The 144,179-nt window shown below is 35.9% G+C and overlaps 2 protein-coding genes and 1 pseudogene across 2 annotated transcripts; 2 read left to right on the top strand and 1 right to left on the bottom strand.

Annotated features, from left to right (window-relative positions):
• The first annotated feature begins 7,650 nt into the window (after window positions 1–7,650).
• Window positions 7,651–8,420, top strand: LOC143432156 (histone-lysine N-methyltransferase SETMAR-like). Its single transcript, XM_076908928.1, has 5 exons — window positions 7,651–7,683; window positions 7,731–7,752; window positions 7,810–7,853; window positions 7,909–8,158; window positions 8,218–8,420. Exons 1-5 carry the CDS (start codon window positions 7,651–7,653, stop codon window positions 8,418–8,420), a joined length of 552 nt encoding a protein of 183 aa, XP_076765043.1.
• A 24,780-nt stretch (window positions 8,421–33,200) lies between these two features.
• On the top strand, window positions 33,201–132,110 carry LOC143432155 (uncharacterized). The gene is given in 3 exon segments (XM_076908927.1): window positions 33,201–33,258; window positions 33,893–34,153; window positions 131,587–132,110. Coding segments are annotated over 3 exon segments (843 nt in total).
• On the bottom strand, window positions 121,215–121,333 carry LOC143432158 (5S ribosomal RNA; annotated as a pseudogene).
• Window positions 132,111–144,179: the final 12,069 nt, after the last annotated feature.

Genomic DNA, 144,179 nt, shown 5'->3' with positions numbered 1-144,179 from the left:
ATCGACACTCTGTTTTAAAGAAAATAAAGTTTAAAGAAAATAAGGAATATTATAAACTAAAAATTGGCATTAGTTGTATTCTAAACCCATTTCCAACAATATCGGTGTCGTTTTTCCGCATTCGACAGTTACAGTCGTACAGAAGTACCTTGTGATTGATCCAGCCCAATTAATTCCCGGAATACCTTACTACGTGCGTTCATAGATTAATAGTATATAACGATACTATATATATAACGTATAACGATACTATATATTATTTATTAATTACATACATACAAAATGTGGGAAGGAAATACTCGTATAGTGTAACGCATAAAAGATGTGACCCTGTATTTTATATTGTCTATCGTGTCTTTCCTTCAAGTCCTTCAGTCTAAACTGTTTGTGGACCTCTTGAACCGATAAATCTCTTCTCCTGTTTATATACAGGATTCTATTTCTTAACGCAAAATTCATTTTTGGTTCTACATTCACACGTTGAAATAATCCAACAAGCATACGCTAATACACATACACGTGGTACGTATAAATGTCTGTATAATAACATAATCCCTCACTATGTAACAGTCAACATTATATAATAAATATAGCACTGAAATAAAGCTAGGCTGTTATCTTTCGTAACAAATTTTACGGTTCTGAAGTTTCGTTTCGCTTACGCCACGCCATATGTCGTCCATCTGAACCAGATACGTTCAATTTCGATTAGTCGATGAAAATAAAGTCGCTCCACCACGGTATATGGTTTCATTATTACCAATCTCTCACTATAACAATTTTCTTTAAGCAATCGTCGAACTGATCGCGCATTTATATTATTTCGATCGCATACTTATTTAGATTTGATAGATTTTTTTCCCAAACGATGAGAAGGGCGGCACCAATGCGAACAAATAAGGTGACTGGCTTACCCAAAAATGTAAGGTGACCAATCACCGAAACGAACGGGTGAAAGAGAACATTTATAAACGGATACATAAATTTGTCAAACAAAATTGTCGCAAAGATTTCTTAGTGGAAGTTAGAATCCGCTTTACCAATAAATATATCGAAAGAAACTTGTGATTCATTTATCATTCAACACAGATGACAGTCCCCCTCCAAAAAAGCTCAAACCGGACCACCATAATAATAGAGCGGCGTTCTTCTCCATACAAATAGTATCAAAATGCAGTATCAAAATCGCTAAGGTAAAAAGAAAATAGCAAAAAGTTCAGTTGGCAATAATTAAATTCTAGTTCTGTAAAGCAGGTTACGTTCTAGGTTCTAGATTAAATTGCTCCAGTTCAAGGTGGTGCTAATTAAACCAAAAGGATAAAGGAATTCCCTCTCATCTCCCGCGTTCGTCGACTTGTTAAAACGAAAATTAGTGGGAACTTTCTTTCCGTAGTACTTCTCCCCTCTGTATTGTTCCATATTGAGATATCTTTTACAGTGAATCCTATCCAGTACAAAATTTAAAATTAATATCATCATTAACGATCACAAATACCAGTACAGTAAATTCTTTTTAAGCCTGCTACGTTTATGATTATTACTTGGAAGCACGTGGAAACTATTGCAGTAGGTTCGAGAAGCCCATTACTGTAACTTGTTTGCTGTATTATATTATTGTTGGGGATGCATATGAGGACGTGCCAATTGTTTTAAGATTAGTGAAACAGTTTATGCAGAATATTAGTATTTTGCTCGAAAAGTGATGTACAAAATAGAGATATGAATTCGAACTTACGACTCTGTACATACATATGTACATACAATTACTCCTACTAATTTCGGACATTATATATTTCCTATATTTATTGCTGTATATAAATAAGAACAATCTAAATACTATGTTACTTGTTTTACAAAAAAATACATTATTTATTGTAGTTTGAAATTTACAACAAATTGGCATTAATAGGTTAATACACAAACATTTTATGAAAAGTAAATATTTTGTACATAAAGTTTATGAAAAATTGTGATCTTAATATTTTATCGTGAATCTATTTCGTGCATCCTTTAACCCAATGAGATTGTATTTAAATGTCTTCTAATTTCTTATGAAATCTGACATAAATTTTTTAGCAATAAGGATAGTAGCATAACAATATTGCAAAAATCATATAAAAATAACCAATAAATATTTTTATCTGAAATTTTGCATATGTAAGAATAGAAATATGAAGTCTTTATCACTGACGGTCCCTAATACAATTGTAATGCATGGCAAAACTAAACTTTGCTCATAGCTGCTCCGTTAGCTCCTTACAGTATGAAGGAATGAAATTATTTTTCCACGAAGAAAACTATGTAACAGACAAAGAAAAGATGATTTTGAGAAGACCTTACATTTCTACATTGCTATAGAATACATTAAAAGCTATTTATCAGCTAGGAAGGAAACTACATACATTTGTATACACGTATGCATTATTGCCTATTTGTATATTTATATATATTTAATGATCTTATATTGTTCAGGCGTATTAAGAATAGTTTGTTTTAGTGTTTTGAAGAAATATTGCTGAAGTCATAGTCTTCATTTGATTTGAAGTTGTGAAAATGAAGCAGTAGTATTCTTTTCGTTTTGTTTGTAATTCAATTTTGAAATTTATTTGAATTTATCTAATTTACCCTACAAGTTTTCTATGGGATTTGAAACCAAAGATTATGGAAATGGATGTAAAACTATCAAACCATCATAGAACAAATATTCCTATAGAACTCTTGTCTGTTACTTGGGATCGTTATATTGATCAAATTTGAATACATTTTGGATTTCGAAGTTATTTACTTATTATTTGCATTTATTCCTATATTATTTTTAGTAAATTATTGTTGGTTATTTTGAGTCTTTTAATAACAGCAGTTATTAAAATTCTAGGTTATTTTTATGTAAAACGATTTTCGTTATTTGCAAATAATTATTTTTCCGATCAAGCGTTCATTTTATAATCGTTAGATCAGAGTTTCTTAAACTATGGGTCGCGAGCCCAATTGGGGTAGCTAAAAATGATTGTTATTGCAAATTTTCACATTGTCTTACGGTCAAAAGTGGAAAAAATATTTGCCAGCAATGTCTATGGGGTCCTAGAACAAATTTTCCTAAATATTATGGTCTACTCATACTAAAAATTTTAAGAAACCCTGGTGTTAGACAATCGCGGTACTTAGGAACCACTATGTAAATGTAAAATACCAATTTCCGTTCCTGAAATTTTGTTAATTCGTTTGCATCGTAAGTTCATATTTGTGCGAAATTTTTTGAGGTATTTCTCTAGGTAAAGGCAAAAAGTTTCGATAAAAATGAAGAGTTTCGATTGTAATGGTAATAAAGATGTAATTAGGTCCACAAAAACGTAGACGTATTACTACAATATTAAATTCTAGCGATCTGAGTTAGTCTTTCACTTTTTTCAATAAAGCAAATCAGTTAAAAAATATAAGAATTTGTTTAAAAGAAGAAACATTAGATAAACCTAATTTTTTTTAATTCAAATATTGCTATCTTATATATAATAACAATAATTCAGCAATAGTCTCTATTTTCTACTTTTAGCAACAGCTTCTATTTCCTAATTTTGTATTTTCTAATTTCCTGTTATTAAAATATTACTATTTTAGCATTAGTTTTTATGACCCACATCTCCCAGTAATAGAAAATTAAAAAATGGAAGCTATTCCTAAAATATTGCTATTTTAGAATAAATAGAAGCTATTGTTAAAATATTGCTAATTTAAAAAATATTGCAATAGTTTCTGTCTTCGAATTCTAGTTTCAATTTTCTAATTTTAGGAATATCTTCTATTTTCTAATTTCCTATCAAAATATTACATATAGTTTCTATTGTGAATGTCCGAAAGGGAGCCGAGTGCAAAGCATTACTTCAATGATTGCATCCAAATGATACACATATCATGGCGCATACTGTATATCTTAAAATCAATTTCAGTTTTTAGAAGAACATCCAGTTCAAACAGAAAATGTACTACTACATCGAGAAACAAATTAAAAAATTACAGAAAACTTTCAAATATAATTTCCAAGATTTAATTCATATCGCTCATGTTTATGTTTATATAAATTAGGAGAACAAGAGTCGGTTGAACCTCAATATAGCTCAAAACTCAATTAATTAGGCTCTGGCAATATACCACCTAACAAAACACTTGAAAACCTGTTGGAATTTAACGATGGCGGACAAAAAACCACACTCAAAGATTGTCCATGGATTAGACCTGAGTTTCTTAAACTATGGGTCACGGGATCCACACCAGGGTGTGGCCAAAAATTATTATTATTACTGTATTCTATTTTTTAAGACTGTTATTTATTGAAAGCTTTCACATTCTCATATGTCTTGAAATCAAAAATTAAGTTAAAGTTGAAGAACTCCTGGATGAGACAAAAGTATTTTTTTCTTAAACCTTGCCCATGAAAAAGAGACACAGAGGTCAGTTATACGAGAAACACCAGGCACCAAAAAAAAACTTACCTCTTATTGTTATGTATCTTCTTTATTGTAAACAATAATATTCTGCTAAGATATTTGTAAAAAATATTGTGTAACACTGTAACATGAGCTGTTGCAAAGGGCCACGTATATTTCCTTGCAATCTCTCTGGGACCTTGCCTAAACGGATTCAGATGAGCTATGGTGTTGGGGGTGCTATCGAGGCCTAAGAAGACATTCTTTGGTTGTAAAGGAAGGAGATAATGTAGTAACGGTAGTGTTGGATGTAGTAGCCTTGATCTAAATTAAGGACGCACGCAACTATGGGACAGCCCAACTGAAGAAGATAAAACTGAACACTTCAACAAGATACACCTTGACCTAACTTTGATATCAGAGCTCTGCCTGACAATGCAGATCCAGGTCCTCATAGAGAAACACTAAGAGCTGGAAAAATACTCAGATCTAATGGCATCTTATCTACACCATTCCACATGACAGTATTTAACTTAGATTCAGACAACTGAACACTGGAGGGGATTCACCTCTTAATGCTAACATCTTTCCTAGCCCTAATTCTATATCAAAACGCGACAAGAAACAAGATCCAAAACAAAGTACAAATGAGAACGGCTTGAGAAGATACTCTTAAAGAGGTCTGCAACGACCTGGAGATGATCAAAGAAAAATCATTGAAAAGAGAGGAAGCAAGGAGGACGCACCATCCTTTCTACAGGAAGACCTCCAGGAGGTAAGCACTGCACAACGACAAGGAAACTTTGAAAGAGAAACACCAGAAGCTCGGATGATTGACGACCTACAGAGACCAATCAACACAATCCCAATGACTTTAGCAACGTCAAGACTAGGCCACAGAATGCAGAAGGACAGTCCTTGACGAAGACTGACATAACGAGGAGATTCTTTAGGTGGCCAGTGACAATGCGACAACCGCATGTTTCAGGAAGATTTAAGTGTCGTCAATCGCCTCATGAGAGAACTAGCTACTGACCAATATCGAAACGCACAGTTCAGCCCATTAAGAACACCCAGAAGATCTTGGAAGAAGAGGACCCGACATCCAAACACTTCCACAGCACGAGTGCGAGCAATAAGAATATTGAACCGAGCCAACGGTCCAAAAAGAACTAACGTGAATGCTTAATCCCTAAAGCGTCAACAATTTGTATTGTTCCATCTTTAGAGCTTCAATATTGTAAATTGTATGTTAAGATTTTGCGCAACGTGCGCAATTCTTGTTCAAAGAGATACAATTTTATTGCTGTTATAGTCGTCTGTCCCATGAAATCGTTGAGTAACTTCCATGTGGAGATCATAATTAATAACAAATTGTTTCGCGCTTTTGAATTAAAAATATAAACGTTGCCACTTACAGAGCATCACTACTTATTATGAGCACATGAAATGAGTTTCAAGGCTCTCTTATTCTATAATATATCACACGATGAAATAATTGGCTTCGAAAATTATAGAGGTTACCAGACATCCAAAACTGCAAAGAGTACTTTAATTATAATGACACGTAGTATTGCAGGTAATTGAAAAATACCAATTTACTTTTGTTTCGTGGAGTCTGCATACCCTAGTAACATATTAAAGAATCTTATATTTGATATAATAATTAAATTGAACGGTTACGGTGCTTATGATGCAGAATGACGCTTCTAAGTGTCTACGTGTCAAAGTAATTGTGTTCTAAAGTTGTATACAATACGTTGACGCTTCTCAGTTCAATGTTTCAAAGCAAATACATTGTAAATTTCTATACAGCGGAATACTGCTTAGCAGCTTCTATACTAAAAAATATGTAATTTCTAGAGGTCGATGCAACAGGATGGCGCTTCTAAGTGTCAACGTGTCGAAGTAATTGAGTTCTAGTACTTTATGCAACGCGATGGCGCTTCTCAGTTCATTATATGGTGCATGCACTAATTACAGTGCATGGCGTCTCTAATTTTGTACAGTTGTTCCGTAATTTAGGAATATCCATTAAAAATTCCACGTTTTCGGTTAATCAATAAAATGTGGCTTATATGTTTGACACGCTACACTTAATAAAAGCTACACGAAACAATTGATTCAAACATAATTTTTAAATTAATGATAAAAGCGCTTCGTGCTCGCATATTGTTGAATTTTATAACCAAGATAGTAAACAATGAATAACTTTCTCAAAATTGAAGTCAAATACGCTGTACAAGCATTTGGTAACCATGCAGCTGCGGGTATCTACACACTACTGCTTACCCGTTTACTTCCAAATGAGGTCGACGGAACGGTAGAATTCATTGATCATTTTGATAAATTATTTCATATTTTAAGTTCGCCAACCAGAACTAGTTCTAAAGAACATGGTGTAAAGTCTTTGTTGGAAGTAAAAACCAGACAGATTTTTTGCATAAATCATTGCTACGTTTAAACAGTATAAAAGTAATTAGTAGTAATAATAAACACGTTCGAGTGAAATGCTTTAACTGCTGGCAGATAAGAATAGAAGGATTGCAACATCTGCTCTCAAAGAAATAAACCTGGCAAAAGTCATTAAACAAGATAGTATTGTGATAATTATTCTAAAAAACCAGGCATGCATTTTGGCAATCGTAGTATAAAATATCATACATCACTAACTTGGAATATAGATACGTTAAATGCGACCAAAAACATAACCCAGGCGAATCCGAAAAAACAATCGCAACTCTAAGATACCTTCGCCAAAATCCAAGAATACCTCCTTACTTGGAGGCTCAAAATTAACCCTTTCAGTACTACCGCCGCCTAATAGTGGCATCCACGAAACATTTTCTGGGTCCTACCGCCGCTCAATGGCGGCATTCACGAACCGTTCTCTGGGTCCTACCGCTGCTCATTGACGTTATCCACAAAACGTTCTCTGGATCCTACCGCCGCTTATTGGCGGCATTCTTAAAAAGTTACGTGGGTACTACTGCTGACCCTTAACGGCACCCACGGAAAGTTATGTGGGTATGATTACTCTCAATAGTGCGCATTACTTTACTATATAAGCTACGAAAAACAAATTGGTATGTTTGCTCATATCGTATGTTTGCTTAATTTTTGAAATGTATAATGTACAATTTCAATTTAGTTCCCTTCAGGATGAGTGTAAAACGTTTGAAAGGAGAGCAATGGATAAAGGAAATCATTGGTTCAAAAAGTGATTCTGATGAAGAAACCGAATATTATTGTCAATGAAATGGTCTGATTGAAATGAATTTTATATGCTTTCCACTATCTATACCGCAGAATTTGCAAAAGTACCGAAAAAGTCGAGAAAAAATGAATTTAATCTAAAATTCAAATGTATAATAGTACATATTAATAGTACATATTCCAAAAGATGATAACCTCCGCCATACTTGGAAAAAGGTTTAGTTGCGATTCGTTAATTTTTATCAGTTTTATACGTCATAGATTATGGTAGCAAATAGAATGCATTATTGGCATAATGCTTTTCTTTTTCCGAAAGGGTAAAAATGCTACACAGGCGGCAAACAAGATATGCGCTGTTTATGGCGAAGATGCTGTAGCTGAAAGAACTATGCGGAAGTGGTTTCCTCGGTTTAAAGCTGGAAATTTCGACCTTGAAGATCAAGAACGCCCAGGTAGACCGTCCACCACAGACGAAGATATGATTAAAACAGAAATCGAGAATAACCCGTGCTCAACATTACGTCAATTAGCAAGAATGCTAAATAATCCAAAATCAACCATCTACGATCATACTGTGAAGCTTGGCTATGTAAACCGTCTCGATGTATGGGTTCCACACTAATTAACGGAGAAAAATCTGTCGGCCCGCATCTCCATTTGCGACTTGCTTTACAAGAGCAGACACCATTTCTGAAGCAATTAGTGACGGGGAATGAAAAATGGATAATTTATAAAAACGCTCAGCCTAAAAGGTCGTTGAAAAACGCGATGAACCACCTTTAGTCATCCCAAAAGCCAGTCTTCATTCGAAGAAGGTAATGCTCTGTATCTGGTGGGATTGGAAAGGAATCCTTTATTATGAGCTTTTACCAAATAATGAAACAATAGATTCTGCAAAGTATTGCTCTCAATTAGATAAACTGAAGACATCAATCGAACAAAAACGTCCAGAAATTGCGAATCGAAAAGGCGTCGTATTCCATCAGGACAATGCCCGACCTCGTGTGTCTTTGACAACTCGGCAAAAATTGTTGGAGTTTGATTGGGATGTTTTACCCCATTCACCGTATTTGCCAGACCTTGCGCCTTCGGATTTCCACCTTTTCCGATCATTACAAAATTCCCTTAATGGAAAAAATTTCAACTCTTTGGTTGAGATAAAAACTCATTTAGACAAATTTTTTGCCGAAAAACCTGAGAGATTCTGGAAGGACGGAATCCTCAAATTGCATGAAAGATGGAGAAAAGTTGTGGAACAGAATGGTGCCTGTATAATTTAATAAATGTATACCTATATTTAAATTAGCTGCGTTTTAATTTTCCTAAAAAATCGGCACGAACTTTCCAGGCAATCCAATATTATCAATACAACTCGCACAAGTTTGAAGTGGTATCACAAATACTTTTTCCACTTGATAGATGTTTGCGTCTGGAACGCATTCTACCTATATAAAGATACCACAAAAAAACAAATCACAATGGCGAAATTTCACCTTCAATTGATTAGGGAAATATTACAAGAATACCACAAAAATTAAGAATATCATCGGTGCAGCAGGTCAGGAAATAATTATGTCACTAGGCTCACAGGGAGACATTTTCCTTCGATATACCGGTCGGGGAAGAAAAATCGAAAGCGAAGGTGCGTTGTATGTACGGTTGGTGGTGAGACGCGAATCTAAGTATCACTGTGAACAGTACAATGTGTCATTTATTATATATTATTCCACTCTTAGTTTTGTTATTTATTACGTTCCACTCTTGGTATTGTTATCTATTTTAATTTATTGTTATTAATAATATTGAAACATATTATTTACTTAATGCATTGTAAAGAAATAGATATGATTATAAAACGTTAAGCGCCAAGCCTGTTTTGTCTGTCTTTCCGTCTGATCCGCGAGATAACATTCCGCTAAAATCGGATTTCGGCCGAGGATTTGTTTAGGTTACGATAAAGTAGTATAAACATTTTAAAAATATTTTTTAAATCAAGATTGCGCCAAGAATTTCTTTGGATCTATCCAACAATAAAACAATAATTGCGCTAATCCAATACCTATACAATTTATGCGCGTTTTAATCAATTTTTTAGTATGAAATTTATGGAACATTCGGAAGCGCAGAATTGTACAACTGATCTTGACGAGATATTAAATGTTGTCGACGCGTTAAATTCTACAGAGTTCACAGAATCCGTAGCATCGTCCAATTTTAAACATTTGGAAGCATGATTATCGTGCAATGGATCTGCCAGAATCAAATGCATTCGAATATGTACACGGTTATTTAAAAAAAAAAAATTTAGTATACAAATTGTGTATACAATTTATAAATAAAAACAAGATTACTTTAAATTGTAATTGTTCCTTCCTAACTGATGAAAATCAGGAAGGCAATAATATTTGGAATTTTAAATATGGCAAGCAGTTAGTTTTGTGATTACATTAAAAAATTAGAGGAAATATTCGTTAAAAATATTGAGAGCAAGTGTTCTCATAAAAATATTGCTTGGTTATTTATTTCATTTAGTGCAACAGATAAACTTTGAACAATTATGCCCAAACGTCGCAATGATTTTTTTAATAAAATTATATCTCCGCATGCGCATATATTAAGCATTAACGGGATATAACAAAGCGTAGAAAAATAGTAACAGAAACGATGGGAAATTATTAACTATTTTACATTTATAAATTTTCCTTTCAACCGTTATTCTCTTTTTTTTATAGTACGTTGCAACGCGTTAACGTCACAAGTTAAGAATTTAGAAAATGATTGTTCTCAGAAAAAATATTGCTGGTTATTTATTTCAGTTAACGTAAAAGATAAACTTCGAACTATTATGTTCAAATTTTGCAACTGTTTTCTTTTTTTCATACAATTATATTTTCATATGCTTTACGACATCATAAGCCCTTCTCCATTCTAAAAGTATGTATTTAATTTAATATATGTATAAACGCGTATTAGAGAAATTTGTTGTATCATTCTTGTTGGAATAGCAAATTACAAAAATTAATATTTCAAAAAGCAATCTTAAAAAGGTAGAAGAGTGTTGTTTTTTTTCATGCAGAAAAATTATGTAATTGAATTTCTAATGCTTCTAAATATTATTCTTAATTTAATAATATTAAAATAATGTTGGAAATAAAACTTTTGAATAACTAAAAATTGAACATTCATCGATCTGCTTGGGATATTAAATTGGTTAGCTGATAATACGGTTATATGTTTTAACAAAGTTCACCGTAACATCCTTTGTAATTCTATACGAATTTGATTTCAATTAAAATGTTTTATTTTAAACTAATATAGACATGATACAAAAAAATTATGTGTCAGGATGCAACTCGCTTAGTAGAGTAACGTTCAGCCAGGTATTTGTTCAAATAATTCCTAGAAAAATAAATTTATTGATTTGTTATGTTATGCATCTTAAACTATACACTCTTTCCTTGATAGTTATGATTTTTGCATTATTTTAATCCTTGTAAGGCATATGCCAGAAACAAAACAATACAACTGTAAAGCATGGAGTGCATACACCCCACGCTGCCTAAATGGAAAGTCCTTAAAAAAACGGTCTACATGGGAACATGTTAATAGAACAGCCCTCCGCAAGGTATTCTTTATTCTAAATAACCATATATAAACCGAGATTCAGTAATTGTAATTCCATTCACGCGGAATCCAACAGTATAAGATTCAAAGTATCGTCTATCCAACAATATAAATTTCAATTGTCGTCTATCCACCTCTGATTCAATGCTTTAACAATTGACAATATATCACAAGTGGTTTGCTCTTTAAAACATGACAAGTAAGGGAAGATAATCATAATAAATAAATCTTTAACAAAACGAATTTAAAAGCAATTAAAAAAATGTGACTATTAATTAATATACTTAAAGTAGGATTTGCTTAAAGTAGGATAAACTGATCTTTAGTTTGGCTACCGTTTTAGAAGTTATTTAACATGAACACAAAATTAATATAATAGAGTTTACAAAAATTAATAAAATAAGATTGTTATATTCATTGTTATATAGTTGACATACAACAGATCGGCAATCTTGCAGAAATTATTATTTCATTCAACAGATATTACATATATCAAATGCAATAGTACTCGTATGAAAGTCATCAGAAGACGCCTTGAAAGCAAAGCATGAAAATTAAATGCATAAGATATGCTATAGCTGAAAAATTTTAAGGCAATAATAACAATATTCCATTATAAATAAATGCACATATATTGAAAAAATAGGAAACATAATTTATGAAACATAAAACAATATTTAATAGTAGATGAGTCAGATTCTGAAATATCCCTTGCCAACATCAATTTATGCTATGATTTAAATTTAGGCATTGTACATGTAACATATAATTGATTTCCAAAATATATTTTTAAAAAATTTCAAACAAATGTAAATATTTTTATCCTTCACCTCTAAATGTCACATACTCAACAGTCGTTTCAATTTTTCATTTGCATGCATTTTCGATAAACTGATAAAAATGTTTTTACCAAACATAGAGTTAGTTAATAACCATATATTAACAAATTACATATAAAAGAATTACAATACAAACAGTCTCTATTTAATACAAAACTAAAATCATCTTAGTTCTTCTAACATAACTGCTTTTTCTCATGAATTGATACATCTTTATATTTTCTTTAAAAAGGTACAAACAGTATTAGGTTAAACTAATGAAATGCTTTAATCGAATTTTGTTAACACGAATTTAGAAAAACAGAGGATAGTGCAGTATCTACTATTGAGTATAATTTCTGCCTTTGTATAAATTGTGTTGATTTGAACCATGTAACCTCCATATATTACAAACATATGAAGCACGTTAAGTTACTAATTATTCTTCAGTCTTTCAAATTGTTTCAGTGAAATTAATATTTATAACATACATGCCTACTCATATAAGGTAAAAATCCTAGCTATTAGAGCCGACTTAATCATTGGACACTATCAATAATATTTGTCAATATTGAATTTTAAAAAACTATACATGAAGCTGAGAAAATAAAAAATTATCTCTACTAACTTTTTACGTTGCCAATCATTTAAAAACCTATGAAACATTGCAGAGAGAGAGGAACATAATAAAGATTAAAAAGTAATTGTAAAATTATGAAGAGATCAAATGATAAAATGATAAGAAATCAATTAATGGATTGTAAATCTATTCCAAATCTTTGCAAACAGATTAGAAAATGTATTTAATTAATATTAATATAGGAAAGAAAGAGCTAGAAAGATAAAATTATAGATTAGAGAAGAACAAGGAAGGCAAAGAAATAGACAAGCCGGAAATAATTTGGAAGAGAGATTAGAAACTATGTGAAAAAGTTTCCCGAATTGAATTGAATTGAAAGTTTCCAGAAGAAAGAAGAAAACCCTGCTTTATGACAATACAACATTATATTTTATATTATTTAGTAAGCCTTTACATTTTTTATATTAAATTCATATCCATTTTCAAATTTTTAAGATTGTAAAGTGTGAAAAACTGTTCATTTTTATCAACCATTTCCATTAGAATTCTTTAGAAATATAATTTTATTCTGTCTAATCACTCAACCAATTTATCATGGTGTCATACACTTTTAATACTTCTTTTTAAGAAAATGATAGGTAACAATATACATTATGACTGAAAAATACTCCATCTTACGTTAAATTATAAACAGTTTTAATCGTTGTAACCATCAGTTTAAGAGTGTAATTACTAGGACATTACCTTATTCATTTCAGCGCAGCTCATTCTTTAGCACAGTATTTTTTAACATATTCTTAGTTTTTAAATAACTTTTTATGCTTCAGTTATTTTTTAGTTTAAATAATAAAATAAGTATTAAATAATATACCAAGTATAAATATGATTATTTACTATATATATATTTAGGCACTACACATTCCCTGTATTTAATGTTATATATAAGTAGGAATAATTTAATTACTATATTGCTTATTTTATAAGAATATAAACCATTTTTTGTAGATTAACTAACTAAGTAGCTTAACTAATATTCTAACACTTTTGTACATTCTATTACTTATTAATTCTAAACGATTACTTTAAGAGCAAAATAGCTTTGCTCTATGTATAAACTACTGAAGTATAAATTTCCCTTAGTAGAAAGTTGTATTTCAGAGTCTTAACATCTAAAATTTAATACAAAAAAGAGAATTGTTTTGACAAAATACAATTTGCAATTTATCATACAGATAACAATTATAAATATTAATAAAATGTATAAAAAAAAAGGAGACCAAATTGAATTTAAAGAACCATCTCAAATTCTGAATGAAAAGGAAAAAAGAATAATAATGTAGAAAATTACAAAACATCTCCATGTAAATGCTTCACACAATTAGCTTCAGAAATTCATCATGAAAATTAGGAAAAAACAGGGCTTAAAATAGAGTCATAAGAAGAGCATAGAGTAATAAGAAAAATGAATTTAATGAATTTAATGATCCAAGATCAAATGGCAAAGAGAAAGTTACAGATAAATGAAATAAATAGAAGAAAAGGGTCGATTTTTACCAAAGAGTTCATAAAAAATTTCCAGCTTGATGGAAAGATATTATTTTGCTAACAAGAGTAGATTTTTGGTTCATAATGAAAAAGTATAATAGTATGGAGGCAAATAAATAAAAGTTTGTAGTTAACAAATGTAAAATCTACTTTAAGATACGAAGGAGGTTGTACAATTGTATGGGTATTCGTTTAGCCTATCAAAATTGAGGAATTTGTATTTATCAAAGACATTTGAGATCAAACTAGGTATCTGAGACTTCTAGAGAATAATTGTTGCAAATGTTTAATTTATTATGCCATAGGCTATAAGTAGTCATGTCCTCTACTCAGTTATAATTCCATCCAAGAACTGTATATACATTTCTGCCAAGTATGTGTCTATGTACTTCTCATAATAAATTTTGTTCTGTTTCTAAGCACAGGTGAAGCTGTTTCTTTATTTATCCCAATGTGTTACCACCAATTACAGTGAAAACACTCAAAATAACCAATAATAATTTTCTAAAAATTGTATGGGAATAAATGAGAATAACATAAGAATCCAAAATACATAAAAATTTTATCAACATAATGATCCTAAACAAAAAACAAGAATTATGCAGAAATATTTGTACTACGATTGTTTGAAAGTTTTACATCCATTTCCAAACTTAAACCCTATAGAAAACACATAGGACATATTAGAAAAATGGAAATAAATTCCAAAATTGAATTGCAAATAAAGCTGGAAGAAGACTGCAGCTCTATTTTTTCAAAATATTAAAAAAAAATTATTCTTAATGTGCTTAAATACTGTAAGATTATTAATCCGTTTGGATTATATGACTACCTGTAATCGTACATGTTCCTATATAAATTATATGATGAGTTCAGCTGGTAAGTCTGCACTGATGTATTCAAATGTATTCAACTTCTTTCCTAGCTCTTAAATAGCTCGGAAATGTATTCTATAGTGAAGCGGCTGCGCTGCTTCGGTTTTTGCTGTGCTGTATAGATGGAGGAAGAAAGAAGGAAGGAAAAGAGAGGGGAAGAACGTTTCGTCCTGGGCCTGCTAGTGGACTCATCAGTAAGGCTACCTAGCAGGCCCTGCCTTAGACGCCGGGATATTAGGGACAGTTCGGAACTTCTATATATTGGAAACGATGGATCATCGGGTACTTTCAGGAAAGTGTAAATGGTGCTGTCCCTCTAGTGGCGAGTGCCGCCACATCACCCCCTTGCCAGTGGTGAACGATATCCAGCTGTGCGTCTTCGTTCTTCAAGGTGTTCCCTCAGGTGCGACGATGTGCGTAGAACCTCGTATTGGTTGATTACTGGGTGTAGAATCCGCGATGTCATGTCTGCTGCTCCCTCGGAGCGCGGCGAATGCCGCGGTGCTCAAGCCTAGCCGGCGAGCGCGTTGTGAGAATACCAGCGCTGTGCAGTCGTATACTCTGCTGTCCTAGGATGGCCCGTGTGTAAACGACGAAGTTCGTCGCGCATTGTAGTAATTGCCGTGAGGTCCCAGTGATCCTTGCGTGGAGGTCCGGACTCCTTCGAGATCTTCATGGGCTCGGCGTAGAGGCGTGGCCACCCTAGGAGAGGGGTTACGATATCGGCGTGCTGCGGCGGTACCCAAGGCCCAACGATGAATACTTCATCCTCCCAGATGTTCTGGGCGAGGTTGACGTCGCAGGTGGTATTCTCGACGAGCTGCTTCCTTGTCTTCCTGTGTCGTAGTAGGCTGCGTGTCCATATCACGTCGGGATATTAGGGACAGTTCGGAACTTCTATATATTGGAAACGATGGATCATCGGGTACTTTCAGGAAAGTGTAAATGGTGCTGTCCCTCTAGTGGCGAGTGCCGCCACAATAGTAATGTACACAGACGTAAAGCCTCCTCAAAACTATCTTTTTTTTATATCTTACATGATTTGCTTTAAGGAAAAATGATTTCATTTTCTTCATACCTTAAAAAGCAGCCGCAAGAAAATCTTCCTTTTGTCATATAATACAATCATATTATGACATTTTTGGTAAAGAATTGCTTTTAGTACTACACATTCAAAGTTTCAGACAAAAATATTTACTAGTTGCTTTTATATGACATTTTACGTATTGCTATGCTACTATCCTTCTTGCTGAGACATTTCAATCAGATTTTACAGGATACTACAAGGTATTTAAATGCATTACCATTGGATTAAGTCAAGGAGATTTGCAATAAAATTTTAAAATCATAAATTTTTATAAAATTTACGTACAAAATATTTATTTAAAAAAAAAACTATATATTATCCTATTAGTGCCAGTCGTCCCAATATAAGGGTTTATATAAATTTTTTGCAAATCCTTCCTGTTATCGCTTGGTCTACATATACAAATGAAGTGGTGCGTTACTTTAGTTTATATTATATAGTTATTATTATATTAGTTTATATTATATTAGTTTATATTATATTAGTTTATATTATATAGTTAGTTATTTAGTTATATGGTTAGTTATATAGTTTATACATGTGTTACATATGTATTTTGTGTTTAGTTACACAATTTTCATTCGTCAGCTTCTCTGTCTGCATTAGTGGGTTATTGAGACAACTTTTTGTCTAAAATGTATTCTACCCCTAAATGTTATTGTCAGAAAAAATTGTTCTGAATTTCAAACTACTACTTTTTTATCAAATAAGTAACTCAGTATTTAAATTATTCTTACTTACATATAGCAATAAATACAGGCAATGTATAGTGTCTGTAATTAGTGTGAGTGACCGTAGATACATACCCAGACAACACAAGATAAGATGGTGGCGACACCATACCGGCACTGTAGCGACACTTCCGAGGAGTGTCAGCAGATCCGTAGTCATCTACGTCCGCATTGGTTAGCTAAAATGCCGGCACGCAGTGGCAGCACGTTCTAGTTACCAGCGTAACACGCGTGCGAATGACACTGCGCCAGCACCAGCGTGACACGCGTGTCATCGTTCCATTCAAAAATTTTTTCTGCATTGGCGTAGGCGTCACATTTGTTAATGGGGAATCACGTTATTCCGTACAAATTAAATACGTCAGAGACTGACAGACGTCAGTACTGACAGACGTTTTGGTAGTTCTTTGCCAACATTTATAGTTACTGAGAGAGCCATATATATTTTTTCAATTCGTCAGGAAAATTCATGCCAATAGAGAGTATTAAATACGATGGCAGCATATTGTTTAAGGAAATGTAATAAATGATACATTTACTTATAAAATGTTGAACTAATTAAGTTACGTTTACTTTACTAGCGTATCACAATTTTCAGGTGAAAATATTGAACGTAATTATTTCTTTTCCTTTGGTACATGGTTTTATCGTTTGTAAGGATTATTAAAAATAATATAACCCTTTGTTGCATGAATTTTTAACGATGAGTTGAAAAAAATATTTATAAAATAAGTGTATGTATTTTTACGATAAAGTAATTAACGACTTTACTGAAAAAATCGCTGTATTAAGTTATAGTTTATAGAAAATAATAAAAAGAAGTTTTTCTATCTTTCTTTCGTGTCAGTGTATCTATTTTCGAATCGAAATAAATAAATTGCTTAGTTTAGTCATTTTTAATATTCGTTTATAATTTTTATGCAAACAGCTTCTTCATTGGTATATATTAGCCTACGCCACTGCCACGCGTGTCACTATGGTGAGCTGATAGTGTCATTGGCACTGCCGTGTCGCCCCTGTGCTATTCGCGGTGCTTTGATAGTGCCGTGACACGCGTGTCGTCCCAGTGCTAGCGCTATGCCGTTACGAGAACTGAGTGGGAGCACCGTTCTAGCACAGTGCTTCATTCCACCCGGTGTCACTGGCGTGCCAATCGCTGGTTGTCTGGGCATACGTATTCACTACTTTTATTTTGCACATTCATTCATTACTTTCTGTTTACATTTTATTATAAAATCTTTCTATGAAAACTCTATAATACTCATTTTTTTAATGTTTATGTAATATGTGCTATATGTAGTCTGAGTGCCAGTACAAATATAAGTATTGGATGTAAGTGGTACGTGTATTTTGTTTAGTGGTACGCACAGCTGTTCTTTATGACGCAAACATGGCTGCATCCTCTTCGCCCGTGGAGTAAAGATAAATTTGAAGCAATTTACTTCGTAAGCACGTCATAGGCGATGTCAATAAAAATTTGAGTTTGAGTTTGAGTTTTTTATTTTCCATTAGTTGTACATTATTTGAACCTTTTTTTTAAGTGGTATAAGTCCATTTTATATTATATGGAAATATTTAAGGGTTTGTATTTGAATGGTTCGAAATATATTGATATGTTTTTTAAATATTAAAATGATTTATGTTTACAATGTAATCGTTTTTAAAGTATTAGTTAAAATAAATTTATACTTTTGATGATCTCGAATAGACTTACATCATTTTCAAAGTCAACAAAGTATGAAAATCATACATTCATGAAATATATTTTACGGGATTGCAGTTGAATCGAACCCATTGTTTATTTATGAAATTTTTACTAATATGACGTGGTGACGTCACAAGGCTCGACCCTCCCTTCTTTTTTGTTAGCCTTAGCTCGTTGATCACCACCCGTGCGAGGAGCGCAACGCGGATATCGCGATAACCGTATTTGCAAGAAGCGTAAAGTACGCGTTGGTAGGTCCTTCCCCCCCCTTCCCCCTCCTTTCTCCCTCTATCTTAAGGGTTCGTCTGGCAAATTAGAGGAAGGAACGACCATGAAGAAGATGTCCCTCTGGCTGAATAGCAGACCGCGGGTTCGCGGAAGAGCTGTGCGCCGAGGTCGCGTGAGGGGCTCGGCGGTGGAAGAGTCGAAAGCTTGGTCAATGGAGGAGACCCTTCAATTAGATGAACATCAGAGTAGGCCTTGCGAAGAGGTGACCCCTGCCCGCCGTCTACTACGACGAAGAGGATGTTCTTTGGGATGTGAGAAGAATCTCAACCCCTCTGAACCCCCTTAAAGAGAAGTCAAAAGTCTAGCGGTCCTGCAGGTGAGCCATGGGAGCGCGGCGAGCGAAGCGCACCGTAATTCAAATGGTCAAGAAGACCACCCTCAGAGACACCCGAGTGGGCGAGAAGAGATGATCGTCGAAATCCACCGATTGATGCCCCGAACAATACCGAAGCGTACAGCCCACCCCACTAAGGAGCCCCAAGGAGGATCTAGGAGACCCGAGGATCACCAGCGAATTCAATTAGCGAGCGAATTAGCAAGTGAATTAGATTTGTGGAAAGAGAAAGCGAGAGAAAGAGGGAGAGAGAGAGAGGATCGAAGTTCAGGACAATCTGGAGAAGAGAGCGTGAGTTCTTATACGCTAAAGCGTTCCATTCTCCCGCTGCATTTCTTTTATTGCATATTGTGTATTGTATCTGATATCGTGAAGCGGGTGGTGATCCCCGGTCATTCGCGGCGTGTTGCGTAATTCCCGTAGCCCTTGTTAAACCCGCGTCGAGGCAATATAAAAAGAAGCCGTGACTTCAGTATCCCGCGACCCGAATTTGCGTACTCGGCTAGACGTAGTTGAGAGAAGGAACATTTCGAAGTTTCGAGGGTTGTTCCGCCCCTGGTTCCTCGGGTTGTGTAGTCTATTTCTTCGCTGCTTTCTGAGTAGCTGGCGCCCAAGAATCTATAGTCTTGCCGCCCCCTTCAAAATATCCCCGTTTCGGTGATTATTTTTTTGCGTTTGTAAGCCCGTGAAAAGTGTACATGAGCGGATACCCTGTAACGATAGATCGCTTTAGATTAAAGTATATTTTACACCTTAAAGCGTTTGGACAAATAATAACCCTTTTGTCGAGCTTCTCTGACTTACTGTAGGCGGGTCTCCGTCACACTAAATATGTCAAAAAAATGAATAGAAATAGAAAGGTCTTATTTCAATATTTCTTTAGATAATGCCATCTAAATTGCTTTAATTACAACTTTATATTAATATGTGCCATTTTTAATTTTTATCATTACGAAAAAGTTTTTGAAAATAGTCATGATGTATTGGAAAATTGTTTTTAGGTAAAATGTTCATACCAGATTGCATTCATTGTTACATTAACTAACTTTTATCAAAACTGGACTTACACCTCATTCAAAGAACCCAGCACCTAAAATACTCATCCCTGATCTTTAAAATCTTAGGATCTAATAGATTTTTAAAATCTGACAGATCTTTAGAACAGGCAACGCACACACAAAAAAAAAAACTAGAGCATGTAACACATCTTACATCTATGTAGCACAGTAAACATGAAACATATCAGTTTTGCTTTAGTATATAGTAGACCCCTGTAAGCTGGAGAAACGTTCCGCGTAACAGAAAATCTCCTTATATGATACATACATTATAGGCGTACACTTTGTGTAGCTGGCGTCCAAGAGTCTGAGATCTTGTAGCTTCGAATTCCTTCATTTTAACCGGCAAAGTTTGCATTCACGAGCACGCGAAAAGTTGTACGTAAGCGTATAGCTTGTAGCGAGAGAACGATTTGTATTAAAGTTCGTTTTACCCGTTAACATGTTCGCTTAATTGATCTCTCCCTGAGCTCTCAGGGCGAGGAAACGTCGGAACCCCGTCACAGTTTTATATATGAAATGGATAATATACGATGCATACAATATACATGATACATACAAAAAGATTGTGTGTTATAGACTAATTTCAACTTGTGTAACTGTACACTTTTATGTGAGTAAAATTGCCAAAGCAAGTGGTGCTTTCTACTATACTGTAGATACTTTACTGTACATTCCTTATTTCTCGATTTACCTTGTACTTATTAAATATGACTCCTTTTAAGTAATATGTAATCTTTGGGTTTTCCCATTTCTCAGTTTATATAATTAGAAAATTAATTACCAGTGTAAAATTTTACAATTTTGTATACACTCATGTTCAAGATTAGCCTTGAACTTGACTCTCTTCAATGGTACGATTAATTGATAGTACACAGCACCAGTGCATAACTCCTCGATCTTGGTAAATGACGACTACAGACAATCGTGCCAGCTCAGATTTTCAGTGGTCACATTTGTTGCATAGACATTGACAGCCATTTTTGTAATCCTTCTCCTTAACTAATAATATCAAAAACATAACAACTCGCAGATTAAAAAATACAGTTGCAAATTTATCATGTGTTAGCAAAACACAAATATCTTATCTAAAATATATATTATATATAGAACACATTGTACTAGGTAAAAACGGTCCATTATATCCAATCCATCTTTGACCAAACAACGTGTTTAAATGCTCACTCTCACATTACGTATAATAAAATTAGGCTGACTCTGGATGAAATCTACTGTTGGCACTTAAATGGGGTACATTCAGAATACGGTTTATGAACACTGAAGTAAACATCGCATACGATGGAAGCAAGTAAGTTGATTATAACGCTAAAGAAAAGAACGTTTATATCTCAGAAAGTGTTAATCCTTTCAACTATGTTTACTATGTTCTTTTTTAGCGGGTACAGTCTATATACCACGTAAATGTTGAATGATTTTTTTCTAACACCCCGTACAGAAATGACGGGTTGAAAAGTTAATAGGTAACGGGATTCGATGATAATAAAAATTGATCGATTAATTGGCAAAGGATAATTAAAATCTATGAAATACTATTTTAGTATTTAGAGAGACTTTATAGGAATAACATTCCATTCACTTTTTTGGCTCGAAACACTGGCCGTCGACATATTCGGAGATTTTTTCCTGGCGTGCCACGATGTTAAATGCACGCATATTTTTGCAGAACTTCACACCAGAAGATATAGAAACGAATTTTATTAGACAATTGAAATGTTTTCTATAGTTAACCACGACAAGCCGCCGTGGATAACAAACCAAGAGAAAACGATCGCGATAATCCAGGCGACGCCAACACGCATCCGACCGATCACGCTCATCACGCGAGGCTGTGGTCACAGTATACAATTCTCGCAACTCTCCTGATTTTGTCTTGCCAAAAATTTAATGCGTGTGCGCGTTATTACGATTTCGATAGCAAAGCCATCTGAACTTTTGCCTCGCTTGCTCTTTATTTTCTTTTCTCTTTATTTATTATCAGTCTTGTTTGTGTAATATGTTATGTATTAACGTATGCTGTAACATAAATGCGCTTTGAATGCAAGGGTGTGCGTTTATACGAAATATTTAATTTTGAAGTAAGTCATTGACTTCCTTTTCTGTGATTTGTATCGAGGTGGATCGAGTAGCTGAAATATGAAACAAGAAAGGATTTGAAAGAAATGAAAAATAAGATGTAATATATAATTGTATATATACCTCTATTGTAATAAGCATATTTTCATTAAAAATATGTTATCATCGGTTTTTCATTATCGGAACCTTTACTTTTAAAATATTAATGTATATATATATATATATATATATATATATATATATATATATATATATATATATATATATATATATATATGCAGTGTCAGCGATATATATATATATATGTTGCAGATATATTTGTACAGGTATATATAAAATAATTGTTAAACAAATTTTAAAATAAGACATGCAGTGTATAATGGTAATAAAATATTATATGGTAAATAAATATGGGACAAAAATAGAGCTACAAGCCGCCATAAAGAAGACAAAGGCACGACCATGGGACGAGCTTCTGCAAATATTACGCGAGCAACAATAACAAATTACGTCCATGGTTGCCCCCACTGACAGAATCAATGGAGACGCCGTCCTTGAAGAGCCCGTGCCGATGATCAACTCGATAAATTCTCAAAGATCCGATTCCCACGGACCCGATTATTTGATCACAGGGAAAGACGTCTCCGAGAAGGAGATGGCTCATGAAATAATAACATGACGTCGAGGGCATTTAGTGTTCCGAAATCAAGACTGCGAAGATTATTCTCGACATGCTTGAAGATGAGCACATTGCCAAGAAGTTGGAAATCCAGCAGACTGGTCCTACTTCGCAAACCCGGAAAACTGAAAAATTCACTAGCCGATTGTTCTGTTCGACAAGATTGAGAAACTGTTTGAAAGAATAATCTATGATCGTGAGGCAACCAAAATTCCAGGGATAAACATGCTTATGCGACAAATAATGTGAAAACTAAACATGCTTACAACACCGGACAATGTCCAAGTGGTCCGGACGGTTTCGATCGCTGACACTGCTTAGTCATAAGGGGCATTAATCTGTTTAACCAGTTAACTGTGGTGCCCTCGGTTGAGAGCGCGCACAGTTTTGTGTCGCCAGAACGAGCCATGACAAGTATACTCGTCAATCACAGTTAACTGGACAAATAAGGGCTCCTCTAGCCGCCTAAATCAATCTATTTGCCACGCTTGATTTCTGATGTCTTTCCACCCAAAATTACGTGACAATCGGCTCGTCAAGTATCTATCGTGGACTGGCCTGATTTTAACAGAAAACCAACTCGGTTTCGGAGGAGGAAGATAAACGATGCGATAAGGAAATTCAAGAGCCTCGCAGAGAACGTGATCGCCAGCGGGACACTTGCAATTGCAATATCAATAGATATTAAGAACGCGTTCAACTCCTTCGGGTAAAGTACGATTCGTAAAGCGCTCGAAAGGCACGAATACCTACAGAGGGTCGTGAAAAATTACCTGCACAATTATTTGATGATACTCTACGAAAGTCGTGACGGAACGAAGAAGAAGTAAATAGATCGCGGCGTTCCTGAGGAATTTAGGGTACGACACGGTCTTAAAATCGCCAATGTCAACATAAGTGCGTCTAACTTGCTATGCAGATGATACTCTAATATTAGTAATGGACACGGACTATCAAAGAGCAATCTGCCAGGCGAAAATCACAATCGTGGCCATGGCAAACGCCATCGAGAAGATGGGCCTCCAAATGGCACCAAAGAAATCCGAAATCCTCTGTTTTGAGAGAAGAAGAAGAAATCCGAGAGGAGGAAACGAAGTAGTTAACATCGGACCAGCCAAAATTACAGTGCAGAGCGAGATGAATTACCTCGAACTGTTCCTCGACGACAAATGGAACGACGCTCAGTTGGATGCTACGACGAATTATTTAAGCCGAATAATCGCACTTTACGAAGCCCCGATATGGAGCGACGCACTCAACAGAGAAGGCAGGAAGATACAACTTCTGCGGAGTAGGTGGAGAAGTACAGCAATCCGTGTCCTAAGAGGATACCGTACGATATTTTACGACGCGGTACATTACTGGCGGACTTTTTTTACAGTTAGAATACCTGTATTATAGAAGAAATAGGCGGCCGTGCTCCATCCAACGTGAAAGGAAATCAGAAGGGAAGCGAGGAGGTTTACCTTTGCAAAATGGAAGGACAAGCTCGCACCTGTGGCGAACCATAGAATCGTTGGAGCAATTCTATCCATTTTAGATAAATGAGTAGAAAACAAAAACGAGCAACTCGACACGATTGCTTCTGTCAATACCTGTACAAGATCAGGAAAGAAGCTACAGCTGAATGTCATCATTGCAGTGATGGAGAAGACTCCAGCATATACTGAAATTCTGTCCAGCATAGGAAACGCAGTGTCGCACTCTCTCTCAACACCATTCTGACAAAGATACTGAAAGTTCTTTTCAGAGCGAGAGTCGCTTCAAAGTACCCACCAGGTAAGTATTCCCAAATCATCTGTCCATAGACATGTGGCAGCGTGCGTATCTTTGCTTGCACGCAATGATAAAGATCCGTTTTTAAAACATTTAGTGATTGGTGGTGAAAAGTAGATTTCGTACGACCATCTCCAAAGAAAACGAACGTGAATCAGAACAGGAGACCAATACAACGAGTTGCGAAACTAATTCTGCACACTCGCAAAGTTCTCCTCTCCGTGTGATGAAATTATCAAGGTATTTTGTACTTTGAACGTCTTTCAGTCAACCAGACGCTTAATTCAGATACTTACTGTGTTCAGTTAGATAAATTGAATGAAGCGATAAGAGTAAAACGACCATAACTGGCAAATCGAAATTGTATGTTTTTTTATCACGATAATGCAATGTCACATGTCGCACAGCACGTGCATAAAAAATACGTGAATTCGGTTGGCAAATTTTATTACACCCACCATATTCTTTGGATGTCGCTTCATCTGATTACCACCTATTTCGGACAATGCAACATTTTTTAGCAGAAAATAAATTTGATAATGTCGAGTCTGTAGAAACCAACGAAGAAAAGTATTTTAACGAAAAATCACGGAAGTTTTATAGTGACGGTACAATGTCTCTGTCAAAAGAAGGGACAAGGTTCTGAAACGAGGGGGTGATTTCATTTTTTCATAAACTTTGAAGGTATTTTTCGAATTAAGTAAGCATGATGTATTTAAATTACTACCAATCAATCCTGAGAGCGGAAAGTTGGGCCACGTCCCCGGTTCAGCACCGCATCTATCCGTTGACGATTTGGTGGATGATGCCGGGAACGAGGGGCAACACTTATGGAATAGCAGCAGAACTGATCTGCATTTTCGTTTTATTTTTGTTTCCTTTTAATTTTGAAGCGTACTGTAAAAGTTATTTATTGAAATCATAGAAAACAATTAAATCTATATCTAGATGACTGGATTTAGATTCAGACACAGTAAAGACTGGAAATAAAATTTGAATTTATATTTAATAGTTAATTTTGAAGCGTATTATACACTACAAGAGTTACTTATCGAAATCATAGGAAATAATTCAATCTCTAAACATTCTTATCCTTTTGAAATCTTTAGATAAGAAATTGAATTGCTAAATTTTTGTCTTTATCTTTTGGAACGCTCACAATTTTTATATAATGGGGATGAGTGACTAGGAAGGGAATGCTGACGTCATGGCAATTGCTTGTTCCAGCACTCTTGATGCGAGGATGGTGACGGGTAGAAAAAAAAGCATGATGTATTTGTCGATGAAGATGAGAATGTTTTAAATGATTTTTATCGGACTTTGAAAGTGATGATGAGCAGGATCCTGAAGGCATTGTAATGGCTCGTGATGAAACTGTGTGGGGAATAGAAGAATAAAAGAAAGAAAGAAAGGTCAACAATTGGAAGACCACCGTTTGCCTTTGGAGAAGTGTCAAGTCCAACGGCACATGTCAAATGAAATATTCTGCCTGGTGAGACTAAATCAGCATTTTCGGTGATAATAGATCATACTATTATTGACAGCATAAAAAATGTACAGAAGCAGAAGCCTTGCGAGTTTTGGGGATCGAATTGAATCTGCCTATTCTAAAATTATATGACTGCATTGCACTCCGTGGCATTCGAAATGGGGACATCCCTTCTTTTCGAATGTTATGAGCGGAAACGCTTTCTTAGAAATTTTTATATTTCCCGATTTAACAACAGAATGCAAGGAATCCAATGTTTGAATGTGGACAATTTCACTCCAATTTCAGACGTAGGGAAGAAGTTGGTTGAAAATAGCCAAAGCTGTTACAAGCCAGCCGCAGATCTGAGCATCGACGAGCAACTCTTTCCTACGAAGACAAGATGGAAATTTACGCAATACATGCCAAGTAAACCTGACATATTTGAAATCAAATTTTGGTTAGCGTTTGATGTAAAAACCAAATATGTTGTAAACGGGTTGTCATATTTAAGACGGGATAAAACAATTTGTTATCATTAAAATAGCTGAACCTTTCACCAACTGTGGGAGAAATATTACATCGGACAATATTTCACCGCTACATCTCTGGCTGCAAAATTGTTGACAAAAGCGATAACATTAGTCGGAACAATACGTGCTAGCAAACGGGAGTTCTCCACACTTGCGAAAACAGCAAAAGATAATTTGAAACTTTTTTCTACAATAACGTATAAATTAAATGACCGTAGGCTGACAATTTATAAATGAAAACAATTTAGAAATGAGAAAGAAGGTTACGTTACTGAATACTGAACGTAAATTCGTCAAAACCAAAAGCAATAGAAGGGAAACACCAGAAACGATCGGTTACTATAATAAAACTTAGTTTGCCATCGATATGGTTGACCAAATGGCGAGAAAATATATCGTCAAATCCAAATGTAGTAGATGGCTTGTACAAGAATTTTTTAATATCTTGGATTTCGCTCGAATTAATACATGGATATTCTATCAGGAAACAACTGGGTTGAAAATGTCAAGGCAACGTTTTCTGCTACAATTAGCAGACGAGCTCATTGCAGAATATCACGAATTTCGTGAAAAAAAAGAAAAAATGGAAAACCAAAGAGAAGGAACATCCAGCAACTCCATCAACAATACTTCTCTGGCATAAAACAACTCAAACTTGTATAATTTGTAAAAGATTTGTCTGCGGAAAATGTACGCAGAAGAAACCAATCGTCTGTAAAAAATGTAACTAATACGGATGTCGGTGTCACATCTTGAAAAGCAGAGGCTACGAAATGGAATCTCCGACTTAGTAGAGCGACCGACTAGAGCAGCACGGGGATCCAATGTGTTTTCTGCACGAGAATCTTTAAAACGCGAGCCAGCCTGTCAATGCATGAGAGATCGAAACATACCCCTGTAAGGAATCTAAAGAGAGCAACTGCTCGTTCCAGCTTAAGTAGGAAGCGACTAGGCAATAGAGCCTCGGTCTGCTCAAAGGAGGAAGTGGATCTCCCAAAAATATTAAACGAACATTTAAAAAATCTCACAGACCTAAAATTCATCAGATTTCACATATCTTATCTTGTCTGGCGTCATCTGGCTTCTGTGGTACTTGGTCGCTCCTTAAAAGCCATTAAAGTCGTACACCACGGCGGACGGTATCGAACCCTTATTTCAGCAACTATGGCCGACGCCATTGCCCTCTGAGAAACAAGCAGCAATACCTTGGAGCAAGCGAGCGACTGCATGTGCTTTCTCTCCAACCTCTATAACACTTTGACTGCCACGCCGAAATCACATGTTTTGTTCAGAACGCCACGGGAGTCCTTTTATCATTTAAAGCATATAATGGCAAAATGAAAATAAATTGATGATATAAGACAAATTTTTAATTGGTTATTAAGGCACATTTTATTTCAAAGTATCTTATATATATCGGCTATATTTTAAATGCACTAACTGTCAATTGCCATTCATTTTTTACAATTGTAAACAGTTGTAAACATACAAAGATACCACCGAATATATTAAACTAAAGTTAAACGGACTCACAGCTCATGTGGTACCAATAGTAATTAGTTGTAAGGGGGCAGTCCCTCTCGTCCCTCGCCATCAATACCCTTATTAATGTCCCTCGAAATGCCCCGACCACCACCGCAAATTCCATCCTTCATATCCCTTTGAATTCCCCCCCCCCCCCCCCCCCCCCCGTCAGTCCACAATGATCCTCCTCACGTAATCTTCCCAAAATCCCGCAGTTGGACGTGCAATGATACCTGGCATATAGCCCGGAAGTGCCCCAATAAGGTGGAGGACCGTCTTCACTCCCCGATAAACCCTCCCCTGTCCCCGCGTGGATATCCTGTTTGTCTTATTTGATGTAATAAACAGTCATACAAGGACTAAAAAACTTGGTTTCCTTATTGGTACCCGTAAGTGTCCGATTTACTATTCTCGTTCCTGATATCGCGCCACACAAAGAATAATTAGGGTAATTGAAAAAACAAAGATCAGTATCGAGACAGCTTTGAGTTGGAGCACGACACGCAATACGAGCTTGAAGCATCCCGCGTGCCGATGCTCCATGAAACGCAGTACATCTAACCGTTTCTATGTTCCCTTCCCTTGTTTTCCCTTCTTTTCGGTCCACTATCCCGACGCGATACTGAATGAGTGCAAGCGTGAGTGTTTGTTCAGGTTGACAAACAGACAACTTTCGGCACCTTCTTTTATGCTAAAGAAGCCGTGACGTCAGTATCCCGCGGGCCGTAATTGTGTACTCGGCTAGCCGTGGCCGAGATAAGGAGCCCTTCGAATCTAGGAGAGTCGTCCATTCTCGTAATTTTCAGATTCGCGTAGTCCCTTTTGAGTGCTACACTCCAGCATTCCTCTAGCGTTTTGAGTTACTTCGTCGCTTCGAAGTCCTCCCAATAAAACGGTTATTTTGTGCCAGTGAACAGACCCAAATTTGAACACAGGCGAGTATCTCGTAGGGAGAAATCGAGTTATATTGAAATCCGTTTTAACCGATACGGTGTTCACGTAGTTAACCCCTCCCCGAGCTCCCCAGGCAAGGATGCGCCGGATCCCCGTCACAAAAACCTCCTCACATTATTTTTAATAAATAATGTAATATGATTAGCAATACTTTATTCTTTCTTCATTTCATAATATACTGTTCTCTGAATTTTGTAAATACCATTTGTAATTTGGTTTTTATGAGCTTTTTCTCCAACCTTAGCAAATTCATCAAATTAACCCGGTATTCTTCGCGTAAGTACAAAATCTTTTTGCAATATTATACCAAATGTATTGTTAACTATAATTTATTATCGAATATTAATTGTAGGACTAACTTGGCGCTCGGCGGACGCGCGTGCCTGCCACTGAACGTCCCATCCTTTCCATGGGATCCCGCACTACTCAGCTTATAAAATTTCTTTCAAAATTGAATATTCATAGATAAGAAATTTCAAAAAGGATTCAAATATACTCTTATGCATTGACAACAATATTACAGGAAAAAGAAGAAATAATTTGTACTATTAAAGTTACTACCCAAACTTGTTGATTCATTGACTTTCGGTTTCCATTAACTTGACCATTCTAGATTTCCGCCAATATCATTGATGATTCGAAAGTAAATATACAAGTACTGTGAATAAAAACTAATATAAATTGTAGTAGAAAATATGTAATGCAATAATTGTAAAATACAATAAACTCACAAGTTTAATTAATATCTCCCGTGGAATAAGGTGTAATAGATCACGATACATATCTTTCAAATGATAGTATTTTTTAGACGCATATGTGTATGGTGTCTGTAAAACTTGATCAATACTGCTCGTAAATAAACAGAAGATTGACCGTAAAATCCATCGATGATAATAAATATGATTAGAATTAAACCAGTTGAAGCGGCATGCTTCAGGTAGCTATAGAATAAAGGAGGAAGGAAAGAAAGAAAGGACAAGAGAGGGGAAGAACGTTTCGTCCTGGGCCTGCTAGTGGACTCATCAGTAAGGCTTCCTAGCAGACCCTGCCTTAGACGCTGGGATATTAGGGACAGGTCAGAACTTCTATATATTGGAAAGGATAGGTTAGCGAGTACTTTCAGGAAATTGTAGGCTGTGCTGTCCCTCTAGTGGCGATAGTCGAAAGGCCGCCACACAGTATTTGTCAACTTAAAATCAATAACTCTGTTTATGCTTCACGATTTCGCGATTCGTAATTACAGAGTGCATTATTAACATATATGCACTATCCCGAAACAACACCAACTTATAGACAATCTTTAAAATAAATCATTACGATCTGGAATCACAAAATCGTTTTTTTCATCTGAACGAAACACACTTGTTAACGCAGAACGCTGTTACTGAAAGAAGATATACTACACAATTATTTAGAAACAGAACATGCTCTTCGCAAAAAGATACATTCGCTACCACACCGATAAGTTTTCGTTATCTAATAAAAGCGAAAGCAATAATAATAATAAAATTAATCGATCGTCTCTCAGTTATGTCGACAGCAGAGTTTACGAGTCCCAATGACTTCCTACAGCATTAAATAATCTAACTAGTTTCCCAGTTTGAACAATTTGCATTTAATATACACAGATTATTCCGACAGTAACCGAAATGACATGAATTGGTTGCCAGTGTGCATTGTTTTATTTCATCATTGATCATACTTAATTGGCCCATATTCAAATGTTACGACTAATATACTGCAGTCAGACAATTCCGGGATCGAAGAAAAATGGCTGCCTACGATAGTTTCTTCCTTAGACTTTGCTCTTCAAAAATTTTTCGCTACAGTCTCCATTTACTATGAACAACCTCTTCCGATCTTCTGATATCCAATCTTGCGTCTCAGATTTCCGAATGGGACAACGATAAATCTTCCAAGCGTGTTCTAAATGGTACAAAAATTGCTCTCTCGACTAACATAGTACGTGTAGATAGCATTGTACGTGACAATTCTTGGCTTGTGGCTAAAATGTAACTGCTAGTTAGCTTCAGAATACTTTTTTACGCATTAAGAGTCGCTCGTTTAATTTTCACAACAGAAAAAACTTTCTATTACTATTTGTCATTAGCACTGAAATAGTATAATACTTCTCAAACGTGTATTGTTTGTTTTGGTTGTTGGCGATGTTAAGCTTTTCAAAGGGATACCATGTGGTCACTATTTTCAGAACTCCACTGACAATTGGTTGCAGGTACCTTGATGAACTTCTTATTCAGGTTTGCAATGAGGAGAAAAGAACTTCGCCTTGGACACCATCAGATATCACTAGTTAGACGGAGCATTCAAGAAAGAGTGGTTAATGTGGCCCAATCTGGAATTTATTGCTGCTATCCTCTACTCTATGGCGGTATTAGCTTTTCACCAGAAAAGAGAGACTCAGTGGCCCAGTTTTTAGGTCCGTTAACCACTTTCTTATGTTATCTGATATCAGATAGATGAGCGCTCAGCAAAATGGCTTATAATTATTAAGAGGGCCTTTGTACTCTGTAATAAGACCCAACTGATGTCTCTTATTGTCGATTTTGCACTTATAATGACCGTTAACTCAATGAATGTTCCCTCGTCCTGTCGCATTTTCCTATATTCTTATCGCTGCCGATCATAGAGTAAGGAATAGCACTTTTCGTACAGCTACTTTAATCAAGTCTTTTAATTTCAGCCGACAATGGTGATGAGCATTCTTCCAAAATCTTCCAGAATATTAAATGGACCATTAGCCTTAACAAAGCGACTGACTCCTTGACAAAACAAATTACATATCATTCAATGTTTGACACCTTCATTTGGGGTGGTCCACATTCCTGAGAAAATTCAGTTTATCACGAGTCGAAAATAGGAGCTCGCTAATAGTAAACCGACTCATTCTTCAACTTCCCTTTCTTACGTCTTCATTTTTGCAATGGTACCAATTATCAAGAAGTCGAGCTTACTTAGCTTCCTACTACGTCTAACAGTAATGTATTCTGTAGGATATCGTTGAATCTCGCACGCTGTGCATCACTTTTCTTAGTTTCATTTTGAGATTAGCAACCGGCGGTAACGAGCACGTCTATTCGCATAAAGGTTTTAGAAATTTCAATAGCATATAATATATTCAATTTTAAGTATTCTATGTTTCTCTGAAATTAAATAATTTATAAAATGACGACTTGTAATCATCCTTATCATATAGTTACATTTATATACTGACCAATGATGCTTTGTCTTTTAACAAATTGCATGGGAGCATAATTTTCTGTATTTTTTGAACGTGTCATGATGTAAAGGAACTATACTAGTACTCCATTATTGTCTACCCCGTAACTGAGATTACAGTTCCTCGATTTTCAACGGTTGCTTACCTGCTCTGTAATCTCTGTCTACCGTCTGCAATATTACGCAATGAAATTACAGGTCCCTGCTTTCAACGTTTGTTTTTCCAAATTGCGATCATCACAGCCACCAACATGCGAATATCATATAACTAAGATTATAGTCCTCGTTGCCAAAGCTCATCTTTTACGGGCTGTGATTACAGTCTCCGACTGCAATGTGTTAATTTAATAAATAAACTAATTAACAAGAGAATCAACTAGCAGCAGCGTACTAACTATACACAATAAAGGCTTTATGTGATCTTTGCTGGTTATATTTCTCATCGATAGGTGGCACGACCTTTCGTTTTAGACTCGAGATTTATTTTGTAACGCAGTAAATAGAGTGTTACGCTTAAGCGAGTCGATACATCCTTCATTCGAAGGTGAAGTTAAGATCATGATATTGCGGTCACAAAGGTATCTGTCCAGGAGAAAGTCTCATTCTTATATTGACCTTTTGTTGATATTTCAATTTTTTTTTTGTTGATTTATATGCTTTCCAAAATCAACTATAGTCATAAGGATTATTTTGTCTCAAAGTTGACCAAAAGTTAGAAAGGTGCACGTTATCGACTGACATAGAAAAAATTAAACAATATGTTTGAACATTTCCAAAGTGTTTTATGAAACAAAACAATGAACTACTAAAAATGCTACAAGTATTAAGATATATAAACATATATATCTGGTAGTCGCGGTGAACATGTTTAAACAAAAGTATACCTGACTCCACTAGTTTCATCGTTAAATGAATAGACTAAAGGTTGTCAATGCACTATAAAAACAGATTATATTTGAAAACTGTAAAATTTACAAAAAATAGTTGAGATAGAAAGAGAAAAGATTAATATTGAACAAGGACGAAAAGAAAGTGTAAAAAGTGATAATATGTTTAGTATTGGAATAACTACTTCTGATTCTATTAATACCACAACAGGGCAATCATTTCGTGAGCGTTCAGCATCTTTTTTTGTGAATAACAATATAACGCATAAACAAGGAAATAATATATTCTCCCTGTTGCGTTCCCATTCATATTTTTTCTGATTCGCCAAAAGACGTTAGAACACTTCTCAATGTGCCAAGCGATTGGTGAGATGTATCGGTAGTTCCACCAAGAGAATATATTTACTTCGACTCAAAAGCAGAAATTATTAAGAGACTTCTTTGATCTCAATCCATAGGTAACATTAGACAATTAAAATCAGACATTCATAACAATGGATGTACGTTAGATAAATCTAACGGTATGCATCTTCGGTCTATTCAATGTAGTATTTTCAAAATTCCAAATACAAAGCTAATTATTATTGGCATTTATACAGGTAGTTAAGAGCCTCACAGTCTTGTTGGTTTCTCTGAAAAATTAATTTCCGATATTAAAGAAATCATATCCGATGGAGGAATCAATCATCGTGGCACTACACTTTCAATATCATTAAGATGTTTTGTAGCCGATACACTAGCTCCAGTCTTAATTTTAAGTCATCGGGGACATAAGTTTCCACGACCATGTTCAAAGTGCAAAGTAAGTGGTGTACATGAAAAAGGTCGATATGTTTTCAGTGGTATAAACCATACCCTAAGGAGTGACCAGGTTGTGGCGACCACCGTAGTCGCTTTTGCACCCTGTGGCACAGGGTGGAAGAAAATATTTGACCCTCGAAGCGAAGAGACTGGAGACATTAAATATATGTTTGACTCCAAACTTTCTATTCGTCTTCGAAGGTTAAGGACGTTTTCTGCGAACGTGCCCCCTTCTTTTCGACATCGAAATAAGGGGGCGAGAACAGATATAATGTGAGGAAAAGGAGCCCTCAGGAGTTAGTTAGTAGTTACTATCTGAACAGCATAGCATCGATACCTTGAGCAAGTATAAAATTTATTATTTGTTATTTGTTAAAGTAAATTATTTTATTCCGTTATTCCGAACGAGCATCATTCTGCCTCACCTACGTAGGTCTCCCAAAAGGTATATGTTAGATGACTAGGATCATCGCGAAAACGGTCAAAGTCCATTATCTTTGATACTGAAGCGGCGTTGCTTCGGTTTGCTGTAAAGATGGAGGAAGAAAGAAGGAAGGAAAAGAGAGGGGAAGAACGTTTCGTCCTGGGCCTGCTAGTGGACTCATCAGTAAGGCTACTTAGCAGGTCCTACCTTAGACGCTGGGATATTAGGGACAGGTCAGAACTTCTATATATTGGAAAGGATGGGTCATCGAGTACTTTCAGGAAAGTGTAAACGGTGCTGTCCCTCTAGTGGCGAGTGCCGCCACAATACCATTTGGGATGATGTCACTGGTATCTTTTGAATATATGCATATCGTATGTCCTGGCGTTACGAAAAAATTATCATCTGCCTGCGGAGTTCTTTTTCTATTTTTCCCTTTATCATGCTAATTGTAAACAGTAACTTGGTTTTTCAGAGAATCGCTATCTTGCGACCGTCACTTCATCGAATCACGAGTTCGTTATTATTCGTGGCCAAAATAATAAATTAAAACCAAACATCGTTTTTTTTTTTTACAATGACGCTAAAAACGGAATAGATCTATCCGACCAAATGTTTTCATAATATAATTGTTTACGGAAAACAGTGAAATGGTATAGAAAAATTGTTATAGAACTGTTTTACGGAAATTGTCTGGTAAATGCGTGGTACGTTCATAAAAAATGGGGAGCTAAGCATTTCCAAATTTTACAATTTAGAGTAAAAATTATTGATTATCTGCTGATGAATATTGATAATCATTCTAGTGAATTAATAATGAGTAAATGGAATCATTTTCTAACTTTGTACGAATGATCCGCGAAGAAGTCGAGAAAGCGATGCAAAGAATGCTACAAACGCTTAGCAAAGTTAAAAGGTATTAAGTACGCCACGAATAAAACAAAAAAATAACCACGTATTGTAATTATTGTAAGGACAAGCCGGCACTTTGTTTAGCCTGTTTTTTGAAGAATTCCATAGAAAAAATTGATAACTATATTTTATGATACTCAATGTATATGATTGTTTTGTATTGGATGTTTGATTACAATGTTGTAATGTTAATATATAATGTTAAAACAACAAAACAATATTTTGTACTATATTTTGTATTTTTTTTATATAAAAGCAATCGTGCATGACCAACCGGTAGTTAACTATTCACGATAGTTAATTAGGAAGAAATTTCTTATCAAGTATCTCACAGAGACGTCACACGTAGCTCCATCTACCGACCAGAAATTTAGTCGCCGAAAAGTTCCGTATCAGAAGGCGCGTAGGGAAATCTCTAAGAAAGAAAACAGTCGAATCTCTACGAAAAATCTTTGTTCTAATCTTTATTCTTCTTAAAGAGAAGTATTAAGTAAGTAAGAGTAAGTAAGAATAAAAGTAGCTAACAAGACACGCGAGCGACTAGTCGACCTGGTAGATAGTCTAATCGATAATATGTAACACCTGTAATAGTGCCTGGAATTAAATACATTTAAAATTGAAGACCGTGGTTGAATAACCGTATGATACATCCTTTTCATTTTTCTAACTGTGAGGGTAAAATCGCGAGGTGTCTTACCCACACACGTGCACGCACCCCACAAAAGCGAAGAAACTTGCGACAAAAGGTAAGTATCACTATAGGATGGCCGATTGCAGGGTATTAATGATATTATTGCAACTGGATACGTGTGTAAACAAAAGATGTAATTGCGAATATTCTAGAATATTGAATGTTCGAGATATTCCACAATTTATGCAAAAGAGTACATGTGTGCGTGTATGTGTGTGCCTGGAAGAACAAGGGAATGCATAGAAATCCGGGGAAAATAGTCGCGAATGTACGATAAGTGAATGCATAAAAAGATGTGTGTACGGAGAACGAGTCAGAGTCGATATTGTATTTGAGTTTGAGAGAAGTTGCTGGATTATTTCAACATGTCAATATAGAAACAAAAATGAATATTGTGTTAAGAAATAGAATCATGTATATAAACAGGAGAAGGAAATTTATCGATTCGAGAGGTCCCCAATCAGTTTAGACTGAATGGTTTGAAAGAAAAATACATATAGATTTTGCACGATTATTATTTCTTAGGAGGGAGGAACCTATATTTTCTGTTGAGTAGTCCCGCAATTCGTATAGGTTTCGAAGCGTAAAGGCGGTCTCTAAGGCCAAGTAATAAAGTATTCAGTTGAATAGAATATCGGATTTTAAATTTATTTCTATCACCCATATCCAATAAACGTAGCACTAACAACAATAAATAAGTAGTACTGTGTTCAATAAAATTTCCACTCAATTACAATTACGCTTGTTTTCGCGAAACTCTACAATCCTACATATACATATATTGACAATTACTTTTCATCATACGCTTTGCTTCTAAAACTGAAGGAAATAAATATTTATGCCGCTGGTACCATTAGAAGAAATAACAATTTAATATGTTTTACATCGAATTTTATAGGAACAGGAGTTGACGATGAAGTACACAGATTGAACAAAGGAATTTAAATATATTTCTATAAGACGATCGGAAATCGTAAAAATTTGCAATAATCATAATATGGAAGGTGTAGATTTATTAAATGAAATGATAAGTATATATAGTGTGACGTGGTTACGTCACAAACTCTCGACCCCCTCGGCTCGCCGACCGCCAACCCCATACACAAAGCATTAATGACAGTTGCAGCGGTGATAGCCCGCAGGTTTGCGATAAGTAGCCCCGCTTTCGAGTCTCCGTACCCGTCCCTTATCCAATAAGCGGTAGGAACGAGAAGAGTCGCTGTCGAAGAAAATGCCCTCAAGGGAGAAAAGGACAGCACATCCCAGGAGCGGCTGTGCGTTGAGGCAGTATGAAGGGCTGAAGTTACAGCGTCTTGAGATGGAACTGCAAATTTTCATGACGTACAAACTGGAGAATGACGATAGAGAAGTATGGAGTATAATCGGCAGAGAAGATATGCCCTCGGAAGGATGAAAATTCCAGCGACAATTGTGCGAGCGTGCCATAGGAACATCCAGAAAGAGATTGAGAGAAGATAGCGTGAGTCCTTATCCGCAAAAGCGTCTGCCTTTCTTTTGCCTTATTTTCGGCCTTTATTGCGGTCTTGGTGTATATTTTTGAATGACAATTGTGATTGTAACGGTGGCCGAGAGTGCCGACTACCGATTGCTTAATTTGATTGCTTAGTGCGCGGTAAGCGCATGGTGATCAGAATTCACTTGTTGCGTTCATTGCGTAATTCCCGTGGCTTTTCTAGCTAGTTCGTGTTCCGTTTATCTCGGGTTTCGAGTAATTCTGGTGTTCCTTTTGCCAGATCGTGTCGAGGCTATAGAGAAAGATGCCATGACGTCAGTATCCCGCGGCCCATATCTGCGTTATCCGACTAGGCGTTGGTCGACTTAAGGAGCCCTTCGAAGCTTCGAGAATTGTTCCATCCCGTAATTCCTGAACCGCGTTAACCTTTTTTTTCATGCTACATCCCGTGTAGCTGGCGCCCTAGTATTTTGAGACCTCACAGCTTCGAATTTCTTCCTTTTGAGACGGCAATTTTGCATTCGCGAACACGCGAAGATTTGTACGAAAGCGGGAGTAGTGGTAAAGTGCGTATCAGTCCATAACGTGTTAGCTTAATTGATCGCTCCCCAAGATCCCCGGGTGTGGAAACGTCGGTACCCCGTCACAGTAGAATATTTATCAGATCAAAGAAATGAACTCTGAGATAGAGCATGCACTTTGTCAATTTTGCATTAATGAATAGCTGATTTGAATATAAGAGAGGACTATGTACAGTTCAACATACCAAAGACATACTTTATATTTCTTAGAATATAAAATTAATATAGAGACATGATAAAATATAAAACTATTTCGAGCATCAGAGAAACGGCCTTTCAAAAAAATTGTAAACGATCGTACAATAAATATGATCGTACAAAAATATGCCCTAGATGGGTGACAATAAAGAAGCCTCTAGATGCAAGTTGCCGGAATATAAAGGAAATGTTATCACGTATTTTAAATGTCGTGTTCAATTATTTTTTGTAAAATGTAGAAAGTGTTTCTCAAAATTTCATAGGGATTGGGGTTGAAAATAGTTAATTTTTGTAACTGTTAGAAGAAACACAAAAAAGTTTGTGTACGCAAACCTTTTTAAGTAAATTATTTTCTTTTTATATGCAGTATTTCGGATAATGTGTACAATGCAATGTACATGTTGTGAAAGAAAACTAAAAAAATCTGGAATAAACAATGATTCTTTGTATATTGAAAAATTATGTTCCAAATCGTCTAATAATTCAAAAAGACATTCTTGCTTTTGAAAAAGAAATCAGACCTGTATGGATTAAATCCATTTATGGCCGTCAAAAACATATTATTCTTTACACAATTTTAATAATGTTGTTGGAATACGTGTAAATGGTATAATCTTGATCCATGCGCCATCTATTTATATAGAGGAGAGATGAAAGTGGTAAAATAAGATTGCAAGAAGGGGAAAAACATTTTGTTCCGAGAATATGCAGCGCGAGAAAAGGTATATTATAAGAAAGTTTTGGTTTCCTTTTCTACAAAATATATTAAATTCTTACTGAAGAGAAGAATTACTCATTAGCCACAGACCACAATATACCAACAAATGCTAATTGGGTGGATAAATTATATACCCTTAGAAACACAAAAATATTCTATTACCATGTTATTAGTTACCAATATTTTTAAATATCTCGCTTTTAACATTAATGAACTTGTACCACTTTCAAAATAAACAGATAAGTGTCGGGACTAAAAAGTGTCGACAAAAAACCTATAAGTAAGCTACCCTCCCGGTAAAAGCATTGGAGACAAAAAAAACGATTACTAATAGGTAAAATATACCTACAATTTATACCACAAATTTCTAAACAATGTCCAAAATAAATTCCTGATCGTAAACGAAATAAATTAAATTGAAAGTGTTGAGATACATTGTTAAAATTACTATAAAAATTGACTAAGCCGCACCATTGCATCAACCTTAACTATTCAGGCGCCATTATGTTGCAGCTTGAAGCGCGTGACACAAGTAATTCGAGGCCAACTCAAATTACAAACTTCTAAGCGCTGAATAAGTATAGTACTGCACTTTCATCATGTGTACCGTAAACAATTGAAGCATAATAGTGAATGTACTTACTCGGTATGTGCTTGAAACGGAAATTGAATGAATGGGCTCCCGAAATGTCGCACCTGGAAATTACTGACCTCGCTCGTGACGTGTCGATTCATGAGAAAGTTCCTGATCGTGTTCATTTAACGTATGAATAATTTCTCCAGTATGTACGTCATAAAAATTTGCTGTTCTATGCCAAGACGTTGTAACTACCTGTTCCGCATCAGGTAGCCTGTCTGGCTAGCAATTCTCGTACCAGAGTCCTGAAACATTTCAGATTATAATTAGCTATCAATTTTTTCTAATTTCTATATCTTTTATCTATGAAGAGGGAACTCGGAAATCTAAAACAATTATGTATTACAAATTACTGCACAATGTATATATAAATTTCTCTTAATAAGTTTTTTTTACAAAAGACCAAACTCAGCACGTACTATTGCCGTTTAACACATTGCAAGCGGTAAACAGTAATTACAATCTAAGGAAAACAATAGCTGAAAGCAACGAACTGAAATCTTAGTTACGTGACACTGTAGGTAGTAGACTTATGATAACAGTTCGAAGAAAAATAGACGTTGGAATCGGGAGACTCCAAGTTCAATTACGCGATAGACGACAATGCGTCATTTATTTACAAAGTTCAGTTTCTTCGCCTCAATAACATTCGTAAATTATCAAATTAGCTAGAGCACGCGAAAAAAACTGAATTTGCTCGCTGCAGTTTGAAAAATGTGAAAACCTAACCGGCACTCAACTTGACGCTAACGTCAATATTAGTAGAAATACCTAATCAAAATAAATGTCAATACTTACAATTTTTCGAAGCTATTATCGTTATTACAATGGCGCAAAGAAATGAATGCAGTGTAAAACAGAAATCGCATAATAAAAAATTCGTGTTAGCGATACAGGCAATCAGTATTAAATTAGCGTAACGTCCAACGTGTTAATAATACATACAGTTAATAAGAACTTTGAATCATATTTGCATTTCTCTAGTCTAGTCTAGCGGTTAACAGTACTATAAGTGATTCTGGAAGAATTTTCAACATATACTGCTAGAATCTCGACTAAAAGAATATCAAAAAAACTACGATTTACTTCTTTTACTATTTATATTAATTATATTATATTATTTATACTAATTAATTATTATATTACATATATTCCTGTATCTGCCCATTAAAAATTTAAAAAGTGGACATAAATGAAAAAACAAGAAAGTTCAACCAAGAGGACATCAGATTGATCTCTTCTTTATCGGTTCTTTTGATATCAACAAACATAAACATTTGAAACTGATAATGAGACACATAATCTACAAGTCAAGAAAGCAATGCTATAAGTCACTTTGTAGAACACCTTGTATGTTTAACATGTAAGTTGATCTTATAGTGAGATACTTAATGCCTTGTATGTCTTCTAATACCTGCTTCAGAAGACGATCTTTTACAAATTATGGAGTTCTATGGAGTTCTAGCAATTTGGAAAATAAAGTACTGTAAGATGTGGATGAGAATAAAGTAAAAACTCGATTGCTCAACTGTTTACTGGGCGTATTTATTCCTGGTTCACCCGAAGGTTCATACAAGAATGCCTTCTTAGGCCATTCGTACTAGCCTCGAGGACACCCTCAACGTCATGGTCCATTCGTATGTTTAGACAAGGCCCCGGAGAGGGGCGATGCAGCAGGAAAATGCACACGGCCCTCGTTGACCGCCCGTGCACCCTGTTATCCGATATTTCTTACAGTACATTTATAAAAAAAACTCTAATTACTAATTATGATACAATTATAATAAAATAAGTGGTATTTCTGGTTAAAAAATCAACGCAAAATTCATTCTTATTTTAAATAAAAAGTTGAATAATTCTTTTAAAATAAAATGTATGTATAGATCACATGTTTTTGTATTCACATGTATGTAAGAAAATAAGTAACTAAGACACATCTAATAATTGCATACTAAAAACGTTTGAAAAATGTCTTCCACACTCGCCCAACAGCCATTGAGGAACTGACTCGCTTATGAATTAACAGATACCTAATATTCAATTATATGCATTTTGAAAATTCTTTTATGTTTAAAATGAGAAATTAAATTTTCATTAAATGTTTCCATGTGTAATTTAATTATTTATTTTGGTTGTGTCCCTCTCCATCGCATGAAAAGAATTTTCTTCAATATGTTGTAAAAAATTATTTGTTACTGCTATTTATGAGGTTTCCGAATATTTTCTTTGTGCGGTTTCTTTTATTCGGTCCCTTTTTACCACACAAAAGCAAAATACCGTAAAACAAAAAATAACTTTCAGAAACAATACATTGTACTGCTTTGCTTTCTTTAATTTGTAAGAGTTTACGATTAGGACGAAGATAGGACGAGAACAATCAACAGATGTACGAGCACTTCACGTTCATTAGTAAAAAATTTGCTGCTCAACTGTTTTTTCAATTTATCGAAAACGTCCTGGTCTAACTGTATTATTTGAAATATAACGAAATTAAATTAATAAAACAGTGAGTAGTGCTGATTTAATCTCAATAGCTTTATCAGCAATGTAGAAAAATCATAACATTAAAAATAAAATTGAACAAAAATAAACTATAAGAAAGATGAATGATATTGTGCGATGAAATTATCGCTACTGAGTGAAAAATTATTAAAGAAACGATTCCAGAATGCATGAAAACGATTGTACGATCGATTTTTATTAAATATTAGCTAATGTGAATTTAAAATAAATAATTGTTTATTTCCTTATCAGATTAACTGAAGATTTATCAGGTGTAATACTTTTTCCAGAATTTCTGGCGGTTAAATACTTATTTCCAATCAGTCTTTCGTAAATTCACTAATTTTTAATACATAATAAAGAGATATTACTATTATTTCACTTGCTTTCACTTTATATTAAACCAATTTAACGATACCATGAATTTTATTATTTATACAACTTTATACCGCACGAAAAAATTTGTTAATTGTAATGTATAGCTGAATACTTTTTGCCAACGGTTGTGTACAATATATACATGCAGAAATATGTAATTCTACAAGTATAATAATAATAAAAGATGACGAGCAATATTCTAATATTATTATTGACAGCTGTTATTAATATAATTGTACCATCAATTGTGTCTTCATCGTAATAAAAGAGCCTCTATAGTTCCTAGCGTTTGTTACAGCATATTCGTCCATTTCGTTCATTACAGCATACTAATTGTAAAAAAATTATTCGTTGCAATATTCGTTTACGACGTCGTACTATAGTATAAAATATTGTTTGCGGGTATGAAAAAGTAATTAGCAGTATGTTAAAAATTGAATAATTAAGCTATATTACATGTAGATGATGTAATACTTACACGCGTATACGCTCCATATTAAATTTATTGCTTTGTTGTATCATAAACTCTATACTGATAATTATGATCTTTATAATATTGTAAAAATTGCAAAGTATATGCCAGAAGCAAAACTATCTAACTGTAAAGCGTGGAAAGTAGTGTATCTAAAAATCCATCCGGCATGAAACTCGTTAATGTAACGTTATATAAGTACAATATTGTAACGTTTAAATTACTTTTGCAACGTATTTATCCGACGGAGACGTACACCTGAGATGTTTACAGAAAACGGGCGAAGGATGAAAAACAAAGCGAGCAAAAATCACGTATCAACGTAGTACCGTTGCCATGAATATTACGAATGTTCTCGAATTCAACGAAATATATCAAGATATATTTCTTTACACGTTGATACGTACGTGAAACGATAAAATAAGAAGTAGATGCTAACTAAATTAGCTTAGTAACTTAATAATACGATACACCAGCCGGCATTTTCACGCGGCATAAGTGATTACGTAATAGACCGTTACACGTGGTCGTGATATCCATAAATTATGAATTATCCCTACTTGGACAAAAACTCAACGCTCTAGATTATAAACTAAAGATCGAAAGAACAAAAAGAAGAAGGAAAAGTAGAATCGAAAGGAGTACTCACTCAGAGTCCCGTATTTGCAAAGCACCTAATAACTTACAGCTTCGTAAACTGTACTTATCGGCAGCCCGCCACAAAATGAAGAACGACGCACAGTACCTTCTTCGATGGATAGATTTATCTGTTGCGAACAGGTGGTGGATAGTCCTCATTGATTGGACTATCCAATTGGAGTCCTCGAGATGGACTCAGCCGATAGATCATCGATTCTAATTGGGTGTTCATTTCTCTGTGGAAAGGAAATCGTCGAATCTTTACTGATCTTTCTAGTGATACAGAGGGGCCTCAATCTTCGCTAACGTTGTAAAATATCGCGCGCGCTGATTTTCTTATACATTATTCATACGTGGATTTGTCTCGACTGATCTTCTCCGCTTCAAGTAAAATTCTGATAGAGATCGTATAAATTCATTTGCATGAATGTTTCTGTACTATTTTTGGAAGCTAAAGTTATCTTCAATTATTTTTACGGTTACTTTACATTTTCAGTATTTCTCTATTTAGTGATCTAATTATCATTGCATTTTGTTTGAAAAGAGATATTGACTATTCTTATTGAGGGTAGTTCTAGTGTTAAATAATACATAATTCAGTGTAAATTTTCCAAGTCCTTTTCAGAATCCTGAAACTTTAAATTGAATTTGTAAGCAGTGTAATAAATTAAGATATAAGTTAACGCAAGATAATCATCGTTGCATCATTTAGAATTTTATTTTTCTCCTCTTTGGTTTAATTTTTACTCCTACAGGTATTTCAATTTGTTTGATCTTTGGTTTAATGTAATGTTGGAAGGATTTTAATTATTAATAATCACATCGATGGGTAATACAGTAATTAGTTTTGAATCTGTTAGAAAATGGGTTTTATGAATAATCAACAACGATTCACTTTTGTATAATAATTGTTCTTTTATTTCTACGCACTGGAAGTGACCTTTCCCTAACTTCTCTGTAGAGAACTGAACTGAAGTTAAAACATATAGAAACATATATCTGAAAAAATGCCATCTCTTCTCACTCGAGGATAAAAGATTAATTTTTGTATTTGGTTTCCAATGAAAACCAACACGCCCCCTCAAAAATTAATTGTCATAATATAAGCTTATAACATATTCATATTTAATTAAGAAAAACCACTTCCAATACGTCTTCTGGGATTACATGTGGTCCAACATTTGTTGCTAAGGGTTAAGGAAACCAGGAAAAACTTAACCAGACCACTTATACTCGTATAAACATATAATTGCAAAAGAAATTATTTCAAATACATTTTCATTCTGAAGTCCGTGAATTTTGGCGTAGACAATGGTTTTGTAAAGGCATCTGCTAATTGTTGACCTGTAGGAATATAAGTTAATTTTACCATATTTTTCTCAACTTGTTCTCGGCAGAAATGATATTTAATATCAATATGCTTTGTTTTCTTATGGTTGGTGGGATTGTTGGCAATGCTAATGCAACCGTTGTTGTCTTCAAAAATTTCTATTGGTTTTGAAATCTTGAAATTTATACTCATTGCCAATGATCTCAACCACAAAGCTTCCTTAACGGCTTCGAAAAGAGCCATATATTCTGCCTCAGTTGACGAGGCTGCCACAGATAGTTGCTTTTTCGTATTCCAACTAATAGTGCATTTACCAAATAATTGGAATTGAGGGCAATGTAACGGGAGTAAGGAACCACACTCGACCTTTTTGCCCACAATTTAATATAAAACAATCAACAACAGTTAACAATAGCGAAACAATAATAAAACAATAGTTCTTAATGTTGGGGGCGGTGCTACGGCTACGATTTCTTTTACGTCGCTACGCGACTCTAGTGAAACTCAACTTGACCTCACAATTCTTGACGAATATGGAGGCTGCTCTAACGAACAGGGTGTTCTCGCCGAACTGTTCTAACCGAACTATATGCTAGCGTTGTTCTAACAGAACTATGTGCTTGCGTCGTTCTAACCGAACTGTCCGAATCGAACTGTCGCGAGGACGAAAATGTCGTCCCTTAAAAATGCGTATAGAAAAGGATGGGAAATCCCAGTATGAAAAGGATGGATGCACAGACGAGGAGAGTGAACGTTTCCACGAAACGTAACGGACGGAAATTGGTCATAAATAAACCAAGTTTAAGGATCTACCGTACGCGACTGGCAATGCTCAGTCGCGACGAAATCTTAAGGGAAACAATTGCTTGGCCCAGATGATGGACACAAACCAGACGGGTATCGGGTTTAGGAAACGCGCGGGCCTGGTCGCCAAGTGCTAACCCGCGGTGGCCAGACCTGCGCTGTGTCGTAGGAACGCATTGTTATTTCTTTAGAGAATTTACGACTCGAAAATACCAGGAATCGTAGCCGCCACATCACCCCCCTGCCAGTGATTGATCCAATCACGATAATTGTAGACGATCGGGGAAACGAACGCGTCTCCCGGATCGTGTCGTCCTGAGTGGTGCCTCCGGGACGGTTGCCGCTGACGGGGTCCGTGGTTCTTCGGGCGGCGTGTGGTACGTTGGCCTATCATCCGCGTCCTGGATGACGTAGGCTGGCTTCAGGCGGTCAATACTGACCGTTGACCGCTTGCCCCTGATGTCCAGGGTGTAGAATTTCTCGGTCCTTGACAGGACCTTGAACGGTCCATCGTACGGCGGTTGCAGGATCCCTTTAACCGCGTCGTTGCGTACGAAGACGTAGTCCGCCTCCGGTAGATTTTTAAAGATGAAAGTACGGCGTGCGCCGTGTCGACTGCCAGCAGCCGGAGCGATGCTGCGGAAATGCTGGCGCAGTCGTTGGACGGAGTCCTCTGGACGGTGGTCCGCTCCTTCCGGATGTGGGGCGAGGAATTCGCCGGGCAGGCGTAGAGACTCGCCGTATAGAAGGTCCGCCGATGTCGCGTGGAGGTCCTCTCGCCATGCTGCCCTGATGCCCAGAAGGATGGTTGGTAGTACCTCCGTCCATGTGGTGTTGGCGTGGCAGCGGATCGCTGCTTTCAGTTGTCGGTGGAAACGTTCCACCATGCCGTTGGCTGCCGGGTGGTAGGCCGTGGTCCTCCAGTGGGTCGTACCTGTCAACTCCGTAAGGTGTTTAAAAAGGTGCGACTCAAATTGCCTACCTTGATCGGTGGTGATCCTCGCGGGCGTGCCGAACCGGCTGATCCAACCTTCGTAAAATGCCCGCGCCACGGTGGCTGCCTCCTGGTCCCTCAGGGGTATCGCCTCAGGCCAACGGCTGAAGCGGTCGATGCAGGTGAGGCAATACCTGAAACCTTCAGACATCGGTAAAATTACAATGTCCAAATGTACATGTTCGAACCTCCCTGAGGGCGTTGCGAAGTTGCCTGGCGGTGCTTGCACGTGCCGTGTCACCTTGCACCGTTGGCATTCCAGGCAACTTCGAGCCCACTCTCGGCAGTCCTTCTTGATGGACGGCCAAACGTAACGCTCCGTTACGAGTTTGACCGTCGCGTTGATTCCGGGATGCGCCAGGCGGTGGACGGCGTTGAAGGCCGCTCGTCTAAATGGTCCAGTGATGTAAGGCCTCATGGTCTCCGTTGATGCGTCACAATAGACGCTGGTACTGGTCCCTGGCAGGGTCACCTTCTTCAGGTGAAGCGTGGTCCCGGTGTTGGCACGCAGGTATGCCTGCAGCTCTTCGTCGCTGCTCTGCGATTGCGCTAGCGCGTCGTAGTCCAACGCTTCCTCTAGCGTTTCCACTCTGGATAGGGCGTCGGCGACGATGTTATCCTTGCCGGCGATATGACGTATATCCGTCGTGAACTGGCTTATAAAGTCCAGGTAGCGAAATTGCCTGGGCGTGCACTTCTCCGGCTTCTGCTTGAACGCGAACGTGATGGGTTTGTGATCGGTAAACACCGTGAACGTTCGCGCCTCCACCATGTGGCGGAAATGTTTGATAGCCAGGTAGATTGCCAGCAGCTCTCGGTCGTAGGCCCCGTAATTCTTCTCGGTGGGGCTGAGTTTCTTCGAGAAGAAGGCTAACGGCTCCCAATGATCGCCGTTGCGTTGTTGGAGGACCCCACCAACGGTGAAGTCTGATGCGTCGCATGTCAGCGACAGAGGCGCGTCCGCCTTAGGATGAGCTAGCAGCGCGGCTTGTGCAAGGCCTTGCTTGCACTCTTCAAAAGCCGCGGCTGCTTCGGGGGTCCAATTGACCGGCGCCCGACCCTTGACGCCATCGTGTAACAGGTCGTTCAGGGGCGCCTGCACCTGTGCGGCCCTAGGTATGAACCTTCTATAAAAGTTTAGCATACCTAGAAACTGCCGTAGCTGCTTCGCTGTGGTAGGCTGCGGGTATCTCGCGATGGCCTCCACCTTGTCTTCTAACGGCCGAGAACCTTCGCCGTTAACGAGGTAGCCCAAAAACTTAACCTCGGACTTTCCGAAGTGGCATTTCGACGGGTTAACCACCACGCCGTATTGCTTCAGCCGCTTAAACAGCTCCTCCAGGTGCTGTCGGTGCTCCTCTTCGGACGATGAGGCGACGAGGATGTCATCGATGTACGCATAACAAAAGTCCAACCCGCGTAACACTTCATCGATGAATCGTTGGAAAGTCTGTGCCGCGTTACGTAGTCCGAACGACATGAACGGGAACTCAAACAGCCCGAACGGTGTCGTTATCGCGGTCTTATGCACGTCTTCCGCGGCGACGGGAATCTGATTGTATGCGCGCACTAAGTCGATGGTAGAGAATATCGTCTTACCATGAAGTGCCTGCGCGAAGTCCTCGATATGCCGCACCGGGTATCTATCGGGCAGCGTCCGTGCGTTGAGACCCCTGTAATCGCCACAGGGTCTCCATTCGTCCTCTCCTTTCTTCGGCACCATGTGCAACGGAGAAGACCAGCTGCTCTCCGACGGTCGAACGATGCCTAGCTGCATCATAGTTTCGAACTCCTTTTTCGCCGCCTTCAGCCGATCAGGTGCGAGTCGGCGGGGTTTGCTTGTCACTGGCGGCCCCGGTGTCGTGCGGATGTAATGCACGGTCGAATGTGCAGTCTGCGACGGTGATCCCTCTGGCCGAGTGATCTCCGGGAATTTTTGCAGCACCTCGTGGAACATCGAACCGCCATGCACGGTTTTAATGCTCGGAATCGACGAGGCCTGCTTGGTCGTCCAACCGGACACTGATATTGACGTCGTCTGATCCAACAGACGACGATTTCGCACATCGACTAGCAACCCATAATGGTACAAAAAGTCCACACCAATTATGGGTTTTCTTACCTCGGCTACCACAAAACGCCAGGTGAACGCGCGGCGTAGCCCGAGGTCTAAGGTTATTGTCACTGTCCCGTACGTAGGGATCTCCGTCCCGTTCGCCGCGTAGAGAAGATACTGCGACTTTTCCCGATTGCCACGAGCCATCGCTCTCGGGATTACACAGAGGTCGGCGCCTGTGTCGACCAAAAACTGCGTCTTCGTCGCGTAATCGACTACAAATAGACGGCGATTCGTCGGGGCAGCGTCGTCCGCCGTCATTAACGACTGCCCTTGGCGTTTCCCGACGAGTGCCAGTTGCACGGCGGTGTGCAGATATGGGCCTGCGAGCCGAATTTCCAATGGTAGTAACACCTACCTCCTCGTAGCTCGAGGCGTCGTCGGGCAGCTGAACCGGATCGCGAACGTCGAGGTGATCTTCCCCGCTCTCCGTCACGTCGCGAAGGTCTTCCCCGGTTCACTTCTCTGCGGAGGGTCGCGATTTCTTCTCGCAGCTGACTAATACACTCGTGAACCGAGGCGTCAGCGCTACCGCTTCCATGTGTATTTCCGCCGGCCGCTCCGGCGGAGGCGGAAGCTACCGCGATCTTGGCGCTGCCGTGGTAGGTTTCGGACACGGCGTCCGCCACTTCCGCAATGCGGTCCAACTCCGCGTCCCGCATCGTGGCGAGAATCAGCTGCAGGCTCGCAGGTAGCCGACCCATCCACAGGGTCTTCAGCACGTTGTCCGATACGGTCGTACCGGCCAGGTTTCGGAGGTGGCGCAAAAATTGCGACGGTCTTCTGTCGCCCATTTCCTCGGATTCCAGGAGGCGCCGGGTCTTCTGCTCCTGCGACGAGCTCAACCGACGGATCAGCTCCGTCTTCAGCTTCTGGTACGGCGTGGCAGCAGGTGGATTCATGATAATATCTCTCACCTCCATGGAGTACTGCGTTGGCAACGCACCGAGGATATAGCCGTACCTGGTGTGCTCCGTGGTTACTCCTGCGGCCTCGAAACTGCGTTCCGCGATAGTAAACCACATCTCCGGATCCGCTGCGTAAAAATCCGGTAGACGGACGGCCACGCGATCCACGGAGGCACCGGAGTGAGATGGTGTAGCCATAATGATGTTACGCACCAACCAAAAAAACGTTCCGCACTACTGTTATATGTTACGACGGATCACTACCGCACTACACGTTCGGTGATCACGTCGGGGTCACCAATAATTGAGGGCAATGTAACGGGAGTAAGGAACCACACTCGACCTTTTTGCCCACAATTTAATATAAAACAATCAACAACAGTTAACAATAGCGAAACAATAATAAAACAATAGTTCTTAATGTTGGGGGCGGTGCTACGGCTACGATTTCTTTTACGTCGCTACGCGACTCTAGTGAAACTCAACTTGACCTCACAATTCTTGACGAATATGGAGGCTGCTCTAACGAACAGGGTGTTCTCGCCGAACTGTTCTAACCGAACTATATGCTAGCGTTGTTCTAACAGAACTATGTGCTTGCGTCGTTCTAACCGAACTGTCCGAATCGAACTGTCGCGAGGACGAAAATGTCGTCCCTTAAAAATGCGTATAGAAAAGGATGGGAAATCCCAGTATGAAAAGGATGGATGCACAGACGAGGAGAGTGAACGTTTCCACGAAACGTAACGGACGGAAATTGGTCATAAATAAACCAAGTTTAAGGATCTACCGTACGCGACTGGCAATGCTCAGTCGCGACGAAATCTTAAGGGAAACAATTGCTTGGCCCAGATGATGGACACAAACCAGACGGGTATCGGGTTTAGGAAACGCGCGGGCCTGGTCGCCAAGTGCTAACCCGCGGTGGCCAGACCTGCGCTGTGTCGTAGGAACGCATTGTTATTTCTTTAGAGAATTTACGACTCGAAAATACCAGGAATCGTAGCCGCCACAGAATAAATACCCTGTTGTACTTTTCCTATCAATTTCGTTACTACCCCAATCTGAGTCAATATAACCGATCAAAGAATTTTTATCATTACATTTTTCATATGTCAGTTCCAAATTTATTGTGCCTTTTAAATATCGCAAAACCATTTTTAAGCTAATCCAAAGTTCTTTATTATTTTTATTTGTAAATCTACTTAAAAAATTTACTGCTAAACTTAAATCTGGCCTTGTACACACCATCAAGTACATTAAACATCCAATGAGATTGCGACATGGGGCATCATATATCTCATCTGAATTCAATACTGCATAGTTTAATTTATTTTCCATTGGTGTATTTGCAATTTTACAATCTTGCATATGGAATTTATTTAGAACTGTATTAATATATACATTTTGATCAAGAGTTATTTTTCCTTTACTCCTCATTATCCTAATTCCTAAGAAAAGCTTTATCTCTTTTAAATCAACCATTAAAAATTTATTCATTAAGTAGGATTTTAAATCAGTCATTACTTTAATGCATGCAGTAATTATGACCAGATCATCAACGTATAATATAAGATAAATATTTTTGTTAACATCTCCTTTATCTAAAATATAAAGACACGAATCTACTACTGAACTTTTAAAACCTAATTCTTTGAAAGTTTGATCAAAAACTTCATTCCAGCACCTTGCCGCTTGTTTTAAACCGTACAGGGATTTATTCAATTTACAAACTAGATTCTTATCATTTTTGATACCATCGGGGACCTTCATATAAATTTCCTCTTTTAACTTGCCATTTAGAAAGGCACTCTTTACATCCATATGATGAATCAATAAATCAAATTGATTGGCAAAAGCTATTAAAAATCTAAAACTTGCAATTCTTGCTACAGGGGCAAAAGTTTCATTAAAATCCAATAAATATTCCTGACTAAATCCTCTGGCTACCAAACGAGCTTTATATCTGATCGGGTTCCCAAATTCGTCATTTTTTATTGCAAAGACCCACTTACAATCTACTACGTTTTTATTCTCAGGCCTTGGTACCAGAGTCCACGTTTTATTTACTTTTTCCCATTTTACTCTATCCTCGCTTTCCTTAACTTCTGCATAACTTTTTGGAATTTTGCAGGTTATCGATTGTGCACATAAAATGTAATCGTTTGGAATTGCATGCTCATCGTAAGAAATAGGTGGTCGATCTCTGAGCCTCTCACTCCTTCTAATTTGTTTCAAACCGTTATTTAATTGTTTTTCATGAGATGAAGAACCATCATAATGTTTTTTTTCTCCCCTTGTCACCTTATCACTTGGCTCTACTGGTTTGGATATATCTTCAACACCAGTTTCAACTTGAGATCCTTTTAAATTAATCTCGTTTGACTTTGTTATTGGTCTTGATTTTAGAAAATCGATTTCATCTACAATGACATCTCGTACAATAACAAATTTTTCGTTTGCTATATCCCACACTTTGTACCCATTTGGTTCGTAACCAACCATGATTCCTTTCCACGATTTTTCATCAAATTTCGTTTTTGAAATTTTATCGTAGACATAAACAGTCGAACCAAATACTTTCAAATATTTTATTTGAGGTCTTTTATCATGCCATAATTCATATGACGTTTTATTTCCCTTCAGTGCCTTCGTTAGTGTTATATTTATTAAATATGTGGCAGTCAAAACCGTCTCACCCCAAAAGGTTTTATCTAAACAAGCACCAGTGATCAAAGTTCGAGCTCTTTCCGTGACTGTTCTCATCATTCTTTCTGACACACCATTTTGCTGTGGGGTTCTCGGTACCGTCAAGTGATAGCTTATACCTTTCTGTGTACAATAGTCCTTTATCTCACTGGATAAATACTCTCTACCATTATCGCAACACAAATTAACTACTTTGGATTGAAAACGCGCTTCAGCTTTCGAAATGTAATCACGAAAAACTGAGAAAACATCTGATTTGAATGTTATCAAATATGTGACACAATAATGAGTAAATTCATCGATCAACAATACGAAATAATTTTTATTATTAAGTGTAGGAGGAGTGATAGGGCCAGCAACATCTGAGTGTATTACGAACAATGATCTCTTTATACTTTTTTTATTTTTTATTTTATTAAATGGTAATCTCTTTTGTTTCCTACTTATGCAAGCCTCGCACAATTTGTCATTAGGGATTATTTTCTCAATTTGACTTATATCCTCGACCATTTTATTTCTTTGGAATTTCAAAAATACTTGTTTGCCTATGTGGCCTAAACGTTGGTGCCACAATTCATAATTAATATTTGTAACATTGTATGCTTGAGCGATAGAGTTTGCTCCATATGATTCAATGGAAAATTTTATTTGGAATGTATTCCCAATGGACTTACCAGTTGCTACTACTTTACCATCTTTACTGATTGAAATATCATCTACATCTAAGACCGTTCTTAGCTTCGCCTTTCGAAGTTTCGAAACAGACAATAAATTGTTGGGAACCTCTGCACTGTATAGGACATCCTTCAGGACTCCTTCAACACCCAGGTTGCTTATCGCGTCCAATGAACCAATTTTCGTTGCTAATATAAAACACCCACTTTTAGCAACTCCAACTTTTATTGGTGGATTTAACTCAACGAAATCCTTTGCCAAATCTTCTCTGTTGATTAAATGATCTGATGCTCCTGAATCCATCGGGAACGTTATTTCGTTTTTCTTCTCGCACTCTTCAGATTCATAATCAGCGGTCATAAAAGCAAAACCAGAATTTTCACTTGATGATAACTGTTGAGCCATTTGCACCGTTTGATTCGTCCTCCTCTTTTCCACTTCTTTCTGATTCTTCTTCAACTCTTTCAAATAGTAACGACATTCACGTTTTATGTGTCCTGGCTTGTTGCAATAGTGACATCTGATCCCAAGAATTCTTCTATTATTTTTGTATTTATTGAATTGTCCAAATTTTTGACCGAACCCCTTAATCTTCGAAGTGTTAAAATTTGGTCCTTTTGTCGTATTCACTGTACTTTGAACATGTAGCACTTTTGTACTTGTATCTGCACTTTCCGTTTTTATTTTCACTTTATGGTCCAGAAGCCAAGTTTTCACAAATGTTAAAGTTAATGTATTTTCAGATAATGTCTCTATTGCAGTAATTACACCGTCATAAGAAGGCGGAAGAGTTAATAATAAATGTGTCACTTTATCCGTTTCTTCTAGCTTGGCACCGGCGGCTAATAATTCAGTAATCAAGTCATTAAAAACAGTGAAATGTTTAACTAATGACATGTCTCCTTGCAATTTTAAACTGAGTAATTTCTTTCTTACGGCCAATTGAGTTGCGACGCTCTTTCTTTCATAAATTTTGTCTAAATTATCGACAATATCGTTTGCTGTTACATTGCCACTTGCAAAACCAAGAAACGAATCCGATAAAAATTCAATAATCACACTCTTAGCTGTGTTTTCGGCTTTATCCCAGTCATCAGATCTTTTGTCTGGAACTTCTTCGTCAATAACTTTAACCACATTTAGTTCAGTTAATAATGAACGAATTCTGAACTTCCACACACTGTATTTTTCGCCATCGAAAGGAGTAATATTTCTTTTCATTTTTAATTGATCTGTAATAGAAGCTGATACGCGTGTCCTTCCACAATGAACAACTTTATTTAGATGTGTTTTTTTTACTAAACTTAAACTTAATTAAGCTTAAATTGTCTTAGTATACTTAGTACACACTTAATAACTAACGCAAACGATTTATACTTTTTAAAATTAGTTTTTCACAGTTTCTACGCGTTAGACCTGGGCCCATAACCTGTTAGAAAATGGGTTTTATGAATAATCAACAACGATTCACTTTTGTATAATAATTGTTCTTTTATTTCTACGCACTGGAAGTGACCTTTCCCTAACTTCTCTGTAGAGAACTGAACTGAAGTTAAAACATATAGAAACATATATCTGAAAAAATGCCATCTCTACTCACTCGAGGATAAAAGATTAATTTTTGTATTTGGTTTCCAATGAAAACCAACAGAATCTAAATCGGTGAAAAGTGGCATACTGATTTCTGAGGTTCTCGTAATATGGTTTTGTAGCGGCTAGCATCGAGATATAATAGAAGATCTTTTTCGCTACAAGCAGCTAGCACGATTTATGGTATGCGCACAAATAAGTTACTTTTGAGAAGACGTCCTTAACGAACTTTCTCCGCATGTTAGCTGTAAATCTTAGTCAACGACCTCAGTAACACACGCGGACGCCATAAATCGAGGGTTTCCAAAAAGGGGTCTAGGCCTACGGTCAAGAGGCTACAGCCTTGACGTGAGAGGAACCAGACCCAGCGGAAACCCCGCTACATTGCCAAATGTTAACATAACAAAACAACCCCACTATACCTGCTGCCGCCCTTCCAAGTAAACGCGCTAAGGGCGCAAGAAGAGGCGGCGCCTAGATATAAACAAATACATGATTGGCTAAGGTCGAAACATCGACTTAGCCCATCATATGACTAAAAGAAATTGTACAGACGCGGCTGCACACGAGAGAACTGAGAAAGTCAGTTGATCTCGAGAACTAGCCGAGTGCAGACGCTCTAGGAGAATAAAGACAAAAGTGAACATCCTACGAACTCAGTCTGATCAGTCGAACAACGAACCCCTCCACAGTTTCTTTTGGTATGACGGGGGCTTTTTAATTCATGAAGATTGAATTTCTTAATTTTTATTCTGAATTTGCCAACGAGTCAACGAAGTCAACAAGATCGCCAATTTCTTTGTCGTCAACGAGAGATACTTGCGTTTTTAGTCATAATTTACTTAAGTAAATTAATTGTTATTATATTGTAATATATCTGTAAAAAAATAGATTTTCCTATCCAAAGAGGAAATTAGCTTCACATCCCGTCTATTATTTGTTCTCGCGTAATTAAGTTCGCACTTGTTCGGTACCGATTAACTATTTCAGTGTGGGCTCGCTTGCATGCATCACGGGCTAAATATAAGTAATGGATAATCTAGTTTCATGTTTCGTAAGTTCGCTTTCACAAGAGTTCCACATTTTCTAGCATCTAAGCATCTAATCATCTGATGTTTTAGCGTATAATCGAGCTGATGTTGTTTGCGGTGCCCATCCAGATTTCCATACACACATATGTTTGTGCGAGCGTTGTAGTGTGGCGACATTCGCCACTAGAGGGACAGCACCGTTTACACTTTCCTGAAAGTACCCGATGATCCATCCTTTCCAATATATAGAAGTTCTGAACTGTCCCTAATATCCCAGCGTCTAAGGCAGGGCCTGCTAGATAGCCTTACTGATGAGTCCACTAGCAGGCCCAGGACGAAACGTTCTTCCCCTCTCTTTTCCTTTTTTCTTTCTTCCTACATCTTTACAGCACAGCAAACCGAAGCAGCGCAGCCGCTTCAGTAGTATTATAGCGTACTTATCACATGTTCGTATAAACGCTACAGTATTATACATAGAATCACCGCATATCGGTCTAGAACGCTACAGTATTATCATATGTTTGCATGAACTCTACAATATTATAAGGTTACCGCGTGCTTTGGATGAAGGCTAAACTATTATAGAATAACTGCATGTTTGTATTATAATATCAATCGTATCGTTGACGACCGGGTTTTTGATCTCCATTCTTTAAACTGAAATAACATTACTGCAAAAAATTTGGTTTATTATAATTGTATTTTAACAGTTTTTAACAAAATAAGAAATGCACAATGTTTCTTTTCTTTTTTTCATATTATTCAAGCGGCCAAACATGGAGATTTCCGTAATCGGTCGTAAACGTATTGAAGCATCGTAGTTTACAAAAACCGGGGAGAAAGCTAGAAAACGTCGACCGTCCATTACTAAGGCGAACCAACTTATGAACGACCAATCAACCGCGCTGCTTATCAACTAAACTGAAAGTAGGAATAGAGTTGGCACCCCGTCCTCTAATTGGCAAGCGTAACGATTTAAGGTTATGCAAGTCGAAGGAAAAGCGCGGAGGATTAATGCCCGACTGGCTGCTCTACTTTGACCACCTTCGTATCAATGAATCGTCTTCTTTTAAAAAATTTAGTTTATAGACGGGGAAGTATAAACGTGATGCCTCATAATTTAACTAACTAAATATTAATAAAACTGTATTTGAATGTTTGAAGCTATGCAAAACATTTATTACAAATTTTTTGCAAATAAAATATTACCAAAAGTTTTGCAAGTAGTTTTGCTGTGCTTGGAGAAAAAGGTATCCTCTGCACTCATGCTTAACGTATTATTAATAAATTTCGCTTACTACTGTTAACATACGATCGTGGACACATGAAAGGTATCAATTGGCAACGTTGTTTGAAACAATGTAAAACATTTATTATAAATTTTTTGCAAGTGAGATACTACGAAAATAGTTTCAGTGACTTCAATGCACATGTAAATATCAAACAATCCCGAAAAATCAACCACGAGACATAACAATATGTATTGTATTTCGAAGCATCAACCCAGACAACCAACGATTGTAGCGCCAATGGCACCGGGTGGAACTCTAAGCACTGTGCTAGCACGGTGCTGCCTCTCAGTTCTCGTAACAGCACAGGGCTAGCACTGGAACGACACTGCGTGTCACGGCACTATCAAAGCACGGCGATATAGCAGAAGGCACGGCGTGCCAATGACACTATCAGCTCACCATAGTGACACGCGTGCCAGTGGCGTGGGCTAATATATACCAATGAAGAAGCTGTTTGCATAAAAATTATAAACGAATATTAAAAATGACTAAACTAAGCAATTTATTTATTTCGATTCGAAAATAGATACACTGACACGAAAGAAAGATAGAAAAACTTCTTTTTATTATTTTCTATAAACTATAACTTAATACAGTGATTTTTTCAGACAAGTCGTTAATTACTTTATCGTAAAAATATATACACTTATTTTATAAATATTTTTTTCAACTCATCGTTAAAAATTCATGTAACAAAGGTATATTTTATATTTAATAATCCTTACAAACGATAAAACCATTTACCACAAGAATATATGTACCAAAGGAAAACAAATAATTACGTTCAATATTTTCACTTGAAAATTGTGATACGCTAGTAAAGTAAACGTAACTTAATTGGTTCAACATTTTATAAGTAAATGTATCATTTATTACATTTCCTTAAACAATATGCTGCCATCGTATTTAATACTCTCTATTGGCATGAATTTTCCTGACGAATTGAAAAAATATATATGGCTCTCTCAATAACTATAAATGTTGGCAAACAACTACCAAAACGTCTGTCCGTACTCGTATGCGGATATCTAAACTCTGACGTATTTAATTTGTACGGAATAACAGGTGGTTCCCCATTAACAAATGTGACGCCTACGCCAATGCAGAAAAAATTTTTGAATGGAACGATGACACGCGTGTCACGCTGGTGCTGGCGCAGTGTCATTCGCACGCGTGCTACGCTGGTGACTAGAACGTGTTGCCACTGCGTGCCGGCATTTTAGCTAACAAGTGCGGACATAGATGACTACGGATCTGCTGACACTCCTCGAAAGTGTCGCTACAGTGCCGGTATGGTGTCGCCACCATCTTATCTTGTGTTGTCTGGGAACATCTGAGATTTAATACAGAAAGAAAAGAATCGTTTTGACTAAAGACAACTTGTAATTTTGTCATAAAGAAGAAGGTAAAAGTCGTCACAAATTTGTACAATTATTAGTAACGAAAGAGGTTATAGTTATAAATGTTATTAAAAAGAAAGTCGGATTAAATTTAATAAACGAAACCGTCTCTAATTTCGAATGAAAAGGGGAAAAAATAATAAGACGGAAAATGAAAAAAGATCTGAATGTTAATACTCAGCTTCAGAAATCCATCGTGAAAATGAGGAAGAAACTGTGCTGAAACTGTGCATAGAGTAATGAGTAAACTTGATTAAATAACTCAAGGTAAACGAAATAAATGAAAGATAAAAATTGACTTTTGCCAATGATTTCATTAGAAATTTGAGGATTGATAGAAAGATATTATTTTCGCTGACAAGAGTAGATTTTTCGTTCATAAATGAGGATCTGTAATCAACAAATTTAAAAGCTAAAGTCTAAACTACAAACGTTTTGTAATTACACGAGCATACATATCAAAGACATTTGAGATAAAACTAGGTATCTGGATCCGTTAGAAAATAATTGTTTGAAACGTTTAATTTATCGTGCCCTCGACTGTCTTGTAATCTCTGCTGAACAGCTGTCTATGTATGTCTGCCAAGTATATGCTTATTGTCTTTGTTCTTCTTAAAGTAAACGTTGTTACGTTTCTACCAAACTCAAGTGAAGTCGTTTCTTTACTTATCGCAATATGTTATCATAAATTACTATTGGAAAAAACTGTTGGAAATGGATTTTATAAATAACTAATAGCGATTTATTTTCTATAAAACTAATCTTTATTTTCACGCACTGAAAGTGACCTTTGCTTTGCAATTAATGTCTAGAGAACTGAACTAACATTAAAACATGTAGAGTCGACGACCTAAAGCATCGGTTACTAATCATATGTGTGTGCGAGGCTCTACTGCATTTTATATGTATAAACAAGCTTTAGAAGAGCTCAAAATTTCTCGTTTATCAGTATCCTGTTCATGGATTCAGTTATTCGATTGTTGAGTCTAATGAGCGACTTGCACTTGGAAAGGAATCCGTACTCCTTCGGTCGTAGAAGGGACCTGCATGTCGAGAACATAGCTAGCGAAAGAGATAAAATTGCATATTCGGAAAGGTTAGATTTATAAGATTTATAATAAGGAATTATACATTGCTCCAATTTCATCGTTTCAATGTACCGCGACAAATGTTAAGACCTTAGATATTCGTTCTTATCGCGACACTATTTATAAATTAACCGGTCATCTATTACAAACTAGCGAAACCGATAATGCTAACATCAGAAAATTAATTGGATGCGAAGATGATGAAACCAATGGAAAATCTGATCAAGCTTCGGGTTCTTTCTCAGTTACTATAAAGCATGAAATATATACCTGCGTCCAAATCACAAGACGTTAACCAGTTGCTGTAGAAAGCAGTTAATAAATTATTCTATCGGACAATTTGAAAATTTGCTTTTTCATTTCATTTTCGTGCATATCTATCCAAACAGTCCGATAATAATCGATGAATACGTTCTTTGTTTTATAAGCTATAACCGATCTTTAATATTAAGAAATCTTCCGGATAGGCTACCAATGTTTTTACGATTGAATAGTTGTAAAACGTTGGTTAACGTTTTGCATACTGAGAATAAGAACAAAATACTTATAACTTTCTCTAAAAAAATAATAGGAAGCGCCATATACTCTAGTATTTATAGGAAAAATCCTAGCGCAGAGAAGTTCGCAAACGACATTAATGAATCTACGAACCAACACACTGTTGTAACCAACGATGAAGACGTAGCCACATATAACTCGACCGCTTTGATCATTTAGATTTTGATCGATCCTATTCTGAAAGCGAGGACAATGAGGAGATCGATTGTGAGAAATCCACGAGATGTAGGCCACTTTTTATGCTTTTCGTTAACTTTAGAGCTGCATCGGCTGATATTTTGCTTTCCTTCCCGATAAATTTCTTTAAACCAGAGACTTCATTTATCGATATCTCTTTTGCTATTGCAAACATTATTCATGGCATTGATTAACACATTCACGGCCAACTACGAGATATCTTGTAGTAAGCGTATCTAGCAAAACTGCCGGCTACGAAATATCTCTTAGTCTGTGCTGCAATTTTAATAACTAGTAAGAGGCACTCAACACAGAAATGTCATACATAAAAATTACTGTAAATACCATTGCAATATTATACCTGAAACTTAATATTATTATATTTTGTAAAATTTTGTTTTCTTTAAAATGAAACCTGTCAAGACGCTTTAGGACTAACGGTAATGTGGTAATTACAGCTAAGGAAGACACCAACGTAGCCTTATTTCAGTACTATATTTATTATATACTGTAGATTGTTATATAGTGATGGATTATATTATTATACGTACATATTTATTTGTAATAATTATATCTTATACATTAGAAAATATAATTTTTATGCAATTTTATTTTGGTCGATGAAATCAGCCTTGGCTCCAAGTTGTTCCTCCACATTACACTACTATTTTTATACTACCGCGGGATGACACTCGCGCATGCACATCGCTACCCCTACCCTACTGTGCATATGCGCTCAACAAAATAATTATTATTTACAATTATTAATAATTGGATTATATATATATATATATATATATATATATATATATATATATATATATTTTTTTTTATTCATTTTTATTCATTTTACATTGTATGGGAGCATCTCATTAGCTGGTACAATCCCTGTGCTATATTATAGATTACTTTTTGAAAATTATTAAAACCTATGTACTTATGTATATAGCTCATGCTCCGGCGAATTACGCAGTCAGTGCAACGCTTTCAAATAAGCAACGTCGAACTAAGTAGAGCCTATAACTATGGGAATAACAAATGGCTTTGTTATCATGGAAAACTTCGAACGTGGACTGTACGATAAGTATGCGGATAAGTACAATATCTACGTGAACGGAGGATCAATGAAGAACAAAGGTATAGATTCAGACACTTTACGCTGTCACCCTGTTGAAAAAACAATCGCCGATAAATCCATATTGTGCTTATTGGAAATTATACGTGCGATCCAGAAACATATGGATCATGAACCTCAGTCGGTCGTAGTCTTTTTCGCAATAAAATACCCACAAATCGAAGATATAAGTTCAATGGAGCTTTAATTAGATCCGAGTTTATCAAGAATTGTGAAAAGAATCGCTTGCAGATACAATTGAATGTCGGCGAATCCGAGTTGCAAATGTATCTTCAGAGGGACAGAGATGTGCATTTGAACGTGTTTGTAACTAATGATACCGACATACTAATTATATGCTATGGCTATAGACCTACCATAGGCCCTGAAATTGTATACACTTTAGAACCTTCCCGTGACGATAAATCCGATAACGGAGAGATCGATGGCGTCAAGTGTATTTATAAACTCGGTGATGAGAACACTGGCAGCATTGATAGGATTAGTTGTGTAAGAGATTCGTGCTTATGAATAAAATTTTCCTCTTCTGAAGAAATAACAGCAATTGGTATGGATAATTGTGCAGAGCATATTGGTTTTACTGTTCATTAAGAGCACGATACGTGCAATACTCGCAGCCAGTGAGGATGATAAATTGTTTGTAAACTCTTTAGAGGACATAAAAATAGCGTTCCAACTATGGTTAAAATGTATATTGATTATATTACAACCGGTGTTATGTTTCCAGAACATTTCCCAAGGTCACAAATGTCTATGGTTTGCAGAGAATATTTGTGCTATATGAAGAACCAAATCGATTCGAGATTTACTTCAAGGGCGTTGCAAGTATGGTCGCATCAGGTTTTTTTGGAGGAAGCAATAAAAAATGCTTATATAGCAATAAAAAAACGCCATTTGAACGATACACTTAACGAACAGCCTCAAAATCACCAGGATGGCGATGAAGAAGTCGACGACGCACCGTTGGTGTTGTCCTTTTTAAATCTAGAAAGGCACTCGAAAACACAACTCGAACCAACGATCACTATCATTGACGATAACTGCCAAACTTATGAATCATTAATTAGCATACTAACAAAAATAAGATATTCATTAAGTAGCACTGCCGCGTTCATCATTGCTGTGATTGACTTGCCTGGCTAAACAGATTAGAGGACAATGAAAGAAAATGTTATAACGGTGTTCCATACTTAAATTATACATGTGCATATACATTCTATTTACACCAGTATACATATGTACTTATATAAACTTTCCTCTTCTTTAGATAAATCCGCTATAGGCGACGAAAAGTTAAAACTGGCTCTATGGTCGAAAGATATTATAAGAAATATATATATTTTTTTTCTTTTTTTTTTATTCACCAGCAAACTGCTCGTTGTTCAATAGAACTTGCTTCGTCTCAACCAATTCCGTCAATTGATCATTTGAGAATCTATACAATTAACGGGCGAACAATCGTTTTCTAAAAATGTGAAAATGTCTATCGGTTCGGTAAACGAATTTAAACCTTTGCATTCAAATGTCCCTTTTAAGTAAACGTTGCAAGCTTAGCATGACACTCGGACGTCTCCTCTGAGGGAACTGGCTAGTGATTACGAAGGTTACACTTATTCTACCTCAACATTTTGAGAAATGCATTTTTGCTAAAAGCTTTTTATTGGAAAAGAAATTATGCAAACTGTTGCTAACGTTTACCAGCAACACAAAATTACTGAAGGCTTCTAGTAGTTAGCTTGAGAGCGACGAGCGCGTTTCCTCCACTTCTCGCCGGCGTTGAGAAATTTCGGAGGGCTATATAAGAGAACCCCGCCACTGGTCGAAAGGACAAATCAGAATTGGTACACCACGGTTGTTTGGTTACGGAAACCATTGACTCATCCCATACTTCATCACGAGATATATGCCATAGTTAGGGTGACTACTAATTTTGAGAAACGCCTATAGTTTTTCTACCATCTAGGTAGTAACTTAGATGGTACGTGACTTAACATATATTTTGCAGTTCCTAGCTTTCACTTTTGTCTCAATAGCACTCAGCGCGTCATAAATCTCATCATTTTCGACCATTCTCGTGACCAACCAGACAGACTGCGAACATATGGACATGTTTGTTAGAAAGTGGGTTTTATGAATAATCAACAGCGATTCACTTTTTTATAATCGTTCTTTTATTTCTACGCGCTGGAAGTTACTTTTCTCTAATTTCTCTATAGAGAATTGAACTGACGTTAAAACAGGTTAAACCAATGACCTAAAACATCGGTTACTAATCATGTGTGAGTACAAGGCTGTATCGCCTTTTATATAAACAAACTTTGGAAATATATATCTGTAAAGAAATGCCATCTCTTCTCACTCGAGGATAAGAGATTAATTTTTGTATTTGGTTTCCAATGAAAACCAACAATTTCCAATAGATTTACGACGGATTTTCATCCATATTTTTTTCTCTCGTTCCGCACCTTCCCGCGCTTATCAGTATTCTTCTGCTTTTTCCCACTTTCAACCCTACATTGATCCATTCCACTATCTCAGCGTACCACAATTTACACTTCCAGTAGCCCAACCATCCTCGATAACTCCTACCGAATACATGTAATCAGGTACATCTTCGCCTTCACATTCATTCTAAAAACCTACTCAGTCAATGCATCATCCACACCTTGAACCATTAAAGATCATATTTAGTGTAAAATAAATTTTAAAACTGGATAGTTGATCTTAATTGGTAACTGTCGAGTACCCAAAACGATCAGTTTAGCGGTACAACGGTTCATCAACGAGTGCATCTATTGGATATGGGTAAAAGAAAATGAAATTTGTCTTCTACACATTTAATTGTATACTTTATTCGAAGGCTTTGAGGAACGTCTGAGAAAAAAAAAGGACACTGAATTGAAAATCCGGGGCCCTCCCGCTTAAGAAAAAATGACCACACAAAGTCCGCACGTGTTTTTCTTTCAGGTTTTTAGGTATAAATAGTTGGAGTCCCACTTGAACCGATAGGTTTTGTTCACTGCTTACGTACAGGATTCTATTTCTTAACAGAAGATTCATTATTGTTTCTACGTTGACGCGTTGAAATAATCCAACATCAAGTGACCAATAAACCACGTTATTATTAATACGTTTGCACGGTCACTTTATTTCCATTTCTCTCCACTATTCTCAACATCCATTGCAATCTTGTCCATGTAATATCGTACATTCGAGATGTACGTATTATTAACATTCATATTGTCTCGTCCAAACGGTGGCTTCAAACGCTTTCGTACCACATGATAAGTCTCCTTTTTTTACATTTCTTTATGTTTTATACTATTGTATAAAAATGATTTTTTACACTTTCATTGACTTTCTTTTCTTTGATTTGTATCGAGGTGCACCGAGTAGCTTAGATATAAATCTAATAAGATATGTAATCTAATTTTGTATTTTTTGTCTCCCTTTTTGGTTTGCATCGAGGTGGATCGAGTAGCTAAAATACGAAACAAAAAAGGAGTTAAAAGAAATGAAACGTGAAACACAGGCCAACGTATTCAAGCAAAATATCTTTTATAATACTAACATCCAATTCGTAACGACAATCTATCATGTTTCGATCGTTTGTCTTTGTAGCGAAATTTTCATTGTCTATGGGGTTTGGAATATTCACATGATAGTTTGGAACATGGGATTTGTCGTATTATTTGTCGTGAAATGTTTGATACAACAGAACCGCTAGTCTGGTCTGCCAAACGGAATTATTATATCCATTAATTCTTTGACTTTCAAAACGTCGAGCGAACACAACAGATTTTGGTATAAATAAGCGGTAAAACTGGTATTTTTTTAATATCGATACAGGATTTTATTCTGAAATCATACATATTCAAATTCTTGAATGTACACATTGAAGGACACCAGTGTTGTGGTCTCTAAATTATAATCGATTGTTTTAGATTACATTCCTTCTTCTCTTGGATTAGATAGATAGATATGATTCAGGAGCTGTGGTTCATTGAATAGTGGCGCTCATAGACTGTCCCATATTTATTTTATCAAAGAGTGTGCACCATATTCACTTAACCAGTATTTAACAACACTTCGAAATTAAATTTAAATCGAACTAATAATTTTAAGTAAGTTTATTAGAAATAGAAACGATTAGATTAATTCGAAATATAGAAGGTTAGATTAATTCGTTTTAAACCACGGCTTCCATATTTATATGCATAATTTTTGCTCACATGGTACTATTAGGTACGACGAAACAATAATCCTGTGGAGAGGCATTCTGATCGAGGAAGAAGAGGATGGGGGAGAGTGTGACCGTTTTCAGCTCGCTCGTTATCTAATTACGCTAGTATAAGTAAAGACTTATTAATAGCAGCATCAAATTCGCGAACATCTAAGCGATCAGCGATTTCTTGTGTTAACAGTCTTTTCGTTGTTCAAGCTTCCTTATTCCGCTTCCTTGTTCCATTCGCAGATCAAGTATCTGTTGTTCTCTTCACTTTTTCCTATATACTACCGAATCACGATCCATTTAGTATCGAAAGACCGATACACTTAACGCTCTGGTCCTTGTGTTGAATTAAAGGTCCTTTAAACATCTAGCCATTTATCCAAGTTCCAAATACCTTAAGAGTGTCAAGACGTGTCGAGCTTAGCGTTCAGTGCAGTTCAGTAGATCTCGTCGTGGTAACGCCAGTGAAACGATAACTTTTCCGTTCGACGTTTTGAATCTGCGAGTAGAATATTCGCGAAGCCACGTGGTCACAGGCTCACTGCGCTATCTGCGTCCTAACAATTTCTAGAATTTTATAAGGACAAAGGCAAACATTCATCATAGAACAATATGCCGGTTGCCCAGCTAGTGTCTCTTCAGCAAGACTTAGGTAATCGAATCTCTCTCTACAATATTTATAAATCGACAGATAGTTGGATGTTATTCCGAAACCGGTTGATGAACAACTGACTCGTCGTTTGGAAACTCATTCGTTCCACACTTTCTAGAATATTTCACGTATAACAGTTGTAACCTGAATTGTCGATTAACTATTAATAAAGATAATTTCATTGTCCTTCACTCGGCCGTTCTGCATGAATATCTACAGGTGTGTAACAGCGTAAAACTAATAATTATAGTTCAGTCTATGTTAGAATTTCATTAACACGGTTAATGACCACTTTTAAGGACTTTTTCTTGATTATACCTAAGTATACAATAATTTGGAATAGAAATTTAGCTGTAGCAGTAATAATAAATAATTCTTATTGCTATAAGCACGTTTGTAACAGTAGTTAATAACCTTATGTACCAAATGTTCGAACATGATATTTCACTGTTATAGTCGAGGCACTCCATAAGTTTATCACCCGCTACGATCAGTTCCAGATACAAAACTTGGATCGACAAATGAAATTGACGAAAGCCTTTCCTCGGTTCCTGCTAAAATTTAAATTAATCAATCCACGTGTATTATTTTTTTATATAAGTTCTAGGAAAATTATAATATTAGAGGCGTATGTTCAAAGCAAATTCTGACAATTTTTCCAAGAGAACACTATCCGAAATATTGTCTAACATTAAATAATGTTTATTTCTGTTTTCAACCATTGCGTTGTACATTCCGCCATCCACAATTTAACTGTTCGCTCGTTATTAATGTTAACGTGCAAAGTGAGCATACAAGAAAGACATCTTTCATATTGAATATTATCTTGCTCACATCTAAACAACTATTTTGTTCAATACATATATATTTAACATTCAATAATTTGATTTTCCCTTGTCCAATTGTGAAAAATCCGAACAACAGTGATATCATGTACATTACAGAATATAATTTTTACGTTTACTTTACAATACTTATACATGAGATCGTGTATATTTGTATATAGAAATAAACATTTTTAGTTGGATTCAGTCCTCTCAAACTCAATTATATGTTCCATTAGTTCTTATTTCTTGTTTCAATTTAGTTCTTCCAGTCTAGCAATATATTTATGGCTAATCACTAATAAATTATCAATTAATTTATAAATTCTATTGCAATAATAGCGAGTGTCCAGGGTATATACATTAGACATTATACATTATACATTAAAATATACGTCAAGATCGCAATAAAGGCCGAAAATAAGGCAAAAGAAAGGGAGACGCTTTAGCGGATAAGGACTCCCGCTATCTTCTCTCAATTTCCTACTGGATTTTCCTAGTTCTCTCTCTCTCTCTCTCTCTCTCTCTCTCTCTCTCTCTCTCCCTCTCGCTCGCTCCCTCTCTCTACTACTTGAATCGCTCGCTAATTTCTATGGCACGCTCGCACAATTTGCACAGAATTTTCATCCTTTCGAGGGCATATCTTCTCTGCCGATTATACTCCATACTTCTCTATCGGCATTCTCCAGTTTGTACGTCATGAAAATTTGCAGTTCCATCTCAAGACGCTGTAACTTCAGCCCTTCATACTGCCTCAACGCACAGCCGCTCCTGGGATGTGCTGTCCTTTTCTCCCTTGAGGGCATTTTCTTCGACAGCGACTCTTCTCGTTCCTACCGCTTATTGGATAAGGGACGGGTACGGAGACTCGAAAGCGGGGCTACTTATCGCAAACCTGCGGGCTATCACCGCTGCAACTGTCATTAATGCTTTGTGTATGGGGTTGGCGGTCGGCGAGCCGAGGGGGTCGAAAGTTTGTGACGTAACCACGTCACACTATATATACTTATCATTTCATTTAATAAATCTACACCTTCCATATTATGATTATTGCAAATTTTTACGATTTCCGATCGTCTTATAGAAATATATTTAAATTCCTTTGTTCAATCTGTGTACTTCATCGTCAACTCCTGTTCCTATAAAATTCGATGTAAAACATATTAAATTGTTACTTCTTCTAATGGTACCAGCGGCATAAATATTTATTTCCTTCAGTTTTAGAAGCAAAGCGTATGATGAAAAGTAATTGTCAATATATGTATATGTAGGATTGTAGAGTTTCGCGAAAACAAGCGTAATTGTAATTGAGTGGAAATTTTATTGAACACAGTACTACTTATTTATTGTTGTTAGTGCTACGTTTATTGGATATGGGTGATAGAAATAAATTTAAAATCCGATATTCTATTCAACTGAATACTTTATTACTTGGCCTTAGAGACCGCCTTTACGCTTCGAAACCTATACGAATTGCGGGACTACTCAACAGAAAATATAGGTTCCTCCCTCCTAAGAAATAATAATCGTGCAAAATCTATATGTATTTTTCTTTCAAACCATTCAGTCTAAACTGATTGGGGACCTCTCGAATCGATAAATTTCCTTCTCCTGTTTATATACATGATTCTATTTCTTAACACAATATTCATTTTTGTTTCTATATTGACATGTTGAAATAATCCAGCAACTTCTCTCAAACTCAAATACAATATCGACTCTGACTCGTTCTCCGTACACACATCTTTTTATGCATTCACTTATCGTACATTCGCGACTATTTTCCCCGGATTTCTATGCATTCCCTTGTTCTTCCAGGCACACACATACACGCACACATGTACTCTTTTGCATAAATTGTGGAATATCTCGAACATTCAATATTCTAGAATATTCGCAATTACATCTTTTGTTTACACACGTATCCAGTTGCAATAATATCATTAATACCCTGCAATCGGCCATCCTATAGTGATACTTACCTTTTGTCGCAAGTTTCTTCGCTTTTGTGGGGTGCGTGCACGTGTGTGGGTAAGACACCTCGCGATTTTACCCTCACAGTTAGAAAAATGAAAAGGATGTATCATACGGTTATTCAACCACGGTCTTCAATTTTAAATGTATTTAATTCCAGGCACTATTACAGGTGTTACATATTATCGATTAGACTATCTACCAGGTCGACTAGTCGCTCGCGTGTCTTGTTAGCTACTTTTATTCTTACTTACTCTTACTTACTTAATACTTCTCTTTAAGAAGAATAAAGATTAGAACAAAGATTTTTCGTAGAGATTCGACTGTTTTCTTTCTTAGAGATTTCCCTACGCGCCTTCTGATACGGAACTTTTCGGCGACTAAATTTCTGGTCGGTAGATGGAGCTACGTGTGACGTCTCTGTGAGATACTTGATAAGAAATTTCTTCCTAATTAACTATCGTGAATAGTTAACTACCGGTTGGTCATGCACGATTGCTTTTATATAAAAAAAATACAAAATATAGTACAAAATATTGTTTTGTTGTTTTAACATTATATATTAACATTACAACATTGTAATCAAACATCCAATACAAAACAATCATATACATTGAGTATCATAAAATATAGTTATCAATTTTTTCTATGGAATTCTTCAAAAAACAGGCTAAACAAAGTGCCGGCTTGTCCTTACAATAATTACAATACGTGGTTATTTTTTTGTTTTATTCGTGGCGTACTTAATACCTTTTAACTTTGCTAAGCGTTTGTAGCATTCTTTGCATCGCTTTCTCGACTTCTTCGCGGATCATTCGTACAAAGTTAGAAAATGATTCCATTTACTCATTATTAATTCACTAGAATGATTATCAATATTCATCAGCAGATAATCAATAATTTTTACTCTAAATTGTAAAATTTGGAAATGCTTAGCTCCCCATTTTTTATGAACGTACCACGCATTTACCAGACAATTTCCGTAAAACAGTTCTATAACAATTTTTCTATACCATTTCACTGTTTTCCGTAAACAATTATATTATGAAAACATTTGGTCGGATAGATCTATTCCGTTTTTAGCGTCATTGTAAAAAAAAAAACGATGTTTGGTTTTAATTTATTATTTTGGCCACGAATAATAACGAACTCGTGATTCGATGAAGTGACGGTCGCAAGATAGCGATTCTCTGAAAAACCAAGTTACTGTTTACAATTAGCATGATAAAGGGAAAAATAGAAAAAGAACTCCGCAGGCAGATGATAATTTTTTCGTAACGCCAAGACATACGATATGCATATATTCAAAAGATACCAGTGACATCATCCCAAATGGTATTGTGGCGGCACTCGCCACTAGAGGGACAGCACCGTTTACACTTTCCTGAAAGTACTCGATGACCCATCTTTTCCAATATATAGAAGTTCTGACCTGTCCCTAATATCCCAGCGTCTAAGGTAGGACCTGCTAAGTAGCCTTACTGATGAGTCCACTAGCAGGCCCAGGACGAAACGTTCTTCCCCTCTCTTTTCCTTCCTTCTTTCTTCCTCCATCTTTACAGCAAACCGAAGCAACGCCGCTTCAGTATCAAAGATAATGGACTTTGACCGTTTTCGCGATGATCCTAGTCATCTAACATATACCTTTTGGGAGACCTACGTAGGTGAGGCAGAATGATGCTCGTTCGGAATAACGGAATAAAATAATTTACTTTAACAAATAACAAATAATAAATTTTATACTTGCTCAAGGTATCGATGCTATGCTGTTCAGATAGTAACTACTAACTAACTCCTGAGGGCTCCTTTTCCTCACATTATATCTGTTCTCGCCCCCTTATTTCGATGTCGAAAAGAAGGGGGCACGTTCGCAGAAAACGTCCTTAACCTTCGAAGACGAATAGAAAGTTTGGAGTCAAACATATATTTAATGTCTCCAGTCTCTTCGCTTCGAGGGTCAAATATTTTCTTCCACCCTGCGCCACAGGGTGCAAAAGCGACTACGGTGGTCGCCACAACCTGGTCACTCCTTAGGGTATGGTTTATACCACTGAAAACATATCGACCTTTTTCATGTACACCACTTACTTTGCACTTTGAACATGGTCGTGGAAACTTATGTCCCCGATGACTTAAAATTAAGACTGGAGCTAGTGTATCGGCTACAAAACATCTTAATGATATTGAAAGTGTAGTGCCACGATGATTGATTCCTCCATCGGATATGATTTCTTTAATATCGGAAATTAATTTTTCAGAGAAACCAACAAGACTGTGAGGCTCTTAACTACCTGTATAAATGCCAATAATAATTAGCTTTGTATTTGGAATTTTGAAAATACTACATTGAATAGACCGAAGATGCATACCGTTAGATTTATCTAACGTACATCCATTGTTATGAATGTCTGATTTTAATTGTCTAATGTTACCTATGGATTGAGATCAAAGAAGTCTCTTAATAATTTCTGCTTTTGAGTCGAAGTAAATATATTCTCTTGGTGGAACTACCGATACATCTCACCAATCGCTTGGCACATTGAGAAGTGTTCTAACGTCTTTTGGCGAATCAGAAAAAATATGAATGGGAACGCAACAGGGAGAATATATTATTTCCTTGTTTATGCGTTATATTGTTATTCACAAAAAAAGATGCTGAACGCTCACGAAATGATTGCCCTGTTGTGGTATTAATAGAATCAGAAGTAGTTATTCCAATACTAAACATATTATCACTTTTTACACTTTCTTTTCGTCCTTGTTCAATATTAATCTTTTCTCTTTCTATCTCAACTATTTTTTGTAAATTTTACAGTTTTCAAATATAATCTGTTTTTATAGTGCATTGACAACCTTTAGTCTATTCATTTAACGATGAAACTAGTGGAGTCAGGTATACTTTTGTTTAAACATGTTCACCGCGACTACCAGATATATATGTTTATATATCTTAATACTTGTAGCATTTTTAGTAGTTCATTGTTTTGTTTCATAAAACACTTTGGAAATGTTCAAACATATTGTTTAATTTTTTCTATGTCAGTCGATAACGTGCACCTTTCTAACTTTTGGTCAACTTTGAGACAAAATAATCCTTATGACTATAGTTGATTTTGGAAAGCATATAAATCAACAAAAAAAAAATTGAAATATCAACAAAAGGTCAATATAAGAATGAGACTTTCTCCTGGACAGATACTTTTGTGACCGCAATATCATGATCTTAACTTCACCTTCGAATGAAGGATGTATCGACTCGCTTAAGCGTAACACTCTATTTACTGCGTTACAAAATAAATCTCGAGTCTAAAACGAAAGGTCGTGCCACCTATCGATGAGAAATATAACCAGCAAAGATCACATAAAGCCTTTATTGTGTATAGTTAGTACGCTGCTGCTAGTTGATTCTCTTGTTAATTAGTTTATTTATTAAATTAACACATTGCAGTCGGAGACTGTAATCACAGCCCGTAAAAGATGAGCTTTGGCAACGAGGACTATAATCTTAGTTATATGATATTCGCATGTTGGTGGCTGTGATGATCGCAATTTGGAAAAACAAACGTTGAAAGCAGGGACCTGTAATTTCATTGCGTAATATTGCAGACGGTAGACAGAGATTACAGAGCAGGTAAGCAACCGTTGAAAATCGAGGAACTGTAATCTCAGTTACGGGGTAGACAATAATGGAGTACTAGTATAGTTCCTTTACATCATGACACGTTCAAAAAATACAGAAAATTATGCTCCCATGCAATTTATTAAAAGACAAAGCATCATTGGTCAGTATATAAATGTAACTATATGATAAGGATGATTACAAGTCGTCATTTTATAAATTATTTAATTTCAGAGAAACATAGAATACTTAAAATTGAATATATTATATGCTATTGAAATTTCTAAAACCTTTATGCGAATAGACGTGCTCGTTACCGCCGGTTGCTAATCTCAAAATGAAACTAAGAAAAGTGATGCACAGCGTGTGAGATTCAACGATATCCTACAGAATACATTACTGTTAGACGTAGTAGGAAGCTAAGTAAGCTCGACTTCTTGATAATTGGTACCACTGCAAAAATGAAGACGTAAGAAAGGGAAGTTGAAGAATGAGTCGGTTTACTATTAGCGAGCTCCTATTTTCGACTCGTGATAAACTGAATTTTCTCAGGAATGTGGACCACCCCAAATGAAGGTGTCAAACATTGAATGATATGTAATTTGTTTTGTCAAGGAGTCAGTCGCTTTGTTAAGGCTAATGGTCCATTTAATATTCTGGAAGATTTTGGAAGAATGCTCATCACCATTGTCGGCTGAAATTAAAAGACTTGATTAAAGTAGCTGTACGAAAAGTGCTATTCCTTACTCTATGATCGGCAGCGATAAGAATATAGGAAAATGCGACAGGACGAGGGAACATTCATTGAGTTAACGGTCATTATAAGTGCAAAATCGACAATAAGAGACATCAGTTGGGTCTTATTACAGAGTACAAAGGCCCTCTTAATAATTATAAGCCATTTTGCTGAGCGCTCATCTATCTGATATCAGATAACATAAGAAAGTGGTTAACGGACCTAAAAACTGGGCCACTGAGTCTCTCTTTTCTGGTGAAAAGCTAATACCGCCATAGAGTAGAGGATAGCAGCAATAAATTCCAGATTGGGCCACATTAACCACTCTTTCTTGAATGCTCCGTCTAACTAGTGATATCTGATGGTGTCCAAGGCGAAGTTCTTTTCTCCTCATTGCAAACCTGAATAAGAAGTTCATCAAGGTACCTGCAACCAATTGTCAGTGGAGTTCTGAAAATAGTGACCACATGGTATCCCTTTGAAAAGCTTAACATCGCCAACAACCAAAACAAACAATACACGTTTGAGAAGTATTATACTATTTCAGTGCTAATGACAAATAGTAATAGAAAGTTTTTTCTGTTGTGAAAATTAAACGAGCGACTCTTAATGCGTAAAAAAGTATTCTGAAGCTAACTAGCAGTTACATTTTAGCCACAAGCCAGGAATTGTCACGTACAATGCTATCTACACGTACTATGTTAGTCGAGAGAGCAATTTTTGTACCATTTAGAACACGCTTGGAAGATTTATCGTTGTCCCATTCGGAAATCTGAGACGCAAGATTGGATATCAGAAGATCGGAAGAGGTTGTTCATAGTAAATGGAGACTGTAGCGAAAAATTTTTGAAGAGCAAAGTCTAAGGAAGAAACTATCGTAGGCAGCCATTTTTCTTCGATCCCGGAATTGTCTGACTGCAGTATATTAGTCGTAGCATTTGAATATGGGCCAATTAAGTATGATCAATGATGAAATAAAACAATGCACACTGGCAACCAATTCATGTCATTTCGGTTACTGTCGGAATAATCTGTGTATATTAAATGCAAATTGTTCAAACTGGGAAACTAGTTAGATTATTTAATGCTGTAGGAAGTCATTGGGACTCGTAAACTCTGCTGTCGACATAACTGAGGGACGATCGATTAATTTTATTATTATTATTGCTTTCGCTTTTATTAGATAACGAAAACTTATCGGTGTGGCAGCGAATGTATCTTTTTGCGAAGAGCATGTTCTGTTTCTAAATAATTGTGTAGTATATCTTCTTTCAGTAACAGCGTTCTGCGTTAACAAGTGTGTTTCGTTCAGATGAAAAAAACGATTTTGTGATTCCAGATCGTAATGATTTATTTTAAAGATTGTCTATAAGTTGGTGTTGTTTCGGGATAGTGCATATATGTTAATAATGCACTCTGTAATTACGAATCGCGAAATCGTGAAGCATAAACAGAGTTATTGATTTTAAGTTGACAAATACTGGTTTAATTCTAATCATATTTAATATCATCGATGGATTTTACGGTCAATCTTCTGTTTATTTACGAGCAGTATTGATCAAGTTTTACAGACACCATACACATATGCGTCTAAAAAATACTATCATTTGAAAAATATGTATCGTGATCTAATACACCTTATTCCACGGGAGATATTAATTAAACTTGTGAGTTTATTGTGTTTTATAATTATTGCATTACATATTTTCTACTACAATTTATATTAGTTTTTATTCACAGTACTTGTATATTTTTTGGTCAAACTATCGTCAATGTACGAATTTTAACTCTCGATGGGCACTTTTTTCTTCAAACTACTGTCAATACTCAGATTTTAACTCTTGGTTGAAATCTTTTTGCAAAAAAATCGTCAATATACGAATTTTAACTCTAGGATGGAATTTTATCTTCAAACTATCGTCTATATACGATATTTGACTCTCAGTGGGAATTTTTAGGTTAAACTATCGTCAAAGTACGAATATTAACTCTCGATGGGAATACTTTTCTTCAAACTACTGTCAATATTCAAATTTCAAGTCTTGGTTGAAATCTTTATGTCAAACAATCGTTAATATACGAATTTTAACTCTAGAATGGAATTTTTTCTTCAAACTATCGTCTATATACGAAATTTAACTCTCACTGGGAATTTTTAGGTTAAACTATCGTCAAAGTACGAATATTAACACTCGGTCGGAATTTTTTTCTTCAAACTGCTGTCAATATTCAGATTTTAACTCTTGGTTGAAATATTTTTTTCAAACAATCGTCAATATACGAATTTTAACTCTAGGATGGAATTTTTTCTTCAAACTATCGTCTATATACGAATATTAACTCACGGTGGGAAATTTTTTCATCAAAGTACTGTCAATATTAAGATTTTAATTCTTGGTTAAAATCTTTTTGTCAAACAATCGTCAATATACGAATTTTAAATCTAGATTGGAATTTTTTTCTTCAAACTATCGTCTATATACGAAATTTAACTCTCAGTGGGAGTTTTTAGGTTAAACTATCGTCAATGTACGAATATTAACTCTCGGTGGGAATATTTATCTTCAAACTACTGTCCATATTCACATTTTAACTCTTGGTTGAAATCTTTTTGTCAAACAATCGTCAATATACGAATTTTAACTCCAGGTTGGAATTTTTTCATCAAACTATCGTCTATATACGAAATTTATCTCTGGGTGGGCACTTTTTTCTTCAAATTACTGTCAATATTCAAATTTTAAGTCTTGGTCCAAATCTTTATCTCAAACAATCGTCAACAATCGAATTTTAATACTAGGTTGGAATTTTTTTCGTCAAACTATCGCCTATGTACGAAATTAAACTCTAGGTGGGAATTTTTTGGTCAAACTATCGTCAATGTACGAATTTTAACTCTCAGGGGGCACTTTTTTCTTCAAATTACTGTCAGTATTCAAATTTTAAGTCTTGGTCCAAATCTTTATCTCAAACAATTGTCAATAAACGAATTTTAACTCTAGGATGAAATTTTTTCTTCAAACTATCGTCTATATACGAATATTAACTCACGGTGGGAATTTTTTTCATCAAGGTACTGTCAATATTAAGATTTTAATTCTTGGTTAAAATCTTTTTGTCAAACAATCGTCAATATACGAATTTTAAATCTAGATTGGAATTTTTTTCTTCAAACTATCGTCTAAATACGAAATTGAACTCTCGGTGGGAATTTTTTGGTCAACCTATCGTCAATATACGAATATTAACACTCGGTCGGAATTTTTTTCTTCAAACTGCTGTCAATATTCAGATTTTAACTCTTGGTTGATATCTTTTCGTCATACAATCGTTAATATACGAATTTTAACTCTAGGATGGAATTTTTTCTTCAAACTATCGTCTATATACGAAATTTAACTATCAGTGGGAGTTTTTAGGTTAAACTATCGTCAATGTACGAATATTAACTCTCGGTGGGAATATTTATCTTCAAACTACTGTCCATATTCACATTTTAACTCTTGGTTGAAATCTTTTTGTCAAACAATCGTCAATATACGAATTTTAACTCCAGGTTGGAATTTTTTCATCAAACTATCGTCTATATACGAAATTTATCTCTGGGTGGGCACTTTTTTCTTCAAATTACTGTCAATATTCAAATTTTAAGTCTTGGTCCAAATCTTTATCTCAAACAATCGTCAATAATCGAATTTTAATACTAGGTTGGAATTTTTTTCGTCAAACTATCGCCTATGTACGAAATTAAACTCTAGGTGGGAATTTTTTGGTCAAACTATCGTCAATGTACGAATTTTAACTCTCAGGGGGCACTTTTTTCTTCAAATTACTGTCAATATTCAAATTTTAAGTCTTGGTCCAAATCTTTATCTCAAACAATTGTCAATAAACGAATTTTAATACTAGGTTGGAATTTTTTTCTTCAAACTATCGCCTATATATGAAATTAAACTGTCGGTAGGAATTTTTTGGTCAAGCTACCGTCAATGTACGAATTTTAACTCTCGATGGGCACTTTTTTCTTCAAACTACTGTCAATACACGGATTTTAACTCTTGGTTGAAATCTTTTTGTCAAACAATCGTCAGTATACGAATTTTAACTCCAGGTTGGAATTTTTTTCATCAAACTATCGTCTATATACGAAATTTAACTCTCAGTGGGAATTTTTTGGTCAACCTATCGTCAATATACGAATATTAACACTCGGTCGGAATTTTTTTCTTCAAACTGCTGTCAATATTCAGATTTTAACTCTTGGTTGAAATCTTTTCGTCATACAATCGTTAATATACGAATTTTAACTCTAGGATGGAATTTTTTCTTCAAACTATCGTCTATATACGAAATTTAACTCTCAGTGGGAGTTTTTAGGTTAAACTATCGTCAATGTACGAATATTAACTCTCGATGGGAATTCTTTTCTTCAAACTACTGTCAATATTCAAATTTCAAGTCTTGGTTGAAATCTTTATGTCAAACAATCGTCAATACACTAATTTTAATACTAGGTTGGTATATTTTTCTCCAAACTATCGTCTATATACGAATATTAACTCACGGTGGGAATTTTTATCTTCAAACTACTGTCAATATTCAGATTTTAACTCTTGGTTGAAATCTTTTCGTCAAACAATCGTTAATATACGAATTTTAACTCTAGAATGGAATTTTTTCTTCAAACTATCGTCTATATACGAAATTTAACTCTCCCTGGGAATTTTTAGGTTAAACTATCGTCAAAGTACGAATATTAACACTCGGTCGGAATTTTTTTCTTCAAACAGCTGTCAATATTCAGATTTTAACTCTTGGTTGAAATATTTTTTTCAAACAATCGTCAATATACGAATTTTAACTCTAGGATGGAATTTTTTCTTCAAACTATCGTCTATATACGAATATTAACTCACGGTGGGAATTTTTTTCATCAAGGTACTGTCAATATTAAGATTTTAATTCTTGGTTAAAATCTTTTTGTCAAACAATCGTCAATATCCGAATTTTAAATCTAGATTGGAATTTTTTTCTTCAAACTATCGTCTATATACGAAATTGAACTCTCGGTGGGAATTTTTTGGTCAACCTATCGTCAATATACGAATATTAACACTCGGTCGGAATTTTTTTCTTCAAACTGCTGTCAATATTCAGATTTTAACTCTTGGTTGAAATCTTTTCGTCATACAATCGTTAATATACGAATTTTAACTCTAGGATGGAATTTTTTCTTCAAACTATCGTCTATATACGAAATTTAACTCTCAGTGGGAGTTTTTAGGTTAAACTATCGTCAATGTACGAATATTAACTCTCGGTGGGAATATTTATCTTCAAACTACTGTCCATATTCACATTTTAACTCTTGGTTGAAATCTTTTTGTCAAACAATCGTCAATATACGAATTTTAACTCCAGGTTGGAATTTTTTCATCAAACTATCGTCTATATACGAAATTTATCTCTGGGTGGGCACTTTTTTCTTCAAATTACTGTCAATATTCAAATTTTAAGTCTTGGTCCAAATCTTTATCTCAAACAATCGTCAATAATCGAATTTTAATACTAGGTTGGAATTTTTTTCGTCAAACTATCGCCTATGTACGAAATTAAACTCTAGGTGGGAATTTTTTGGTCAAACTATCGTCAATGTACGAATTTTAACTCTCAGGGGGCACTTTTTTCTTCAAATTACTGTCAATATTCAAATTTTAAGTCTTGGTCAAAATCTTTATCTCAAACAATTGTCAATAAACGAATTTTAATACTAGGTTGGAATTTTTTTCTTCAAACTATCGCCTATATATGAAATTTAACTGTCGGTAGGAATTTTTTGGTCAAGCTACCGTCAATGTAGGAATTTTAACTCTCGATGGGCACGTTTTTCTTCAAACTACTGTCAATACACGGATTTCAACTCTTGGTTGAAATCTTTTTGTCAAACAATCGTCAGTATACGAATTTTAACTCCAGGTTGGAATTTTTTTCATCAAACTATCGTCTATATACGAAATTTAACTCTCAGTGGGAATTTTTAGGTTAAACTATCGTCAATGTACGAATATTAACTCTCGATGGGAATTCTTTTCTTCAAACTACTGTCAATATTCAAATTTCAAGTCTTGGTTGAAGTCTTTATGTCAAACAATCGTCAATACACTAATTTTAATACTAGGTTGGTATATTTTTCTCCAAACTATCGTCTATATACGAATATTAACTCACGGTGGGAATTTTTATCTTCAAACTACTGTCAATATTCAGATTTTAACTCTTGGTTGAAATCTTTTCGTCAAACAATCGTTAATATACGAATTTTAACTCTAGAATGGAATTTTTTCTTCAAACTATCGTCTATATACGAAATTTAACTCTCACTGGGAATTTTTAGGTTAAACTATCGTCGAAGTACGAATATTAACACTCGGTCGGAATTTTTTTCTTCAAACTGCTGTCAATATTCAGATTTTAACTCTTGGTTGAAATATTTTTTTCAAACAATCGTCAATATACGAATTTTAACTCTAGGATGGAATTTTTTCTTCAAACTATCGTCTATATACGAATATTAACTCACGGTGGGAATTTTTTTCATCAAGGTACTGTCAATATTAAGATTTTAATTCTTGGTTAAAATCTTTTTGTCAAACAATCGTCAATATACGAATTTTAAATCTAGATTGGAATTTTTTTCTTCAAACTATCGTCTATATACGAAATTGAACTCTCGGTGGGAATTTTTTGGTCAACCTATCGTCAATATACGAATATTAACACTCGGTCGGAATTTTTTTCTTCAAACTGCTGTCAATATTCAGATTTTAACTCTTGGTTGAAATCTTTTCGTCATACAATCGTTAATATACGAATTTTAACTCTAGGATGGAATTTTTTCTTCAAACTATCGTCTATATACGAAATTTAACTCTCAGTGGGAGTTTTTAGGTTAAACTATCGTCAATGTACGAATATTAACTCTCGGTGGGAATATTTATCTTCAAACTACTGTCCATATTCACATTTTAACTCTTGGTTGAAATCTTTTTGTCAAACAATCGTCAATATACGAATTTTAACTCCAGGTTGGAATTTTTTCATCAAACTATCGTCTATATACGAAATTTATCTCTGGGTGGGCACTTTTTTCTTCAAATTACTGTCAATATTCAAATTTTAAGTCTTGGTCCAAATCTTTATCTCAAACAATCGTCAACAATCGAATTTTAATACTAGGTTGGAATTTTTTTCGTCAAACTATCGCCTATGTACGAAATTAAACTCTAGGTGGGAATTTTTTGGTCAAACTATCGTCAATGTACGAATTTTAACTCTCAGGGGGCACTTTTTTCTTCAAATTACTGTCAATATTCAAATTTTAAGTCTTGGTCAAAATCTTTATCTCAAACAATTGTCAATAAACGAATTTTAATACTAGGTTGGAATTTTTTTCTTCAAACTATCGCCTATATATGAAATTTAACTGTCGGTAGGAATTTTTTGGTCAAGCTACCGTCAATGTACGAATATTAACTCTCGATGGGAATTCTTTTCTTCAAACTACTGTCAATATTCAAATTTCAAGTCTTGGTTGAAATCTTTATGTCAAACAATCGTCAATACACTAATTTTAATACTAGGTTGGTATATTTTTCTCCAAACTATCGTCTATATACGAATATTAACTCACGGTGGGAATTTTTATCTTCAAACTACTGTCAATATTCAGATTTTAACTCTTGGTTGAAATCTTTTCGTCAAACAATCGTTAATATACGAATTTTAACTCTAGAATGGAATTTTTTCTTCAAACTATCGTCTATATACGAAATTTAACTCTCACTGGGAATTTTTAGGTTAAACTATCGTCGAAGTACGAATATTAACACTCGGTCGGAATTTTTTTCTTCAAACTGCTGTCAATATTCAGATTTTAACTCTTGGTTGAAATATTTTTTTCAAACAATCGTCAATATACGAATTTTAACTCTAGGATGGAATTTTTTCTTCAAACTATCGTCTATATACGAATATTAACTCACGGTGGGAATTTTTTTCATCAAGGTACTGTCAATATTAAGATTTTAATTCTTGGTTAAAATCTTTTTGTCAAACAATCGTCAATATACGAATTTTAAATCTAGATTGGAATTTTTTTCTTCAAACTATCGTCTATATACGAAATTGAACTCTCGGTGGGAATTTTTTGGTCAACCTATCGTCAATATACGAATATTAACACTCGGTCGGAATTTTTTTCTTCAAACTGCTGTCAATATTCAGATTTTAACTCTTGGTTGAAATCTTTTCGTCATACAATCGTTAATATACGAATTTTAACTCTAGGATGGAATTTTTTCTTCAAACTATCGTCTATATACGAAATTTAACTCTCAGTGGGAGTTTTTAGGTTAAACTATCGTCAATGTACGAATATTAACTCTCGGTGGGAATATTTATCTTCAAACTACTGTCCATATTCACATTTTAACTCTTGGTTGAAATCTTTTTGTCAAACAATCGTCAATATACGAATTTTAACTCCAGGTTGGAATTTTTTCATCAAACTATCGTCTATATACGAAATTTATCTCTGGGTGGGCACTTTTTTCTTCAAATTACTGTCAATATTCAAATTTTAAGTCTTGGTCCAAATCTTTATCTCAAACAATCGTCAATAATCGAATTTTAATACTAGGTTGGAATTTTTTTCGTCAAACTATCGCCTATGTACGAAATTAAACTCTAGGTGGGAATTTTTTGGTCAAACTATCGTCAATGTACGAATTTTAACTCTCAGGGGGCACTTTTTTCTTCAAATTACTGTCAATATTCAAATTTTAAGTCTTGGTCAAAATCTTTATCTCAAACAATTGTCAATAAACGAATTTTAATACTAGGTTGGAATTTTTTTCTTCAAACTATCGCCTATATATGAAATTTAACTGTCGGTAGGAATTTTTTGGTCAAGCTACCGTCAATGTACGAATATTAACTCTCGATGGGAATTCTTTTCTTCAAACTACTGTCAATATTCAAATTTCAAGTCTTGGTTGAAATCTTTATGTCAAACAATCGTCAATACACTAATTTTAATACTAGGTTGGTATATTTTTCTCCAAACTATCGTCTATATACGAAATTGAACTCTCGGTGGGAATTTTTTGGTCAACCTATCGTCAATATACGAATATTAACACTCGGTCGGAATTTTTTTCTTCAAACTGCTGTCAATATTCAGATTTTAACTCTTGGTTGAAATATTTTTTTCAAACAACCGTCAATATACGAATTTTAACTCTAGGATGGAATTTTTTCTTCAAACTATCGTCTATATACGAATATTAACTCACGGTGGGAATTTTTTTCATCAAAGTACTGTCAATATTAAGATTTTAATTCTTGGTTAAAATCTTTTTGTCAAACAATCGTCAATATACGAATTTTAAATCTAGATTGGAATTTTTTTCTTCAAACTATCGTCTATATACGAAATTGAACTCTCGGTGGGAATTTTTTGGTCAACCTATCGTCAATATACGAATATTAACACTCGGTCGGAATTTTTTTCTTCAAACTGCTGTCAATACTCAGATTTTAACTCTTGGTTGAAATCTTTTCGTCATACAATCGTTAATATACGAATTTTAACTCTAGGATGGAATTTTTTCTTCAAACTATCGTCTATATACGAAATTTAACTCTCAGTGGGAGTTTTTAGGTTAAACTATCGTCAATGTACGAATATTAACTCTCGGTGGGAATATTTATCTTCAAACTACTGTCCATATTCACATTTTAACTCTTGGTTGAAATCTTTTTGTCAAACAATCGTCAATATACGAATTTTAACTCCAGGTTGGAATTTTTTCATCAAACTATCGTCTATATACGAAATTTATCTCTGGGTGGGCACTTTTTTCTTCAAATTACTGTCAATTACTGTCAAATTTTAAGTCTTGGTCCAAATCTTTATCTCAAACAATCGTCAATAATCGAATTTTAATACTAGGTTGGAATTTTTTTCGTCAAACTATCGCCTATGTACGAAATTAAACTCTAGGTGGGAATTTTTTGGTCAAACTATCGTCAATGTACGAATTTTAACTCTCAGGGGGCACTTTTTTCTCCAAATTACTGTCAATATTCAAATTTTAAGTCTTGGTCCAAATCTTTATCTCAAACAATTGTCAATAAACGAATTTTAACTCTAGGATGGAATTTTTTCTTCAAACTATCGTCTATATACGAATATTAACTCACGGTGGGAATTTTTTTCATCAAGGTACTGTCAATATTAAGATTTTAATTCTTGGTTAAAATCTTTTTGTCAAACAATCGTCAATATACGAATTTTAAATCTAGATTGGAATTTTTTTCTTCAAACTATCGTCTATATACGAAATTGAACTCTCGGTGGGAATTTTTTGGTCAACCTATCGTCAATATACGAATATTAACACTCGGTCGGAATTTTTTTCTTCAAACTGCTGTCAATATTCAGATTTTAACTCTTGGTTGAAATCTTTTCGTCATACAATCTTTAATATACGAATTTTAACTCTAGGATGGAATTTTTTCCTCAAACTATCGTCTATATACGAAATTTAACTCTCAGTGGGAGTTTTTAGGTTAAACTATCGTCAATGTACGAATATTAACTCTCGGTGGGAATATTTATCTTCAAACTACTGTCCATATTCACATTTTAACTCTTGGTTGAAATCTTTTTGTCAAACAATCGTCAATATACGAATTTTAACTCCAGGTTGGAATTTTTTCATCAAACTATCGTCTATATACGAAATTTATCTCTGGGTGGGCACTTTTTTCTTCAAATTACTGTCAATATTCAAATTTTAAGTCTTGGTCCAAATCTTTATCTCAAACAATCGTCAACAATCGAATTTTAATACTAGGTTGGAATTTTTTTCGTCAAACTATCGCCTATGTACGAAATTAAACTCTAGGTGGGAATTTTTTGGTCAAACTATCGTCAATGTACGAATTTTAACTCTCAGGGGGCACTTTTTTCTTCAAATTACTGTCAGTATTCAAATTTTAAGTCTTGGTCCAAATCTTTATCTCAAACAATTGTCAATAAACGAATTTTAATACTAGGTTGGAATTTTTTTCTTCAAACTATCGCCTATATATGAAATTTAACTGTCGGTAGGAATTTTTTGGTCAAGCTACCGTCAATGTACGAATATTAACTCTCGATGGGAATTCTTTTCTTCAAACTACTGTCAATATTCAAATTTCAAGTCTTGGTTGAAATCTTTATGTCAAACAATCGTCAATACACTAATTTTAATACTAGGTTGGTATATTTTTCTCCAAACTATCGTCTATATACGAATATTAACTCACGGTGGGAATTTTTATCTTCAAACTACTGTCAATATTCAGATTTTAACTCTTGGTTGAAATCTTTTCGTCAAACAATCGTTAATATACGAATTTTAACTCTAGAATGGAATTTTATCTTCAAACTATCGTCTATATACGAAATTTAACTCTCACTGGGAATTTTTAGGTTAAACTATCGTCGAAGTACGAATATTAACACTCGGTCGGAATTTTTTTCTTCAAACTGCTGTCAATATTCAGATTTTAACTCTTGGTTGAAATATTTTTTTCAAACAATCGTCAATATACGAATTTTAACTCTAGGATGGAATTTTTTCTTCAAACTATCGTCTATATACGAATATTAACTCACGGTGGGAATTTTTTTCATCAAGGTACTGTCAATATTAAGATTTTAATTCTTGGTTAAAATCTTTTTGTCAAACAATCGTCAATATACGAATTTTAAATCTAGATTGGAATTTTTTTCTTCAAACTATCGTCTATATACGAAATTGAACTCTCGGTGGGAATTTTTTGGTCAACCTATCGTCAATATACGAATATTAACACTCGGTCGGAATTTTTTTCTTCAAACTGCTGTCAATATTCAGATTTTAACTCTTGGTTGAAATCTTTTCGTCATACAATCTTTAATATACGAATTTTAACTCTAGGATGGAATTTTTTCCTCAAACTATCGTCTATATACGAAATTTAACTCTCAGTGGGAGTTTTTAGGTTAAACTATCGTCAATGTACGAATATTAACTCTCGGTGGGAATATTTATCTTCAAACTACTGTCCATATTCACATTTTAACTCTTGGTTGAAATCTTTTTGTCAAACAATCGTCAATATACGAATTTTAACTCCAGGTTGGAATTTTTTCATCAAACTATCGTCTATATACGAAATTTATCTCTGGGTGGGCACTTTTTTCTTCAAATTACTGTCAATATTCAAATTTTAAGTCTTGGTCCAAATCTTTATCTCAAACAATCGTCAACAATCGAATTTTAATACTAGGTTGGAATTTTTTTCGTCAAACTATCGCCTATGTACGAAATTAAACTCTAGGTGGGAATTTTTTGGTCAAACTATCGTCAATGTACGAATTTTAACTCTCAGGGGGCACTTTTTTCTTCAAATTACTGTCAGTATTCAAATTTTAAGTCTTGGTCCAAATCTTTATCTCAAACAATTGTCAATAAACGAATTTTAATACTAGGTTGGAATTTTTTTCTTCAAACTATCGCCTATATATGAAATTTAACTGTCGGTAGGAATTTTTTGGTCAAGCTACCGTCAATGTACGAATATTAACTCTCGATGGGAATTCTTTTCTTCAAACTACTGTCAATATTCAAATTTCAAGTCTTGGTTGAAATCTTTATGTCAAACAATCGTCAATACACTAATTTTAATACTAGGTTGGTATATTTTTCTCCAAACTATCGTCTATATACGAATATTAACTCACGGTGGGAATTTTTATCTTCAAACTACTGTCAATATTCAGATTTTAACTCTTGGTTGAAATCTTTTCGTCAAACAATCGTTAATATACGAATTTTAACTCTAGAATGGAATTTTATCTTCAAACTATCGTCTATATACGAAATTTAACTCTCACTGGGAATTTTTAGGTTAAACTATCGTCGAAGTACGAATATTAACACTCGGTCGGAATTTTTTTCTTCAAACTGCTGTCAATATTCAGATTTTAACTCTTGGTTGAAATATTTTTTTCAAACAATCGTCAATATACGAATTTTAACTCTAGGATGGAATTTTTTCTTCAAACTATCGTCTATATACGAATATTAACTCACGGTGGGAATTTTTTTCATCAAGGTACTGTCAATATTAAGATTTTAATTCTTGGTTAAAATCTTTTTGTCAAACAATCGTCAATATACGAATTTTAAATCTAGATTGGAATTTTTTTCTTCAAACTATCGTCTATATACGAAATTGAACTCTCGGTGGGAATTTTTTGGTCAACCTATCGTCAATATACGAATATTAACACTCGGTCGGAATTTTTTTCTTCAAACTGCTGTCAATATTCAGATTTTAACTCTTGGTTGAAATCTTTTCGTCATACAATCGTTAATATACGAATTTTAACTCTAGGATGGAATTTTTTCTTCAAACTATCGTCTATATACGAAATTTAACTCTCAGTGGGAGTTTTTAGGTTAAACTATCGTCAATGTACGAATATTAACTCTCGGTGGGAATATTTATCTTCAAACTACTGTCCATATTCACATTTTAACTCTTGGTTGAAATCTTTTTGTCAAACAATCGTCAATATACGAATTTTAACTCCAGGTTGGAATTTTTTCATCAAACTATCGTCTATATACGAAATTTATCTCTGGGTGGGCACTTTTTTCTTCAAATTACTGTCAATATTCAAATTTTAAGTCTTGGTCCAAATCTTTATCTCAAACAATCGTCAATAATCGAATTTTAATACTAGGTTGGAATTTTTTTCGTCAAACTATCGCCTATGTACGAAATTAAACTCTAGGTGGGAATTTTTTGGTCAAACTATCGTCAATGTACGAATTTTAACTCTCAGGGGGCACTTTTTTCTTCAAATTACTGTCAATATTCAAATTTTAAGTCTTGGTCAAAATCTTTATCTCAAACAATTGTCAATAAACGAATTTTAATACTAGGTTGGAATTTTTTTCTTCAAACTATCGCCTATATATGAAATTTAACTGTCGGTAGGAATTTTTTGGTCAAGCTACCGTCAATGTAGGAATTTTAACTCTCGATGGGCACGTTTTTCTTCAAACTACTGTCAATACACGGATTTCAACTCTTGGTTGAAATCTTTTTGTCAAACAATCGTCAGTATACGAATTTTAACTCCAGGTTGGAATTTTTTTCATCAAACTATCGTCTATATACGAAATTTAACTCTCAGTGGGAATTTTTAGGTTAAACTATCGTCAATGTACGAATATTAACTCTCGATGGGAATTCTTTTCTTCAAACTACTGTCAATATTCAAATTTCAAGTCTTGGTTGAAATCTTTATGTCAAACAATCGTCAATACACTAATTTTAATACTAGGTTGGTATATTTTTCTCCAAACTATCGTCTATATACGAATATTAACTCACGGTGGGAATTTTTATCTTCAAACTACTGTCAATATTCAGATTTTAACTCTTGGTTGAAATCTTTTCGTCAAACAATCGTTAATATACGAATTTTAACTCTAGAATGGAATTTTTTCTTCAAACTATCGTCTATATACGAAATTTAACTCTCACTGGGAATTTTTAGGTTAAACTATCGTCAAAGTACGAATATTAACACTCGGTCGGAATTTTTTTCTTCAAACTGCTGTCAATATTCAGATTTTAACTCTTGGTTGAAATATTTTTTTCAAACAATCGTCAATATACGAATTTTAACTCTAGGATGGAATTTTTTCTTCAAACTATCGTCTATATACGAATATTAACTCACGGTGGGAATTTTTTTCATCAAGGTACTGTCAATATTAAGATTTTAATTCTTGGTTAAAATCTTTTTGTCAAACAATCGTCAATATACGAATTTTAAATCTAGATTGGAATTTTTTTCTTCAAACTATCGTCTATATACGAAATTGAACTCTCGGTGGGAATTTTTTGGTCAACCTATCGTCAATATACGAATATTAACACTCGGTCGGAATTTTTTTCTTCAAACTGCTGTCAATATTCAGATTTTAACTCTTGGTTGAAATCTTTTCGTCATACAATCGTTAATATACGAATTTTAACTCTAGGATGGAATTTTTTCTTCAAACTATCGTCTATATACGAAATTTAACTCTCAGTGGGAGTTTTTAGGTTAAACTATCGTCAATGTACGAATATTAACTCTCGGTGGGAATATTTATCTTCAAACTAGTGTCCATATTCACATTTTAACTCTTGGTTGAAATCTTTTTGTCAAACAATCGTCAATATACGAATTTTAACTCCAGGTTGGAATTTTTTCATCAAACTATCGTCTATATACGAAATTTATCTCTGGGTGGGCACTTTTTTCTTCAAATTACTGTCAATTACTGTCAAATTTTAAGTCTTGGTCCAAATCTTTATCTCAAACAATCGTCAATAATCGAATTTTAATACTAGGTTGGAATTTTTTTCGTCAAACTATCGCCTATGTACGAAATTAAACTCTAGGTGGGAATTTTTTGGTCAAACTATCGTCAATGTACGAATTTTAACTCTCAGGGGGCACTTTTTTCTTCAAATTACTGTCAATATTCAAATTTTAAGTCTTGGTCCAAATCTTTATCTCAAACAATTGTCAATAAACGAATTTTAACTCTAGGATGGAATTTTTTCTTCAAACTATCGTCTATATACGAATATTAACTCACGGTGGGAATTTTTTTCATCAAAGTACTGTCAATATTAAGATTTTAATTCTTGGTTAAAATCTTTTTGTCAAACAATCGTCAATATACGAATTTTAAATCTAGATTGGAATTTTTTTCTTCAAACTATCGTCTATATACGAAATTGAACTCTCGGTGGTAATTTTTTGGTCAACCTATCGTCAATATACGAATATTAACACTCGGTCGGAATTTTTTTCTTCAAACTGCTGTCAATATTCAGATTTTAACTCTTGGTTGAAATATTTTTTTCAAACAATCGTCAATATACGAATTTTAACTCCAGGTTGGAATTTTTTTCATCAAACTATCGTCTATATACGAAATTTAACTCTCAGTGGGAATTTTTAGGTTAAACTATCGTCAATGTACGAATATTAACTCTCGATGGGAATTCTTTTCTTCAAACTACTGTCAATATTCAAATTTCAAGTCTTGGTTGAAATCTTTATGTCAAACAATCGTCAATACACTAATTTTAATACTAGGTTGGTATATTTTTCTCCAAACTATCGTCTATATACGAATATTAACTCACGGTGGGAATTTTTTTCTTCAAACTGCTGTCAATATTCAGATTTTAACTCTTGGTTGAAATCTTTTCGTCATACAATCGTTAATATACGAATTTTAACTCTAGGATGGAATTTTTTCTTCAAACTATCGTCTATATACGAAATTTAACTCTCAGTGAGAGTTTTTAGGTTAAACTATCGTCAATGTACGAATATTAACTCTCGGTGGGAATATTTATCTTCAAACTACTGTCCATATTCACATTTTAACTCTTGGTTGAAATCTTTTTGTCAAACAATCGTCAATATACGAATTTTACCTCCAGGTTGGAATTTTTTCATCAAACTATCGTCTATATACGAAATTTATCTCTGGGTGGGCACTTTTTTCTTCAAATTACTGTCAATCACTGTCAAATTTTAAGTCTTGGTCCAAATCTTTATCTCAAACAATCGTCAATAATCGAATTTTAATACTAGGTTGGAATTTTTTTCGTCAAACTATCGCCTATGTACGAAATTAAACTCTAGGTGGGAATTTTTTGGTCAAACTATCGTCAATGTACGAATTTTAACTCTCAGGGGGCACTTTTTTCTTCAAATTACTGTCAATATTCAAATTTTAAGTCTTGGTCCAAATCTTTATCTCAAACAATTGTCAATAAACGAATTTTAATACTAGGTTGGAATTTTTTTCTTCAAACTATCGCCTATATAGGAAATTTAACTGTCGGTAGGAATTTTTTAGTCAAGCTACCGTCAATGTACGAATTTTAACTCTCGATGGGCACTTTTTTCTTCAAACTACTGTCAATACACGGATTTTAACTCTTGGTTGAAATCTTTTTGTCAAACAATCGTCAGTATACGAATTTTAACTCCAGGTTGGAATTTTTTTCATCAAACTATCGTCTATATACGAAATTTAACTCTCAGTGGGAATTTTTAGGTTAAACTATCGCCAATGTACGAATATTAACTCTCGATGGGAATTCTTTTCTTCAAACTACTGTCAATATTCAAATTTCAAGTCTTGGTAGAAATCTTTATGTCAAACAATCGTCAATACACTAATTTTAATACTAGGTTGGTATATTTTTCTCCAAACTATCGTCTATATACGAATATTAACTCAGGGTGGGAATTTTTTTCATCAAGGTACTGTCAATATTAAGATTTTAATTCTTGGTTAAAATCTTTTTGTCAAACAATCGTCAATATACGAATTTTAAATCTAGATTGGAATTTTTTTCTTCAAACTATCGTCTATATACGAAATTGAACTCTCGGTGGGAATTTTTTGGTCAACCTATCGTCAATATACGAATATTAACACTCGGTCGGAATTTTTTTCTTCAAACTGCTGTCAATATTCAGATTTTAACTCTTGGTTGAAATCTTTTCGTCATACAATCGTTAATATACGAATTTTAACTCTAGGATGGAATTTTTTCCTCAAACTATCGTCTATATACGAAATTTAACTCTCAGTGGGAGTTTTTAGGTTAAACTATCGTCAATGTACGAATATTAACTCTCGGTGGGAATATTTATCTTCAAACTACTGTCCATATTCACATTTTAACTCTTGGTTGAAATCTTTTTGTCAAACAATCGTCAATATACGAATTTTAACTCCAGGTTGGAATTTTTTCATCAAACTATCGTCTATATACGAAATTTATCTCTGGGTGGGCACTTTTTTCTTCAAATTACTGTCAATATTCAAATTTTAAGTCTTGGTCCAAATCTTTATCTCAAACAATCGTCAACAATCGAATTTTAATACTAGGTTGGAATTTTTTTCGTCAAACTATCGCCTATGTACGAAATTAAACTCTAGGTGGGAATTTTTTGGTCAAACTATCGTCAATGTACGAATTTTAACTCTCAGGGGGCACTTTTTTCTTCAAATTACTGTCAGTATTCAAATTTTAAGTCTTGGTCCAAATCTTTATCTCAAACAATTGTCAATAAACGAATTTTAATACTAGGTTGGAATTTTTTTCTTCAAACTATCGCCTATATATGAAATTTAACTGTCGGTAGGAATTTTTTGGTCAAGCTACCGTCAATGTACGAATATTAACTCTCGATGGGAATTCTTTTCTTCAAACTACTGTCAATATTCAAATTTCAAGTCTTGGTTGAAATCTTTATGTCAAACAATCGTCAATACACTAATTTTAATACTAGGTTGGTATATTTTTCTCCAAACTATCGTCTATATACGAATATTAACTCACGGTGGGAATTTTTATCTTCAAACTACTGTCAATATTCAGATTTTAACTCTTGGTTGAAATCTTTTCGTCAAACAATCGTTAATATACGAATTTTAACTCTAGAATGGAATTTTTTCTTCAAACTATCGTCTATATACGAAATTTAACTCTCACTGGGAATTTTTAGGTTAAACTATCGTCGAAGTACGAATATTAACACTCGGTCGGAATTTTTTTCTTCAAACTGCTGTCAATATTCAGATTTTAACTCTTGGTTGAAATATTTTTTTCAAACAATCGTCAATATACGAATTTTAACTCTAGGATGGAATTTTTTCTTCAAACTATCGTCTATATACGAATATTAACTCACGGTGGGAATTTTTTTCATCAAGGTACTGTCAATATTAAGATTTTAATTCTTGGTTAAAATCTTTTTGTCAAACAATCGTCAATATACGAATTTTAAATCTAGATTGGAATTTTTTTCTTCAAACTATCGTCTATATACGAAATTGAACTCTCGGTGGGAATTTTTTGGTCAACCTATCGTCAATATACGAATATTAACACTCGGTCGGAATTTTTTTCTTCAAACTGCTGTCAATATTCAGATTTTAACTCTTGGTTGAAATCTTTTCGTCATACAATCTTTAATATACGAATTTTAACTCTAGGATGGAATTTTTTCCTCAAACTATCGTCTATATACGAAATTTAACTCTCAGTGGGAGTTTTTAGGTTAAACTATCGTCAATGTACGAATATTAACTCTCGGTGGGAATATTTATCTTCAAACTACTGTCCATATTCACATTTTAACTCTTGGTTGAAATCTTTTTGTCAAACAATCGTCAATATACGAATTTTAACTCCAGGTTGGAATTTTTTCATCAAACTATCGTCTATATACGAAATTTATCTCTGGGTGGGCACTTTTTTCTTCAAATTACTGTCAATATTCAAATTTTAAGTCTTGGTCCAAATCTTTATCTCAAACAATCGTCAACAATCGAATTTTAATACTAGGTTGGAATTTTTTTCGTCAAACTATCGCCTATGTACGAAATTAAACTCTAGGTGGGAATTTTTTGGTCAAACTATCGTCAATGTACGAATTTTAACTCTCAGGGGGCACTTTTTTCTTCAAATTACTGTCAGTATTCAAATTTTAAGTCTTGGTCCAAATCTTTATCTCAAACAATTGTCAATAAACGAATTTTAATACTAGGTTGGAATTTTTTTCTTCAAACTATCGCCTATATATGAAATTTAACTGTCGGTAGGAATTTTTTGGTCAAGCTACCGTCAATGTACGAATATTAACTCTCGATGGGAATTCTTTTCTTCAAACTACTGTCAATATTCAAATTTCAAGTCTTGGTTGAAATCTTTATGTCAAACAATCGTCAATACACTAATTTTAATACTAGGTTGGTATATTTTTCTCCAAACTATCGTCTATATACGAATATTAACTCACGGTGGGAATTTTTATCTTCAAACTACTGTCAATATTCAGATTTTAACTCTTGGTTGAAATCTTTTCGTCAAACAATCGTTAATATACGAATTTTAACTCTAGAATGGAATTTTATCTTCAAACTATCGTCTATATACGAAATTTAACTCTCACTGGGAATTTTTAGGTTAAACTATCGTCGAAGTACGAATATTAACACTCGGTCGGAATTTTTTTCTTCAAACTGCTGTCAATATTCAGATTTTAACTCTTGGTTGAAATATTTTTTTCAAACAATCGTCAATATACGAATTTTAACTCTAGGATGGAATTTTTTCTTCAAACTATCGTCTATATACGAATATTAACTCACGGTGGGAATTTTTTTCATCAAGGTACTGTCAATATTAAGATTTTAATTCTTGGTTAAAATCTTTTTGTCAAACAATCGTCAATATACGAATTTTAAATCTAGATTGGAATTTTTTTCTTCAAACTATCGTCTATATACGAAATTGAACTCTCGGTGGGAATTTTTTGGTCAACCTATCGTCAATATACGAATATTAACACTCGGTCGGAATTTTTTTCTTCAAACTGCTGTCAATATTCAGATTTTAACTCTTGGTTGAAATCTTTTCGTCATACAATCGTTAATATACGAATTTTAACTCTAGGATGGAATTTTTTCTTCAAACTATCGTCTATATACGAAATTTAACTCTCAGTGGGAGTTTTTAGGTTAAACTATCGTCAATGTACGAATATTAACTCTCGGTGGGAATATTTATCTTCAAACTACTGTCCATATTCACATTTTAACTCTTGGTTGAAATCTTTTTGTCAAACAATCGTCAATATACGAATTTTAACTCCAGGTTGGAATTTTTTCATCAAACTATCGTCTATATACGAAATTTATCTCTGGGTGGGCACTTTTTTCTTCAAATTACTGTCAATATTCAAATTTTAAGTCTTGGTCCAAATCTTTATCTCAAACAATCGTCAATAATCGAATTTTAATACTAGGTTGGAATTTTTTTCGTCAAACTATCGCCTATGTACGAAATTAAACTCTAGGTGGGAATTTTTTGGTCAAACTATCGTCAATGTACGAATTTTAACTCTCAGGGGGCACTTTTTTCTTCAAATTACTGTCAATATTCAAATTTTAAGTCTTGGTCAAAATCTTTATCTCAAACAATTGTCAATAAACGAATTTTAATACTAGGTTGGAATTTTTTTCTTCAAACTATCGCCTATATATGAAATTTAACTGTCGGTAGGAATTTTTTGGTCAAGCTACCGTCAATGTAGGAATTTTAACTCTCGATGGGCACGTTTTTCTTCAAACTACTGTCAATACACGGATTTCAACTCTTGGTTGAAATCTTTTTGTCAAACAATCGTCAGTATACGAATTTTAACTCCAGGTTGGAATTTTTTTCATCAAACTATCGTCTATATACGAAATTTAACTCTCAGTGGGAATTTTTAGGTTAAACTATCGTCAATGTACGAATATTAACTCTCGATGGGAATTCTTTTCTTCAAACTACTGTCAATATTCAAATTTCAAGTCTTGGTTGAAATCTTTATGTCAAACAATCGTCAATACACTAATTTTAATACTAGGTTGGTATATTTTTCTCCAAACTATCGTCTATATACGAATATTAACTCACGGTGGGAATTTTTATCTTCAAACTACTGTCAATATTCAGATTTTAACTCTTGGTTGAAATCTTTTCGTCAAACAATCGTTAATATACGAATTTTAACTCTAGAATGGAATTTTTTCTTCAAACTATCGTCTATATACGAAATTTAACTCTCACTGGGAATTTTTAGGTTAAACTATCGTCAAAGTACGAATATTAACACTCGGTCGGAATTTTTTTCTTCAAACTGCTGTCAATATTCAGATTTTAACTCTTGGTTGAAATATTTTTTTCAAACAATCGTCAATATACGAATTTTAACTCTAGGATGGAATTTTTTCTTCAAACTATCGTCTATATACGAATATTAACTCACGGTGGGAATTTTTTTCATCAAGGTACTGTCAATATTAAGATTTTAATTCTTGGTTAAAATCTTTTTGTCAAACAATCGTCAATATACGAATTTTAAATCTAGATTGGAATTTTTTTCTTCAAACTATCGTCTATATACGAAATTGAACTCTCGGTGGGAATTTTTTGGTCAACCTATCGTCAATATACGAATATTAACACTCGGTCGGAATTTTTTTCTTCAAACTGCTGTCAATATTCAGATTTTAACTCTTGGTTGAAATCTTTTCGTCATACAATCGTTAATATACGAATTTTAACTCTAGGATGGAATTTTTTCTTCAAACTATCGTCTATATACGAAATTTAACTCTCAGTGGGAGTTTTTAGGTTAAACTATCGTCAATGTACGAATATTAACTCTCGGTGGGAATATTTATCTTCAAACTAGTGTCCATATTCACATTTTAACTCTTGGTTGAAATCTTTTTGTCAAACAATCGTCAATATACGAATTTTAACTCCAGGTTGGAATTTTTTCATCAAACTATCGTCTATATACGAAATTTATCTCTGGGTGGGCACTTTTTTCTTCAAATTACTGTCAATTACTGTCAAATTTTAAGTCTTGGTCCAAATCTTTATCTCAAACAATCGTCAATAATCGAATTTTAATACTAGGTTGGAATTTTTTTCGTCAAACTATCGCCTATGTACGAAATTAAACTCTAGGTGGGAATTTTTTGGTCAAACTATCGTCAATGTACGAATTTTAACTCTCAGGGGGCACTTTTTTCTTCAAATTACTGTCAATATTCAAATTTTAAGTCTTGGTCCAAATCTTTATCTCAAACAATTGTCAATAAACGAATTTTAACTCTAGGATGGAATTTTTTCTTCAAACTATCGTCTATATACGAATATTAACTCACGGTGGGAATTTTTTTCATCAAAGTACTGTCAATATTAAGATTTTAATTCTTGGTTAAAATCTTTTTGTCAAACAATCGTCAATATACGAATTTTAAATCTAGATTGGAATTTTTTTCTTCAAACTATCGTCTATATACGAAATTGAACTCTCGGTGGTAATTTTTTGGTCAACCTATCGTCAATATACGAATATTAACACTCGGTCGGAATTTTTTTCTTCAAACTGCTGTCAATATTCAGATTTTAACTCTTGGTTGAAATATTTTTTTCAAACAATCGTCAATATACGAATTTTAACTCCAGGTTGGAATTTTTTTCATCAAACTATCGTCTATATACGAAATTTAACTCTCAGTGGGAATTTTTAGGTTAAACTATCGTCAATGTACGAATATTAACTCTCGATGGGAATTCTTTTCTTCAAACTACTGTCAATATTCAAATTTCAAGTCTTGGTTGAAATCTTTATGTCAAACAATCGTCAATACACTAATTTTAATACTAGGTTGGTATATTTTTCTCCAAACTATCGTCTATATACGAATATTAACTCACGGTGGGAATTTTTTTCTTCAAACTGCTGTCAATATTCAGATTTTAACTCTTGGTTGAAATCTTTTCGTCATACAATCGTTAATATACGAATTTTAACTCTAGGATGGAATTTTTTCTTCAAACTATCGTCTATATACGAAATTTAACTCTCAGTGAGAGTTTTTAGGTTAAACTATCGTCAATGTACGAATATTAACTCTCGGTGGGAATATTTATCTTCAAACTACTGTCCATATTCACATTTTAACTCTTGGTTGAAATCTTTTTGTCAAACAATCGTCAATATACGAATTTTACCTCCAGGTTGGAATTTTTTCATCAAACTATCGTCTATATACGAAATTTATCTCTGGGTGGGCACTTTTTTCTTCAAATTACTGTCAATCACTGTCAAATTTTAAGTCTTGGTCCAAATCTTTATCTCAAACAATCGTCAATAATCGAATTTTAATACTAGGTTGGAATTTTTTTCGTCAAACTATCGCCTATGTACGAAATTAAACTCTAGGTGGGAATTTTTTGGTCAAACTATCGTCAATGTACGAATTTTAACTCTCAGGGGGCACTTTTTTCTTCAAATTACTGTCAATATTCAAATTTTAAGTCTTGGTCCAAATCTTTATCTCAAACAATTGTCAATAAACGAATTTTAATACTAGGTTGGAATTTTTTTCTTCAAACTATCGCCTATATAGGAAATTTAACTGTCGGTAGGAATTTTTTAGTCAAGCTACCGTCAATGTACGAATTTTAACTCTCGATGGGCACTTTTTTCTTCAAACTACTGTCAATACACGGATTTTAACTCTTGGTTGAAATCTTTTTGTCAAACAATCGTCAGTATACGAATTTTAACTCCAGGTTGGAATTTTTTTCATCAAACTATCGTCTATATACGAAATTTAACTCTCAGTGGGAATTTTTAGGTTAAACTATCGCCAATGTACGAATATTAACTCTCGATGGGAATTCTTTTCTTCAAACTACTGTCAATATTCAAATTTCAAGTCTTGGTAGAAATCTTTATGTCAAACAATCGTCAATACACTAATTTTAATACTAGGTTGGTATATTTTTCTCCAAACTATCGTCTATATACGAATATTAACTCAGGGTGGGAATTTTTATCTTCAAACTACTGTCAATATTCAGATTTTAACTCTTGGTTGAAATCTTTTCGTCAAACAATCGTTAATATACGAATTTTAACTCTAGAATGGAATTTTTTCTTCAAACTATCGTCTATATACGAAATTTAACTCTCACTGGGAATTTTTAGGTTAAACTATCGTCAAAGTACGAATATTAACACTCGGTCGGAATTTTTTTCTTCAAACTGCTGTCAATATTCAGATTTTAACTCTTGGTTGAAATATTTTTTTCAAACAATCGTCAATATACGAATTTTAACTCCAGGTTGGAATTTTTTTCATCAAACTATCGTCTATATACGAAATTTAACTCTCAGTGGGAATTTTTAGGTTAAACTATCGTCAATGTACGAATATTAACTCTCGATGGGAATTCTTTTCTTCAAACTACTGTCAATATTCAAATTTCAAGTCTTGGTTGAAATCTTTATGTCAAACAATCGTCAATACACTAATTTTAATACTAGGTTGGTATATTTTTCTCCAAACTATCGTCTATATACGAAATTGAACTCTCGGTGGGAATTTTTTGGTCAACCTATCGTCAATATACGAATATTAACACTCGGTCGGAATTTTTTTCTTCAAACTGCTGTCAATATTCAGATTTTAACTCTTGGTTGAAATATTTTTTTCAAACAACCGTCAATATACGAATTTTAACTCTAGGATGGAATTTTTTCTTCAAACTATCGTCTATATACGAATATTAACTCACGGTGGGAATTTTTTTCATCAAAGTACTGTCAATATTAAGATTTTAATTCTTGGTTAAAATCTTTTTGTCAAACAATCGTCAATATACGAATTTTAAATCTAGATTGGAATTTTTTTCTTCAAACTATCGTCTATATACGAAATTGAACTCTCGGTGGGAATTTTTTGGTCAACCTATCGTCAATATACGAATATTAACACTCGGTCGGAATTTTTTTCTTCAAACTGCTGTCAATACTCAGATTTTAACTCTTGGTTGAAATCTTTTCGTCATACAATCGTTAATATACGAATTTTAACTCTAGGATGGAATTTTTTCTTCAAACTATCGTCTATATACGAAATTTAACTCTCAGTGGGAGTTTTTAGGTTAAACTATCGTCAATGTACGAATATTAACTCTCGGTGGGAATATTTATCTTCAAACTACTGTCCATATTCACATTTTAACTCTTGGTTGAAATCTTTTTGTCAAACAATCGTCAATATACGAATTTTAACTCCAGGTTGGAATTTTTTCATCAAACTATCGTCTATATACGAAATTTATCTCTGGGTGGGCACTTTTTTCTTCAAATTACTGTCAATATTCAAATTTTAAGTCTTGGTCCAAATCTTTATCTCAAACAATCGTCAATAATCGAATTTTAATACTAGGTTGGAATTTTTTTCGTCAAACTATCGCCTATGTACGAAATTAAACTCTAGGTGGGAATTTTTTGGTCAAACTATCGTCAATGTACGAATTTTAACTCTCAGGGGGCACTTTTTTCTTCAAATTACTGTCAATATTCAAATTTTAAGTCTTGGTCCAAATCTTTATCTCAAACAATTGTCAATAAACGAATTTTAATACTAGGTTGGAATTTTTTTCTTCAAACTATCGCCTATATAGGAAATTTAACTGTCGGTAGGAATTTTTTAGTCAAGCTACCGTCAATGTACGAATTTTAACTCTCGATGGGCACTTTTTTCTTCAAACTACTGTCAATACACGGATTTTAACTCTTGGTTGAAATCTTTTTGTCAAACAATCGTCAGTATACGAATTTTAACTCCAGGTTGGAATTTTTTTCATCAAACTATCGTCTATATACGAAATTTAACTCTCAGTGGGAATTTTTAGGTTAAACTATCGCCAATGTACGAATATTAACTCTCGATGGGAATTCTTTTCTTCAAACTACTGTCAATATTCAAATTTCAAGTCTTGGTTGAAATCTTTATGTCAAACAATCGTCAATACACTAATTTTAATACTAGGTTGGTATATTTTTCTCCAAACTATCGTCTATATACGAATATTAACTCACGGTGGGAATTTTTATCTTCAAACTACTGTCAATATTCAGATTTTAACTCTTGGTTGAAATCTTTTCGTCAAACAATCGCTAATATACGAATTTTAACTCTAGGATGGAATTTTTTCTTCAAACTATCGTCTATATACGAATATTAACTCACGGTGGGAATTTTTTTCATCAAAGTACTGTCAATATTAAGATTTTAATTCTTGGTTAAAATCTTTTTGTCAAACAATCGTCAATATACGAATTTTAAATCTAGATTGGAATTTTTTTCATCAAACTATCGTCTATATACGAAATTGAACTCTCGGTGGGAATTTTTTGGTCAACCTATCGTCAATATACGAATATTAACACTCGGTCGGAATTTTTTTCTTCAAACTGCTGTCAATATTCAGATTTTAACTCTTGGTTGAAATCTTTTCGTCATACAATCGTTAATATACGAATTTTAACTCTAGGATGGAATTTTTTCTTCAAACTATCGTCTATATACGAAATTTAACTCTCAGTGGGAGTTTTTAGGTTAAACTATCGTCAATGTACGAATATTAACTCTCGGTGGGAATATTTATCTTCAAACTACTGTCCATATTCACATTTTAACTCTTGGTTGAAATCTTTTTGTCAAACAATCGTCAATATACGAATTTTAACTCCAGGTTGGAATTTTTTCATCAAACTATCGTCTATATACGAAATTTATCTCTGGGTGGGCACTTTTTTCTTCAAATTACTGTCAATATTCAAATTTTAAGTCTTGGTCCAAATCTTTATCTCAAACAATCGTCAATAATCGAATTTTAATACTAGGTTGGAATTTTTTTCGTCAAACTATCGCCTATGTACGAAATTAAACTCTAGGTGGGAATTTTTTGGTCAAACTATCGTCAATGTACGAATTTTAACTCTCAGGGGGCACTTTTTTCCTCAAATTACTGTCAATATTCAAATTTTAAGTCTTGGTCCAAATCTTTATCTCAAACAATTGTCAATAAACGAATTTTAATACTAGGTTGGAATTTTTTTCTTCAAACTATCGCCTATATAGGAAATTTAACTGTCGGTAGGAATTTTTTAGTCAAGCTACCGTCAATGTACGAATTTTAACTCTCGATGGGCACTTTTTTCTTCAAACTACTGTCAATACACGGACTTTAACTCTTGGTTGAAATCTTTTTGTCAAACAATCGTCAGTATACGAATTTTAACTCCAGGTTGGAATTTTTTTCATCAAACTATCGTCTATATACGAAATTTAACTCTCAGTGGGAATTTTTAGGTTAAACTATCGTCAATGTACGAATATTAACTCTCGATGGGAATTCTTTTCTTCAAACTACTGTCAATATTCAAATTTCAAGTCTTGGTTGAAATCTTTATGTCAAACAATCGTCAATACACTAATTTTAATACTAGGTTGGTATATTTTTCTCCAAACTATCGTCTATATACGAATATTAACTCACGGTGGGAATTTTTATCTTCAAACTACTGTGAATATTCAGATTTTAACTCTTGGTTGAAATCTTTTCGTCAAACAATCGCTAATATACGAATTTTAACTCTAGGATGGAATTTTTTCTTCAAACTATCGTCTATATACGAATATTAACTCACGGTGGGAATTTTTTTCATCAAAGTACTGTCAATATTAAGATTTTAATTCTTGGTTAAAATCTTTTTGTCAAACAATCGTCAATATACGAATTTTAAATCTAGATTGGAATTTTTTTCTTCAAACTATCGTCTATATACGAAATTGAACTCTCGGTGGGAATTTTTTGGTCAACCTATCGTCAATATACGAATATTAACACTCGGTCGGAATTTTTTTCTTCAAACTGCTGTCAATATTCAGATTTTAACTCTTGGTTGAAATCTTTTCGTCATACAATCGTTAATATACGAATTTTAAATCTAGGATGGAATTTTTTCTTCAAACTATCGTCTATATACGAAATTTAACTCTCAGTGGGAGTTTTTAGGTTAAACTATCGTCAATGTACGAATATTAACTCTCGGTGGGAATATTTATCTTCAAACTGCTGTCCATATTCACATTTTAACTCTTGGTTGAAATCTTTTTGTCAAACAATCGTCAATATACGAATTTTAACTCCAGGTTGGAATTTTTTCATCAAACTATCGTCTATATACGAAATTTATCTCTGGGTGGGCACTTTTTTCTTCAAATTACTGTCAATATTCAAATTTTAAGTCTTGGTCCAAATCTTTATCTCAAACAATTGTCAATAATCGAATTTTAATACTAGGTTGGAATTTTTTCGTCAAACTATCGCCTATGTACGAAATTAAACTCTAGGTGGGAATTTTTTGGTCAAACTATCGTCAATGTACGAGTTTTAACTCTCAGGGGGCACTTTTTTCTTCAAATTACTGTCAATATTCAAATTTTAAGTCTTGGTCCAAATCTTTATCTCAAACAATTGTCAATAAACGAATTTTAATACTAGGTTGGAATTTTTTTCTTCAAACTATCGCCTATATATGAAATTTAACTGTCGCTAGGAATTTTTTGGTCAAGCTACAGGCAATGTACGAATTTTAACTCTCGATGGGCACTTTTTTCTTCAAACTACTGTCAATACCCAGATTTTAACTCTTGGTTGAAATCATTTTGTCAAACAATCGTCAGTATACGAATTTTAACTCCATGTTGGAATTTTTTTCTTCAAACTATGGTCTCTATACGAAATTTAATTCGCAGTGGGAATTTTTAGGTTAAACTATCGTCAATGTACGAATATTAACTCTCAATGGGCACTTTTTTTCTTCAAACTACTATCAATATTCAAATTTTAACTATTGGCTGAAATCTTTATGTCAAACAATTGTCAGTAAACGAATTTTAATACTAGGTTGGAATTTTTTTCTTCAAACTATAGCCTATATACGAAATATAACTCTGGGTAGGAATTTTTTGGTCAAGCTATCGTCAATGTAAGAATTTTAACTCTCGGTGGGAACTTTTTTCTCCAAACTACTGTCAATACTCAAATTTTAACTATTGGTGGAAATCTTTATGTCAAACAATCGTCAGTAAACGAATTTTTATACTGGGTTGGAATTTTTTTCTTCAAACTATAGCCTATATACGAAATTTAACTCTCGGTGGGAATTTTATGGTCAAACTATCGTCAATGTACGAATTTTAACTCTCGGTAGGAATTTTTTGGTCAAGCTACCTTCAATGTACGAATATTAACTCCAGATGGGCTTTTTTTTCTTCAAACTACTGTCAGTATTGAAATTTTAACTATTGTTTGAAATCTTTTTGTCAACCAATCTTCAACACAGGAATTTTAATTCTAGGTTGGAATTTTTTTCTTCAAACTATCGCATGTATACGAAATTTAACTCTCGGTGGGCACTTTTTTCTTCAAACTACTGTCAATATTCAAATTCTAACTATTGATTGCAATCTTTCTGTCAGCCAATCTTCAATACAGGAATTTTAATTCTAGGTTGGAATTTTTTTCTTCAATCTATCGCCTGTATACGAAATTTAACTCCCGGTTGGCACTTTTTTCTACAAACTACTGTCAATATTCAAATTTTAACTATTGGTTGAAATCTTTATGTCAAACAATCGTCAATAAACGAACTTTAATACTAGGTTGGAATTTTTCTCTTAAAACTATCGCCTATATACGAATTTTAACTCTCGGTGGAAATTTTTTGGTCAAACTATCGTCAATGTACGAATTTTAACTCTCGGTATTGAAGTATTGTAATTTTAACTATTGTTTGAAATCTTCTTGTCAACCAATCTTCAACACAGGAATTTTAATTCTAGGTTGGAATTTTTTTCTTCAAACTATCGCATGTATACGAAATTCAACTCTCGGTGGGCACTTTTTTCTTCAAACTACTGTCAATATTCAAATTTTAACTATTGGTTGAAATCTTTATGTCAAACAATCGTCAATAAACGAATTTTAATACTGGGTTGGAATTTTTCTCTTTAAACTATCGCCTGTATACGAAATTTAACTCTCGGTGGGAATTTTTTGGTGAAGCTACCATCAATGCTCGAATTTTAACTCTCGGTGCGCACTTTTTTCTTCAAACTACTGTCAACATTCAAATTTTAACTATTGGTTGAAATCTTTATGTCAAACAATCGTCAGTAAACGAATTTTAATAATAGGTTGGAATTTTTTTCTTCAAACTATCGCCTATATACGAAATTTAACTCTCGGTGGGAATTTTTTGGTCAAACTATCGCCTATATACGAATTTTAACTCTCGGTGGGCACTTTTTGCTTCAAACTACTGTCAATATACAGATTTTATGTATTGGTTGAAATCTTTATGTCAAACAACCGTTAATAATCGAATTTTAATACTAGGTTGGAATTTTTTTCTTCAAACTATCGCCTATATACGAAATTTAACTCTCGGGAGGAATTTTTTGGTCAAGCTACCGTCAATGCACGAATTTTAACTCTCGGTGCGCACATTTTTCTTCAAACTACTGTCAATATTCAAATTTTAACTATTGGTTGAAATCTTTATGTCAAACAATCGTCAATAAACGAATTTTAATACTAGGTTGGAATTTTTTTCGTCAAACTATCGCCTATATACGAAATTTAACTCTCGGTAGGAATTTTTTGGTCAAACTATCGTCAATGTACGAATTTTAACTCTCGGTGGGCACTTTTTTCTTCAAACTATTATCAATATTCAAATTTTAACTATTGGTTGAAATCTTTATGTCAAACAATCGTCAATGAACGAATTTTAATGCTAGGTTGGAATTTTTTTCTTTAAACTATCGCCAATATACGAATTTTAACTCTCGGTGGGCACTTTTTTCTTCTGACTACTGTCAATATTCAAATTTTAACTATTGGTTGAATTCATTATGTCAAACAATCGTCAGTAAACGAATTTTAATACTAGGTTGGAATTTTTTTCTTCAAACTATCGCCTATATACGAAATTTAACTCTCGGGAGGAATTTTTTGGTCAAGGTACCGTCAATGTACGAATTTTAACTCTCGGTGGGCACTTTTTTCTTCAAACTACTGTCTATATTCAAATTTTAACTATTGGTTGAAATCTTCCTGTCAAACAATCGTCAATACACGAATTTTAACTCTAGGTTGGAATTTTTATCTTCAAACTGTCGTCTATATACGAATTTTTGCTCTCGGTGTGAATTTTTTGTCAAGCTATCGTCGATATACTAATTTTAACTATCGGTGGGAGTTTTTTGGTCAAGCTATTGTCAATATACGAATTTTGACTCTCGGTGGGTATTTTTTTGTCAATCTATCGTCAATATACCAATTTTGACTCCAGGTCCGACATTCGCATTTTGCTGTCAATCTCGAGCGCTATTCTTTACTAGCCGAACCCAAACCCGTATCGTCGGGTACTTGACTGTGAATACTGCGACTTGTACAACGGGCACGTTGTATTACCCGGTCTACGTTTGGTTATCGAAGTACGCAGCCGCCGTTGGGCGGCCGCCTATGTTTGAGCATGTTCTTCAGTTCTCTTTTTTAAGCGTGTTTATTCTGTTCACGCCGTCGGCCGTCTATTTGCAAAATGCCGGCGGTGTGTTGCTTTCTCCATGCGCGTCTGCTCCGAAGTGACTATCGTCTATTTTCCAAGTTCCAGCGGCGTATTGCTTTGCGGCGAGTTGTAAAAGGAGCCGCTGGCACTTGGGGTTTAATATTAATATTATTAAACACCAACTGCCAGCGGCTTTTACTTCTTTTTCTTTCTTTCTTTCTCTCGCGCTATGCGCTTCCTCCTTCCTTTTACTTTTTTTCCGTTTAACTCTCTCTTCCTTCGGAAGAGAGGTGAGTGGAGTCTCGTTTAGCTTACAAAACAAATCCCCAAGCATAGGGCTGAGTCTCAATTGATAGCATCGTGGTAACTGTTCTACCGAGTACAATACCCCGCCAGGGACCTAAGTCGTCTACAGGCGATTCCATGTCTCGACGTCGAAATTGGTGTACCCGTAATCAATCGTTAGAGCGCCGCGGCCATCGTTCGGCGAAATCCCGACGACGGATCCAAAGACGCCCGTACGACAAATTCGGGCTCGTACGATGATCGACCGCGCGGACACGACCGACCACCTAGTAGATTCACAGTGTTTTGAGCCTTTCGACCCACTCGAGGCTCCTAGAGATATCGTTGCCTCCTTTGACTAGAAAGGATACGGCCTTAGAGGCTTTCAGGCATAAAGGAAATGACTTCTGCGAGCGTTGCTGCCATCCTTTCGACTTCTGCCATAGACTCGAACCTTAAGGTTTCGAGCCTCGATCTAGACTGATCGGTCAGGCGTTCGGAAAAGAGCTCCCAATCGGTCCGACGAGTGTCGAACCGAGTGCTCTCTTCGCCCCGTCCCACCGCATCGGCTCTCGGCACTCTCAGCCCGCTATTTATGGCGTTATGATCGCTGTTTACCCAGCCGGTCCTGACCCTCCAGCCCCGGACAAAGGGGAGCATGGATGGCAACACCAGAGTAACATCGATAAAAGACGAACCCCTGGTCGACCAGTAGGTAGGCGGCTGTTCAACGTCGTTCACAACTTCCATGCCGAACGCTCGAATGAGCTCCTCGAATTGAGCTCCTCTATCGTCTGTGCTCTGTGGCCCCCAAAGTAACGACCGAGAATTGGCATCTAACGAGACTAAGAGCCTCTTCCCCCTCAGGGAACGAAACACCACTTCGTGCCTGAGGTGCCCCTCGATATCGCACCTCCGCGCAAACACAGTGCGGGGTGCTAAGCTGCGAGACAAAGACCATTTCGATCGAGGGTTGCAAACGACAACCGCCGCCCACGGGTATTGTGAGCCGACGGTCGCCACCCTTGTTCCGATTCCTGAACCGCTCACGGTGTGACTGGAGCCCAGCGTTCTAACGTATGGTTCCTGCAATAGCAGGACGTTTAAACGATTCTGAGCTACGATCTGACACACCTCTCCTGAAGTTTCCGTTCCGTGCAACAGGATGGGTCTTCATAGTGTCTACAAATCAAAGCAACAGAGTTCTAATGCTCCATACAATGCTATGGCACATCTCATTTCAGCATTTCAAAGTGAATAAGCTGTAATCTTCTGAGCATAGTATTATGCATATCTGCTTTCATACTTCAACAGAATGTGAATTCTATAGTTCCATGCGACGGCATGGAGCGTGATACTGTCGGCGAATCAAAGCATCTGAGTTCTAATGCTCCATACAATGCGATGGTGTATTACATTTCAGCGTCTCAAAGTAAATAAACTGCAATTTTCTATGCGTTGCAATATGCTTATCTGCTTCTACAAAGGTATGTTAATTCTACAGTTCCTTGATACGGTAGGGCGCTTCATAATATCTGCGCGTCAAAGCAACGGATTTCCAATGCTCCATGCTATGCGATGGTGTATCCCATTGCAATGTTTTGAAGTAAGATAATTGTGTAGAATTCACATACATTTAATGTGTAGACGCAGATAAGTGTAATGCTATGCATTGAAGACTACAGCTTACTTTAAATGGTGAAATGAGATGCGTCACCGCATTGCATGGAGTAATGGAACTCTATTGCTCTGACAGGTAATCTGTATGGAGTGCCATCCCGGTGCTAGGAACTGTAGAATTCACTTCTTTTGAAGTGTAGAAACCGATAAGCATAATGCTATGCTTAGAAGTTTTCAACTCATTTGCTTTGAGACATCGAGAAGAGATGCGCCGTCGCGTAGCATAGTGCATTGGAGCTCTATTACGCTGACACGTAGACCCTATGATTTGCATGGAACTGCAGAATTCACATTCTTCTGAAGTGAAGTAGCTGATAAGTATAATGCTATGCATAGAAAACTACAGCTTACTTACTTTAAATGTTGAAATGAAGTGCGTCACCGCATTGTATGGAGTATTGTATCTCTATTGCTTTGACACGTAGAGACGGCGAAGCGCCATCCCGTTGCATGGATCTGCAGAATTCACATTCTTTTGAAGTGTAGAAGCATAAAAGCATAATGATGTGCATAGAAGTGCTGGCATCTGGGGTCTGGTTTAAGTCATTGCCTGCTCGTCTTGAGCGGGTGACATAAAGCAGACCCAAGTGCGTGTGGGAAACGGCCCACACGGAAGTGGGAAAAACTTCTCCAAGAGGACACGTTCACCCTTAACCGTGTCCTCTTGGGTAGTATACAGTTGGAAGTGAAGAAGATATAACATAAAAGAGCAATAAGGACTTTAAAACCGAAAGTCTTCTTAAAATACATTCTGCAGAAGATATAGCTTACTTACTTTGTGACGTTGAAGTGAGATGCGTCATCGCCATGCGTGAAGCATTAGAACTTTAATGCTCTGACACGTAGACACTTTGCTGCGCTATCCCGTTGCATGGAACTATATATTTCGTATTCTTTCTAAGCGCAGAAGCAGATAAACATAGTGCTATGTACAGAGGATTACTGCTTACTTAATGTGAAACGTTGAAATGTGATGCGCCATCGCTTTGCATGGAGCATTAGATCTCCATTGCATTTAACACGCAGACAAAATGAAGACACCTCCTGATGCATAGAACTATAGAATTCACATTCCTCTTATGTGTAGAAGCAGATAAGCATAATGCTATGAATCAAAGATTACAGCTTCCTTACTTTGATACATTCAAATGAGGTGCGCCACCGCGTTCCTTGAAGCATTAGAACTCCATTGCTTTAACACGCAGACGCTATGAAGCGCCATCCTGTTGTATGGAACTGAAGAATCCACACTGTTCTGAAATGTAAGAGCAGATAAACATAATACTATGCACAAAAGATTACAGCTTACTTACTTTGAAACGTTGAAATTAGATGGGCCAACACATAGCATGGAGCATTAGAACTCTACTGTTTTGACGTGCAGACACTATGAAGCGCCATCCTGTTGCATGGAACTATAGAATTCATATTCTTTAGAAATGAAGATAAAGATAAGCATAATGCTATGCATAGAATATTACAGCTTACTTACTCTGAAACGATGGAAAAAGATGCACCATGGCATTGCATGAAGCGTTAGAACTCCGTTACTTCGATTCGTAGAGACTATGAAGCCCCTTCCTGTTGCATGGAACTGAAGTACGAAGCGCTTACTAAGCGCACTTACCGTATGAAACTCTGTCTATCTGATATCAGGTAACATAAGAAAGTAGTTAACGGACCAAAAAAGTGGATCATTGAGTCTCTCTTTTCTGGTGAAAAGCTAATACAATCATAGGGGATATGATGGCAATCATAAATTCGATATTGGGCCACATTAACCACTCTTTCTTGACTGCTCGGTCTAACTAATGACATCTGATGGTGTCCAAGGCGAAGTTCTGTTCTCCTTATTGCGAATCTGGATAGGAAGTTTAACAAGATACCTGCAATCCTACACGAATTGTCAGTGGAGTCATGAGCATAGTGATAAAATGGTATCCCTTTGAAAAGATTAACATCACCAACGATCATAACAAACAATACACGTTTGGAAAGTATTGTAATACTTCAGTGCTAATGACAAAAAATGGAAGGAAAAGAAAATCGCATCAAAGCTTATTTCTGCTGTGAAAATTAAACGAGCGACGCTTAATGCGCAACAAAGAATTCTGAAGCTGGCTAACAGTTATATTTACATAGCCACAAGCCAGTAGTTGTCACGTACAATGCTATCTACACGTACTATGTTAGTCCAGAGAACAATTTTCGTACTAATTGGAAGATGCTTGGGTGATTTTTCGTTGTCCCATTTGGAAATGTGAGACGCAAGATAGGATATCAGAAGATCGGTTATTTACAGTAAAAGGTTATTTACAGTAAATGAAGACTGTAACGAAAAAATTTTGAAGAATAAAGTCTAAGGAAGAAAATATCGTAGGCAGGCATTTTTCTTCGATCCCGGAATTATCTGAATGCAGTATATTGGTCGTAGCATTTGAATATGAGCCAAATAAGTTATTGCTTTCGCTTTTATTAGATAACGAAAACTTATCGGTGTGGCAGCAAATGTATGTTTTTGCGAAGAGCATGTCCTGTTTCTAAATAATTGTGTAGTATATCTTCTTGCAGTAACAGCGTTCTACCTTAACAAATGTGTTTCGTTCTGATGAAAAAAACGATTTTGTGATTCCAGAGCGTTACGATTTATTTTTAAAGATTGTCTATAAATTGGTATTATTTCGGGAGAGTGCATATATGTTCATAATGCACTTTGTAATTACGAATCGCGAAATCGTGAAGCATAAACAGAGTTATTGATTGTAAATTGAAAAATATTGGTTTAATTCTAATCATATTTAGTATCATCGATGGATTTTAGATGGTCGATCTTTTGCTTATTTACGATCAATATTGATCGAGTTTTACAGACACCATACACATATGCGCCTAAAAAATACTATCATTTTAAAAATATGTATCGTGATCTGTTATATCATATCCCACAGGAAATATTAATTAAACTTGTGAGTTTATTGTATTTTACAATTATTGCATTACATATTTTTTACTACAATTTATATTAGTTTCTATTCACAGTACGTACATATTTACTTTTGAATCCTCAATGATCTTGGCGGAAATCAAGAATGGTCAAGTTAATGAAAACCAAAAGCCGATGAATCAACAAGTTTTGGTAGTAACTTTATTAGTACAAATTATTTCTTCTTTTTCCTGTAATATTGTTGTCAATGCATAAGAGTATAGGTCAATAGTATTTAATGTTTTTGATTTACTTTCCTACTCTTTGAATTTTTTTTTTTAAATTTTTTATCTATGAATATTCAATTTTGAAAGAAATTTTATAAGCTGAGTAGTGCGGGATCCCATGGAAAGGATGGGACGTTCAGTGGCAGGCACGCGCGTCCGCCGAGCGCCAAGTTAGTCCTACAATTAATATTCTATAATATATTAAGAGCTAATGATACATTTGGTACAATATTGCAAAAAAGTTTCATACTTATGCGAAGATTACCGGGTCAATTTGACGAATTTTCTAAGGTTTGAGAAAAAAGCTCATAAAAACCAAAATTTCAAATGGTATTTACAAAAATCAGATTACGAAATAAAGAAAGAATAAAGTAATGCTAATCATATTTCATTATTTGTTAAAAATCATATGAATGTTATGACGAAGTTCCGGCGTATCCTCGCCCGGGGAGCTCGGGGAGGGATTAACTACGCGAACACAGTATCGGTTAAAACGGATTTCAATATAACTTGATCTCTCGCTATGAGATACTCGTCTACGTACAAGTTTGGGTGTGTTCGCGGACACAAAATAGTCGGCTTATTGGGAGGACTTCGAAGCTACGAAGTAACTCAAAACGCGAGGACGCTAGCTACACGAAGTGTAGCACTCAAATGGGACTACGCGAATCTGAAAATTACGAGAATGGATGAATCTCGTAGCTTCGAAGGGCTCCTTATCTTGGCCACAGCTAGTCGAGTACGCAATTACAACCCGCGGGATACTGACGTCACGGCTTCTTTAGCATAAAAGAAGGTGCCAAATGTTGTCTCTTAGTCAGCCTGAACAAGCACTCACACTTGCACTCATTCAGTATCGCATCGGGATAATGGACCGAAAAGAAGGGACAACAAGGAAAGGGAACAAAGAAACGGTTAGATATACAGCGTTTCATGGAGTATCGGCACACGGGATGCTTTAAACACGTATTGCGTGTCTTGCTCCAACTCAATAACTATCTCGATACTGATCTTTGTTTTTTCAATTACCCTAATTATTCCTTGCGCGGCCCGATAACAGGGACGGGAATAGGAAGTCGAATACTTACGGGTACTAATAAGGATAACAACGTGGTCTCGCTCGACAACGAGTGCTCGCTCCGCTCTGTCCCGTCGCTAAGGCTATGTTTAACCGGCCTTATATGTGGGTATAATAACAAATATGATGCTATTGTGACAGCTATGATTCCGAGTATTTTCTACTCCTAAAATTTTCTAAAGAGATAACAATGCGTTCCCACGACACAGCGCAGGTCTGGTCACCACGGGTTAGCACTTGGCGACCAGGCCCGCGCATTTCCTAAACCCGATACCCGTCTGGTTTGTGTCCATCATCTGGGCCAAGCAATTGTTTCCTTTAAGATTTCGTCGCGACTGAGCATTGCCCAGTCGCGTACGGCAGATCCTTAACCTTGGTTTATTTATGACCAATTTCCGTCCGTTGCGTTTCGTGGAAACGTTCACTCTCCTCGTCCGTGCATCTATCCTTTTCATTCTGGGATTTCCCATCCTCTTCTATACGCATTTTTAAGGGACGACATTTTCGTCCTCGCGATAGTTCGGTTAGAACGATTCGGTCAGAATAGTTCGGTTAGAACAGTTCTGCTAGAACACCCGGTTCGTCTAGAACCGTTCATTTAGAACAACCTCCATATTCGTTTAGAATTGTGAGGTCGATTAGAGTTTCATTAGAGTCACGTAGCGACGTGAAAGGAATCGTGGCCATAGCACCGCCCCCAATATTTAAAGACTTGTTGTTTCGCTATTGTTGACTGTTTTATATTAAATTGAGAGCAAAAAGGTTGAGGGTGATTCCTTACTCCCGTTACATTGCCCTCACTACCTTCGACCAGGTGATGAGTACACATTCTTCATCTTCTGGTTTCTAGATTTCTGTATTGGTTTTTAATGTTAGTTTCATTTTTCTAAAGATATTAGATACAGGCCGACTTGGAAGAAACCATGCACGTGTATGTTCATCTGATCGCAATCTCTAGTTCAACTAAGCAGCCCTAACAGGCATATTGTTCAGTCCTGTAAGAACCAGTAAGTAATTGTGGCTACAAAATTCTAATCCTGAGAACTTTGTTGTCATGTTCACACCACTTTTTTCGCCCGATCTAACGCTTTTTCTCTGCCTTCTCAAGGGCTTTTCTATACCAGCTTCTATGAGGTCTATAAGTCTAGCAGGCCCGATGATTATTGTATCGTCTCCGTCAGACAACTGACTCAACATAGTCAGCTCAATGACCTTGGTTTGGCCTGGCATTCTCCCAGATAATTCATAGGTCAATTCACCCATTGTCTCAACCAATTCTTCTATTGCCAAACCAATTGCATCAGCTATCGCCACCAAAGTGTTGCAAACTACTAGCTTAGTGTTGCCTACTGATGTTACTAACTCTCTTGAGCCACGCTAACTTCCACGTAACCAAACATTACCGACATCGTCTGTCACAATTGGGTATGTAATCTCCTTGAAACTCTGTATTATGGCGGGTTGAATATCTTCTGGGTAAAAACCTGCCAACCAATAGGCCTCAGCCATCCGTTCCTCTATAGTAACACTGGAATCCCATCCGCTGTAACCAAGGCAAATCGCTTTTACTTCTTTACTCAATTCCAGGACTTTAATTTCCTTGTAACTCATCCCAAACCGATGAGCAATATCATCCGTAATTACTCGCTTGTGGTTGACTAAATGTCGGTTCCATAACGCCCTAAGTACATTGCCTTGTCTTGTAACCGATGTTCCGTTGATAGTTCCCTTATATATCTTTGTTTTATTAGCCTTGATAATTAGATCACCCAACAGTATGTAGTGTAACAGGCGACTCCTTGCATCCGAAAATAGATTAAATCTGTGACCCTCTTCATTTAGCTCTTCCAGCTCTTGTAAATTCTTGCCCACAAGTAATCGTCGTTTTCTGCTTCTTCTTTTTCTTCGGTTCGTTCTTTGGTCTACACGTGAAGTAAATCCCCCCTGACTGTCCCAATCTCCATAAATCTATCTGATATAGGCACTCATCATACCATTGGTCATTAAGTTCAATATACTGTCATAAGGTGTGGTCAGTATCCAGGATGTCAGTAGTCCCTTGATAGTTAATGGCAATGAGAACTTCCTTAGTCAATAGCCTACCATTACCGTGTAGTGACTGACCATACGACGAGTCAGTTAGTTTCATCGCTTTTAATATCTTTGAAAAGTTGCCATGGTCCATATGTCCAGGATAAACATCATTTCATACAGGATTTCATACCCATCACCGTATATTTTGGCACTGCTGCTCCCCTACAACCAATTACTCACACTTGGGCTGTGAGTCCGTTTAACTTTAGTTTAATATATTCGGCGGTGTCTTTGTATTTTCTTAGTGCCTAAAGGAGTTTCAGAGACTCCACGGATGTCGGTGTCATGTCTTAAAATGAAAAGGAAGCCAGAACTACTCTCACTGAAATGGCCCAAGAAGGTTAACACTTTGACTGCCATGTTGGTCATATATGACCGGCCACGATATTTCTTGTGACGCCACGGTTGTCATTGGTGGCCGGAGCGCTTCGACTGTTTACAATTGTAAAAAATGAATGAGAATTGACAGTTAGTGCATTTTGAATATGGCCGATATATAGAAGATACTTTGAAATAAAAAGTGCCTTATTGAACAATTGAAAATTTTTATTAGAACATCAATAAAAGAAAACATTAGAACTAGTCTTGCATCTAACGGTGCACTTTGTTAAAATACTTTAAACACAAATGTGGCGTCAATCAACGCAATCTGGACAGTAGGTGGTCACCTTTCTGGTCCGATTTTTAGCAATTTTTGATCCTAACAGTTTGACTTTTTCTTTATAACACTCTTTGCAAAATTTTCGTTCCAGGTACGCTTGCCCGTCTTTCTTCTGCATTTCGTGCAGCAATCTTCGTCGAATAGGTGTATTTAACAGTGTTGGTGAATGGTACTGTGTAAGGTACATTGCGAGTGCCATTCTAAATTCTGGTACCTTGATTTTTGTTTTCGTTGCGAGTTTATAGAGTATCGGCGCGTTCGAGACTGATGTATTCAATAATAACTCTAAAGCTAATTTTATGTACCACTTGAGGGTTCCTCTATGTGGTGTAGAATACGCTATTATTTGATCTGATAAATTTACAGTACATTTTCCTTTGTTGTAGTCTACACCTACTACTGGTTTATCACAAACATAATTTTTTTTGCGGACCTCTACCATTTCGGCCAAATGTTTCGTTGAAAGCATAAAAATGTCTCTTTTGTCTTTCCACTTGAGGACTATAATCCCCTTCTTATTTTGCATAACGATAAGTTCACCTTGTTTCAATTTTTTAAATTTGAAGTCGACAGGTATTCCCTTTCTATCTTTTCTTAGAGTTCCTACTAAACGAATATTGCAATCAATTAATTTTTATTTTGCCATTATATGCTGTAAATAATAAAAGGACTCCCGTGGCGTCCCGAACAAAACATGATTTTGGCGTAGTAGTCAAAGTGTTAACAGGAAGACAAATTTTGAATCTTCAATTCCTGTGAATCCGACCTGGCAATCGGCAGTCAACAGTAGCGGCCTTGAAATATTATACGCCGGAGCGATAACGCATGTGGTGATCCTCGCTCGAACAAAGAAAAATGGTAACGTTCCCGATAGGTCACTACGACCCGTAAACAGAACTTTCGAACGTTACAGTTCAAATCTCTAATACCGGTTGTGTCTCGTCGAGGCGAGCACTTTCTTGTCGAAAATTCTCAGGGCCCAAATTGGGCGCCAAATTTTTGTGACGGAAATCCGTTACAATCCGCAAAGGGAGCTCGACAAAGAGGTTACAAATTAAGCGCGGGGAACGGGAAACATATCTTTAATATAATGTATCGGGATTTATCATTAGTCTAGCACCCGGACGGTGTCCGACTTGCCACCTCACCGATACGGGTATATGCCAATTGGTTTGTCCTCTACCTCCCAGTTTACACCGTGGCACTGAAACGGGCGATGGAAAAATCCAGATGTGCTACGGTGCCTTTTCCGCGGGTGAGTCCTTCAGTTACTCCGCCTCCAGGGATGTGTCCTAACCGACGGAGCATCCACGGGGAAACTCGGGGAGGCGAACTCACTACATGCACGCGTGCACGCTCACTCTGAGTGAGTCCTGGTCTTTTTATTTCATGAAAGAAGGACTTTGACCGACTAAGGAATTGTCGGTCGAAGCAAATTTCGACTGGATTTTTTGAACGATGTATTTCTCGTTCAGAAAACTGTGAATCGTAATACAAGGGAGGAGAATCGCTCGACGCAAGCAGTTGGCAGTGAAGCTATGCAGCTATGCACTGTTTCTACAGTGAGCAGAGATATACGTGTTAGGGTCTCGTTTTTCTGGTATTACAGAGCGAGGCCTTTTGTGTATTTAGATCATCGCTAATTTTCAGTCTTCGACGATTTGTATGTCCCTACTTCGAACTATGTTCCTCATATGCCGTTAGCGGGAGTGGGACGTTTATGACGTTCATCGGACGCTTGCCACATAAGAGCTATTTAGTCTAGGACACCGACTCGTGGCAATTGAGTGTTAACTTCATCTTTCTCAGCGTCTCTTCGATGCGTGCCACATCTGGGCCATTCGGTCTAGGACACATCATTGCAGAGCCTATTCTAGTGTTCCTCGGGTTGAGGGGTCTCCTTAATTGATCAAGTTTTTGACTCTTCCACCGTCGAGCCCCTCATGACTTCACAGTCAGTCAGCCCTTTCATAAACCCGCGGTCTGATAGTTCGCCAGAAGGACATCTTTTCCATGGTCGTTCTTTCTTCCATCTTGTCAGACGAAACCATAAAATAGAGAGAGAGAAAAGAGGGGGGAAGGGGAAAGGCCCTCACAACGCATATTTTACGCCTTTCGTAAATACTGCTATCCTGATGGTCCGTGTCGCGCTCCTCCCACGGGTGGTGATCAGCGAGCTAAAGCTAACAAAAGGGGGGGTCCAGTCTTCTGACATCACCACGTCACAATATAAATAAATAAATAAAGAAATTGAAGCGGCTGCGCTGCTTCGTGTAGCTATAGAATAGAAAGAGGAGGAAAGAAGGAAGGAAAAGAGAGGGGAAGAACGTATCGTCCTGGGCCTGCTAGTGGACTCATCAGTAAGGCTACCTAGCAGGCCCTGCCTTAAGACGCTGGGATATTAGGGACAGGTCAGAACTTCTACATATTGGAAAGGATGGGTCATCGAGTACTTTCAGGAAAGTGTAAACGGTGCTGTCCCTCTAGTGGCGAGTGCCGCCACACTTCTACTCCCTGATGAACGCTTTAATTTCAAAGATGATCTGGGCGATATTCAGGCTGTTCAGTTCCTCATAAAGTTCTAGGAGTTCCGATGAGTGTCCAAGAGATGGTCGTCGGGGGTTCTACCTGGTTGCCTTCGGAGGGTTTATGACCGGCAGAAGGTTGATTGGCTGATGAGTGGTGCACAATCCGGGTCCTGGTTGCTTCCGCGTAAGAGAGGTCATCCGTCCTACTCCGGTATTGTTGGGATGGAACTGGTACACCAGTATTGTTGACGATTGTGAGGTTATATGCGCCAGTGACTCTTATGGTCTTTTTTCCATGTAATTTTTCCTCGTTGGTCATTGCCTGTAGCTAGCAACGTGTTGCTGATTGCAGTTTGCGCACCTAACTTGCGTATTTGTGCGCTCGCAATGCTTTGCGGCGTGGTCTTTTTCGCATCTGACGCACCTTTGTTTCAAGTTGCAATGCGCGCTGGGTCTGTAGCACTGGGTGATTAACGCTCATAAATAATAGGAGCTACTTTTTTGTGTCATCATCGAGTGTTTTGGTTATTTGATGGATTGTGATCTGCTTGTTAGTTTGGTGCTCGATGTCTTTTTGTATGTCGCATGGCTGAAAGGTGGATGTGAGACCTCTGAATACGTATTTCCTCTGAAGTCTGATTTGAGTCCGTATGTGTGGAATTCTATGTTTTTGAGTTTGAGCATTGCTCTGACGTGCTGGTGGTTCTTGGGGTTTGTGGTATGGATCTGGGTGGCTCTGCCGATATTCTTTAGCTGGAACTTTTTCGTTATTTTTTTCAATTTGCTGATGAATAGGTTGATGCCAGCTGGGGTTCCATTGAGAATTATTGGCGGAAGTTTTTCCTTGGACGCGAGTTTCGGCGGCGATTTCAGGGCATTCAATAACAGCGCAAAGGAGTTCGATGTCAATGCCCATTTCAGATTCGGTTTCTGCCCTTGGCCGTTTTTTACGGCGTGCTTTGGGAGTTAGGGAGGCTTGTATTACTTGTTTCATGATTTCTTATGTTTAGTTCGGTGGGATGATGTTCTTGTTTTTGGCTGTGACAGTCGATTTTCTCATGGTTAGCGGCTCGCGGAACTGAGGTCCCACATTTTGCGTTTGCGTTCCCCGTTTTGTCAGGTTTATGCGGTACTGTCACTGGGAACGCTTGTTGTATAATTTGTTTGACGTGAGTATTGTGGGTTCGCAGATTTCGCGAGCATTTGTGGCGAGATTTTCCGTGCGGTCGGAGGTAATTTTCCGGTCGGTCGCTAGGGATGACTGTACCCTACGAGAGTTGGGACTGGACTTACGTGGTATGATCGTTGACGGCAACGAAGCAACAAACACTCTCCTCCTTATCTGTGTGATAACATTCTATTATTTTGTTTTATCTGAGGGCGATGTACCGGGAGTAAGGATGACACTCAACCTTTTGCTCTCAATTTTAATATAACAACAACAATAACAATAGTAGTATAACAAGTTCTTTATAGTGGGGGCGGTGCTATGGCCATGATTCCTTCACGTCGCTACGCGACTCTACTAAAACTCTAATCGAATTCACAATTCCCAACGAATGTAAAGGTTGTTCTAAACGAACTGCTCTAGACGAACTAAGTGTTCTAGACGAACTGTTCTATCCGAACTGTTCTAATCGAACTGTTCTAACCGAACTGTTGTAACCGAACTGTCGCGAGGGCGAAAACGTCGTCCTTTAAAAATGCGTACAGAAAAGGATGGGAAAGCCAAGAATGCAAAGGATGGATGCACGGACGGGGAGAGTGAACGCTTCCACGAAACGCAACGGACGGAAATTGGTCATAAATAAATCAAGGTTAAGGATCTACCGTACGCGACTGGGCAACGCTCGGTCGCGACGAAATCTTAAAGGAAACAATTGCTTGGCCCAGATGATGGACACGAACCAGACGGATATCGGGTTTAGGAAGCGCGCGGCCTGGTCGCCAAGTGCTAACCCGTGGTAACCAGACCTGCGCTATGTCGTGGGAACGCATTGTTATCTCGCTAGAAAATTTACGACGAGAAAATACTCGGAATCGTAGCCGCCACATATCTATTTTGAGTCCAATAATTATGTGTTGTTGGTATTTGTATTATTGATGTCGTTGATGTGGTTTTAGTTCGTTGTGTACTTTCCAGTTCTGGAAAATATGCATGAGTTTTAGATCGGGTTTCTAAACATCTTCTTCCATGTGTTAATTTTTACTATCTTACTTTGGCGTTTTGGATTTGTCCAGCCATGTTATTCTATTTTGATATGCAATACAAACTGTGGCATTGGTCGGATGATCCTTACCGCAGTTTACACATTTTGCTAGTGTTGTTGGTGGATCTTCAAACTCCCTTATATGGTGTTTTCCAGCACACTTCATGCATGCCGGTTTCGCGTAATAGTTAACGGCTGAATGTCCCCATTCTTGACATGTGTGATACTGTGTTATTTTTCTTTCCGCAATATAGTTATTCCATGTGATTTTTGTGTTGTAAATATGAGGTATACTTGCATGCAGTTGTTTGATGTGTATACTGACTGGCACTGTGATCATGTATAATGCTCCTGTAGTACCCTTCATCTTGTTTAATATTGTCCACGCCGATACCCTTTTCTTGTAGTTCCATTTTGATTTCATCTATGTTCTCGTATAGTCCATTTATGGCATAGGCTTTCTTTTTCTCGTCCTTCTTCGTGTATGTATAGAAGCTTAGATTCCTTTCTCTCGAAGCTAGTTTTAGTTTTTCATAATCCGTATGATCCTGTAGATGCACGCAAATTGCATCCTTCTGATATTTTATAAAAAATTTGTTACTCACCACATTCTTTATTAGTTCTACGAACTTTTTATGGTCCTTTACTATGCCGTGCATCATAGGGGGTGGTAGTTTCCTTGCAATGTTTTTATAATTACCTTTTGTTTGCTGTTTGTTGTAACATCTGTTTCCATATTCTCGCTTTCTGTAAGCACTGTGAACCTATTCACAGTCTCTATTCTATATGATAATAGCCTTTTGCGTTCCTCCTGCATCATTTCAGGTTCTCTGGACCACTTCCTCTTTAGAGAGTTTTCTAACCCTTGTTTATAAACGTTTCTTATTCCACTTAGCAACTGATTCCCTGCGGGATTACTGTTTGTTTGTGCTGCATCGCTATCGATTATACTGAAAAGGTTAGTCGACCGCGTGGTCTGCACTTGTTGCTATGTGAAAAGGTTATGTCTGGTTTAGTAAATCAGCTAAAGAGAATTCGACCGTTTTGTTTGTTTTATTACGTAAAACAAAAACTGTATAGTAATTTCGCATTCTTTCCTTATTTATTTAAGGCTGCGTTATAACTGTATATTCAGTTCTCTATATTTACTACTAAGACGAACCGCACTCTTCGCACAACGCCATGAAACTCCAAACGAGAACCGGTGAGTTATTCGTGGTATGATCGTTGACGAAAGTCAAGCAATAGATGTCACCTTTGCTGCTCTATGCTGCCAACAAGTTCTTTGTCGTATGTTTCCTCTTTGTCGCGCGCTCTTGTAAGGTCCTCGTGAATTAGAGTGGGTCATGGCAGGATTGCTCCCTTGTTCAGTTAGGTACCTGACGATGCAAGAAATAAAATTGCCGAGCCCTCGCTGGTGTCTCGTTTTATAGTCGACGCAGCGAGCGTTTCTAACCCCCTTTCACCCTTCGATCGCGAAATTCGAGAGAAGTGGGCGGAAAATGAAACGCAGAAGTGACAAAGAAGATAGAAACGACAAAAAAAAAAGGATGTAAGCGAACAAAACGTGAAGTTCCCAAGCGGTCAGCCATCTAAGTTCTATCCACGCCCAACGCATCTTAACTTCGGTGATCGGACGAGAACCGGTGAGTCATACGTGATATGATCATTGACGAAAACGAAACAACAGACTGTAGCGGCTAGCAGTAGAACACAATAGAAGGTCTTCCGCTAAAAACAACTAGCACATTTTATGGTATGCGCAGCAATCAAGCCATTTTTGAGGAACCGTTTTGAGTTTTTAACATTTTCCGTGTATGCGATAATAAACTTTTTCCAGCGGTCTCGATGCCACATGCGGAAGCCATAAATCGGGGATTTCCAAAGGGATCACTGCAATGGTCAAGCTACCTTTGGTCACCCGGTACAGATATCAGGCCCAGCGGAAATCTGGCTACATGACCAAATATGGTAATGACAAAGTGAGCTCCCACCAGAGGCACCACCACCCTTCTCTGAGAAGGCGGTGGCCTAAGGGTAGAAAATGTTAGCAACTAGCACTTAGTAAAAACGGAAATATCCAATTGAAAGGCACGGGAAATATATCGCGCCGACGAGGTAAAGAGATCCCTCGGTAAAGCATTAAATAAAAAAGCTCTAAAAACGACTTCGTATCCTTGCACTCTGTCTCGAACATCCTGAATATGCAAAATAAACTCTTAGTCGAGAGAATCTTTCATAGGCATCTGGAGATGCCTCTGATGCCTGGAGATGCATTGATATATGGCGTTGCCTGTCCGTCTTGAACGGGTGATATAGACCAGATCCAAGTGAACTTGAGAAACAGCCCATACGAAAACGGGGGAAACTTTTCCAAGAGGACATGTTCGTCTCTTACCGTGTCCTCTTGGGCAGTCAACCTTTAGTCTTGGAAGAAGAAGTCACATAGGCGCATTTGAAAGAAATAAGCATTTAATACATCATCCTGAACATATATGCATATATTTATTCCCTGCATTTACTGTTATGTATAAGTAGGAATAATTTAAATATTATGTTAAATATTTTGTAAAAAGATAAACTATGTATTTATTGTAGATTGAAAATACAAAACAAATTTATTTCCAAAAGTAACATTTTATGATATAATACTAAAAACAAAAGGTTGTATCATTTTGATGTAACACTAAGATTCTAACACTTCTGTAGATTCTACTACGTAGTAAATTAAAAAAATTATTAAAAGAGTAAAATAGCTTTGTTTTGTATAAAAGCTGCTGAAATATAAATTTACCTTAATAGAAAGTTGTATCTCAGATTGTTAACATCTGAAATTTAATACATAAAAAAAAGAATTATTTTGAAAAAGGGACAACTTGTAATTTATTATAGGGGAAAAGGTAAACGTTATTATAGAATAGTACAATTGTTTGTAATAAATGAAGTTATAGTCATGAATATTGTTAATTCACGACGTTTGATTTAACGTGGGTGTGATTAAGGGATTAGACTTTGTTGAAAAATGATCCTTAACCACTTATGTTTCTTATAGTTTGTATTTCGGTGACTGATGGGGAGTGTAGTCGACAAGGTTTGTGTATGTATATCGTACGGTTGTTACTCCCTTAAGACTCTCGACAAATTCCTTTTGAGTCTCGACAAAATCTTGTGATTCTCACGACACATTGATTCTCACGACAAATTGATTCTCGACAAATATTTGTTGTTCTCATGGACTCTCTAACTATTCCGGCGTATATAAAGACTCGCCGGTGGGTGTGTTTTTTAGCTAGGACATGCGGATTCGTCCTTACACATTTCTCGAAGTTTGGTGAGGGAAGCAGCTGTAGACTATTATTGGTTACTGCAAATTCTGATAAAGTAACCGCCCCAAACCGTCGGCCACCCGCAGGTACCCAGTCTTACCCTCGGGTGACACACACGTCAGTTCCGCATGTCCTACTCTTGACCGTAGCAAGCAATACACCCAAAAAGCGCCTCGACTTGATTTATAGAAAAACTGCACAAAGATTTAAAGAAACGACGACTACCTTTAGTAGGTATGTGGAGTAAACAGTAATTACCTCGACTTCGAAAGTAGTGGCTTTTTGGAGATTATTCCTGCTACAGATATCTGTTTGCCAAATGTGGCTATATTTCAAACAGTAAAGTCCACTGGGACTTAACAAATATTGTTAAAACATATGAAAGATAAGACCAGATTGAATTTTGAAAACAAAACCATCCCAAAGTTTTTTGATTGAAGGGGAAATACTTTAATGACGCAGACAATTAAAAAAATCTGCGTGTAAATACTTCACACAATTGGCTTTAGAAATCCATCATAAAAATGTGGAAAAACTAGTGTGAAACAATCCATAAAGTAACGAGTAAAATAAATTTAATAGATTTAATAACCCAAAGTCAAATGGCAAGAAGAAAGCCATATATAAATGAAATAAATAGAAGAAAAGGATTGACTTTTGCCAATGACTTCATTGAAAAATCTCAAGATTGATGGAAAAATATTACTTTTGCTAACAAGAGTAGATTTTTGGTTTATAAAGAAAAAGTATAATAGTTCATGTATTCAAATTTGATCAACGTAACGATCCTAAGCAAAAGACAAGAATTGTATAGGAATATTCGTTCTATGACGGCTTGAAAGTTTTACATCCATTTCCATAATCTCTGGTTTCAAATCCCATAGAAAACTTGTAGGATAAATTAGACAAATGCAAATAAATTCCAAAATTGAATTACAAACAAAACGAAAAGAATACTACTGCCTCATTTTCACAACTTCAAATCAAATGAAGACTATGACTTCAGCAATATTTCTTCAAAACATTAAAACAAACTTGTGACGTGGTGACGTCACAAAGCTCGCTTCACCCCCCCCCCCCCCCCCTCCCCCTGCTTCGGTTAGCTTAGCTCGCTGTTCACCACCCATGCGAGAAGCGCGACGCGAACCATCGCAATAGCTGTATTTGCGAGAAGTGTGAAGTACGCGATGGTAGAACCTTTTCCCCCTCCCCCACCCTTCTCTTCTCTCTCTATCTTACGGATTAAACTGGCGAGCTGATGGCAGAAGCGTCCCAGAAGACGTCCCTTCATCGGATAGGCAGACCGCTGGTTCACGGAAGGGCTGTGCGCCAAGGTAGCGTGACGGGATCGACGGTGGAGGAGTCGGAAAGTGAGTAAAAGGAGGAGACCCTTAAATCCAAGGGATATGATCCAAGGCCCTGCGAAGATATGACCGCTACCATCGTCCATGGAGACGCATAGGATGGTTTTTGGGTGTGAGAAGAACCTCCACCCCTCCCCTAAACACATTAAGAGAGAAATTCAAGATATACAGCGGATCTGCAGATGAGCCGTGGAAAGCGCGGCGCGCGATACGCGCCGCAGTTCAAATGATCAGGAGGACCCCCCCTGGAGACATCCGAGGGGGCGAGAAGAGAAGATCTCTGAAATCCACCGATCGATGCCCCGAACAATACCGAAGTATACAGTCTACCCCACCAAGGAGCCCTAAGGAGTATCTAGGAGATCCGAAGACCCCCAGCGAATGCATTAAGCGAGCGAGCTAGCAAGCGACCAGACGAAAGATATAACGAGCGATTTTGTGGAGAGAGAGAGAGAGAGAGAGAGAGAGAGAGAGAGAGGGTGAGGGATGGAGAGAGAGAGAGAGAGAGAGAGAGGGTGAGGGAGGGAGAGAGAGAGAGAGAGAGAGGGAGGGAGAGAGAGAGAGAGAAGAAAAGGAACGAGAATCAGTACCCAGAAATCTGGAAAAGAGAGCGTGAGTCCTTATACGCTAAAGCGTCCCATTTTCCCTGCCGCATTTCTGATAACGTGTATTGTATTTTATATCGTATAACGGGTGGTGATCTCCGGTCATTCGCGGCGTACCGTGTAACATTCAGTATTCCTTGTTAGTAATTCCGCGTCGAGGCAATATAGAAAGAAGCCGTGAGTTCAGTATCCCGCGACCCGAATTTGCGTATTCGGCTAGGCGTAGTCGAACAAAGGAGCATTTCGAAGTTTCGAGAGTTATTCTGCCCCGGAGTTTCCCCGGGTTGCGTAGGCCATTAGTTTTTGCTACTTCTTGAGTAGCTGGCGCCCAAAAAGTTCCAACCTCGCAGCTTCGAAATACCTACTGGTTAGGCAATTAATTTGTTCTGTTACTTGGCGTTGGCGAATCCGCGGAAAGTCTAATCACGCGGATATTTTGTACACCTACCTAACCCCGGATTAAAATTGTTATATACCCCCGTATTACTGGTATAATTACCCCCTTTTTTGCGAATTGTAACGGGAAAACCGTCACAAACTATTTTTAATACGCCTAAACAATATAAGATTATTAATCCACTCATCAAATGATTAGCTATACTCGCAACTGTTCCTACACCATGTAAATCATATGCAATATATACAAATGCATATAGTTTCCTTCCTAACTGATAAATCGCTTTTAAATGTATCTTATAGCAATGTAGAAATGTAAAGTCTTCTCAAAATCATTTTTTTTGTCTGTTACATGGTTTTCTTCATGGAAAAATAATTTCATTCCTTCATACTATAAAGCGCTAACAGAGCAGCTATGAACGAAGTTTAGCTTTGCCATGCATTACAATTGTGTTAGATACCATCATTGATAAAGATTTCACGCTTTCATTATTACACATGCAAAATTTCAGATTAAAATATTTACTGTTTGTTTTTATGTTCTTTTTTAATACTACTATGTTACTATCCCTGTTGCTAAAAAATTTAATTCAGATTTCATAAAAAAACTAAAAGAAATTTAAATATAATGTCATTGAGTTAAACGCAATAGATGCACGATAAAATATTAAAATCATAATTTTTCATAAGCATTATATACAAAGTATTTACTTTTCATAAAATGTCTTAATATTAACCCATTAATCCCAGTCATCCATATTTTAGAATGCTTGGAATAATAAACATGGAATAGTTTTTTTAAATTGTTCATGAATTCTTGTTATCGCTTCGCCTATATATAGAAATGAAATGGCACCAACATAGTATTTAGATTATTCTTACTTATATACAGCAATAAATACGAGAAATGTATAGTGACCGAAATTAGCAGGAGTGATTGTATGTACATATGTGTATGTACAAAATCGAAAGCTCGAATCCACATTGCCATTTTGTAAATCACTTTTCAAGCAAAATATTAATATTCTACATAAACTGTTTCACTAACCTTAAAACAATCGGCATGTCCTCGTATGCATACCCAACAATAATATAATACAGCAAACAACTTACATTAATCAGCTTCTCGAAACTACTGCGACAGTTTCCACTCCACGCGCTTCTAAGTAATAATCATAAATGTGGCAGGCGAAAAAAGAATATACTGTACTAGTATTTGTGATCGTTAATGACGATATTAATTTTGAATTTTGTACTAGATAGCACTCACCGTAACAGATATTTCAATATGGAACGATACAGAGGGGAGAGATACCATGAAAAGAAAGTTCTCACTAATTTTCGTTTTAAGGCCAAATTGAAGGACGCGGGAAATGTGAAGGAATCCCTCTATCCTTTTGGTTTTATTAGCACCACCTTGAACTACATTTAACCTAGAACGTAACCAGCTTTACAGAACTAGAATTTAATTATTACCAACTGAACTTTTTGCTATTTTCTTCTTGCCCTAAGCATTCTGATACTGTACTTTGGTACTATTGTATGGAGAAGAACGCCGTTCTATTACTGTGGTTTGAGCTTTATTTTTATATTTGTGTTTGCTATTTTCTACTAGTTTTAGATTATTTCCCATCGGTAGATGGCGTTTGAGAAATCATGTTGTGGTGGTTCGTAAAAGTGGGAGATCTTATTCAAAAATGATCAACAAGTGTATTTCGTGTGAACTACTTTTTTATTTGTTATTGCGACGTCCGTACAACTCCAAGGCTTCAAAAGGAATAGGACGTTTTTTTTTTATATTTTTTCTAACATTATCCTTACGCTAAGTGTTACCAACTATCTTATATTAAAGTTACTAGTGTGGCGGCTACGATTACGAGTATTTTCTCGTCGTAAATTTTCTAGCGAGATAACAATGCGTTCCCACGACACAGCGCAGGTCTGGTCACCGCGGGTTAGCACTTGGCGACCAGGCCCGCGCGCTTCCTAAACCCGATACCCGTCTGGTTCGTGTCCATCATCCGGGCCAAGCAATTGTTTCCTTTGAGATTTCGTCGCGACTGAGCATTGCCCATTCGCGTACAGCAGATCCTTAAACTTGGTTTATTTATGACCAATTTCCGTCCGTTGCGTTTCGTGGAAGCGTTCACTCTCCCCGTCCGTGCATCCATCCTTTGCATTCTTGGCTTTCCTATCCTTTTCTGTACGCATTTTTAAGGGACGACGTTTTCATCCTCGTGACAGTTCGGTCAGAACAATTCAAGCAGACAGTTCGGTTAGAACGATTCGGTTAGAATAGTTCGGTTAGAACAGTTCGTCTAGAACACTCGGTTCGTCTAGAACAGTTCGTTTAGAACAACTTTCACATTCGTTTAGAATTGTGAATTCGATCAGAGTTTTAGTATTACTTACAGAGTTTCCTTGTATTACTTTGGTATTTCACATTCTTCTTCCCTTTTCGCGCTACTTCTTTACTTTGACTCTGCATACTTTTACTCAAACAACACATGGTAAGATGGTTGCGAAACCGTCCTGGCACTTTAGCGGCACTTTCGAGGAGTGTCAGCAGATCTGTAGCCATCTGTGACCGTATTTGTTAGTTAAAATGCTGACATGCGTTGTCAGCACGTTCTAGACATCAACGTAACACGCCGTGTGAATCGCACAGCATCAGCACCATCGTGACACGTGTGTCGTCGTTCCATTCATGAATCTTCTCAGCAGTGGCGTTGGGTCACATTTGCTAAGAGGAAACCTGTGTTTTCATACAAATTAAAACCGTTAGATGTCAGTAGGTGTTCAACATATGAGTATTGATAGACATTTTGATAGTTGTTTTCCAATATTTATCGTTATTAAGAGAGCCATATATACTTCTTTCAACTTGTCATAAAATGAAAATATTATTTCTAAGATACAATTACAAAATAATAATTACTTATGAAATAAAAATTCATGCTGTTACATCCCTAACTTCGTCTTGTGTAATTGTTCGGTTGGAATGCTGAAGATGACTTTTTTTGTGTTGATTGAATAGTTTAGTAGTTGGGTTAATGTTTAGTTTAATACTTAATTCAATACTGACTATTTTATATTTGTACAATCTTAATATATTAAATCAATATATTAAAAACCGATATATAAAAACCGATATATTAAATCAATATATTAAAAACCGAAGCAGCCACGAGTCGATTCTTTTGCTGCTTCTTCTTCGGTGAAGAGATGATCGCTGCCCGGTCGTTAGAGGTAGGATCCCGGAAAGATCCGTTAGGGTAACGCTTGGGATTACGCGGTCGAACGGAATACTAATTAGGCGTATTGAGTTTATGGCACGTCATAGGTATTGAGTTAAGACACTAAAGATGCGAATCTTTACAAATTCCAAAACAACCTTTAAGACCCTAATCTCTGCATTTAGAAAAATTAAAGTAATAAGGAAAAAGATAAGTAATATTTGGAAGTCCTCAAAAATAGCTAGTTAATTGTGTCCGTACCATAAAATTGATTCTGTAATTAGGAAGTCGACCAATTTCGCGACGCGACACATGCAATATTTCTATTACTTCGTTAACAATTTTTTATTTTTTTTTGTAGGAATTATAAGAGATATATAAAATACAATGGAATGAAGACAATTCACTTCAATTCTTTATTCTTTCATTTCCATCCTGCTTCGCGATTCTTTTTTCTAGCGTACTTGTACAGTGCTTTTATGTAAAGTAATCATGCAAATGTTTTACAATAGACTGTGAGACGGGTGCAAAAAAAATGTTCTACTTCTTATTATCATATATGTATTTTAAACTATAAAATTAAAAGATATAACTAATAAACAATAGTAAAGATATAACTAATAGACAATAATAAAGATATAACTAATTATAATTAATAAACAATAGATGAAACCGTCGTATATATATATTTTGCTTTCCTATAAAATAGTGAAATATAATGTTATTTAAAATAATTTTACGTTATTGAGAGTATTTTCGTTTAGAAATAAAATGTACCTCTTAAAATTCTTCGGCGTCAGCTTCATCTCTGTTCCAAAAATGGACAGTAGCTGGTCCCTATCGTTCCGCTGCCATTCTGTACCTTTCTTTACAAGCTCGCAGAACCTGCTGCGCATATTCCTGAAACTGCCTCCTGGTAGGCTTTAGAAAATAACTGTTTCAACATACAGCTTTTGAAAGAAAAAAGTAGTGAACATGCATTACTTGCAATACAACATAGAAACAAGGTATGAATACGAAGGAAAATTAATACGTACTATATATTGCAAATTTCAACTGCCTGACAGCTAATGTTGCTTTGTTTCTTTCCTTGTCGTACCAGGAGAGGTGCGGCGAAATTGTGTCGTGCAAGGTCTCCTTCATTGGTATGGCTATTGCTTCTTTTGCACTGAAGCCGCCTAATTGTTGGAGGTACGCAACCTATGCAAACATAAATATGCATATTAAATGTATTTAATAGCAATTTATAACAATAAATAATTCTATTCTTCCTATGTTTATACTTACAAGCTCTGAAAGCGTATTAACGCTTCGATTCTATGAAGCGGAATCTAGGACGGCTTTTCCATATTTAATGCTCGTACATCCCTTGTATTTAAGGAATAAATAGCTTCCTGGAGACTTCTATGAACATTTATAGAAAAATGCTATAAAATGGCGCAACAAATTTAGAAATTTATTTTATAATATATATATTGTATACTTACCTAGTTTGCATTTTTATCTCCTCCATACTGTCGAGGATGGAATCCAATTTTTCCATTAAAGTGGGTGTGTGATGTACGTGTGTGTGTTGGTAATTTCTAGAAGTTGATGGAAGTGTGTGAGGTGCGTATGTCGATGTATGCGTGGTACGAAGTGTGTGAGCTGCGTATGTTGATGTATAAATTTGTATGGTAGGAAATGTGTGAAGTGCGTATGGCGATATATAATTTTGTGCGGTTGATAGTGTATGAGTTAATTGTGTACTTGTGTTTTTGGAAAATTGCATTTTTTGAAATATGTTAATGTCTCTCTCTATATCCAATGTTATGTTCCTGGTCCTTTTCTTCCATGGCGCTTCGTCCTCCGAATCCGGTGTCACATAGCGCGTCAGTTTTGCTATCATACGTTTTTTTCGTTCCATGTTACTTCTGTGATCTCCAAATTTTAACTGACGGATGATCGCGTTCCGCTCGATCGCGTAACGCATTTTTTGTTTATTCACCTCCCTCTACATTTTAGGGCAACCTATCCTTGATGCCGGAAAAGATGGTTAAGGAATATCTCAATGTCACTCTATTTGCGCGCCAGATTGCGTTTTTTGAAGGGTCCTACGCTTCTAGCGAGGGATGTTTATGCAAAGGACACATACAAATATGCGGGTCTTAAAAGAGAAATCCAAGGAGGTCCTCAAGAGCAGGCATTTAAAAGTGAGTTAAAGTGTTTTTGAAAATGTAGGAAAACACGTTAGTTCATTACTAAAGAATTATTATAGAATTAAATTTACAATAGACTTGTACGTTGTCTCAGTGATTCTTAGAAAGAATAGCTGTCCTTGCATGGCAATCGCGCGGTCCTCTTTCCATAATGGAGCGCAGCAGAGAAGGGCCTAATTTATCGTTTTCCCTTTTCTTCAGCTTGGCTCGAAGGTGACGAAAACCAGGCGGCACCCTGGGCCGCTTCAATTCCAGCTTTCTCCTACAATAACGAAGATGAAAATGTATGAGAATCTCTCTCTCTCTCTCTCTCTCTCTCTCTCTCTCTCTCTCTCTCTCTCTCTCGCACATTAAACTATTCCTTTTCCTTACGATTTAAATTCACAGAAATTAAATTTACAGACTATTTATAATTTAAATGCAATTCCGTGCTCGGGATTATCACAAAATCAAAGGAAAATATTGTACTTTTGACATTAAACCTACTACGACCAGTTAAATGATCATTTTCTAAATTTCGATTACAATTTCCTACATAAAATGTAATTGGATCACCTTTAAACTGAACGATCTTTCCTCTATATGCGATATACGTACAATACATTTTTCAGGATTCGCTTCTTCTTTATTCTTACCTTTCTGGAAGAAATGTGTAGTCTGTCTTACCTACCATGAGCGGTTATTTGACCTGTTCAACGATGTATCTACGTTTTCTGAGTTTTCGCAGTTTCTGAGATATATGTAAAAAGCATATCGAACTTTGAATTGCTACAGTTTGTAAGCAAAACATTTCCATTATCAGTAAGATGTTTTATAGCTGCTGCACCAACTATAAAAGCTCGAGCTTTTATCTTAAATCATCGGGGACATACGTCTTACCAACCTTGCTCTAAGTGCAAAGTAAGCAGTGTACGTCAGAAAGGTAGATATATTTTCACTGGTGTATACCATTCTCTCAGAAATGATGAGACGTATGTTAGACGTCTTGATGAGGACCATCACAAAGAAGGTCTAAGTCCACTATCTTTGATACCGTTTGGAGTGGTATCACAATTACCTTTCGAATACATGCATCTCGTATGCCTAGGTGTAACGAAAAAATTATTATCTCCCTGGGTAGACGGCAAATATTCCTATTCTTCCAAATTATCAAGTAAAGATATTCCAATAATATCTAGTAGGTTAATGAGATTAAGAAAGTACTACCCCTCCGATTTTACAAGGCGTCCCAGGGAAATCGAAATTTTTTCTAAATTTAAAGCTACCGAATTCTGGCAATTTCTTCTATATACAGGACCACTAATATCGTTCATTAAATTTGCTTGAATAACATGCTGTCATCGTATTTAATATACCCACTATTGTATGAATTTCTAACGATGAGTTGAAACCAATATTTATAAAATAAGTGTATATATTTTTACGATAAAGTAATTAACGACTTTACAAAAAATCGCGGTATCGAGTTATAGATTATAGAAAATTATAAAAAGAAGTTTTTATATCTTTGTTTCGTGTCAGTGTATCTATTTTAAAATCAAAATAAATAAACTGGTTAGTTTAGTCATTTTTAATTTTTATAATTTTTATGGAAACAACTCCCCCATTAGTAAATATCAGCCTATGCCACTGCCACGCGTGTCACTATGATGAGCTGATAGTATCATTGCCACTACCGCGTAGCTCCTGTGCTATATCGTGGTGCTTTGATAGTGCCGTGACACGCGTGTCGCCCCAGTGCTAAGCTTGTGCCGTTACGGGGGTTGAGTGGCAGCACCACAGTATACAGTAGCGCAGGTAGCACGATTTTATATGTCACAAAATTTAATGCGCATGCGCGTCAATAAATTCCGAATCGCAGTGCCATCTGAACTTCTGCCTCACTTGCTCTTTAGTTTTTCTTTCTCTCTCTTTCTTAGCAGACAAAATAACATGTGCAGAAGATGCTGTAAAAGTTGAAAGCGAGACTAAGTAATATATATTAATAGAATAATTAAAATTATATTTTACATTTTTTTGTAATTTTCTATAATATATATATTTTTTGTTGTAGTAATATATGTGTGGAAAAGGCTGTAAAAGTTTCAGAAGGGAGTAGGTAATATATATTAATGGAATAATGAATTTTTGTATTTTTAATTATTAAATGTATAAATTATATCTAAATTGTTTTCAGCAATGCAGAAACCTATAAATAATAAAATAAAATAATTCTGCTAACCTACCATTCTGCTACCAGTAATTTTAAGATAGAAGTAATGAAATCGTAAGTTTATAATTTTACTGTATTTTATTTTATTTTATTTCATATTATTTTGTTGTTCATTTTGTGTCAGATAATTTATAATTATATAATTGTATATCATATATTTAAAAGTCCTTTTTATGAATCTGATAGACTTGAATATTACAGAGGCTGAGGAGCCTGAAATGAGCCTGGTGACGACTCATACAAAGAAATTGTTAGATAATAGTTTCAGAATAAAATATTATGCGAACAAGATAAAAAATTATCAGGGCAAAATAGAACATTGCGTGAACAATTTTGGCGACTGTATGTGAAGGAAAAGAAGGAAAAACCAGTCACCACGAGTAGACAAGATGAATATAACAATTTGAGGGAACTAGGTTATAAGTTATTACTAGAAGATTTTAATAGCTAAACAAATAGGCGCACAATGTAAAAGTAAACGTGGCAGAAGATATGATTCACAGTCTAAAAAATTTGCCTTGTCATTATTTTTTTCAAGCCCACGAACTTACAAGGAATAACAAAAATCAATGGAATTACTTCAATCCGTACTTTGCAGTTATTTACATCAGGTAGCTGAAATATGAAATATGAAAGGAGTTGGAAGAAATAAAAATTATATATTGTGACGGGGTTTCCCGTTACAATCCGCAAGAAAGGGGGTTATATCGGGGTACAAAATATCCGCGTGATACGACAACGCGAAGTACAGAACAATAAATTTCCTATCCAGCGAGTATTTCGAAGCTGCGAGGCTGGGACTTTTTGGGCGCCAGCTACTCAAGAAGTAGCAAAAACTACTAAACCACGCAATCCGGGGAAACCCGGTGCAAGATCACCCTCGAAATTTCGAAATACTCTTTCGCTCGACTACTTCTAACCGAGTGCGCAAATTAGGGTCGCGGGATACTGAACTCACGGCTTCTTTCTAGATTGCCTCGAAAAAGGGTATACGACGCGCCGCGAATGACCGGGGATCACCACCCGTTATACAATACAAAATACAATACGCAATATCACAAATGCGGCAGGGAACAAATGGGACGCTTTAGCGTATAAGGACTCACGTTCTCGTTTCCAACACGTATGGATCTCGTTCAGTCCGTCTCTCTCTCTCTCTCTCTCTCTCTCTCTCTCTCTCTGAATCGCTCCGTATAATCGCTTGTTTGGTTGCTCGCTAAGTAGTCGCTAAGTCGCTGAGAAGAAGAATAGTAGTAGAGTAGGCCGTCTTCATGCTGGCTAGCTCATTATATAAGTTTGCTGGGGGTCTTCGGATCCCCTTAGATCCTCCTTAGGGCTCCTTGGTGGGGTAGGGCTATACGCTTCGGTATTGTTCGGGGCATCGATCGGTGAATTTCGGCGATCTTCTCTGATCGCCCCCTCTGGTGTGTCTAGAGGGGGTCCTCTGGATTATTTGAACTGCGGCGCGTGTTACGCGCCGCGCTTTCCACGGCTCACCTGCAATTCCGCTGCGCATCTTGAGTTTTCCTCTCCATGGGCTCAGGGGAGGGGTGGAGGTCCTTCTCACACCCGAGAACCATCCTGTTCGTCTCCATGGACTATGGCAGCGGTCTTATCGTTGCAGGGCTCTGGATCATATCCTTCGGGCTTCAGGGTCTCTTCTTGCTCACTTCCCGACTCCTCCACCGTCGAGCCCGTCACGCTACCTAGGCGCACAGACCTTCCGCGAACCTGCGGTCTTCTTATCCGCCGAAGGGGCGTCTTCTGGGTTGCTCTTTCCATCAGCTCGCCAGTCTGATCCGTAGAACGGAGAGAGAGAAAAGAACGGGGGGGGGGGGGGGGAGTTCTATCATCGCGTATTTCACGCTGTTCGCAAGTACAGCTATCGCGATGGTCCGTGTCGCGCTTTTCGCATGGGTGGTGATCTGGGAGATAGTCTAACCGGAGCAGGGGGGGGGGGGGGCGAGCCTTGTGACGTCACCACGTCACAATATATATAACGAAGATATCATATTTTTATCTGATATATTTTTTATATATCTTCGTTTTTTCATTAATGAAATCTTTACTTTTAAGATATATGTTTGTTACCGATATATTTGTATTAAGTATATATAAAATAACTTTAAAATAAATTTTAAAATAAAATATACAATGTATAATATTTTTTGTATTTTTCATTATATTTTCTCTTGTTTATCTTGTATAATATTTATGTTCTTATATTTTTATAGTCATAGTGACATGCGTATTTTATATTTTTTCGATTTTTGCTTTCTTTTCTTATTTTTCAGTGTATTAGAAATAATACATTTATTATTTTTATTAAATTTTGATTAACTAAACGTAAAAGTAAGTTGAGCAGATAAAGAGTAAAAAAATGCAAGTGAAATTGAAATCGAGATGCCACTGCGATCAGAATTTTTCTGAGGCGCATGCGCACTCAATTTTTTGGGACACCGACATCAAAGTTGCCGACAGAAAGCTTCGCTGCTGTATACTGTGGCAGCACTGTCCTAGCACAGTGCTTCGTTCCACCGGGTGTCACTCGTGTGCCAAATCGCTGGTTGTCTGGGATGTTTTTTATTTCCAAATTTTTTATATTCGCTATGTAGATGATAGAAACCGATAATATGAAAAGTTTTAGTACTTCTTTTAGTAGCGTAAGTGCAAAGTTTTAGATTCTTTATATTTTCAAATTGCCAAGTTTCCTTGTAAATTGGAAACGTCTAACACATTTAATATTGGAAACCTTTTCAATAAAAAATAAAACATTTCTAAAACCGTAAACCCTCCTATAATATAGGTTGACTGTGTACTAAATTTATAAAAAACAGTTGTATATAAAATAATTCTGGCAAATATTGGAGAGGACATCCAAGTGTAAAGGTTTAACAGTACCAGCAGTTAAAGTGAAAAACCATTTTTCCGCTGTTGTAACTTACTGTCTTTCATAGTAACATATACATGTGTATCATTAACTTATTTCAGAAAATAAATATCATATACTATTCTTAATATTTTATACTATTCTATCTATTACTTCTTTCAAGCTCCTCTCCACGTAACAAATAGAAAAGGTGTGCTATCATAACGAGAAACGAGTACTTAATACTGTAAGTAGAAACGTGGACTCATAAATCGTTGGTCCAGGGAGATGAAGCTTGAACTTGAGGTACAACGAAAAACTTCTGTTACCCCGCTAACGTTATTAACATTTGATTTATTTAGCAAGCGTAACTTTGCACTCGCAAACAACATTCTTGTATTATTAGCACTTAATAAAGAACTTTAAATATTTAGTGGAACTTTGAATATAAATACTTAAAACTTTAAATATAAGTGTACAAGCCCTTGTTGTACTGAATACTTGTACTGTAACTGTAATTGAAACGCGTTATACTAAAACTTGTAATTCACGTTGCTTCATACAATTTACATATTTTTTTTTATTTAAAACTGACACAAATATTAATTCGAGTGATTCAAAGTGGCAAGTTGAATGATGAAGTATTCCTCTCTCTGTCTCTCTCTATGACTTTTCGAACAGACACATATTAAGATATTCATAATTGACTGCATAATGAATTTTGTAAAAAGTATTGGTTCAAAATGGAGGGTATATAATTTAATAAAATGTTTATACACTCTATAAAAACCGTGTTTCATTTCCACCAAAAAAAAACCGAAATGACTTTCTGACCAGACCAATGTTAAGATGCCCATAATTGATTGCATATCCTACGCATTTATTGTATCCCTTTATTATTTCCTTTGTTCTTTTGCGTCGACCAAATATTTTTACTGGTCAGTATTTCAATCCCTTTGGGCGGTATTTAATTTATACAGAAAGATTGAAAATGTAAGCGTTATTTGCGAAAGGATAAATGCAACTTTCGAAAGGATGAATGCAATTTGAAGGAGAATAAATTTCATTCGAGAAACAAATCGGGGGGGGGGGGGGGCGGTTATATAAGATTTACAAGTGGGGAGACTTGAATTGCAAGAAAATTATTATTAAATAATTATTAAATTGCTAAACGATGAATTTGATTTCCAACGGATAAATTTAATTTGTAGAAAAATGTATTTGTTTATATATATTTACTGTAATGTAATGTAATGTAATGTAATATAAATGTAATAAAAAAATGTATTTAATTTACAAAAAACTGTATTTGACTTGCCAAAAGATGGATTGAATTTGTAAAAGCATGAATTTATTTTGCAAACGGATGAATTTGATTTCCAGAAAGATGAACGCGATTTGTAAAAGGATAAATTTAAGTTGCAAAAGAATGAATGTGATTTGTAACAGGGTGATTGCCGCCACCTTCGAACGTAAATTAAATTTGTAAAAAACTGTATTTAATTTACAAGAAACTATATCTGAGTCGAAGAGATATGAATTCAATTAGCGAAAAGATGAATCTGTTTCACTAGATGTATGAATTTGCAGATACTAAATTTGAATTGCAAAAGAATGAATTTAATCCATAAAAAATTCTATCTGATTCACAAAATGACGATAGACTTTTAATATACCTGTATTATCATATATTAACACATAGGCAACCTAATGGGTAGATTTTTAAGTAATATTTTTGTAATATTTTTAGTAATATCTTTTTTTAAAGCAGTAATTTTTTTAAAGTAATGATATTACTTTTTTTACTAATAATACTTCTTTTAAGTAATGGTATTCTTTTTTAAGCAATAATATATTTTTTTTGAGTAGTAATAATTTTTTTTTAAATAATATTTTTTTTAATTAAGATATTCCGCAGGGCCTGGTGGCAGGATCGTGCGACTGAGAATGTCAACGATGGTTTGTACGTGACCACGAGCGTTTGAAGAATGGAAACCGGTGGAATGCGAGCAGAACAGGGTGAGTTGTGGGTGTAAGAGGTTCAGTATTTAGCGAGCCGCAATAGTGTAAGATTAGTCAATGTTTAGTGAGCAGCGACGGAGTTAACATTGAGCATTATAGCGAACAGCGATTGAGAATAGAGCGAGTTAGGGTTAGGAAGTACAGAGCGTTTAGTGATTAAGACTATTAGTTGACAATATACACAGTTATTTATTAACAACAGTGAAGATTTATTTGTCCTTCTAACACCAATGAGAGATTTTCCTACCAATTTTTGGTGCTCATCCGAGATTGTGAAATTTTTTCTACATTAATTACATACATTAGATCAGACAAGTATGATTATAAAACTGCTTATCATTATCATCAACAAAGCATAACAATATCTAGTAACACTAGAATAGCCTTGTGGAATGTTAACGGTTTGCATCAACACAAACGAGAAGTAGAACTAATCCTAACTCATTTTACCGGCAAAATCTACTTTAATATTTACAACTACAAAATATATAGCATCAATTATCCTATCCACACGGAACTGCTTACGGAGGAACTGCTATTATTATTAACGAAAAGGTATCACGAAACCGTCAAGGGTCTTAATTACATTTCGCAACACGGAAGACTAAAAAGGAACAAGCCAACCTGCAGAAGTAAAGAATAGAAACATCATATACATATAATGATCGCGGTAATCACTATGAGTGCTTACCACATGCAAATCCATCAAATTTTCTGGTTAGCTCAGTGAAACTAGTTGTAGACGTAATATAGTAAAAAAAAAATTAAAAAATAAATTACATACCTACAAGCTGTGGGAAGCAAATCCGCGTATAGTATAAGACATAGTATATATAACCCTGCGCTTTATACTTATCGCAATTTCATCTATTTTATAGATGGAGCAGTCCGAACAGAACCAACGCATGCTTCAGACGAAGTATATAGGGGATAAAATTGAGAACTTTATAGCAAGTCATGGGCCAACAACCGTCGACCAGTTCCGCTAACAACAACGCAGCTGTTACTTACCAATCACTAATGGATAAACGAGTAAGTGTAGCTATGACCAATGTAAAGAAACAGAAGACGGTCATAGATAGGATCATTACGGATAAATTAAAATGGAATTTTGAATAAAATGGATGAAATTGCATTGTTATACATGAAACAATCGATATTATCTGTATAAAGAGAAATATTCCGAGCTACATGATTGTTATCCGAGTTTTGTACGTTTGGTCCTCGTTACATTTGGCCAGATTAATCTCCCTATTTATTAAAGAATTTGTCATATGGATAGTAATATCAAAATTCAAAATCGAAGTTCCAATTCCGCGTGTAGTATTTTATCGTCTATGCCTTTACGAACAAGCAATGATAATAGTTACTCCAAACGGATCCCTTTTTGCCGAGAATGCGCTGAGTCCAGTTACACCACATATTTATTTTCCTCTTGCAGAGAACCTATACTCGATGGAGTTGACCAAACGACTCTTTACACCCGTCGAAGAGCCAGTGGTGATGATGAACGCATGCAAGAGATAATAACGACATAGAGACCGTTAATGAAATTACACAACGCGAGAACCTGCACCGAGCAGTATCGCGCAACCGGCTCGGAAACCGATGCTATTCGTATCAACAAACGAAAATTAGGAACCGCGACTATAAATTTGTTGCAATTTATTCACATAATATGGAGGGAGTTTGAAAAGACGATAGTTCAAAGTCCACAATGTAAATTTTTAGACCATTTGAAATAGATACCGGGCGGCAAAGAACTGCTGAACCGAAGCAAAAGACAACGAATCTTTAAGAAGAACGAACTAAGGGACAAGAACAAAGCTGAAACTAATTCTGGAACGCATGAACGAAATCGAAACTGCAAACATCGCTATCGAATTTTCAAAAGAAGAGTTAAAGTGCTTTCTTGCTACATATTTCAGGTTTATCACACTTAACGATTTAATAGACCCAGACACGATTGGAAGGAATGAAAAACGTGACAGAAATAATACCCCATTGCCACCTGGTGGTATATTATTGGAATATACCAAAGATTTGAAATCGTTTCACAACAAGAGCAGTCGTACCGATAAAGTTGACATACAAACTTTACGCTTGATCATTGCAACATGAAATTAAATTACCCTCGACTGTTTACTATGATCTGAAAAACATTACATTTACGGACATTGTGTACCAGACTGATAAAAAAATGTTGACGATGTCAATTACGTCAAAATTCAAGTGTCGAATTTCAAACGAAGGATTATACGAAAGGATATACATTCGAGTTTGATGATTATCTTCAAAGAAAAAAACGAGTATGTGATACTCGATATACTGTTATCCAGGAGGAATAAAATGCTGGACATTATAGATGCGAAAATAAACGGACTTGATACTATACCCGACAATTACTTGGAACGATTAAAATTAATATCGAAAAGGTTTCCAGACATCAAATGCGTTTCCACAGCCCGCAAATTAAACGATGCTAGTTATATTCGGAAAAGGATTAATGGTTCAGGGACCGCGCATACTTATAACAAACCAAATTTAACCGGAGCAATTGTAGCTTCATCCGGTAAACATGTTCATGTTGCGTTTAGAGAGGACGACGAAAAGTTGATAATAAGTACAAAGTGTAACGTATCTGGCCCAATGATGTATATGATTGCGTGTGCTGCTGATCGAGCGGAGGAACGGTCGGATAAAACGGACGTGACTACCGCCACGATATCATGTAAAGGCAAACGATATCAACTGGTCGCTGATTTAAACTTCATTCGCGTCTTTACCGAGGCGACAACGATGGAAATTAAAGATCGTAACGAGTTAAGTAATTCAAGCGTCAACGATATTTCGAACGTTTACGAATATATGCTGAAACGTAAAGAGTAAATAGTAATAGTATGTAGTAAACGTAAATAGTATAACTATAGGCTGAAATCAGTTAGCTTTTAAACCGTTATTGCTCAAATACTAAATTGTTTTAAAGTTACTATAATAGTAAGATATACCTGTAATGATGCGAGATTTGTCAACTTTACCGTCTTACTATATACAAATAAGGATACAAATTTCATCGTATTCTCGAAACACGAGAGACAGTAGTGAAATCGAATAGAAAAATTAATCTATTATTCTCAAGTGAGATGAGATGGGACTTTTTACGACGTATATATTACTAAGCTCCGTTTATATAAAAGACGATAGGGCCTCGCAATCCTCCAACATTAATCTCCAATACTGCATGTCATCGACACTCTGTTTTAAAGAAAATAAAGTTTAAAGAAAATAAGGAATATTATAAACTATAAATTGGCATTAGTTGTATTCTAAACCCATTTCCAACAATATCGGTGTCGTTTTTCCGCATTCGACAGTTACAGTCGTACAGAAGTACCTTGTGATTGATCCAGCCCAATTAATTCCCGGAATACCTTACTACGTGCGTTCATAGATTAATAGTAAACGCGTATAACGATACTATATATTATTTATTAATTACATACATACAAAATGTGAAAAGGAAATACTCGTATAGTGTAACGCATAAAAGATGTGACCCTGTATTTTATATTGTCTATCGTGTTTTTCCTTCAAGTCCTTCAGTCTAAACTGTTTGCGGACCTCTTGAACCGATAAATCTCTTCTTCTGTTTATATACAGGATTCTATTTCTTAACGCAAAATTCATTTTTGGTTCTACATTCACACGTTGAAATAATCCAACAAGCATACGCTAATACACATACACGTGGTACGTACAAATGTCTGTATAATAACATAATCCATCACTATGTAACAGTCAACATTATATAATAAATATAGCACTGAAATAAAGCTACGCTGTTATCTTTCGTAACAAATTTTACGGTTCTGAAGTTTCGTTTCGCTTACGCCACGCCATATGTCGTCCATCTGAACCAGATACGTTCAATTTCGATTAGTCGATGAAAATAAAGTCGCTCCACCACGGTATATGGTTTCTTTATTACCAATCTCTCACTATAACAATTTTCTTTAAGCAATCGTCGAACTAATCGCGCATTTATATTATTTCGATCGCATATTTATATAGATTTGTCGCTTTCACCTCGAAACGCAGATGCTACGGCAGTAGCACCTAGTCCCGAGATTTTGTCCACTTTACAAATAATATTCCGATCAAATTCTATTCTCGTTCTTAAATCTATTTACGATATCTACCACCGTGCTTTTTTTAAAATAAACCATAGCAGCGATTCGTCGGTACGATTATCCTTTTTCGCGATTAAAATATTAATTTTGAAGATATCATAATAAAGATATTATAAAATCAGATGACGTATCTATTGAGATTTTCTACGATTGGAAGCCAGACAAAAAGCCAAAATGGCGTTCCACACGCAGGACAACCTTATTTTCAGCGAAAAAGCTTCCACCTAAAATTCCAGCCATTTGAAGGATAAAGAGATTTCTATTGGAAAGGAAACTCAATTGCTTCAACAAATTACAATATATATAATTGAGAAATTCGTGCAAAAGTTCTTTGCTCGTTCAATATTTTGTTTAGATAGGCATTTTGAAACGCTTGTCAATGTATCCGACATTGACTACGATATCGCATCTTTCGCATCTACTCGGCATAATTCTCCATATAATACGGTGTTAGGCCCCTGGCCTTGAATAATAGCGTGGATTTATGACACGGACATTCGACCGTAACACTTTTCAGAATTTTCGACATTTCTATACTTCACTGTTCTTTAGTCTCCTTTTTTGCAAACCAGAAATCAAGGTACATGAGTTGGCCACATGTACGCTCTAGCCTTCGTTTCTGCGCTCCATGGTAATTGACGTGTCATAAATCCAAAACAACGGTGACCCTGCAATGAGCAAGTGCAGTATCACTTGGGCTTGAACCCCAACCCCACTCCCTCACCTTACGAGGATTTTGGGTGGACATTTTGTCTTTGGGCCGGTCAGTTATACATGGGGGGTGAAACATTCCTCATTCGCCAGCTTGGTCACCTTAGTTTTAAAATAGTCTATTTAATGTATATACTCACTAGTTTTAACGCATTCGTTTAGAAGTCTCTTAGTCACCTAAACATATACACATAAAATAAAATATCCTTATCGTATAGAATAAACTGTTGCTAAGCAAATACTGAAAGTAAATAGTTTCGTCTAAAATACACTAGTTTCTCATTTCTAAGGTGGTCCGTCGAACGGAGTACTAAATCCACCAATAGTTTAACATACGGCAAATACTTATCCGATCGACTCATTTTCTGTTGTGGAAATAGAAATTTACTGATCGTTACATATGTACAAGCGCTATTGTTCCGATAGGACATCAACATCTTTCGAAATTTTTTTTTTGTACGAAACTTTGAACGGTCCTTCTGAGACGGCCACCATGCATGCCCGATAAAATACGTGCTGTAGGGGATAATATATATAAGAAAGGGTATCGTCAGGTGAGTCGATTAAGCTCAGGGATTTGGAGAAAGGCACTTCAAAGATAGGGTTACACAATGTTCTATTAATGCTATATTCCTAATGTTCCAGTGTAAATATTCCAGTGTTCTATAAATGCTATATTCCTAACTCTACAGTTCTACTCTACTCTCTACAATACCTTTTCTGAATCTACCTTCTTCTTCTTTCGCCTACGCTTTAACTCTCTACTAGCCAGTAGACGTTGTCTTCCTGGCCAATTAGGTGCTTTCATAAATTTTAACGCCTACTCCCTTATCCCCATCCAAGGTGCTCTCATCCCTTGATGGGAATTTCCCGGCTCTCTGACAATGATCAGGTTTCATGGTACTCGCTTCACTCGGACCCCTTTCTGGCAGATCGAGTACTGTAGCGGTTAGCAGCAGTAACAATAAAGTAATATTTGCTGCAGGAATAGTTAGCGCGGTTTACGGTGTGCAGGATAATTCAGCCATCTTTGAGGATACGTTTTAGTTTTTAATATTTTTAAGAAGTCTAGGCAAATTTCGCGATTTCAGAATTCTCAATTTCAGGTTCTCAAAATTTATAGGAAAATCTTCACTGCTGCTAATAAATAAGTGTGTTCTTTATTAACTAACAGTCCTAGTCACTAAACCCTCTGTACTTCCTAATTCTAAGCTTGCTGTTTACTCAGTCGCTGTTCACTATTCTCCTCGATCTTAACTTCGTCGCTGCTCCCTAAATACTGACTCTTTCGCTCTTCGGATTCACCCTGATCCCCATGGATTCCATAGAGCTCGCGGTCAGAGGTCCACACCACCCTTATTATTCTAATTATTATCAGCACTTTTCGTTCT

The sequence above is a fragment of the Xylocopa sonorina genome, unplaced genomic scaffold (assembly GCF_050948175.1).
Source record: "Xylocopa sonorina isolate GNS202 unplaced genomic scaffold, iyXylSono1_principal scaffold0035, whole genome shotgun sequence".
In the NCBI taxonomy this organism is placed as follows: Eukaryota; Metazoa; Arthropoda; class Insecta; order Hymenoptera; family Apidae; genus Xylocopa; species Xylocopa sonorina.
Note: the sequence above shows the minus strand (reverse complement) of the source record. Positions and strands in the feature narration are given on the sequence as shown.

Coding starts and splice junctions, on each gene's coding strand:
- LOC143432156 (XM_076908928.1), top strand. CDS start 7,651: ATGAAGAAACCGAATATTATTGTCAATGAAATG. Junction 7,684..7,730: donor ATATTATTGTCAATGAAATG/GTCTGATTGAAA, acceptor TCTATACCGCAG/AATTTGCAAAAGTACCGAAA. Junction 7,753..7,809: donor TTTGCAAAAGTACCGAAAAA/GTCGAGAAAAAA, acceptor ACATATTAATAG/TACATATTCCAAAAGATGAT.